This window comes from Eleutherodactylus coqui, chromosome 1 (genome assembly GCF_035609145.1).
Source record: "Eleutherodactylus coqui strain aEleCoq1 chromosome 1, aEleCoq1.hap1, whole genome shotgun sequence".
Lineage (NCBI taxonomy): Eukaryota > Metazoa > Chordata > Amphibia > Anura > Eleutherodactylidae > Eleutherodactylus > Eleutherodactylus coqui.
Window position 1 is genome coordinate 256,105,432 of NC_089837.1, and position 144,179 is coordinate 256,249,610.

The 144,179-nt window shown below is 43.7% G+C and overlaps 1 protein-coding gene across 1 annotated transcript; it reads left to right on the forward strand.

The window, feature by feature from the left end:
* Positions 1 to 29,731: 29,731 nt before the first annotated feature.
* Positions 29,732 to 97,343, forward strand: FBXL4 (F-box and leucine rich repeat protein 4). Its single transcript, XM_066608157.1, has 8 exons — positions 29,732 to 29,847; positions 35,651 to 36,246; positions 38,611 to 38,956; positions 57,535 to 57,779; positions 83,534 to 83,747; positions 88,746 to 88,817; positions 90,994 to 91,306; positions 96,731 to 97,343. Exons 2-8 carry the CDS (start codon positions 35,735 to 35,737, stop codon positions 96,892 to 96,894), a joined length of 1,866 nt encoding a protein of 621 aa, XP_066464254.1. The 5' UTR covers positions 29,732 to 29,847; positions 35,651 to 35,734; the 3' UTR covers positions 96,895 to 97,343.
* Positions 97,344 to 144,179: the final 46,836 nt, after the last annotated feature.

Consider the following 144,179-nt stretch of genomic DNA (forward strand, 5'->3'; position numbering starts at 1 on the left):
GTTAGCGCGCTTTTCTGGCCAATTGAAAGACAGGGAAGGCATTACAACTTCCCCCTGCGTCGTTCAAGCCCTATACCACCCCCCTGCTGTGAGTGGCTGGGGAGATCAGGTGTCACCCCAGTATAAAAATCGGCCCCTCCCGCGGCTCGCCTCAGATGTGTTGTGAGATAGCTGAGGGACAGTGCTATAGTGTTGGAGCTGCTGTAGGGAGAGCGTTAGGAGTTAGTGTAGGCTTCAAGAACCCCAACGGTCCTTCTTAGGGCCACATCTAACAGTGTGCAGTAGTGTGGAGGCTGCTTTTAGCAGTGTTGCACATTTTTTTTTTTTGCTATATCGGCCGTGCAGAGCATTGCGCCCTACAGTAATACTACAGGGACAGAAGTGGTGGTTAGGCAGGGAGAGTGTTAGGAGTTAGTGTAGGCTTCAAGAACCCCAACGGTCCTTCTTAGGGCCACATCTAACCGTGTGCAGTAGTGTGGAGGCTGCTTTTAGCAGTGTTGCACTTTTTTTTTTTTTTGCTATATCGGCCGTGCAGAGCATTGCGCCCTGCAGTAATACTACAGGGACAGAATTGTGTAGGCAGGGCCAGAAGACATATATTATAGATTGAATATACGCAGTGGTCCTTTAGAAAAAAATCTTTGAAAAACAAATATTTGGCCTGCCTGTCACTCTGCTCAGTGTTCTGGGTCTGTGTCTGCTGCGGGTTGTAGTTCTCCAAATAAATACGCAGCCAGCTAAGTGTTACAGCAGGCTTGCGCAAAATTATTTCCTGGCTCTGAAATCACTGCTCTGTTGCACTTAATAACAGTGCAACACTGCAGTTCCGTGACACACACATCAGGGACAGAATTGCGTAGGCAGGGCCAGAAGACATATATAGATTGAATATACGCAGTGGTCCTTTTGAAAAAAATATTTGAAGAAAAACAAATATTTGGCCTGCCTGTCACTCTGCTCAGTGTTCTGGGTCTGTGTCTGCTGCGGGTTGTAGTTCTCCAAATAAATACGCAGCCAGCTAAGTGTTACAGCAGGCTTGCGCAAAATTATTTCCTGGCGTTCCGTAAGCGAACTCAGCCTACAACCACAGGCCAATAAGCGGCACATTAAATTACAGTGTTGTGTTTCTGCATTCCTGGTAATACAGCATGCTGAGGGGTAGGCCTAGAGGACGTGGGCGCGGCCGAGGACGCGGAGGCCCTAGTCCGGGTGTGGGCACAGGCCGAGCTCCTGATCCAGGTGTATCGCAGCCGACTGCTGCGGGATTAGGAGAGAGGCACGTTTCTGGCGTCCCCACATTCATAGCACATTTAATGGGTCCACGCGGTAGACCCTTATTAGAAAATGAGCAGTGTGAGCAGGTCCTGTCGTGGATGACAGAAAGTGCTTCCAGCAACCTATCGTCCACCCAGAGTTCTGCGCCGTCCACTGCTGCAACTCAGAATCCTCTGGCTGCTGCTCCTCCTTCCTCCCAGCCTCCTCACTCCATGAAAATTAGACATTCTGAGGAGCGGGCAGACTCCCAGGAACTGTTCTCGGGCCCCTGCTCAGATTGGGCAGCAGTGGTTCCTCTCCCACCAGAGGAGTTTATCGTGACTGATGCCCAACCATTGCAAAGTTCCCGGGGTGCGGGGGATGAGGCTGGGGACTTCCGGCAACTGTCTCAAGACCTTTCAGTGGGTGAGGAGGCCGATGACGATGAGACACAGTTGTCTATCAGTGAGGTAGTAGTAAGGGCATTAAGTCCGAGGGAGGAGCGCACCGAGGATTCTGAGGAAGAGCAGCAGGACGATGAGGTGACTGACCCCACCTGGTTTGCTACGCCTACTGAGGACAGGTCTTCAGAGGGGGAGGCAAGGGCAGCAGAAGGGCAGGTTGCAAGAGGCAGTGCGGTGGCCAGGGGTAGAGGCAGGGCCAGACCGAATAATCCACCAACTGTTTCCCAAAGCGCCCCCTCGCGCCATGCCACCCTGCAGAGGCCGAGGTGCTCAAAGGTCTGGCAGTTTTTCATTGAGAGTGCAGACGACCGACGAATAGTGGTGTGCAACCTTTGTCGCGCCAAGATCAGCCGGGGAGCCACCACCAGCAGCCTCACCACCACCAGCATGCGCAGACATATGATGGCCAAGCACCCCACAAGGTGGAACGAAGGCCGTTCACCGCCTCCGGTTTGCACCGCTGCCTCTCCCCCTGTGCCCCAACCTGCCACTGAGATCCAACCCCGCTCTGAGGACACAGGCACTACCGTCTCCTGGCCTGCACCCACACCCTCACCTCCGCTGTCCTCGGCCCCATCCACCAATGTCTCTCAGCGCACCGTCCAGCCGTCGCTAGCGCAAGTGTTTGAGCGCAAGCGCAAGTACGCCGCCACGCACCCGCATGCTCAAGCGTTAAACGTGCACATAGCAAAATTTATCAGCCTGGAGATGCTGCCGTATAGGGTTGTGGAAACGGAGTCCTTCAAAAGTACGATAGCGGCGGCGGCCCCGCGCTACTCAGTTCCCAGTTGCCACTACTTTTCCCTATGTGCCGTCCCAGCCCTGCACGACCACGTCTCCCGCAACATTGTACGCACCCTCACCAACGCGGTTACTGCCAAGGTCCACATAACAACAGACACGTGGACAAGCACAGGCGGGCAGGGCCACTATATCTCCCTGACGGCACATTGGGTGAATTTAGTGGAGGCTGGGACAGAGTCAGAGCCTGGGACCGCTCACGTCCTACCCACCCCCAGAATTGCGGGCCCCAGCTCGGTGCTGGTATCTGCGGCGGTGTATGCTTCCTCCACTAAACCATCCTCCTCCTCCTCCTCCGCAACCTCTGTCTCGCAATCAAGATGTGTCAGCAGCAGCACGTCGCCAGCAGTCGGTGTCGCGCGGCGTGGCAGCACAGCGGTGGGCAAGCGTCAGCAGGCCGTGCTGAAACTACTCAGCTTAGGAGATAAGAGGCACACGGCCCACGAACTGCTGCAGGGTCTGACAGAGCAGACTGACCGCTGGCTTGCGCCGCTGAGCCTCCAACCGGGCATGGTCATGTGTGACAACGGCCGTAACCTGGTGGCGGCTCTGCAGCTCGGCAGCCTCACGCACGTGCCATGCCTGGCCCACGTCTTTAATTTGGTGGTTCAGCGCTTTCTGAAAAGCTACCCTCGCTTGTCAGACCTGCTCGGAAAGGTGCGACGGCTCTGCGCACATTTCCGCAAGTCCCACACGGACGCTGCCACCCTGCGCACCCTGCAACATCGGTTTAATCTGCCAGTGCACCGACTGCTGTGCGACGTGCCCACACGGTGGAACTCTACGCTCCACATGTTGGCCAGGCTCTATGAGCAGCGTAGAGCTATAGTGGAATACCAACTCCAACATGGGCGGCGCAGTGGGAGTCAGCCTCCTCAATTATTTTCAGAAGAGTGGGCCTGGTTGGCAGACATCTGCCAGGTCCTTGGAAACTTTGAGGAGTCTACCCAGGTGGTGAGTGGCGATGCTGCAATCATTAGCATCACCATTCCTCTGCTATGCCTCTTGAGAAGTTCCCTGCAAAGCATAAAGGCAGACGCTTTGCACTCGGAAACAGAGCCGGGGGAAGACAGTATGTCGCTGGATAGTCAGAGCACCCTCCTGTCTATATCTCAGCGCGGTGAGGAGGAGGAGGAGGAGGAGGAAGATGAGGAGGAGGGGGAAGACACAGCTTGGCCCACTGGTGAGGGTAGACATGCTGCTGGCCTGTCATCCTTTCAGCGTGTATGGCCTGAGGAGGAGGAGGAGGAGGAGGAGGAGGAGGATCCTGAAAGTGATCTTCCTAGTGAGGACAGCCATGTGTTGCGTACAGGTACCCTGGCACACATGGCTGACTTCATGTTAGGATGCCTTTCTCGTGACCCTCGCGTTACACACATTCTGGCCACTACGGATTACTGGGTGTACACACTGCTCGACCCACGGTATAAGGAGAACCTTTCCACTCTCATACCCGAAGAGGAAAGGGGTTCGAGAGTGTTGCTATACCACAGGACCCTGGCGGACAAACTGATGGTAAAATTCCCATACGACAGCGGTAGTGGCCGAAGGCGCAGTTCCGAGGGCCAGGTAGCAGGGGAGGCGCGGAGATCAGGCAGGATGTACAGCACAGGCAGGCCAACACTCTTTAAGGCCCTTGACAGCTTTATGGCTCCCCAGCAAGACTGTGTCACTGCTCCCCAGTCACGGCTGAGTCGGCGGGAGCACTGTAAAAGGATGGTGAGGGAGTACGTAGCCGATCGCACGACCGTCCTCCGTGACGCCTCTGCCCCCTACAACTACTGGGTGTCGAAGCTGGACACGTGGCCTGAACTCGCGCTGTATGCCCTGGAGGTGCTTGCTTGTCCTGCGGCTAGCGTCTTGTCAGAGAGGGTGTTTAGTGCGGCTGGGGGAATCATCACAGATAAGCGTACCCGCCTGTCAACCGACAGTGCCGACAGGCTAACACTCATCAAGATGAACAAAGCCTGGATTTCTCCAGACTTCTCTTCTCCACCAGTGGACAGCAGCGATACCTAAGCAATACGTAGGCTGCACCCGCGGATGGAAGCATCGTTCTGTATCCCCATCAAAAACGGGGACCTTTTTGCTTCATCAATCTGTGTATAATATTCCTCCTCCTGCTCCTCCTCCTGAAACCTCACATAATCACGCCGAACGGGCAATTTTCCTTAGGCCCACAAGGCTCAGTCATATAATTTTTCTAAACAATTTTTATACGTTTCAATGCTCATTAAAGCATTGAAACTTTCACCTCCAACAATTTTTATTTTAACTGGGCTGCCTCCTGGCCTAGTTACCAATTAAGCCACATTAACCAAAGCGATTAATGGGTTTCACCTGCCCTCTTGGTTGGCCATGGCCAATTTTTCTGATGTACATTAGTACTGTTGATACAGCAATTTTTGTGGGCCCTCGCCTACAGTGTAATCAAATGAATTTTTAGCCCACCTGCATTACAGCTGACGTTACATCCGCTGTGTTGGGCACTGCAATGGGATATTTTTATGTACCGCCGGTGGCTTCCTGGCACCCACCCATGCTGTCGGTCCACAGGGAGTTGTAAATGCATCTGTTTCCACTTCTAAAGAACCCCAGTCTGACTGGGGCATGCAGTGTGGGCCGAAGCCCACCTGCATTAAACATGACATTACCTCAGCTGTGATGGGCACTGCAATGGGATATTTTTATGTACCGCCGGTGGCTTCCTGGCACCCACCCATGCTGTGGGTCCACAGGGAGTTGTAAATGCATCTGTTTCCACTTCTAAAGAACCCCAGTCTGACTGGGGCATGCAGTGTGGGCCGAAGCCCACCTGCATTAAACATGACATTACCTCAGCTGTGATGGGCACTACAATGGGATATTTTTATGTACCGCCGGTGGCTTCCTGGCACCCACCCATGCTGTGGGTCCACAGGGAGTTGTAAATGCATCTGTTTCCACTTCTAAAGAACCCCAGTCTGACTGGGGCATGCAGTGTGGGCCGAAGCCCACCTGCATTAAGCACAACATTACTACCTCAGCTGTGTTGGGCAATGCAATGGGATATTTTTATGTACCGCCGGTGGGTTCCAGGGAGCCACCCATGCTGTCGGTCCACAGGGAGTTGTAAATGCATCTGTTTCCACTTCTAAAGAACCCCAGTCTGACTGGGGCATGCAGTGTGGGCCGAAGCCCACCTGCATTAAGCACGACATTACTACCTCAGCTGTGTTGGGCAATGCAATGGGATATTTTTATGTACCGCCGGTGGGTTCCAGGGAGCCACCCATGCTGTGGGTGCACACGGAATTCCCATTGCGGAGTTGTACCTGCCTGTGACTATTTATAAAAAACCGCGGTCTGACTGGGGCGTGCAGACACCTTGACAGAATGAATAGTGTGTGGCACATAGGTTCCCCATTGCTATGCCCACGTGTGCAGCTCCAGATGGAGGTGGCACAGGATTGGATTTCTCATTGCTTCTGTACAGCATTGTGGGCTATCGTCCCGCCCCTTTTAAAGAGGGTCGTTGCCTAGCCGTGCCAACCCTCTGCAGTGTGTGCCTGCTTTTCCTGGGGCAGACGCCCTTATAAATGGACATGAGGGTGGCGTGGCATGAGGGCAGCTGAAGGCTGGGCAGGGACAGTTTAGTGTGCGCTGTGGACACTGGGTCGTGGGGGGGGGGAATTGGCAGCATGTAACCCAGGAGAAGTGGCAGCAGAGTGTCATGCAGGCAGTGATTGTGCTTTGTTGGAGGTAGTGTGGTGCTTAGCTAAGGTATCCATTGCTAATGAGGGCTTTTCAGAAGTAAAAGTTGTTAGGAGGGGGGGGGGGCCCACTCTTGCCGCTATTGTGGCTTAATAGTGGGACCTGGGAACTTGAGATGCAGCCCAACATGTAGCCCCTCGCCTGCCCTATCCGTTTCTGTGTCGTTCCCATCACTTTCTTGAATTGCCCAGATTTTCACAAATGAAAACCTTAGCGAGCATCGGCGATATACAAAAATGCTCGGGTCGCCCATTGACTTCAATGGGGTTCGTTACTCGAAACGAACCCTCGAGCATCGCGAAAAGTTCGTCTCGAGTAACGAGCACCCGAGCATTTTGGTGCTCGCTCATCTCTAGTTATTAGTCTTAGAAGTGGGCCAGCCCCTTTAACTAAAAAGATGATCCCTCCTCACATGAATCAGGCTATAAAATGAATATAAACCCTGTTTTTTTAATTGAATCCCTAAAAATGTGCAAATGAAAATGTATATAAGGCTTCATTTACATCTGTGCCTGGACTTCCATTGTTCAGCTCTCTCATTGGAGCTGAACAACAAAGATAATGGAAGCATCAAATCCAGCACGACAGGCACAAATGGCACCCGTTAGATTTCCGAGATGCCCCTGGCACTTTACTGGACAAAATCGAGCACCATGCTACACTACTTGGCCTGGCATTTTGCACTGAATCTGTGCCAGAGGCTGCAAACAGAGCTTCTGATGCAGATGTAAACACATCCTAACAGAGTTGTAATAATCTACTAAAGATGCCATGTTTTGGTTTTTAGAAGATTTAGATAGTATTCTCTTATGTCACACAGTTTTAACATTTGTATAACAATCTTTCTCTGTATAAGCAGAGTTCCATGCTAATTGTGCATTAATTCCTTGGATGCATAATTGAGATATTGAATGCAGCAACATAAAAACTGAATCTTGTTCTGCTCTCAACGTAACATGTCCTAAGCAATGAGTGAATCATGACAACCATACATAAGTCTTCATTAATCAGTCTTAAAACCAGCAGGGCTATTAGAATCAGGACGAGTGCACATTTTGTTCATGGTCCAATTTATTTCTAATTTACATACATTGAACCCAAGGAAACATGAATTTGTAAAGTAATACACACACTTCATCCTCTAAAACAAAAATGGGTGCTGGCTAAGACACTTTTGCAAACATTTCCTTTTCACCAATGGTTTGTTTGTCATGCCTTTTAATTTCAAATTTTACGACTTAACCCCTTAGTGACGGCCCCATTGTCTTTTTACGTCCTAGTTAAGTGGGTTTTAGGGCGCCCACCCACTGGCGTTTTTTTACCTGCGTTTTGTGTTTTGCGTTTTTCCTCCACAGGCATAGAGATAACATGTGTTCCTGTCCACTGGCGTTTTTTTTGCGTTGCGTTTTTAACATAGGAACTGTCAGTTGCATATGTGTCCTTATTTTTCTCCTAATGCACCCATGAAAGTCAATGGAAATTAATGGAAAAGCCGCGAAAACGCCGCGAAAAACGCGCGGAAAAATCGCGGTAAACGCGGCGAAAGCGCTGCATTTTTTTCCTGCGGAAAACGCAAACGCCAGTGGGTGGGCGCCCTTAGTCTTCAGGGACATAAAAACATGCTTCCTCTGAGGATTAAAGCCATGTGTGCTGAGGACGTGACAGTGCTATGCTGATGGCTTCCGGAGGATATCTGACCCCCATTCATGCGATCGGCACTATCCAATGGATAGTGCCAATTGCATAAAAGTAAATAAAAAGTGAAAAAAGTTAAAGTTTCAGCTCCCCTCACGGATCGCATCCATGAGGGGCACTGAAACTACTCACCCCTGTCCTCCGCGATGATGTGGTCCGCAAAAGACCTTTGGAGGCAGGAGATGTCCCCGGGCCCATGATCGCCGCCTTCCAATGGATAGCGGCAATCATGGAAACGTTTTTAAAAAGTAAAATAAAGTAGAGTTTAAGCTTTCTTCATGGATCAGATCCATGAGGGGAGGTGAAAATACTCAGCCCCGTTCTCAGCGATGTCTTAAGCCCATCTGGTCCTTCCAGGAGCTTACATCATCCTCTCCGCATTAGCGCCCAACGAAAATGTCGGGCATGTGCTCAGAAGGGCTCGTGACCCGGGAGATTTAAAATCCCTCTGCTCCCAGTTAGCATGTGCAGCTGAGAGCAGAGAGATATCACCAGGGACCGCTGTATGAGGTTCCCAGTCACATGATCACTGTTATCCAATGGATAACAGCGATCATGTAAAGTAAAAATAAAATGTAAAAAAGTGTAAAAAAAAAGAAAAAATGTTTGTTTCATCTTCCCTTACGGATCATACCTAAGCCCCCCCCCCCCCCCCAGATTTATCCACAGACCTTACCCCGGCTTCTACGCACGCACCCGTCGCCAGAATGGCAGACGCATGCGCAAAAGCCACGGATTGCCTGGGTACTTTTCATGGGGGGCTGCAGTTTGCGGTCCCTGGTCACGTGATGCCCTCCCGTCATGGATCGGATCCATGAGGGGAGGTGAAATTACTTACCTAAGGCCTCTGGTGATGTTCCCCGAAGGGATCTTTATCCGCTGACCTTTCCTGAACTTCAGCGCATACGCTTGTCGGCAAAATGGTGGGCGTAAGTGCAAAAGCTGGAGAGGGCCAGGGAAATTTAAAATCTCCTTGCTGCTGGCTACTAAAGGTAGCCAGGAGCCTGAAGCAAAGACCAAAGGCGGCGGTGAGCAGGCTCTTCGGACATGTGATCGCCGTTATCCAATGGATAATGGCGATCACGTAAAAGTTAAACACAGTTGAGGTGTAATGCTTCTGCTGGTTTGGGCCCCGTTGTGCATGCAGACAGAAGATTAGGGCCACAATGAGCATTTTTCTGAACACAGGACAAACAGGATCCATTTTGGGGTGAAAGTCTTCATTTATATGTGTGTTGTACAAAAAGACCTGTTTCTAAAATGACATAATTGCGAAAAAAATGAAAATTGCAATTTTTTCCTTCTGCTTTGCGTAGATTCATTCAAAAACTGTGGGGTCAAAATATGCAGTACACCCCTAGATGAATGTGTTAAGGGGTCTAGTTTTCCAAATAGGGTCATTTGTGGGGGTTCTCTCTCATTTTGGCCCCTTAAGGGCTCTACAAGTGTGCAATAGGGCCTAAATCACCTTCAAGCAAAATGTCTGCTCTGAAAGCCACCGTCTGCTCCTTTCATTTTGGGCCCTGTTGTGCATACGGACATAAGATTAGGGCCACAATGGGTATGTTTCTGAACACAAGACAAACAGGGGTATCCATTTTTGGGCACAAGTCTTCATTCATATATGTGCTGTAAAAAAACTTTTTTCAAATGACACGATAGCCAAAAACATAAAAAATTGTAATTTTTTTCCTTCTGCTTTGCTTAGATTCATTTAAAAACTGTGGGGTTAAAATATGCAGTACACATCTAGATGAATTTGTTAAAGGGTCTAGTTTTCAAAATGGGGGTTTTCTATCATTTTGGCCACTCAATGGCTCTAGAAGTATGCAATGGGGCCTAAATCATCTTCAAGCAAAATGTCAGTACTGAAAGCTGCTCCTTTTGGTTTGGGCCCCATTGTGTATACAGACAATATTAGGGCTACAATGCATATGTTTCAAACAGGAATATCCATTTTGGTGTGTAAAGCCTTATTTTCATATGCACTATAGAAAAAAAATGTCTTTTTTCTCCTAAAAATTGTATTAGGTCCTGAAAAGAAACGGTGGGGTCTAAATACCCATGACAACCCTCACTCAATACAATAAATGGTGTAGTTTTTAAAATGGGGTCATTTGTGGGGGTATCTATCATTCTGACACCTATGAGCCTTTGCAATCTTGGCTTGGTATAGGAAAACAAAATGTTCCTTAAAATGTTAATAATCAATGTTAAATTTGTACGTCTCCTAAATGGCAAAAAAAAAAAAACCTAAAGTTTTTCAAATGTTTTTTTAGAATAAAGTAAACAGATGGAAATATATATCTTATCAAAAATTTGTACAGTATGTTTGCACATATTTGAGATATTGCAGTTGAAAATGTGAAAAAAATGAAACTTTTTTCAGAATTTTCCCAATTTTGTTGCTTTTAATAAATATACACAAATACTATTGGTCTACTTTTACCACCTAAAGGAAGTAGATAATGTGACGAAAAAAACAATATCAGAAACACTTGGATATGCAAAACCTTTACGGAGTTATTCTATGTTAAAGTGACACAGATCAGATTTCCAAAATTTAACTTCCGCCACTAAGGCGCAAACAGGCGTTGTCACTAATGGGTTAAAACATTTTCAATGAAGTTATGCATCCCAGCATGCTTCATTGTATGCTATACGTTTCTGAGCTGCTAACGAAAACCTGGTCTGTGAATTGTAACCTTAGGGTGAATTCACATGGAGCAGATTTGTTACAGAAATTTTGTGACTATGCTATTAACCTGAATAGGACTTACAGAAATGCATGTGTTTGCTATCAGAATAACCCCATTAAGGTGAGTGAAACTGATTTTTCTACGTATGAATTCACCCATTAGGTTCCTGGCTCTTGGTGTGTGGACAAGTGATCAGAGCACTGATCACAAGTAGCAGGCTCTACAATAAGTGCCTGAGTACCTAGCAGGTTATCTTGGCAATTGAGTGCCTGTCTTTGGGTGTTTCATTGAGTAAGCAAGTGCATTGTCATAGGTATCAGAATGACCTAGTGCCTAATCATATGGCCTTATGTGCCCACTGTATTTATGCATTGTATGGGGATAGAATTTGTGCACAGTGTGGCCCTGTTTTTTATGTTCTGTCTGGGCCTGTTGTTTGTGCATTGTGGGCTTCATTTTTAACAACTAATACAGAAACTAGGTGTTTTCCTGTGCAACCAATCAAATTGGAGCTAACATTTTTGCAGTACACACTTGAAAAGTAAACTTGATATCCAGTGAGTTTTTATAAACATTTTTTGTCTGCAGTGCTGTTTTTGGGCACTATTATTGGACAGCATTATTAGGGCTATTTAAGAGTGGGTTATAGATAGTGGACAATGTTTTCAAAGAGAATTGTAGCCAAGATTAAATATTTTGTACATATGTACACCGTGGAGCAGTATTATTTGGACTCTGTATTTTACTACATATTGCATATACACTATAAAGCAGGGGTGATTTTGGAGGTGTAACATTGTGTAGCATGGTTAGGGACAGATAAAAAGATGTTTGACACAGCCACAGGTGTCCCTAGCAATTTAGAATTCATAGCAGTAAACAGTGATAAGCAGGGTAGGAAGGTCCTCGCAGGTGTCCTGGTCCAGCTGAGAAACTCAAGTAAAGAGAGTTACTGACTGTATCGAAACCAGCAGATTTGGGCATAATTCTTTTCCTATGCTGGCTTACCCAGCGCATGTGTGTCCTTGACAAGTTGTGATGTAGTTAGTAAAACTAAGGCTAGTTTCACACGGACGATTATGATTTTGCTGCAAGAAAATCGCGGCAAAATTGCATCTTTGTTCCTGCGATTTTTGAGAGTTAGCAATAGTTTTTTTTAGTAATATTGCATCACTGCCGCCTGCATTAAAATTGCGTGAGAAATGTGCGCGTTTTTTTAAATGTGAAAGTCAGTAGGACTTTCTAATGTTAAAATCACATGCCAACACAAGTTTGTGACATTGAGATACGACATGCTGCAATTTTTTTTCACTCAACATTACATGAGTGAAAATATTGCTAATGGGGAGGAAAGAATTGTAAATCATTGGATTCCTAATCTGCTTTTTTACTGACAGCTGCAAAAATTGTGCGATTTTCTCGCCCGTGTGAACCCACCTTAAGTGATTCGTAGCCTCCAGCCAAGTTGTAATTTGGCCTGTAAAACTGTGCCTGCTGTATAGAAAGAAGTGAGCTAAGATCAACGTTAATTAAATGCTTTTGTCTATGTTGAATCCCTGTTGGTTACAGTTACTTCGTCTGCTGTTCCTGTGTCACAAGAGTTGTAATCTATTTATTGTCAGCCTGTTGATAGTGTGCTAAAGAGTGAGAAGTTTGCTGAATTTTTTGTTAGAATGTTGTCAACTTGTATGGTGTCGCCAGTATTAAAACAAATGTGTTATATGAAATAATAATGAGTCAGTAATGAATAGTCTTGGATGGCTGCTTAGTAACGACTCATTCAAAAGGATCCTCTCTTTGCAATTTGTGCCTGGTTTACTTTCTTCCATGTCTTTGTCAAAGGATAGAAATAAAACTTTGTAAACAAGCCCATATGTATACATGTGTGATCAGTGTTGAGTGCTGACACCAATTGTCATGCATATTGTCATGTACCGGAGGAGAGGGGACGATATCTATCAATCCCGCCTCTGTCCCCGAGTACTCACAGATCGAATATCCAAGTGCTCTTGCCACTACCAACCATCACGTCAGCGCCTTGATTGATCACTCTAGCAGTACTGCAAGCCTGGAGTCGGTAGAACACAGGCTGATTTGTACCCAGCTTTCTGGGGCTTCTGTACACATGCGAGGCAAAAGCTCAAATCATCCACCTGATCATTCTGGCACACCCCAGAACTTTACAATACTCCTACAAATAAACGTTGCCACCACCAGCTGTTAAGGGAACCAGAATTATGAACACAATCTTTTGCAGTTATGGTTCATTTTTAAAATGGACAAGGCTGACTTTTAAATTGTAGATGTACAAAAGAGGAGCAGAAGGAATACAGGTAATACACACTCAGCAGTATTTAAAATAAACAGATGTTAAAAGAAAGTTACCAGACTTGGATATCGGTTCAAAGGGTCTGATTGGTGAAGTTCCTAGAGACAAATGGACAGCCCATACACCGTAGCATATCTCCGTGGATCTGACAAGTGGGGTTTGGGTAGCCCTGAATTATAAAGGGTCCCCTAGAACACACCTTTTCCAAGCCCACTCTGAGGTAATTTAGAGAGAGGCGTGTTGGATTTGTATGAAGTCTGAAGAATCATAATTCCCCATTTTGGCCATATCTTGGCATTAGGCCTTCCGATTGTGAATATAAGCCCGGCATATTTTTAGTCATGATTTTACTTACGGTTGGAGTCCACATACGAATGTGTTTGGATACATATTTTCCTAGATATGTGGTTCTGGGTGTTGGACCTCAATGCATGTAGATGCGCTTTATTTGGCTGGGTCGCCTAATTCTGAAAATATATTTCATATTGGGCTAGGCCCTTCAGGTGACCTAATAACCTTTATTGAAAGATTTCCTTCTGATGTGGGTTTGTCAGCCGAGAAGTCTTTGAGAACCGTCCAAGGTGTCAATACACACTAGCAGGCGTCACTTAGTATCCCCTTGCCATTAGCCAATTTTATGGCTACCAGAACAAAGAGTTTCCTGCCTTCTTGTACATCAAAAGGCTTGCCAGATACAAAAGAGGGGGGGAATGAGATTGAAACATTGAACTCATTCAGCTTTTCTAGTATCCTGACAAACTACAAATATATAAAATGGAAGCTGAGATAGGCCCAGGGCTGACAAACACCAAAATGTGTGATGCGCTAGCAGTCTCTATATCACACGCATATCACACATGTAGAAATCAAGGCTGCTTGGCTAAAATTGTCTCACTGATAATACACCACAATGCTGCAGTATTTGGCATCCTCTTGGAACAATGCTACCAAGGGCTTTAGTGCTAGGGTGTTTAGACACACAAAAATTTGACAGATATGGTTGAATACACTGATGCAGAATTCACACATTGTAACTTAAACAATATTTTTAAGGTGAGACTTGAAGACAGGGAAATCAACAATTTTTAATAAATAATCCAGACCTGAGCACCTATAATAGTACTAGGTGTGATCTGTAGTTTTCCATTGGAAGAAGATGAAGCTCCAGAGATGTTGTATAGGCTGCCGTTGCTGAATATAGAGGATTCTAATGAGAGGATACAGAAGTTAACTTCCATTTTTAAACTCTTTTTATTAGCATTTACTTATAACCTAACAATAATAGAAATAATGGTATATTACATTACAATATGGAAACCACGTAGGCCTGTACATAACGCTATAAGATTCTAGTGGTTAGAGCTTCCAGTTACCTATATTCCATTGTCAGAACATGCATTTTAAATAAAATAACAAGACATAAAGGAGAGGAAGGGAAGAAAAAACTGGGGGATGTATTCATATACCTTACATAACGTGTTAAATGTATCTCAAACATCATAAAACTTAACTTTGGATCTAGGACTGCATTTTCCAAGGTGAGGCACAAGGTAGTATCTTTAAAGGGGTACACACATGATCTAATTTCCGAGGTAGTGCAAAATGTTTCCATGAAGTGACTCCATTGTCTGAAGAATCTTTTGGCCTGAGATTCTGCCCATTGTTCTATTTCTAGCCTATCCATATGAAGGAGGTGTTTGATCTGTTCTAGAATATCAGATATTGTGGTTGTAGCCAATATTGTAATAAGCAGTGTTTACTCACAAACAATATAATGTGTGACAGTCTTGGCATTTTAATTGCGGGTGGCGAGCAATGGAATAAGTAGGTTTGTGGGGACAGCAATAAGACATGTTTCCATGTTCTATGTATGAGGGTTTTAATATTTAACCAGAATTTGGGGATTTTAGGAAAGGAACACATACCACGTAATAACTTCCAATTTTATTACACTTCTGAACTATACAAGTAGCATTTGGACAGACAGTTTGGTGATAGCCTGGTGTAAGAGAGAGAACAGTTTTGTTTAAAAGGGTAAGCCTCCGAACAGTGGTGCAATTTAGACCCAGCAGACAGGTAAAATACTGGCTCCAGCTGATCATTAGATAATGTGCCGAGATAGCATATGTTTTGTCCCAGCAGATTAAAAAAACAATATAACATCTGCTATGAAGCAGAAAGGAGGATGTTGAATATCAAGAAAATTAGCTGTTGCAAACTTGTACTGTACTAGAAAGTGGATTCTCTAAGCCGCAAAAAAAACTGGACTGGGATGTGGAGTCTGAGGAATCACCTGGTCTTCACCCTAAATGCCCAACAAATTGTAGAGACCTTGCTGTAGGAGAATCCCAAGACACATTTTCCAGAATTGTCCTGGCTTAGCTATAGCAGCACTGAAGGAGAAGTTGCACGGTCAAGAACAGAGCCAAGGATAATCACAGGGAGATCAGTCAAGATGAAGCACGCCCAAGGAAAATGACGGGGCATAGTCAGGAACGCAACCAAGAGTCAGAGCCAGAAGCAGAACTACTGGTCTGACAATCCAATAGACAAAAAAATGTAGTAAATCTGCCCATTATTGTTGTCAATTAACAGCAATCTTCACACTGCTGTATGCATTATTGGTTGGGTGTAGTTGATACGAGCTTGGGGAATCAATACATTTAATGTGAAAAGTTAATTCCAGCTCCGTTTATTGTTCAGCAGTTTATATATTATTTTGAGGAGAAACAATGCCCTACAGTGGGCCAATCACAAGAATAGCAAGGTTTGTGATAACAGACAACAATTCGAATGGCCCTTTTAGACACAACGATTTTTGCTCAATAATCTCTCAAAGCCATCTTTTGAGCGATAATCGTTGTGTCTAACTGCACTGACATCGTGCAGCTTTCGTTAAGCCGTCGCTGATCGCTGTTTTTTCAGCATACTGAAAGATTAGCGATCAGTTATCAGGAATTCACAGCGGGATACAGCTGATACTATTGTTTGTTTATACCCCGCCTCTCTGAAGACAGGCGGGGTATAAACAACACAGCTGTCCAGCTGTTTTCTTCATCCCCCACTCGGAATGCTCGGCTGTATAACAGTTTGAGCGATCACCTTGCACTTTAAAAAAGCACACGATTATCGTTAAAAAAATCGCTCAAAATATTTTTTGAGCGATAATCGTGTTTAAACCAGGCTTAACTTGTATTCCTATCAATCTATTAGCATATAACCAATTAACATTAAGCCGTGCACGTGCTATTTGTTTGCTCAAGATTTCCATGTTGTCTGGCAACTGTTAATGGCTAAGGGCTCCTGTCCACGGGTGTAGCAATATCCTGCGGCAGCAGGTAAGAGCTGACGGCTCTCCACGCTGAGCCTATCTGACAGGTAGGCTTACTGCAGAGAATTGCTGCAATTTCAATCCCGCGAGCAGTTCTATGGAAAGCGCTCACTGCGTTCCCCGCAGCCGGATTCGCCCATGGACAGGAGGCCTGAACTGTGTAAAATGACAAAAGTGTTATGGTTAAGGAATGTTAACTAACATGCGCATTACAGTGTGGCACATCATTTTTGTATGTAGGGGAAGTTTATGTAGAACATCCTGCTTGCTTTACAGTATGTCTTACATAATTACATTTGATTGAAATATAAAACAAAGCACATTAATACAAAATGGAGTTTCCTTCACATGTCCCCCTTTGTGACAAATTCTGTGTCATCCCAAATTTTTACCTTGTGTCTGTCTCTACATCAGGATAACACCTAGCTATCCCTCAACCATGAGATTACCTGTAATGGTAGGGATGCTCACGTCTTAAACCTAATCTAGTCTCCTAACACAGCCTAAAATCCATGAGTTATGACAGAAAGAATTGTGACAAAACAGGGGTATTTACTATAAGGTGAGAGTAGGCTATATCAAAGTTGCACCACCCTGGGAAAGTGATTTAGTTCCTCTCCCACAAGTTTTGCATGTATATTGCACACAGCATAATATTAGCCTGATTATTATATTTATAGCCATTCGTTTCTTGAAATACTTGGACACGAGCCCTAACCTGCATGTTGACAAAATTGGCAGGTGTAAGCTGAGCAAAGGTACAAAGGCTTGTATCATTAAGAAGGAACCATTTGTATACTTCATGACCACAGACTATGCATATACTAGATGGCAAAGCTTCTACAACTGTCTTCCAAAGAGCAGACTTTTATTAGATCATGACCCGATCTCTTCCACAGTGAGGGGTATAGCCGCAAAGGGCGTAGAGGAGCATGGGTACAATTTTAGTTTTTTAGCATCATCAAGTGCTGCAACAAGAACTTCATGATGTTTAACAAACTTATCGACCCAATCATTTTTCAACACATTAACGAGTCTGTATGTGTGTGAATGGCAGCACATAGCCATAGTGAAAAAAATCTTTTTCTGGTTCAGTAGTGAAGACTCGCTACGTGGCTGGCAAGTATCCAGTTGCCTTTGCCTTCCAACTGGATGTGATATGGACTATTAAATCTCGGTTCCAAACTTTTTCTGATATGTCGTTTGAGGACAACCTAGTCACCTGGAAGCAAACTATGTGACCCCTCTTTTGAGTCTGGAATTTCGGTAGCTGTATATAGTCTAATATAATCTACAGTCGCTGAAATTGATAGTGTGGTCACAGCTCGCAGTGAGAAGGTACCTTGACCAATTAGACTGGGTTGTGACAGGCACATACCATGCAGCCCTGTACAAAATGGGTCACAGCAGTGTTGAACCCTGGGGCAAGCCAAGCAGAAGACACTACACCACACATTACCTCCTTGGATTGAAGGATTGGCCCATTGCTCAGGTGTGACATTATGGAGCAGAGCTTGCGGGGGAGAAACAGGAGCTTACTCTTCCTCCAGACCCCATCACTATTCTGTTCCTTTCTTTTGCCACTCTTTCTTTTCTCCTTTTGAGGCCCGTTCCTGCAATTTAAAGGGGTTGTCCCGCGAAAGCAAGTGGGTCTATACACTTCTGTATGGCCATATTAATGCACTTTGTAATGTACATTGTGCATTAATTATGAGCCATACAGAAGTTATCAGAAGTTTTTCACTTACCTGCTCCGTTGCTAGCGTCCTCATTTCCATGGAGCCGTCTAATTTTCAGCGTCTAATCGCCGGATTAGACGCGCTTGCGCAGTCCGGTCTTCTTGTTTTCTGAATGGGGCCGCTCGTGCCGGAGACCGGCTCCTGGTAGCTCCGCCCTGTCACGTGCCGATTCCAGCCAATCAGGAGGCTGGAATCGGCAATGGACCGCACAGAAGCCCTGCGGTCCACTGAGGGAGAAGATCCCGGCGGCCATCTTCAGCAGGTAAGTAAGAAGTCACCGGAGCGCGGGGATTCAGGTAAGCGCTGTGCGGTGTTCTTTTGTAACCCCTGCATCGGGGTTGTCTCGCGTCGAACGGGGTGGGGGGGTTGAAAAAAAAAAAACCGTTTCGGCGCGGGACAACCCCTTTAAGCAACAGAGAAAAACCCACACCCGCCTCAGGCTGCTGCATCTGCTCTCCGATTCCCTAGAGCCTCAGGAGTTGTTTCCTTGATATAGGCCTGGACTTTGATGATAGCCACCCCACAAAGGTGCAAAATAGTGTGAAATTCCAAAAGGGGACCTTGAGTCAGTGTAAACATAAACACTGTTACCTGCAGGCAGCTTACATGCTTCAGCAAGTGCTATCAGCTTGGCCTCCTAAACAGATTTCCCAGGGGACAGTGGCTGCTGTACAATTACCTCAACATCGGTCACCACTGCATAGACAGTTTTTGCTTGTTCATTTTTTTACATCTGGAAACATCTAAGAAAAACTCAAAATCTGCATTAGTGATGGGAAACTCAACAACATTTTCATGAGCCCTAGTTTCACTTTCCGCTAATTCCAGAAATCATGCACTTGCATTCTGATGCATTATTTTCCCTCCTCTCCTAAATTCAGTGAAAGCAATGAAACTGTATTCAGGACTACACATCTTCTAACTGTGATATGTGAGGGCATTATTTTGGGAGAGACAGGGAGTCATAGAGGAGTTGCAGAAGGCTGGAAACTTGGGTTATCCATGCTGAGACTTCCTGATACTGACTTGTGGCTTCTGTCCTGACTATGCTACTCGCCTTATCCATTTGTACCGCAAACCAAGACCTCCCATTGCTGACTCCTGGATCTTCCTTGACTACTCTCCAGACTTGCGGCTATTACACCTGAGACTCCAACCCAGTGCTTGCAATCACTAAAATACTACTTACGTCAGTCACTTCGACCAAAACTCTCCTTAACAAGTTATTTAACTGGGGCTTAAAGAGGTATATAACTCACCGTGGGGATGATCACCTCAGCAGGGACAGAAGTTAAATTGTAAGAATAAGGGCTCCTACCCACTTGCGTTTTTAAAACACTGCGATATCGCTGCATTTTATTAACGTGAATGTCAAAAGGACTTTCTAATGTTAAAAACGCATCGCACAAAAATCGCAAAACACAAACTTGTGATGCAATTTTAACATTAGAAGTCCCATTAACATTTGCGTTAAAAAAAAAACAGCAATATCTCAGCATTAAAAAAATGTAAGTGAGTAGGAGCCCTAAGCTTCATACCTTTTATGCAGCTGCATGTGTTCTGTCTGTTCCAGAGTAGTCCCTGTTCAGCCACCAAATATCTGTTAGCTCAACTGTGCTATTGAATATAATGTGGGTGCCTAATTGGGTGTGGTTAGTACAAGCTTGAAGAATCAATACATGTAACACATGAAGTGTGTTCATAAGATAATTCCACCTATGATTATTTTTCAGCAGTTTATATATTATTTTGTGGAGAAACAACAACCTGTTGTGGGTCAATCACAAGAATAGGAAGCTCATGATAACATACAACCATCTGTAACCTGTATTCTTATCAATGTATTAGCATTCAACTTATTAGTATACAGCCAATTAATAGTAACCCTTGCACATGCTGTTTGTTTGTTCTCAGCAAATATTTCAGCTCAAGGCTCCCATGTTATCTGGCATCGTAAAATGTATACTTTTTCGCCAATCATCTGCTGATGTTCAACGATGATCGTTTTACAAAGTGACAAGCCTGGAATTTATTAAATCAAGATTTTAAGTCTGATGGAATTATGATACGTCCTCAAATATATAATAGCGAAGAGGAGCGTGGAACTTTACAATCAGGGAGAATGAGACAATGAAGGGGCCTCCATATTGATATTCCCTGGGTATTTTGTGTATATAAAATAGCTGGTGTCTTTGCATTACATCAGCACTCCTCAACATTGAAATTTTCAAGCACATATCTCCAAACTGCAGCATGGAGGGGCTCTAATGGTATAACAGCCAAATTGAATTTTTTTTTCAGCCACACGTAACCTCAAAAAGTTGATAAAGTCTTGTGATATGATTGTGCAATGCCTCCTGTTCATTGACATGCCAGTTATTGCAAATTGATAGGGATAGAACCTTTGAACTGAGAGACCATGGTTTATCAATCTGGCAGATCGCTATGCATGTAGGCCAGATTTCGGAAATGTTCAACGTTGTTTGTTTCAGTGGTTGGGAGAACAGCAACGAACTCGAACGACAGCAAAGGGTGCACAGAAGTGAACCTGTAACGAGTCTGGTGTGGGTTGGGAGCCTTTCTGTTGTAACCTGGAGAGATAGCATAGTCAGAGGAAAGCCGGAGGTTGGTAATGGGTAATATCTGTTGCGTTACAAACGAGCAGCCACGTAGCGTAGTTAGAGAGAAGCCAGAGGTCGGTAATGGGTAATATCTGTTGCAGTACAAAGGAGCAGGCACGTAGCATAGTCAGAAAAATGCCAGAGGTCGGTAACAGTTAATTACAATTCGCGGTATGGAAGAGCAGGCAGGAGGTGAAGCTTGACTACTGGTGGAAGCACAATAATCACGCAGGGAGGAAGTGGCAGGGACAGCCTTTTACAGGATGTCCAATCAAGGTGGCTGTTACAATCGTGTGGGCAAACTAAGCACGGGGCCCACACGATCGTACCCAAAGGGAGGGGATGCACACGCGGGTTTCTCGCAAACTGACCCTGTTCTACATGGGGGAATGAGAGTGGCCATACCTAAGCAGGGAACATTGCCCCAAGAAGGGCAGCCCAGCGGTCTTCGGATCTGGGCCCTAGCTGATCCTAGGAGCCACACACCAGAACAGGATACATACACATGACACATAACAGGGACTGTACAACAGGATACACCGCATACGAAATGCAACCTCTAGTAACAGATGATCAGCTGAATACAAATACCAGGTATTAGTTGACATGTTGTACAATATGTGGAAGCTAGCAGGCCACTTCACGGCTCCTGGTTATACTGCTAGTCCCTACACTAACTAGGAGTCCAGCAGAACCAGACACCATTCACACCGCACGCTGCAACAGGACATTACACAGATTGCAGGTCACACAGCAAGCTAACACAAAACTGACAGAATTTAAACGTACAAACGGACATGAACCAAGTCACACTGCAAACTTCACCAGACAAGAATTTATGCCACTTTCACTCCTGCTCACCTTGAACTCCAGACACAGACTGACCAAGAGCTGAGTTTATATGTGAGCACAGACCCAGGAGATTGGCTAGCAGGAAGTACCGCACCCAGCCAGCTCAATCAATTAACCCTCTACCTCCTGTGGAGCTGTGCTGCTAGGAAGCCTAGAACAACAGATTCCAGCAGCACACGTAACAGTACCTCCACCTTAAAAAAGGGGCATCTGGACCCTTTAAGCATAACATCACAAAAAAAGAAAAAAAATTATGCAACTCCTCCAAACCGCGCACGTGTACAGGATTTATCTAAAAAGGACCTGGCACCAAGGCAAAGATGGCAAAATGGGAGAGCGTAGGGCAACCCACCCTACTGACATAGCGTGCACAGGACTTATCCGTAAGGGCCTAGTGCGGACGCCAGCCAGTCAGCAAGAGAAGGGAAAAAGATCAGGTACATACCCAAACAGGGGTCTACAGCAAATCACGTCCACTGCGCGCACCTCGCCGCAGGATGGATAACAGACAGAGATGGAACTCAGATACAACATGCATGCCACCAAAGCTGTATGGAGCCACCACACCCACCGTACAAGGGGAAGGACCGCCAGAACACCTATCTGGCTATAAGGAAAATCCTGGCCGGTGTCACCAGCTCGCACCATGCACACAAAATCAGATGTTTGGAGGCCGCACCTGCCAAGGGAAAGGAGAAACCTGCGAGTGGCTACACTTGCACGGTCACCGTACCACACATACTGAGTGCACCACCCCAGAACGCCAGGAAGGGAAGGAACAGCAGGTGTCCAAACCATCTGCGGGGAAGTACGGGGAAACTTGCTCCAACAACCGCATGCAACAGACACTACAACACAGTGTGTCTACCATACATTTGAATACACAACATCCTCAGAACATGACTATCCACACACGATGTCTGGCCACCTGCACAGACACTGGACTAGTCACTGTTCACACACACACACACACAACATCCTCAGAACATGACTATCCACTCCTGATGTCTGGCCACTGGCACAGACACTGGACTAGTCACTGTTCACACACAACATCCTCAGAACATGACTATCCACACCTAATGTCTGGCCACCTGCCTAAACACTGGACTAGTCCCTCTTCACACACAACATCCTTAGAACATGACTATCCACACCTGATGTCTGGCCACCTGCACAGACACAGACTGACCATCCACACCGTAACATAAATAATGCACCCCCTTTTGTAAGTGGGGGGGCATTATGTTACGATCATGTGGGCAAACTAAACACGGGGCCCACACGATCGTACCAAAAGGGAGTGGATGCACGAGTAGGTTTCTCGCAAACTGACCCTGTTCTACATGGGGGAATGAGAGTGGCCCTACCTAAGCGGGGAACATTGCCCCAAGAAGGGCAGCCCAGCGGTCTTCGGATCTGGGCCCTAGCTGATCCTAGGAGCCACACACCAGAACAGGATGCATACACATGACATATAACAGGGACTGTACAACAGGATACACCGCATACGAAATGCAACCTCTAGTAACAGATGATCAGCTGAATATAAATACCAGGTATTAGTTGACATGTTGTACAATATGTGGAAGCTAGCAGGCCACTTCACGGCTCCTGGTTATACTGCTAGTCCCTACACTAACCAGGAGTCCAGCAGAACCGGACACCGTTCACACCGCACGCTGCAACAGGACATTACACAGATTGCAGGTCACACAGCAAGCTAACACAAAACTGACAGAATTTAAACGTACAAACGGACATGAAACAGATCACACTGCAAACTTCACCAGACAAGAATTTATGCCACTTTCACTCCTGCTCACCTTGAACTCCAGACACAGACTGACCAAGAGCTGGGTTTATATGTGAGCACAGACCCAGGAGATTGGCTAGCAGGAAGTACCGCACCCAGCCAGCTCAATCAATTAACCCTCCACCTCCTGTGGAGCTGTGCTGCTAGGAAGCCTAGAACAACCGATTCCAGCAGCACACGTAACAGTGGCAGGGCGGAACAAGTCTGGAAGGCAGGAACAGGATCTACAGGAGCAACGACTAGGCTAAGATTCAGCAGGGGAGCTGTCCAGCCAGCTAGATAGCTGAATAGGTAGAGCTGCTGCTTGCAGCACAGGAGTTTCCAGGTCCTGACAGAACCTCTGCACAGATGTGTTGTAGAAAAATAGAGCATAGTGATCCATTCTATGCTGCAAGTGAAATTGCACATTACACCCCAAGCCTATGGCATTGAGCAGTGTCTACACAAACCATCAGAATGCACTTGCACAACATTGGGATACAAGCCAGGTGTCCAGTGGCAGGTGTTTCATTGACCTCATGACATTGCTCTAAAAGGCTATCATGGTGCAGAGCAAGACTGCAATGCAGGCTGGAATGGAGGTCTGGAAGTCAGAAAAACTGTACTGTCCTATTTACCAATAGAAAAGGGTTACAAGTAGAGATGAGCGACCGTACTCGTTTAGGGCGATTTTGCAATCGAGCACCGTTTTTTTCGAGTAACTGACTACTCGGGCAAAAAGATTCGGGGGGCGCCGGGGGTGAGTGGGGGTTGCAGAGGGGAGGGGGGGGGGAGAGAGCTTGTTTGTAAAACAGTTAGACAGCTAGTTAAAAAAAGAAAGGTTGAGATGTGGTAAATGGATGTTTGAATATTGAAAGATGGAAAAGGTTTAGGAGTGAACAGAAAGAATGGGTTAGGGATAATAGTTGCTAACTGAAATGGTGAATATAGGAAGTGGGAATTGGGGATTGGGGATTGTCATCGGTTGACCGATACTGGACAAAACATGACAAACCGTGCTAAGAGTTTTTCTTACCTGTATGAGTTTTGTTCGCTGTGACAGTTCTATGTACAGTAACTATAATCCCAGTTTCTACTTCACATGATAAATTTATCAGTCCGTGTGTGAATGAATAAGCGTGACCGCTGTTTGCATAGTGTAGAGTGCCTGCTTGTCTGTGCAAGGATAGGTGAATTGAAAATTTGTTAGATTTTGCTGCACAAGAGAAGTAGGATTTCCTGCCACAAGTAAAGCAGATGTCTTGGTTTTCACACTCTACTGCATGGTATTCGTTGGCTTCTGCGAGCTCGTACCAACCAAGTCTAATATGGCACCCACGGTATATCTAAGAGCATATTTCTGCTAACAATATAGATTGCAGTCACCATCCTGGGATGGGCTTTCTACTATTCCAATATATATATATATATAAAAATGCCTGTTAGAACACAAAAGGAAAAAGGAGTATGTTTAACCCCTTCCCACCACTGGGGATAGCTGTACGTCCAGGGAGCGACCATAGGTGCTATTGTACAAGTCATACATAAAAAGTGTTAAAAAAAGATAAAAAATAATGTAAAAAAAAAGATGCAAAAAAACCCCTTTTTTAAAAAAATTAAAATCCCACATATTTGTTATTGTTGTATCCGTAACGACTCGCACAATATATTGAACACACTTTTTATCCTGCACGCCAAAAAGTGTAAAAAAAACACCTAAAAAAACTCAGGCAAAATACTTTTTTTTTTTTCATTTCGCCTCCAAAAGAACGCAATAAAAGTGATCAAAAAAGCCGCATGTACCCCAAAACTTTACCAATAAAAACTACAGCTCATCTCGCAAAAAATAATCCCTCACAGAGCTCCATCAATGAAAAAAAATAAAAAAAGTTATAGGACTTTGAATGCAGCGATTTAGAAAAAAAAAATTCAAAAAAAGGGTTTTTATTGTGGAAAAGTGGAAAAACCTAAAAAAATATAAGAATTTTGGTATCCGCAGAAAAAATGTATTGTGTTATTTATGCTGCATGATTAACGCTGTAAAAAAAAACAACACGAAATCTATGGCAGAATTGATGTGTTTTCTCTCCCTGTGATCATAAAAAAAATTAACCTTTTCAAATCCAATTTGTATCCTGGTTTTCCTAGGGGGCTTACTCTTTTTCAGCCGTTATAAAACCGCGCTATCTGCTGGCTAAAGCCAGTACTGCATGAGGTGACACGTTGGATAGGCTGTGACCCCAGAGTGGCTGGTAATATACAGTAAGAGAACCCCAACAGACGTCTTTCACCATCGGAGCTGTACAGCCTTAAATCATAATGTCTTTAGACGTCAGACAGTGGATTGGAAAGGGGTAATAAAAGTTTTACAATATAGTCTTATGTAAACAAATATGACATCAATAAAAACTACAGTTTGCGACATAAAAAACAAGCCCTTATGCGGCCGTATTGATGCAAAAATATAAAAGTTATGGTGCTTCAAAAATGGAGAGTCAGATATTGGTCCGTAGTGGAGAAGTATTAGGACATACTTTAGGGTGCGTCCACACAGGGCAGATTCCCTGTGGATTTCTGTGTGGACCGTCTGCACGGAATGTCTGCAGCATTTACAGTAGCAGTATGTGCATGAGATTTTCTAAATCTCATTTACATGCTGCGGAAATTCCATCCAAAATCGGTGCAGGATTTAAATCTTCAGTGTGTCAACTAAGTGCAGTGGATTTGTGAAGAGCATTCGACGGCTTCAAAAGAGGAAGTAAATTCTGAACCAGAATCCGCGGCAAAATCCACACCAAATTGTGAGCAATTTGATGCAGATTCTGTGCTGTGGAATATCCGTTGTGGACACTGCGCAGTAAATTCTGCCCAGTGCTGACATAATCTTTGGCTTCCTAGACATCCTTTGATGGCCACACGTTTTTGACATGCATTTTTCAGTTTGAGCTTGTGAGTAAACTCAGACAGAACTTGGACCCTTTAGAATCAATGGGGCAATTCAGACAAGCTATGTTTTTCATAGACTGATAGTCTGTGTGGAAAACAAATACATACTGTATATAGTCGAGTATAAGCCGAGTTTTTTAGCAGAAAAAAATGTGCTGAAAAAGCCCCCCTCAGCTTATACTCACGTGAGGTAAAAAAACCCCAAAAAACAACAAAATAACTAAAACGCAGTACCCACCTCTCAGCCGACATCTGTGCGGCAAGCTGCTTCAGACTTCTCCCCACTGTAATTTCCCTGGCTCGGTTTTGAATTACCCCGCCATCAGCGCTGTGTAACTAAGCCCTGTGATTGGATCGACCACCAGCCAATCACAGCCTGCGCTTTATCATTCACAGCCTTTCAGTGAATGACATCACAGAATGACTGTGATTGGTTTATCGAGCGCGGGCTGTGATTGGCAAGGACTGTTCACACAGTATAGACAAATGTCCCATTTAGACGGGACGACAGCCATCTAAATGACTGCACGACCGCTGATGTTACCACGAACGTCATTAGCGCTCATGCAAAGCATTTATACAAGCAGACTTCATTGCTGGATCACGGGCTTCACACTCAGTGCTTCACATTCTATGTGAAGTGCTATGTGGAGAGCGTTTAAACCCAATGTCAAGCTTGCAATGTTTTTAGCATCCCTCACACTCCACCTCGCCATACCGTGCACATCTCCAGCCCTTTACCTTCTGTATCACCCCATTACTTGTAGTATGTAAGCTCGTTGGAGCAGGACCCGCACCCCTACTGTTTCCATCAACTGATTACCATGTAACCGTGGTTCTGTAATTTTTGTACTTTTGTCCTTCTGTATTCCCCCCTGTCTATGTAAGCGCTGCGGAATATGTTGGCGCTATACAAATAAAGATTATTATTATTATGCTGAGTAAAAGTAAATAGTGAACTATTTTTATACATTTGCACGTCTTGTGTAAATAGCCCTCAAGTTTTACCTGTATTGCATAGAGTATCTGCAGCAGACACCCGCTGTTGACTCTCATATTTCTGCTGTTGATGTGCCGCAGATCTGCACATGTCTGCAGGGAGAGAGAAAGTGTTCATTCCTCTTGCTGGTCTTTTCGACAACCAGCATTTAGATATTTGGATCTTTCCAAGAGCCCCATTCACACATTATCAGAGGTCAGTGCGGAATTATCCTCACATCCTGACAGGTGAGCGCCTCCTGTAGGCCAGTCACAATTCACTGCATGTAACCAATCCCACCAGAGCCTTTGCCATAAGCTCCTATACCCCTGATAACACCAGAGTTCTGGTGAAATATGCTGGGGGAGCTGGTCTTTTAGCAATCTATTCTGCTACGCTTATGTCACTGGCAGGATTGATTACACATGCTGGCAGTCCATGCAGGAATCCAATCACTTGCCAAATCTTTAGCACATAGCAGTGTACTGCTGCATAGTAGTGCGCACCAGCTGCAGCAATTGTTACAGTTGTGACCCTGATATTTGTGCTCAATCAGCAAGGCAGGATATTGTTTCTCTTAGGCTGGCTGCACAGAGCCGGGTCAGATTCTATGTGCGGGAGCCCTCAGCAGAATCCGACCCTGTGCCCAGCTGGCACTGTGCGTACCTGTCTTTTCTGTACTGCAGATAGCCCACACGGCAAGCCGTTGGACGCACACAGTATATGTATATATTTTTTTTACCAATGCTAATTACAGAAGGGCCGCAGGCCAGACTGCTTCCATAGACTTCAATGGAAGGCGTCCGTGCGGAATCTGCTTAAAAATAGATCATGCTGCGATTTTTCCTCCACAAGAGGAAAATCGCAATCGATTTCCACTTGTATGCAGGAAAATACGTTTTTTAATAGCATGTTATGGGCAGTTTTCGCTGCAGAACGGCGGACGCCCACTCCTGATTCCGCAATGCGAATCCGCTTTTGTCTAATGTATAACATTCACTCACACTACATTGAGACTCTGATCTTTTTAGTTCATTGCTATGCTAATATATTTTATTACATATCAATAAGGCCTCCTGCACACGGGCGACACGGCATCGCCGCAAGAGAAAATCGCAGTGATATCGCATCGCTGGTCCGTGCGATATCACTGCATCTTCTCACAGCAATACTGCGATTTTGTAGCGCTACAAAATCATGCGACTTTGTAGCACCACATGCGATGATTTTCAGGGGTGGGGGAGGCTTGAAATATAAGACCTACCCTGAAAACAAGCCCTAACTGCAGAATTAGGTATACTTCACCTAGAAGCGCTGTCCGGGGCTCCGCTGCAGCTTCTCCCTGGTCTTCTTCATCTCTTCTGGCCGGGGATTGAAAAATCCCCACCTCCTGGAAACGCTGTCTGTGATTGGCTGACGTTTAGCCAATCAGAACCAGTGCTCGACGAATGGCTTGGATTGATTCATCGAGCGCTGGCTGATTGGCTAAGTGTCAGCCAATCAGAAGCAGCGCTTCCAGGAGGCAGGGATCTTTCATTTCCCAGCCAGTAGAGATGAAGAATAGTGTCGGGGACAAGATGCAGCAGAGCCAGACAGCGCTTCCGGGTGATGTATACTTTTTTTCCCCCTACAGCCAGGGCTTAGGTTATGGCTTTGACAGTAGGGTTTCCTACTGTCAAAGTTGCATCACACCGCACAAAAAGCAAGTTTTCATGCGATGCAACAGAGAGGAAGGCTCCATAGGGAAATATGAGCTACAAAACCTTGCATGTCGCGGACATATCGCCGGACCCACAAGATTTGTGTGGCAGGTTGTCGCATGCCACAAAACATCGCATGTGTGAAGTAACCCATAGGAAAGCATGGCTTCACATACATGCGATTTGTAGCAATGCGACAAAATTGTGTGACTGCCGCCCGTGAGAATGAGGCCTAAAGGTGACTTTTTAAGGGGCCCCAACTGCAGTCTTCAGCTTATGGCAAAGGCTGTGGTGGGACTGGTTACAATGTAACCCTGGAGCCCTCCTAATTGTTGTTTGTGTTAAGAACTTCCAGCATGCACTGTGGTGGCTGTGAGGGATGCATAAAGCTGCGGCCCCCACACCCTCTCACATACAGGCGGTGTCAGTGGGGACCTACTCTTTCTAGTAGCATCACACATGAGCCCTCCTAACTGCCCTTATACATTACTCCCTCACGGACACTGGTCGACCACCATAAAGCATAGAACAGGGGTGGGGAACCCTCTGACTCCGCACAGAGGGGAGGGCTCTCATGCCACAACACCTACACTGTCAGTAACACCGGCCGCCGCGCGCAGCCCAGATCTCACAGCTGCCACGCCCACACTGCCGTCACGTGCTGTCAGGAGCAGCCAATGACATCCTTCTGCTTGGGATATAGTCACGGCTGTGGCAAGCCCCGTATTAGTCCAGGTGCCGGGCTACAAGCGCTGCGGTTGGCTGTGGTGGGGGCGGTAGGCGGACCCGGCAATGTTTTGCAGGGTTGGTGCTCAGACTGCTTCCGGTAGCCGGTGTCCTGTGCAGTTACTCAGCAGCTCTGTACCGGCTGGCTCGGTGCAGCTGGAAGGTAACGTGAATAGGCAGTGCCTGCGCGTCCGCTCAGCTTCCCGAGCCGTGGAGTCGCATAGAGGAATAGTTTGGCTTCATACGGGCGGCTCTGCTTGTCACGTGGGGGTATCTTTCTGCGGGCGCCCCCAGTAGGGCGGTGGTAACGAGGAGATGCCATCAGCAAGGTCATCACGTGGGTGTCGTGCCCAGTGTGATAAGGGTCCTGTTATCGGCGCCTCATCAGCTTTTGTGTGATGCACTCTTCAGGGGCCCCAGCAGGCCCCCAGGAGGACAGTGGCAGTGCTTGTACTCCTGCAGACTGCGGGGATCTTCTGGCTGCGACTAACAACATGTGGGTTTGGAACCTGTAAATACTTATGAAATCTGCACATTAATAAAGATGCTTCAAGGGGCTTTCCAGAACGCTGATACTGATGACCCGTTCTCATGATTGGTGATCAATATCTGATTAGAGGCGTCTACCGCTCCGCACCCACTCCTATCACCTGAATGCAGCGGCAGTTGAGTGAGCGCCACATCGGCTTCTCATACCTGCGATGTCCTCCTCATCTGTCTTATGGACTGCAATACCCACCAATCCTGAGGATAGCTCACCAATGTGGTAGTGGTATTATTGTATCTTGATGCCGCCTGGAGCTAGGAGTTTGACAGGGCTTGCATGCAGGAATGCCCCTGTCACACCCCTAGCTACGGATTGGTTGAATTCCGCAAGGTCCTGGAAGCTGCGCAGCAAGCTACAGTAATAGCATACAGGTTGCCGCCGCTAATTCCAATACTATCCTGCCCCATTCTGCAGGTCGGAGGGGTGTGCGCGCCCCACCAGCAGAGCTCACATGGGGGGACCGGTGGGTCTGTCTGCTGCCTTCTGCCGCGGCGATGCTATAAGCACGCACATCTCTGCCGACCACTGGCTTTATGTGCTGCCTTGCATGAGCAGCAAGAACGCCAACAGCAGGGCACTTAGAAGGACTGCAGGTGGAACGGTACATCTGCCGGGGAAGAAGCGGCAGGGAGAGGGTCCGGGAGTCGGTAGTCATGATGTATACACACATGTAAGCGCTGACCAGAAACAGCAGCCGGGGAATAAGCAGCAGCAGTGAGGCTGGCAGAGGGGGCGGGAGCCGGTAATGAGGATCTATACAAAGATCTTTGTTTTGCATTTATCCATGCCAGAAAGCGCTGCGGAATAAGTTGGCGCTATACAAATAAAGATTATTATTATTATCATCTAAGCGCCGACCATAAACAGCAGCTGGGGAAGAAGCAGCGTGGAGGCTGGGAGAGGCCCCGGGAGCTGGTAGTGATGATGTCTACAAACATCAAAGCGCCGACCAGAAACAAAAGCATGGGGAAGCACTGTGAAGGGACGGGGAGCTTGCCAGACAAACGGCAGCACCGAGGACCTTCAATCACGCCCGGGACGGGAGCCAGGACATTTGAATCAATCTTAGTGGGCTGCTAGGTCTTGCAGGGGATTCTTCTCTGCAGCCAATCAGGTACAGGGGGCATCACCGGGCTGTCACTCTTGTCTCCACCAGGACGTCCTGGTGGCATCAAGATACAATAATACCGTCAGTGTCTCCGTGTCCTTGATCTGTAGTACATCAGCTTGTACACTGGTGATCACGAGGAACAAGGATTTATATCCTAGAGCAGTGATGGCGAATCTCCCTGCTGGCATGCGCCGTCGGCCGCTCACATCGTTAGTAAATACTGGCATGGGCTGTGGTTCCCCTGCAGGTATCCACTCAGCGGCGCTGATTCCGGTGCACACTGTGACGTCAGTGTGCACCCGGGATCCTCCTCCCCCTCCCCTGACATCTCCTGCATGGTTCTGCAAGAGCAGGGGGAGGAGGCGTCTCGCAGCACACTGACGTCACAGTGTGCACCTGGGATCAGCGCTGTGCAGACAAGCCACAGCGCTTCGAGGAGGAGGTAAGTTTATGGGACTCAGAAGGATCTCTTTTCCTACTGGGGGCCGCCGTGGGGGGGGGGGTCACTAGTCCTACTGGGGGCCGCCGTGGGGGGGGGGGGGTCACTAGTCCTACTGGGGGCCGCCGTGGGGGGGGGGTCACTAGTCCTACTGGGGGCCGGCGTGGGGGGGTGTCACTAGTCCTACTGGGGGCCGCCGTGGGGGGGGGGGGGTCACTAGTCCTACTGGGGGCCGCTGTGGGGGTGTCACTATTCCTACTGGGGGCTGCTGTGGGGGGGGGCGTCACTATTACTGCTGGGGCCACCGTGGGGGGGGGGGGTGTCACTATTACTGTTGGGGCCACCGTGGGGGGGGGTGTCACTATTACTGCTGGGGCCACCGTCGGGGGGGGGGGGGGGTCACTATTACTACTGAGGGGGACACTCTTACAGCTGAAACCACTGTGGGAGTCCCTATTACTGCTGAGGTCACCGTGGGAGGTCACTGTGTGGGGGGGGTCACTATTACTGCTGGTGTCACTGTGGGGAGTCACTAGTACTTCTGGGGTATGTTTACATGTGGCAAAAAATGCTACAGAAAGTCCTCAGCGGAAATTTCCGGGGCAAATTCTGCAGTATTTCTGCACACAGTCTATTTTGAAACAGCCCTGCCCTTTTTATAATGACAGAGGTAAAATCAAACATCGTGATAAGCCCCGCACGCCCCCTGACGTGTTGGCCCTTTGCGGTAAAAAAGTGGGTTTTGGGTTGCAGTTTGGGCACTCGGTCTCTAAAAGGTTTGCCATCAGTGTCCTAGAGACTCTGCAGAAGTGGAGAGTCGGTCTAGAATGCGTCCAGCGCCCCCTTATGTCGGCTTAGATTTTGATACATGCAGTTTATCTCTGCTGCTGTCTAATTATCAAGCAACCAAAAAGCAGCTCCCTGTTGTGGCCGATTAACCCCTGTTGATAGCCGCTGGCTGCCGATTCATCCCAGGAGCTCCTGAATGGCAACAGGACGCCTATATCGTGCGTCCTGTTGCCATGACAACCCGCCGAGTACATAACAGAGGGAGCTTCCTACTTCTTTGAAGGCTTTACATGTCTCCACTGAGCTGTTTTCGCCAGCTTGGTGAAGGTGTGTATCTGCCAGCCAATCACAAACTGTGGGTGTTCCCTCTACCTCCACCCAGCCAACCCATGTCTCCACCTGGAATTCTGGTGGAGACCTAATGCACCAGTACTCGTCCTCGCCATCCATCTGAGATCCCCATTGATGCGAGGCATTTTCATGCCAAACCACCTTGCACCTATTCGGGGATGCAGGGAATTCTCTGCCACGGCTGACAGTGGAGTTTCTGCCATTGGTTTCAATGGGAGACCTTGTATCGCGTGCACGTAGCATGTGGTGCGATGCTGCCGACAGCCTTATTGAAAAGAATGGGTGGTGCAATGTGAGAGCACGCAAGATAGGACATGCCGTGATTTGTTTCACGCATAGCAACATGGTTCTATGCAGGAAAACATCACTCATGTATGTGAGTTCATATTTGTGCATCTCGCAACACACAAATCTTGCACAATTTCATTGCCCGTGTGAAGTCGGCCTTACTCATGACCCATTGCAGGTCCACAGATGGCATTGTGGCCATGTTACATTACACCCTGGTGTAAGTGAATGCAGTTGCGTTGTGGCTTGCAAGTTGCCATGACCTGAAAATCGCAGGAAATCCAAACCTGGTAGATTTCTTGTGATTGTTGGGTTACAATAAATTACAAGTTGCAAGGAGACTACATTCACTTTAATTACAATGCTATGTAGCAGTATTGACCAACGCGACATATATCGCCATCAAGGTAGATGGGTAGCTCTGTCTTAAATGCCGTGAATCAAATTGTAAAAATATTTGATGAATATGGCAGTGTTGCATGTGCCGTACAGATGGTGATAACTCAGGACTCCACGACGAGCCACACAGCAAGTGTCGCTAGTCACATGTGGCTCCGGAGTCACTCGTTGGGGACCATTGATGTAAGCGCTTGTTCACACTTGCAGGACTGGGTTGTGTTCTAGGAGATGAACAATGGCAAAAGTGGAAGTGCCAAATCCGGCACATACTGGACCCGAGGGGCGCTGAGCAGAACCCATTGACTATAATATTCCATGTGTTATGCACTCCGAAGTTTTCACGGATAAGTTGTGCTGCATGCAGCTCTACTTCGTCATGGATTTTCACAGAAATTTATGACGGTGGCGCGAAACTGATGTGAACGAAGTCTAATACGTGATCAAAAAGACCAGTAATTATCATTGCAGTCCTGAGCATTTGTGATGACTGTACAAAGCATAACTGTTTCTAGTCTGTGCATGTTGGTGATTGTCTGATCCTTAATACTGGACTACATTTGTGGTTTATGGGGCAGGCAGTAGTGTAGATATCCATTTTATGGCTGTGACCTCCCCAATTAGTGATTGCAGACTGATTTAGTTGGAAAAAAATGATCTTAAGTAATATACCATATATACTCAAGTATAAGCCTAGTTTTTCAGCGCATTTTTCTTTTATGCTGAAAAAGCCCCCCTCGGCTTATACTCGAGTGAGGTTAAAAAAAACAAACAAAAAGAAACCCACAATACTCGCCTCCCAGCCTGCGTCTGTCCCCGGCGTGATGGTCTCTCCGGCAGTGTGGGAAGCTGCTTGAGAATTCTCCCCGCTCAGCTTTGAATTCCCCCACGGTAAGCGCTGTGATTGGATCCAGCGCCAGGCAATCACAGCTAGTTCTCGATCATTTACAGCCATTCAGTGGATGACATCACTGAATGGCTGCGATTGGTTTATCGAGCACCGACTGTGATTGGCTGGCGCTAGATCCAATCACAGTGCTTACTTACACAGCGCTGACGTCGGGGGAATTCAAAACCGAGCAGGGAGATGACAGCGGGGAGAAGTCTGAAGCAGCTTGCCCACCGCCAGGAAGACCATCGCGCAGGGGAGACAGATGCCGGCTGGGAGGTGAGTATTGTTTTTTTTTTCTTTAACTAGTGTATATATTCGAGTATAGCTAGGCTTATACTCGAGTCAATAAGTTTTAACAGTTGTGTGGTAAAACTTACTGACTCGGCTTATACTCGGTCGGCTAATATTCGAGTATATATGGTGTATATATATATATTTTTTTTAACCTACACCTCTCATATTCTATAAAGTCCAATGATGTTATCATAAGACACAACAGCAATCTCACTGAGCCAGAAAAAGACAAGCACCTGTGGAAGAGCGCAGAATCCGCTGCTCAATTTGCCCTGTGTGCATGAGGCCTAAGAACAATTGCGCAAACAGCGCATGCATTTCATAACCCTAGGTTGCAGTGGATTTTGCTGTAAAAACGCTTTTTCTCCCCTAAAAATGCTATGCATGAAACCACTTTTTACTTCTGTTCATTCTGTAAAAACCTATGACGACAGAATACAAAGCACAGTGTGGCTTGGACAAATTAGATAGTATTTAGATGATTAGGAATCGTGCCCATAACGAGCTTGCAGTGTAAAAGGAACCTTAAGGCTAGCTTCACATGGTAGAGGGCAATACTGGGCAGTGACTCATGACCTGATATCGCACTTTCCACCATGTGAAAGCCCAGTGGATACAAGGCGTTTTCATGTTAAAATAACCTCGTATCACAGTGCGCAATCCCTTCATCCTCGCGGCAGAGGATCGCAGAGTTCTCCCGTTGCTTTCCATAGGGGCCGGCGCTGCATCTTAGCACAACCCCTTTAATTGCTGTTAAGGTTGTAATTAATTTCACGTTTCATGACTGCATGTGGTATTAGAAGTGACCATTTAAGGTTTCAGTCCAAACTCATTTTTTTCTCTCTTTTGTGTTCTCCAGGGATGTGTTTACCAGGTCATCTATCAGTTACTACAAGAAACAAGCTAGGCCACACAATTCATTGGTCTCATTTTTTTGAGCTTCATGCCTTCTTGGTTTCCCATGCTAACAGTCCTGAGCATGTTTTACTACATTTGCCTTCGGCGCCGTGCCCGGTTAGCTAGTAGGGGAGAAATGATTAACAGTCGCAGAGCAATTGAATCAAACAGCCGTGCTTTGCCAATGTCCACGGAAGTTGTTCAGTATGCCAAAGAAGTTTTGGATTTCAGTTCCCACTATGGAAGTGAAAACAGCATGTCTTACACCATGTGGAATTTAGCAGGTGCTCCTAATGTGTATCCAAGTTCCGGGGATTTCACGCAGACAGCTGTGTTTCGGACGTATGGAAATTGGTGGCAACAAAGTGGCTGCTCTGCACTTCCTTTCAAGAGAACGCCGCCAAGCTTCTTTAGTCAGGAATACGTAGAGCTCGCATTTGAGGAGCCCGTTTATCCTACAGCAGTTCATATCCTTGAAACCTATCATCCAGGATCCATTGTGAAGATTCTTGCTTGTTCTGCAAATCCCTACTCTCAGACCACTCCTACTGAAGTCAGGTAAGGTCTGTCAATGAGCTATGGAGTCTGGATTCTGATACCTTCTTTGTCTCGAAGCCTTTAGTAGTGAATGCTGTTGATGCAAAGATACTGTATTTCAAGTCTAGTATATACATAAAGCATAATGTTACATGGGCTATTCTTCCACCTCTGTAAACACAACTGTAGCACAGGCATATGACCGTTAAGAAGGCAATGTTACTAAGGTATATTCGTATTACACTCTTGGATTACTCCCAGAGTAACCCATGGCATCATAAAGTGATTTGTGACCTCCTGGAGTACACAGCAGACACAATAATGAACAAACTGAGCACCAGCAGTCAGATCACACTTCCTGTGACTAGACGTTTGAAGCACATGTAATGTAGTTATTGTGAATTGTTTGCTCATTAAAAGCAACAAACTGAACCTTACTGTCACTTATTTTTTAACTTAAAGGGGTTGTCTCGCGGCGAAAGCGAAAAAAAAATTTTTTCACTTACCCCCGCATTCTGCCCTGTTAAAAAGAAAGCATAGGTTAGTTTTTAAAAAGCACATTGCACTTACCTGCATCAGCGTTCTGCAGCTTCTTCTATTCTTTTAAAGATGGCGCCGCTGGTCTTCTCCCACGGTGCACCGCGGGTCTTCTCCCATGGTGCACCATGGATTTTCTTCTCCTTCCTTGGCTCCTGATTGGCTGGAATCGGCACACGTGACGGGGCGGAGCCACGATGACGCGGTGAGCAGCTCTCTGTCACGAGCGTCCCCATTCACCAGGCAGAAGACCACACAGCGCAAGTGCGTCTAAAAAAGCAAGAAGCCAGCGAAATTAGACGGAGCCATGGCAACGGGGACGACAGCAACGGAGCAGGTAAGTGAATAACTTCTGTATGGCTCATATTTAATGCATGATGTATATTACAAAGTGCATTAATATGGCCATACAGAAGTGTATAACCCCACTTGCTTTCGCGAGACAACCCCTTTAAGAAGCAGTGAACCAATAAAATACTTCTACATGCCTCTATCATCAGTCTACACCTGCTTCTAAATAATCGTCAGGCAGAGAAATGGCTTCTGATTGGTAGATCTGTGCTGCTACTGCATCCATTTCAGTGCTGCGCAGCTGTCTGTGCAGGATAAATTGGATTAGAGCTATTGTATTGGGCACCACCATATTAATATTCTGCTTTCAAAATACAAGAGCAGGTATAGAACCACATCTCCCAGAATGCAATCTACTGATAAACTAGCACTCACATACCTACCACGTATGGAATGGCTGCTTCATATTCTTGCACATAGATAAGGCATACAAAGGGTGCTAGACCAACGTGTGGTGCATCATGCAATCTTACAAACTATTGATGACGCTGCATGCGATTTAGCCCGGCTGGTTGACCTGCACTGCAAAATTGAATCACACTGGCACGGGCTCAAAACGTGGTAGGTATGTGAGCTGCTGGCAGTGATTTTTAAAAAAATGTTATTCCTTTCAATTGCTATATCCTCTGGAGACTTGTGAATGCAGTTGTAAACTATAATGCAGAATTTAGTGAAGCATTGCAGAGTATTTTCAGCGGTGCGCATACATGATCACCACCCTATTGACTTCTATTGGACTGAAGAGAGAAGCCGAGCGCATCCCTTGCTGTTGGCTATCTCTATAGACAGTTAATGGAGCAGTAGGCACAGAAGCGCACCGCTGCTGCATTCGCTAAAGGGGACTAGTGGTGCGTCTGGTAATAAAAAAAAAAAAGAGAGGGATATATCTTTTTATATAAGTTGGTTCCTAAACCACAAAACAGAGTTAATGCTTTTTACTTTCTACAAGCAAAATAATAAGGAATTAGTACAAACTACAAATAAACTTGCAAAAAAAACAATATTCTATAAAATACATCATCTGACTACACAGCACATTAAGAGTAATTATTGCTCTAGCATTAAATCCTACTGTTAATGTTCCTGCTATGACTAGCCCCCAAACCATTACTTCCTATGCAGGTCCCAGCATTGAAGGAGGGCTTGTGGTCTATATCCTGCATCATTTTCAGAAGAGGGACATCCCATATATACACATACAGCATGCCTTCCGGAGCTCATCTTACTGGTTACTCTAGTGGGGTGGTTAGTAGCATACCTGGGTCTGCCTCTGGAGCCCTTGCTGGAGACCACGGAGTCAACTCCTTAAGTGCCACCTTGTGAATTTCACAGATGATGCATGATTTATCAGTGTGGCTGTGGGAGGTATTGCCTACTCCATGGATAAGTGATAAGGGGTTCTCTCACCACAAACATTTACCTGTAATGATGGGTCTAGTTTGCTCATTCTGTATTATGAGGAGGTTATAATGTTAATGTCCTCTGTGCCATGTCTAGATGGGAAGCTATCTGGTCGGCAGAACCCACACCTGTCCATTGTCCTCAGGCCCGCCAGTTCACACCCTGTATAAAAGAAATCGATTTCCCAACAAATCTGTTACGCCTGGAAACTAATAGCTCTGTTTTGGAATACTACACGGAGTTGGACGCTGTGGAATTACATGGTGTAAAGGAGAAGCCGATGCTGTCATTGAAAACCTCAACCATTGATATGAATGACTTGGATGAAGATGAATATGATGATAGAGATGGCTGTGGAATTGATTGCCTTACTAATCAGTTCAGTAGCTCCAGCCTCAGGGATTGGACAAATAATGGCTACTTTGACAAGCTGCCTTATGAGGTAAGATCGCTGGCAGTCTTTGGAAAATACAAGTGATGTCATGCTGTTACGTCCGTGGTGGTGTTTCATGCACCCAAATCCTACATTAACTGGCCACTAGCTTTTATGAATGCTAAAATGTGCTTTGCATAAAATGGATCATTTATGTGCCTACTAAAGTTTTTCACTGGTAAGCACATATGATAAGTGGGGGTCCAAAAGGTGTGGAGAGGTGGCCACACTTACCTGTGTCTATGGGAGTTAAGGAAAAAAAAACTTCCAAACAAGAAGGTACCATTCTCCTAATAGGTTCTGGTTGAATGTCTGGGACCCTCGCCTACCGGCATTTATCACATATTCTGTTTTTATGTTCCCACGTAGGTGAAAATGTTGTCGACCAAACTATTTTCTGCTACATGGGCACATACCGTAAATGTTGAAAATGGGGATCCCTCATTAATGCAGGGCAGGACTTGCTATAAAGAAGTATTGCAAGTTAAAAGGGTAGTGGTTGTCCATAGAGACCAAATTGTTAATGCCATTTGGAAAATAAAAGTGGTGACCAAAGTGGTTCCTATGGATAACTTCTCCCCTTTCCAAATACCACCTGTGTGTATTTTAACCTCTTTATGACCTACAATGTAACTGTATGTCAAGCATGTGCCAAGCACGCCCCATACGCTTGTCCAGTTGTAAACAATTGATTGCTTATCCTTATGATAGGCCCACAATAGTAGATTAGCAAAAATCTGCCATGTGGACCCCCGACCAATCACCTGTAAGCTGGGCTTTTGTGCTTATGTCCTGAAAGTAACTACAGGCCGGTAAGTCTCATTTCAATAATTGGAAAAATATTCAAGGGGTTTCTGAGAGATGCCATCCTGGAATACCTCAAGGAAAACACTGGTATAACTTCTCATCAGCATGGGTTAATGAGGTGTTGATCCTCTAGAAGCTGATCAAGTTGGTTTGACAACAAAGTAAGTTCTAGGCTGGACCTGGGAGAGTCTATTGATCTTGTATATTTCGATTTCTCCAAAGCATTTGACACAGTGCCGCGTAATAGGTTGATATATAAAATGAGACAGCTCGGTCTAGGTATGTATCTGGATAAAGAACTGGCTCGAAGATAGAAAGCAGAGGGTGGTAATAAATGGATCGTACTCTGATTGGACCACCATGGCTAGTGGGGTGCCACAGGGTTCAGTATTGGGACCTATTCTGTTCAATACATTTAGCGAACTACCTGATAGAGGGACTGCATAAAATATCAATATTTGCAGACAATACGAAATTGTACAAGATAATTAATACAACGGAGGACAATGTGTGGATGAAAATGGATCTAGATAAGCAAAAAAAAATGGCAAATGCAGTTCAACATTAATAAATGTAAGGTTATGCACATAGACAGGAGAAATTGATGTCACCAATATACACTAAATGGGATACTGCTAGGGAAAAGTGATATGGAAAAAGACCTAGGAGTACTAGTTGACTGTAGACTTAACTGGAGCAATCAATGCCAGTCAGCTGTGGCAAAGGCAAATAAAGTCTTGGGGTGCATTAAAAGAGGTATAGGGGCGAGGGGCAAAAACATTATTCTTATGAATACTGTGAATGGGAGGATTAGAGTACCCAGAGAGGCTATCGACATCAGGATTATTCACCCTATAAAAAAGATGGTAAAGGGGTGACCAAATAAATATGTATAAATACACTAGGAGACAATACAAGGATATCTCCCATTATCTGTTTATACCCAGGACTAGGACTATGACGGTAACAAGGGGGTGCCCTGTACGTTTAGAGGAAAGCAGGTTTCATCACAAACACGGGGGGCAGGGGTTACTGTAAGAGCAGTGAGACTGTGGAACTCTCTGCCTGAGGACGTGGGGATGGCAAAATTGTTATGGGAGTTTACGAGGGGCCTAGACGTGTTTTTAGAGCACTAAGACACTACAGGATATAGACATTAAATAACTAGAGAAGCGATGATGACACGGGTATCTTCCGACTGACGGTCTTGGACTCGGGTAGGAACTTTTCAAACATTGATCCAGGGATTATTCTGACTGCCATTATAGAGTCAGGAAGAAATTTGTTTCCCCCCCCCCCCCCCCCCCACCTTCAAAATAAGGGGTAAATCGGCTTCTGGCTCACTGTTTTTTTTGTTTTGTTTTTTGCCTTCCTCTGAGTCAACAAGAGGGTGGAAATGGGCTGAACTGGATGGACACTTGTTTTTTTTTTTTGTTTTTTTTTCAGTCTAACATACTATGTATGTAGATCTGTTCTCACTGCCGTGGCCAGACTTGGTGTTACGGGCATGGAAATGAATGGGAACTTGGCCTGCAATACCTAGCCTAGCCACTACAGTGAGAATAGAGCTTAGTGCTGACTGCAGAAATGAGCTCAGTGCATAAGCACAAAGGCCCAGTTACCAGCTGATCGGCAGGGGTCCGTAGAGCTGAACCTTCGCCACTCTACTAATGATGACAATTAAGAGTTTACAACTTGGCAACCCCTGACTGCAGCAGGGCAGTGCGTCTGTTTATATGACCTTCTTCACACGGTCGACATGAAATGGACGTGAGAAAATGACAGTGATATCGCATCGGTTATCCATGCGATATTGCTGCGATATTGTGTTTTGTGGCTCTTCAAAGTCGCGTTACTTTGTAGCAGCACTTGCAAGGATATCGGGAGGGGGGGGGGGCTTAAAATATAAGCTCTACCCCGAAAATAAGCCCAAGCTGCAAGGGGTAAAAAAAAAAATCACCTAAGAAGCTGCTGTCCAGCTCCGTCCCATCTTCTCCCCAACCTCTAGGAAGTGCTGCCTCTGATTGGCTGAGTGCTGTGATGCTCAGCCAATCGGAGCCAGCGCTCAATGAACCAATTACAGCCATTCATTGATTTCATCAAGCGCTGGCTCTCATTGGCTGAGTGGCGTCCGTCAGCCAACCAGAGGCAGCGCTTCCTGAAGGCGGGGATTTTCTAATCCCCAGTCAGAAAAGATGCTGAAGACAATTGCCAAGGACAGCGCTTATTAGGTGATGTATGTGTTTTTTTTTTTTTGTTTTGTTTTCTGTTTTTTTCTGCAACGAGAGCATAGTTTAGGGCTTTGACAGTAGGATTTTCTACTGTCAAAGTTGCATCACACCGCACAAAAACTGTATTTTTGTGCCATGCAATGCAACAGAAAGGAAGGCTCCGTAGGGAGACATTGGCTACAAAACCTCACAAGTTGCGTGCATATCGCGGGACCCTAAATGTTTTTGATTAGCAATGTAGCATGCTACAAAACATCACTAATGTGAAGGAACCCATAGGAAAGCATGTGATTTGTAGCATTGTCGCACAGCGAGAAAATCTCGCGCCTTTGTTGTCAGTGTGAACGAGGCCTAAAGCAGAGTTGTGTCTGTGCATACAGCAGAGCAGTATAAGGATGAGTTCACACAGAGCAGAATTGTTGGGTATTATGACTGCAGAATCCATGCCAAAATACCACAACAAAGTAGAGTAAAATGTAAGTAAATGGGGTTTTAGCACTCACAGCAGAAAGAACAGTGGAGAATAATCATGCTGCCAATTTTCAGATCTGCAGGCTGATTTAGGTGTTGCATAAAAGAAAGCTACAGGTTTTCCCAGCAGATTTTATTCACTGCAAATGCAGTAAGTGCAAACCATTGTGAAAGGGCACAAAATGAAGTCGTGTGAATTTGAACATGGCAAAATTCTTGCCCAATGTCCACGTGTGGATTTTAACTATAAATTCCACGCGGGAGATCCGCAGCTCCAGAAGCTCATAGGGATGCATTAGCATCCGCAGGGCAAATAAATGCATGTGGATGTGTTTTTTTTTTTTTTTGTTTTTTTTTTGTTTTTTTAATTTATTTTCCGGCGTGCGGGTTTAAATTGCAGCATGCTCCATTTTCCTGTGGATCTCCGGCACAGACTGCTCCCACCGCTTCCATTGAAGTCAATGGAAGACATCCAGATCCATGGCACACCCGCAGCTGTCGTTGTGCTGTGCTTTGGATCTGTGGGAGTGTAGGAGAGTAAAAGAAAAGTGCGCACGGCGCGCTGCCGGCGTGCCGAGCACATCCGCCAAGCAGAGAAGGGAAGATCCGGCCGCGACAGAGGGGAGACCCGCAGCATCCGGCAAGTGAGTATAATGACATTTTTGGCCTCATGGCTGTGGGCACGGGTGAACACCGCTGCAGTATTCCATCGTACGTGCCCGTGGACATGAGGCCTTACCCCTCCAGCTCCTACCCTACAATACAAAAAAAGAAAGGGATACACCAGGAATGTTTTAATTTGCATGAAATATTTTTTCCTATTTTTCTTGCTCAGTTGCATCTTATACTCAAACATTGGTAACTGGTATTACTGCATCCTGTAATCCAAACTATTAACCCCTTAACGACCAGCCCATAGTGTTTTTACATCCTCCCGAAGTGGGCTTTATTCTCTGAGGACGTAAAAACGTGTCCTGCAGAGAATAATGCCCCTCGGGCTGTGGACGTGACAGCTCCATGTTGTCGGTGTCCGCAGGTAGCTGACAGCATGGAGCTGTCATCCCGGGCTGTTCGGAGCCCCCCCCCCCCGGCATTGCGATCGGCGCTATGCAATGGATAGCGCCGATTGCAAAAAAGTTAATAAAAGTGCAATAAAAGTTAAAGATTAAGCTGCTCTGATGGATCGGATCCATCGGAGCAGCTGAAATTACTCACCGAGGTCCGCCGCACGACTCCCGCTGTCCCGATGCTCCGGGCGCCGTAGCCGTCCTTCTGCGCATGCGCGCCAGGCAGCATTACGTCAGCCGCATGCGCAGAAGGCCGGGCGGCGCGGGAGACTTTAAATCTCCCGGCTCCTGTAGGTAGCCGGGAGGCAGGAGATGTCAGCGGGGACTGCGGTGAGCGGTCCCCGGTACCCGGTACCGCGATCGCCGTTATACAATGGATAACGACGATCGCGGAAAAGTGAAAAAAAGTGTAAAAAAAGAAAAGTTTCACCTCCACTCATGGATCGGATCCATGAGGGGAGGTGAAAATACTCACCTCAGGTCCGCCGATGACCTCCGGCCGGTGTCGGGACACCCCGCTGGCTTCTGCGATGTGCCGATGCGCCGCGCATGCGCAGAAGCCGGCGAGCCCGGCAAATTCAAAATCTCCCTGCACCCGGCTGTCACAGATAGCCGAGTGCAGGGAGATATGACTGGGGACCGCTGTATGCGGTTTCCAGTCATATGATCATCGTTATCCATCAGATAACGGTGATCATATAAAGTTAAAAAGTAAGAAGAAAAAAAAAAAAGTTAAAAGTAAAAAAAAGTTTAAAAAGTTAGTTTCATCTCCCCTTACGGATCGTATCAGTAAGAGGGGATGAAATTACGTACCCAAGGATTTGTTCCCTGGTGGGATTTTGATCCGCGGATCTTACCCCAGCTTCGGCGCATGCGCCCGTCAGCATGATAGCGGACGCATGCGCAAAAGTGAAATATTGCCCAAGAAATATAAAATCTCCCTGCTGCTGGCTACAAAAGGTAGCCAAGAGCCTGGAGATGTCACGGGGGGCCGCGGTATGCGGTTACTGGTCACGTGATCGCCGTTATCCTATGCATAATGACGATCACGTAAAAGTTCTTTAAAAAGTGGCAGTTTCATCTCCCCTCACCGATGCGATCGGTGAGAGGAGATGAAACATCTTCTCGGAGGCTTCCGCATTTGAATCCAGATGCGATTATCCTCCATGGACCCTTCCGGCTTATTTTTAGGAAGTCAAATTTTTTTCCGTATAAGTGGGCAATGGGGCCTGGAATTTATTCAGTTCTGCCCTGAAATCCAGCGGGCATTCCCTCCATTATGGACCTAGCCATGTGTCCTGTAAGTAGATTAGGGCCACAATGGGTATGTTTCTGAACACGGGACAAACGGGGGTATCCATTTTGGGGTGAAAGTCTTCATTCCTATGTGTGCTGTAAAAAAAAAACGGTTTTTAAATTGACAAAATTGCCAAACAAATGAAAATCGTAATTTTTTCCTTTTGCTTTGCTTAGATTCATTCAAATACTTTGGGGTCAAAATATGCAGTACACCCCTCGATGAATTTGTTAAGGGGTCTAGTTTTTAAAATGGGGTCATTTGTGGGGGTTCTCTATCGTTTTGGACGCTCAATGGCTCTACATGTGGGCAATGGGGACTGGAATTTATTCCGTTGTACCCTGAAATCCAACGGGTGCTCCTTCCATTATAGACCTAGCTATGTTTCCTTTAAGTAGATTAGGGCCACAATGGGTATGTTTCTGAACACGGGACAAACGGGGGTATCTATTTTGGGGTATACGTCTTCATTCCTATGTACACTTTCCAAAAAAAACAGTTTTTAAATTGACACAATTGCCAAAAAAATGAAAATCATAATTTTTTCCTTCTGCTTGGCTTAGATTCATTCAAAAACTGTGAAGTCAAAAAAGTCATCATACCCCTAGATAAATTCGTTAGGGGGTCTACTTTTCAAAATAGGGTCACTTGTGGGGGTTCTCCATCGTTTTGGTCACTCAATGGCTCTACAAGTGGGCAATGGGGACTAAATCTCCTTCAAGCAAAATTTCTGTTCCGAAAGCCACCGGTTGCTCCTTTCATTTTGGGCCCCATTGTGCATATAGACGTAATACTAGGGCCACAATGGGTATGTTTCTGAGCACAGGACAAACAGGGGTATCCATTTTGGGGTGCAAGTCTTCATTCATATATGTGCGGTACAAAAAAAACTGCTTTTGAAATGACAGAATTACCAAAAAAATGAAAATCGTATTTTTTTTCCTTCGGCTTGGCTTAGATTCATTCAAAAACTGTGAAGTCAAAAAAGTCATCGTACCCCTAGATAAATTCGTTAAGGGGTCTACTTTTCAAAATGGGGTCACTTGTGGGGGTTCTCCATCGTTTTGGTCACTCAAGGGCTCTACAAGTGGGCAATGGGGACTAAATCTCCTTCAAGCAAAATTTCTGTTCCGAAAGCCACCGGTTGCTCCTTTCATTTTGGGCCCCATTGTGCATCCAGACATATGATTAGGGCCACAATGGGTATGTTTCTGAGCACGGGAGAAACAGGGGTATCCGTTTTGGGGTGCAAGTCTTCATTCATATATGTGCTGTACAAAAAAACTAAATTGCATTGACTCCTGAAAAAAAACTGTGGGGTCAAAATACTCATGACACCCCTCAGTGAATACGTTAAAGGGTGTAGTTTTTAAAATGGGGTCACTTGTGGGGGTATCTATCATTTTGACTCCTATGAGCCTTTCCAATCTTGGATTGGTGTAGGAAAACAGTGTTCCTCAAAATGCTAAAAAGTAATGTTACATTTGTACGTCTCCTAAATGGTTAAAAAAAAAACGAAAGTTTTTCCAATGTGCGTCCAAAATAAAGTAAACGGATGGAAATATAAATCTTAGCAAAAATTTCTATATTATGTTTGCACATATTTGAGATATTGCAGTTGGAAATGTGAAAAAATGACGATTTTTTCAAAATTTTCCCAATTTTGGCGCTTTTAATAAATAAACACAAATTCTATCGATCTTTTTTTTCCACCTAAATGAAGTACAATATGTGGCGAAAAAACAATGTCAGAATCGCTTGGATATGCAAAACCTTTCTGGTCTTTTTCCATGCTAAAGTGACTCGTGTCATATTTGCAAAACTTGGCCTGGTCATTAAGGCGTAAACAGGCTTGGTCACTAAGGGGTTAAAATATTGCTTTATCTATGCCAGCATTCCCCAACTCCAGTTCTCAGGGACCCCCAACATGTCATGTTTTCAGGATTTCCTCAGTGTTGCACAGGTGATGTAATGGTCGGTACCTCAGACATTGCCACAGGTGTTCTTACCATAGCATATCCTGAAAACATGACCTGTTGGGGGTCCCTGAGGACTGGAGTTGGGGACCCCTGAATTATGCTATACAGTGGACATTGTTTCAAAAGCAAAAAGAACCAACACGACGGCGGATTTGCAGTTTTTATTAGCACTCCATTAACCCCCCAAAGATTTAATATTAAAGGGGTTGTCCCGCGGCAGCAAGTGGGGTTATACACTTCTGTATGACCATATTAATGCACTTTGTAATATACATCGTGCATTAAATATTGGCCATACAGAAGTTATACACTTACCCCCTCCGGTGTTGGGGTCCCCGTCTCCATGGCGCCGACCAAAGCCGCCTTCTGCCTGGATTAGACGCGCTTGCGCTGAAGGGGCCGCTCCGGCGTGCTCGCGCCGCACAGGACTTCTGCGCATGCACAGAAGACCTCTGCGGCGCGAGCACGCCGGAGCCGGACAGAAGAGGGCAGATTGCGCAAGTGCGTCTAATCCAGGCAGAAGGCGGCTTTGGTCGGCGCCATGGAGACGGGGGCGCCAGCACCGGAGGGGGTAAGTGTATATCTTCTGTATGGCCAATATTTAATGCACGATGTATATTACAAAGTGCATTAATATGGCCATACAGAAGTGCTTAACCCCACTTGCTATCGCGGGACAACCCCTTTAAGTGATCAAAAATTATTATGGACCCAAAAATGGTACCAATAAAAAGTACTGTTTGCTCCTCAAAAAACAGCAAAACACCCCATTTAAGATCTTAAGGATATGGCCTATTTGGGTATAAGAATGCAACGATTTTTGGGGAATTGTCATTTCCACTTGTCAAAAGCCATAATTTTTTTTTTTCTTCCGTTGACATGGGTGTATGAGGCCTTGTTTTTCGCATGGCAAACTGTAATTTTTTTTATTTGTGTCATGTTTGGGTACATAGACCTATATTGTAAAACTTTTAATAATTTTTTTTTTTATGATAAGAGAAAATATTGATTCTGCCATTTGTTTTTTGGGGGTTTTGGTTAACAGCATTAATCATGCAGCATAAATGACACAATACATTTTTTCTATGGGTCAGTATGATTACAACAATACCTCAAGCTTTTTCCATTTTTCCGCAATAAAACCCTTTTTTGGAAATTATATATTTTTTCTAAATCACTGCACTCAAAGTCCGATAACTTTTTTATTATTCCATGGACGGAGCTCTGTGAGGGCTTGTTTTTTGCATAACGAGATGTCGTTTTGGGGTACATATTGCTTTTTTGATCACTTTTATTGTGCTTTTTGGGAAACAAATAAAAAAAGTAACATTTTTCTCAGTTTTTGTTTTTTTTTACACTTTTTGCCTTTCAGGATAAAAAGTGTGTTCAATTTGTTTGAGTCGTAATGGATTCGACGATACCAAATATGTAGGATTTTAATTTTTTTTACATTTTCTTATACCAATTGGGGAAAAAGCACAAAAGAGGAGGTTTTTTTTAACTTTTTTTTTTTTTCTACACTTTTTATATCCCTGTAGGTGACTTGAAGGACTTCGGTCTTGCTATGCCTTATCGCTAGTAATAGCAATCATAGACTATGGCGTCCTGTTTCTATTGGAACCCGTCGGCCCTCTGTGATTACATCGTGGGTGTTCGATGACGTCACAGAGGGCGCTCCGTCCCTCTGTGAGCCCTTTACATGCCGCAATCTACATAGATTCAGGTGTGTAAGGGGTTAACAGTGGGAGCTGCTGTCCCAAAACATCCCCACTGTTGCAGTGGGAGGCTGGCCATCCCAGATTGCGCGGGATCTCTTCTGATATCGCGCTATCCACAGGGCGTAAGTGTATGTCCTGTTGCATTAAGTACCGCACTGCCAGGATGTATACTTACATCCTGTGGCGGGAAGGGGTTAAAAACGTATACTTTATTAGACTCAATATTAACATTTTCCCAAAGAGAAAATAAGATAATCAAGGAATAACCAAATTGATCCATATGTGTCAGTCATGTTGAAAATCTTGTGGTTGGTAGATTCTCTCACATTTCCTTTAGGCCTCGTTCACACAAGCGACAAAGTCTAATTGCTACAAATCGCATGTATGTGAAGCCCATGCTTTGCTATGGGTTCCTTCACACGTGATGTTTTGTAGCATGCAACAACTTGACACAAAAACCTTGTAGGTCTGGCGATATGCCCGCAACTTGTGAGGTTTTGTAGCCTGTGTTTCCCCATGGAGCCTTCCTCTCTGTTGCGTCGCACGAAAACGCAGTTTTCGTGTGTTGCGATGCAATTTTGACAGTAGGAAATCCTACTGTCAAAGCCCTAATCTAAGCCCTAATGGCAGGCAAAAAGAACCACATACATCACCTCGCCACAGCAGCTTCTTCCCGGGTCCTGGGACTTTTTCTCTTCATCATATTCTGGCTAGGGATTGAACAAACCCCGCCTCCTGAAAGCGCTGGCTGGCAGCCAATCACAGTCAGCGCTTTCAGGAGGCAGGGATTTTTCAATCCCTGGCCAGAAGAGAAGATCAGTGCCGGGACCTGGGGAGATGATGCAGCAGAGCCCCGGACAGTACGGGAGAGGTGATGTATACTTTTTTTTTTTCTTCAGCCATGGCTGATTTTCGGGGTAAGGCTTATATTTCAAGCCTTACCCCTGAAAATCCTTGCATGTGGTGCTGCAAATTCTGTTCTAAGGAAATGCTGCAGAATTTTCTGTGGAATTTCCCGCAGCTGACATTCCGTAGCATTTCCACCATGTATGAACATACCCCCTGGGCTCATTGACTAAGGCGATATCAGCCAAATATCACCCTCGCCATCCATGTGAAACCCGTGTATGCAAGATGTTTTTCACATAAAAACAGCCTTGCATCACTGCAGGGATAAGGGGAATCCCTGCCAGGGCTGTCACAGTTGCAGCAGAGGATTGCAGAGTTCTCCTATTGTTTTCAATGGGGTCAGAGCTGCTGCTGCCGGCCCTCTTAAACAATAGGCGATATCGCAGAAAGTTAGATGTGATTGTTCCCAGCAAGAGAAACCACGTAATTTTGTAGATATGATACCTTTTTAATGGCTAACAAAAATGCATGATGTTACAGCAAGCTTCTGAACCCACGCAGGGTTCTTCTTCAGGCTTAAATGGATTGGATCTGAAGAGGCATGGATATTTATACACACTTATAACATACATACTTATGACAAGGCACAGACATGGATGTGATTGCTTTGCACTTAAAAGGAAGTCTGCAACAGAAAACAAACTTTTTTTTGTCTAGGCACTGATAGCGGAGTGAAAGTTTTATGGTCCCTAAATTACTGTGGGGGGGGTGAAAGGTCAGCAGGCTAGAAATGCTACAAGGGGTACACAGACATTTTTAGCTAAACACTGATAAGAAAGTGAAAGTTTATGGTCCCTGAATTACTGTTGATGGGGGTCTTATCTGTGCAATAAATGTCTCACACCTCCCATTCACGCATAAATCCAGGGGAATAATTTAACCCAGTATTCAGCGTGTTAAAGGTTATCAATTAATATTCCCAAATTCTTCTGTGGTTTTGTGACTTGAAACCATCCTTCAATATCAAAACTCTCATATCTCCTATGTCATGTCCATAGTTAGAAAAGTGCTCGGCCGCGGGAAATTCTCTCTTTCTCTGTTTAATCATGTGGCGATGAGATCTCATCCTTGCTTTCAGTTTTTGCCCTGTTTCTCCAACATAAAGGCCCCCAACAGGACATTTGCTGCACAGGATCAGGTACACAACATTGGACGTGGAACATGTGAATGTCCCAGGGATCTTCTAGTCCTGCTGTGTGTTGGGGATCTGTATCCTGTCTGCAGTCAGTACATGTGAGCAGGTCTTGCAACGCCTTATATTACAGGGATAAGTCATCTGTCATCTCACAACCCCAGTAATGTGGAGCTCAGTGCTTTCTCCAGGGGACTTTCCTTCTGTCCCACTAAAACGCTTGACAAAACAGAACTTTGTAGTGACATGGAGGAATATTTCAGAAGACTATGACTGAAAGAATTCTTTCATGATAAAGAGAACACAGGACTTTCAAGCACAGAAACACAGGAAAAACTTGGGGCCAAAAAGAAGTCTGATTGGACGCCCTCTCCTGGCCACAATTCCACTTTGGACAAACACATAGACTCCTTTAGGCATGCGGTGCAATCCACTATACTGGACAAGCATGGAAGGGAACTTCTGCTGTGGCCATCTCTCCCCATTAAATTTTCCGGAACGAGCTCCACTGCCCATAGCGATATAGCCCGGAAGATTTCCGGGCTATGTATCACTATGGGAGCTGCAGAGCACAATGCCACAAGCTGTGGCATTGTGCTCTGCCTGCACAGTCCCACAGAGAACCAGTGCAGGACTTTGAAAAACAGAAGCTTGTAGATATTGCCGATCTGCCGGCAATCTCCCGCTTCTGAATTCAAACTCCTGCAGTGGTTTGTTTACAGGTTGCCATAGAGACCATCGGCTTGTCAGAAGCAAGCCGATGGTCTCTGTGGCAGGGATAGCTGGTGCTTGGCTGTCAGAGGACAACCAGGCACCAGCTCTTACAGCAGAGATCAGAGAGAACCTCCGCTCTTTGCTGTGTTAACCCTTTAAATGCTGCAGTCTGTGACTGCAGCATGTAAAGGGCTGTCACCATCGGACCCACGGAATGTGATCAGGGGGTCCTGATGGGTCTCTGTGGAAGTCTCCTAAAGGGACAAAAAAAGAAAGTTAAAAAAAAAAAGTAAAAAAATAAAAACAAAAACACTTGTCTCCCTTTACTTTGTAAAAAATTAAAAATAAAATTACACATGTCGTACCCCTGCGTCATAATGACCCAGAGAAGGAAGTTAGTACATTATTTAACCCCTTAATGATGCGGCCCCTTTTTTCCTTTTTCCCCCTTCCCCCCCCCCCCCCCCCCCCCCCTTATCCCGCTTAAAAAAATCATAACTCCTTTTCTTTATTCATCGACGTCCCTGTATGAGGGCTTGTTTTTTGGGACGAGTTGTATTTTTCAATGGTGCTATTTAACCCCTTAATGACATGGCCTATTTTGGCGTTGAGGACCAAGCGATTTTTGGTATTTTTTCATCTCCATTTTTCAAAAGCCATAACCTTTTTTATTTTTCCATCGACGCGGCCGTATAAGGGCTTGTTTTTTGCGTGGTGAACTGTAGATTTTTTTTGGTACCATTTTTGGGTACATAGATTTTTTTTTTTTTTTTTTTTTAAAGCGGTAATTATGCAGCATAAATGATACAACACATTTTTTTCTGCGGGCCGGTACGGTTACAACGATACCAAAATTATTTTTTTTAGGTTTTTTTCACTTTTCCACAATAAAAACCCTTTTTTTGGAAATTCTTATTTTGTTTTAAACTCATTGCATTCAAAGTGCTATAACTTTTTTATTTTTCAATGTACGGAGCTCTGTGAGGGCTTATTTTTTGCGAGACGAGCTGTATTTTTTATTGGTACCATTTTGGGGTACATCTGTTTTATTTTATCACTTTTATTGCGCTTTATGGGAGGCAAAATGCTAAAAATTAGCATTTTGCCTCAGTTTTTTAGCACTTTTTTTTACGCTTTTTGCCGTGCAGGATAAAAAGCATGTTCAATGTATTGTGCGCGTCATTTCGGACGCGTTGATACCAAATATGTGGGGTTTTTCATTTTTAACATTTTTTTTATGCTAATAAGAGAAAAAGCATAAAAAAAGGGTTTTTTGACATTTTTTTTTGACATTTTTATTTTTCTCTTTTTTTTTTTACAACACTTGTGTCCCTCTGAGGGACTTTTACTGTTACACTTCAGATCGCTGCGATAATGCATGGCAGGCTTCTTCCCTGCCATGCCTTATCGCTTACTATAGCGATCATAGGCTGTGGCAGTACAGGACGCCGGTATCCGGCGTCCTGTTGCCATAGCAACCAGCCGGGCTCTCGCGATAACATCGCGAGAGCCGGCCGGAGACACAGAGGGAGCGCGCTCCCTCTGTGAACACTTTCCCTGCCGCGATCTACTTAGATCGCGGCAGGGAGGGGGTTAACAGCAGGGGGCGCATCTCCGATGCCCCGCCACTGTTGCAGCGGGACGCCGGCTGTGACTGACAGCCGGCTCCCGCTGCGGGATAGCGTGGGATCATATGTGATCCCGCGCTATCCCCAGGACGTTTACGTCCTGTTGCGGGAAGTACCAGGCTGCCAGGACGTAAATTTACGTCCTGCAGCGGGAAGGGGTTAAAGTAACAAATAATGTACTGAAATTCTAAGTGGAGTAAAATTTTAAAAAAACGACATTCTGCCATCTTTCAGTCTGCTTTGTTTTTACAGCACACAAACTGCAACAAAAACGACATGATAACTTTATTCTATGGGTCAGTGTGATTACTACGATACCAAACTTATATAGTTTTTTTTTTTTTGCTGTAGTACTTGTATTTTTTTTAAGACATTTAATTTTTTAAAGTTATTTTCTGCTGCATCTTCTGCGCACAATAACTTTTTTATTTTTCCGTCAACATAGTTGAGCAAGGGCTCGTTTTTTGCGAGATGTCCTGTAGTTGACATTAGTGCTAATTCGGAATACATACGATTTTTTGATTGCTTTTTATTGCATTTTTTCTTGGAGACAGGGTGACTGAAAAAGTGCATTTCTGGCGCTTTTTATTTTTTTTAAATTTTTTCGGACTACGTTCACCATGCGGGGTAAATAATGCACTACTTTGATAGATCGGACGTTTACGGACGTAGTGATACCAAATGTGTATTTTTCTTTTATGATTTAGATTTTTTTATTATAGATATGGCAAAGAAGGGTGATTTAAACTTTTATTACTTTTTTTTTTTAAGTGTGAAAAAACTCGTGAAAAAGGAAAAAAAAATATTACAATTTGGTATTGGCATAATCGCACTGGCCTGTAGAATTACTTTAATATATTATCTATATTGCTCAGAGAATGCAGTGAAAAATAAAAACAAAAAACATGCAGAATTACAGATTTTGTTAATCTTGCCACTAGAAAAAAATGGAATAAAAAGCGATCAAAATTTTACATGTTCCAAAAAATTAGATAAATGAAGACTGGAGTTCATCCTGCAAAAAACAAGGCCTTCTGGGGCTTTGGCAATGGAAAAGAAAAATTAATACCGCTTTTGGAATGTGGCGACACAAACGCAAACCTTAAAGGGAAAAAAAAAATGTTTTAAATGTACAAAAATAGCAAAACATACAAAAACTGTATAAACTTGGTATCACGAAATCGTGTTTACTCAGAGAATAATGATATCACATTATTTTTTCTGCATGCTGAGCGCCATAAAAATTAAATCCCAAAAACAAACGGCAGAATTTCTTTTTTTTTTCCCCCAATCTCCCTACAAATGTTTTTACAAAAGTTATGCAATACATTATATATACCCAAAAATGATGCCATCAAAAAGTACAACTTGTCCCGCAAAAAACAAGCCCTCATATGGCCGTGTCAATGGAAAAATAAAAAAGTAATGGCTCTTGGAACGCGACTGCAAAATTAGTTGAAATTAAATGATTAGACCATTTAAAAAAACCTGCCCTGGTGGGTCTGATAGGGTGGTAAGAAACCCGCCACTCAAGGGGTTAAAAGGAGAAAGGGCGATAAAATTAACATGCTGCTGCTTTGAATTTAGCACGGCTTGGCCGCAATGGCTTCTTCACAGCAGGTGGACGAGATTCTTGCAAAACTTGTCCTCTTTGCTGCTTTATGCCAGGATAAAAATTGCCGGAAGAATCTCTGTGCAGAAAATCCTGCCCCGAGTGAACCCAGCCTTTAGGTGAACATTAAAAAAAATGCAGTTTCTGATGCTTTTGCTGTTTTTACAGTTGAAGCGTGTGAAATAAATATTTCACCTGTAGGAACTGCAACCGCATCAAAAACCCACAGCAAACTGAGGAAAATTGCCTGCAGCATTTTGAAGCATGAGTTTTGTTTTTTTTGTTTTGTTTTTTCTTCTTTTTGGTTGGTTGTTTTTCTATTTGCTTCTTAGCCACTTAGTCACCAAGCCTGTTTGCGTATTAACCCTTTCCAATCCAATGTCGGGCCTGCCCCGACATCATAATTTCCCACCACATAGCGCTCAATTAGCGCTATGTAATGCATAGAGATTCCGGCTGGCGATCATGTGACCGCCGGTGTTACCTGACCCTAGCGGACACATGATCGCCGAGTCGGGAGCCTGCACCGTGGGAGGACCTGCTTACCTGACCGGTGTCTTGCGCATTCTCCTCCTTTCTCCCGGCCCGGCGATCATGTGACCACCAGGTGCCACCTCACCCCAGCGGTCACAGGATCGCCGAGCCAGGAGGCAGAAGGAGAATGCGGAAGACGCCGGACAGGTAAGCAGGTCCCTCCCTGCACCCTCCTGAATTCTGTCAGTTCAGGAGGGTGCAGGGAAAATGTATTTTTTCTCACCCATTCTCCCCAGCTCCAATTTATTTGGAGCTGGGGAGAATGGGTGAGAAAAAATAAATGGATTGGAAAGGGTTAATGACCAGGCCAGATTTTGGAAATCTGACATGTCACTTTAAGGCCTCTTTCACACGGGCAACAAAGTTGCGTGATTTTCTCGCGTTGCGACAAATTGCATGTGTATGAAGCCCATGCTTTCTTATGGGTACCTTCACATTTGCGATGTTTTGTAGAATGCGACATTGCAATAAAAAACCTTGTGGGTTTCGCAATAATCACGCGACTTGCAATGTTTTTTAGCCCATGTTTCCCTATGGAGCCTTCCTCTCTTTTGCATCACATGAAAACGCGGTTTTCGTGCGGTGCAATGCAACTTTTACAATACGAAATCCTATTGTTAAAGCCCTAAACTAAGCTCTAGCTGGAGAAAAAAAATAAAATAAACGCATACATCACCTAAGAAGTGCTGTCAACTCAGCCTCATCTTCTCCCTGTTCCCAGCACTTGTCTTCAGTATCTCTTCCGAGGGGGCTCAGCCAATCAGAACCAGTACTCGATGAACCAATCACAGCCATTCAAATTCCAGGCCCCATTGCACACTTGTGGAGAAAAAAAAATTGACTCCCTAAAAATACTACACCCTCCACCCATCTGGTTGGGATGGGCACATGGGGCAATAAAACTAGGTATCCCTCCTCCTCCCATGCTTGCTGCAAACCCAACACTTTTTTGGGGGATTATTTCTTGACCTCAGTGGCAGAGATGGGGTGTAAGAAGTGGCGCAATGTAAGCCTTCGCACCTCCTCAGACTCGTAAGCTTGCTGGGGTGTAGGGGTCTCACACACAAACTTCTCCTGGAGCTGCAGGACAGCGAGCGTTCAAGCTTGATTTCTTGTAAACTGCATATTACAGGTAACGGTCTGAATAACGCCGGGGTCACATGGCTGTATGTGGTATCTGCTTCGGAGGCCAGCAGTGAAAACTGGTTGTGAACCCAGCCGTCACCCTGCGTATGGCCACGTAATGTACTGCACATAGCTGCGTATTCACACAGGCAGTCCTGCGCAGTACACCTTTTGTTTGTATTTCCTGTGCCTTCGCTTAGTGATGAAGCGGATGCCCGCACGCCCGTACACAATTGCGTATGGGCTACGGGTATATCCGCGACCATGGAGCATAATGGGCTCTATGTCATGGATATCCGCCGTACAATAGAGCATGCTGTGTTCTGTTTTCTGTGAGTGGATTACGTAATTCTGACCCACTAATGTGAGCGGAATTGTGTAATGCAATGCATTTGATTGATCCGTGTATTACTGCGGATGAAGCGCATGCGGAATACGCAATTCCTATCCAGTTGTGTGAGACCGGCCTAAGGTGGATTGCTACCTTTTTATTACGTGACCAGAAACATTGAGGCCACCGGTCACTGCTCCAGGCTCTCGTCTACTTTTGGTAGCCAGGAGATTTTGAATTTCCCAGGCCCTCCCCGGCTTCTGCGATTGTATCTGTTATTTTGTCAGTGGGCGTATGCACAGAAGCCAGGAAGGTCCAGGGAGGAGTATTGCGTAAGGGTTTAAATGCTGAGGCCTCCGGTAAGAAGTTTCATCTTGTAAGTCATAAGCCTGAGGAAAGACCCTGAGAGGTTTGAAAGCTCGCTATAACATCATGTAATCTACAAGATTACTTGTTTTTTTCTCACTGGGAACAATCACATTTTGCTCTACTAGCTAACATGGTACTAAACTTTTTTTGTTACGCTGTCTGTCCACGGGCGTAGCGATATCCCGCGGCAGATCTCCACCACGGGAGCCGCTGCCCGGGAGCAGGAGAAAGCTGACGGTTCTACGCACTGAGCCTATCTGACAGATAGGCTCACTGTGGAGAATTGCGTCAGATCGCAGCATGCTGTGATTTGAATGCCGTGAGCGGAGAATCGCTATGATTCTCCGCTCGTGGACGCCGCGGCTGCGCTTTCCATGGCAACGCTATGAAAAGCTTTAGACAGCGTGATTCATCTGCCTTAGTAGAAACTAATGTAGCCCCATATAGGTCATTGCCTCATTCACTCACTCTGACTGCATTCTATTTATTACCAAGGTCTGTTAACAATTACTGATGGTTGATGGAAGAAAACTTTACTTGGCTAACTAATCCCATGGATCCACCCAGTGCATGCAGCATACACTGTGCTGTATATGCTGGGAAATGTGATATATTACATATGTTTTCCTTGGTGCATTTTTTACAATTTTATTTTTTTTCTAGCTAATCCAGTTGATCATTAGCCACTTAGCACTTCCAGACTTGTGTCGGCTGGCACAAACTTGCAAGCTCCTTTATCAGCATTGCTGTGATCCACTTCAGTACATCCATTTAAGTTTACAGCCTTATTGGGCCACTTTGACAGATTCTTCACTGGAGTACCTTTTGCCTCGGTGCACATTAGTCCAATGGCTGAATCTGACCTGGACTGGAAACAGAGGCTTTATCACTACCTCAGGATTTAGCAGGTAATTGAAATGTCCATCTGTTGTTGTTAAACAGAGGCAGTGCTATAACGCTATATTAATATATTGATATATGGTTTCAAGGGAATGAGTAAAAAAAATGTCAAGAAGTTGGGACAAGATTTGTAGATCATTTGGGTTCATAAGCACTCTCCATACCATTGGCATTGTGCCTACATCACGGCATGTCATATGCAAGTAAAGGCAACCTGTCACTAGGGTAGTGCTTCCGAAATCATGGGCAGTATGTAGTCCAGACAAGCATCCACATTTAAGTGAAGTATATGTTTTAATCTGAAACTACGTGACGTTTCAGAAGAAAAATTAATAAACTGCCGGGGACGGGGCCACCACCTTCTCCTTGACAGGTCTCTCTTTATACACAAACTGGGAGAGGCAGTCAATGTCCAATCCTGGAAGGGAGAAACTGGAGCGTCTTGTACCCATCAGCATTTTCAAAGAGTTTTGTTTTTTCGCTGAACTGCACATTCTGCTCATTTTAACATACACAGAAGCAAACATCCAAATGTAGGATAGTGTAAAGCAGTACTGAGCAGTGGAGATGGGAATAAACAACAATAAATCACCATTAAAGGGATGTCCGTGTCAGGATACACTAGGATCGGAGTCGAAGCCTCTGCTTCAACCCATGTGTAGTGTCCTGCGCTCCTAATTTCAGGCTCAGCTCCTATTGATTTAAAAGAAAGCTGGATCTGTAATTAAGAGCATCGACCACTGCACAGGGGTCAGAGCAGAGGCTTCCCCTCCAACCCCCGTGTATCCCAGCACTGACAGCAAGCGCTGCTTGGAAAACACCTTTCACTTTACCAGTACGTCTATGTGACTCTCACCTTCACTTCTCATCCCCCTTATATGCATCCTGTTCTGTGGCCGTGCTGTTTCCAGTAGCAGAGCTAACGTCACATGGCTATAGGTAGTACATAGCAAGTTAGTAGGAAGAGAGACCCCTAGTGACTAAAACTTTGGATGGATTTTTCAGCACAAAAGTATCATTTTAGGTAAATAGCAGTTTTGCTAGTTATCACTTTGACAATCATATAAGCATAAGCTGGTTGAAAAGGTAGTGACCATTTAGGTGGACAAAATGTATGTAAATAGTTACTCTTCTAGAGTTTTATGTTATGTACATGTCTGATAATGAAATATCAATGTCATAGGAAATACTATTTATATCATGATGTCTGGTGGCTGCTTTGGCCAGCAGCCATGTTTTTTTAAGTGTGCATTATGGATTATCTATCTATCTATCATAGATTATATCCAAAATAGGAAAAGCTAATGGGTCCCAACTCAATTCTAGCGCAAAAGAACTAGCGTCCAAATTTTACGTACGGAATCTAATTCTCTCACTTCCTGATGTCATAAAAACTTGAAATTTGGCACGAGCATTGATTGTCATAAATAGGAAAAGCGAATGGGTCCCAACTCGATTATTCAATTCTAAGCACAAAAGAATTAGCATCCAAATTTTACGTATGTAATCTTAATTCTCTCACTTTCTGATGCAACTAATAATTACACAAATTTTTACCGCACAAATGTGAAATTTGCCATGACCATTCTTTGCATACTAAATATTGGAAATTTAAAGGGTTGCAACTTGATTATTCATTCCTATGCATAAAAGTAAGTGACCCCCTATGTAATGTAACTAATAACACACATCTGTACTACACAAACTTGAAATTTGGCATGACCATTCCTATGTTATGTAACTAATAACATATCTGTACCCCACAATATATGAGACAGTTATCTTCTCAGCAAAACAAAACGCATTTAGAAATATGAGTATATACTGACAGGAATAAAACTGACTGTCGTATGTGTTGAAAGGCTGTAAAGTACAAAAGGAAGTGGACATGGACTGCTGGGATGGAGTATGCCTTTAAGTATAGCAAGGGGCTGCAACCTTCAGTCTGGGTAGGAAATTTGAATAAAAAGGGGCGTTACCTTTCAGGGTAAAAATGAGAGTGTGTGAGGTGGCACATTCTGTGGGGTGACATTCTCACATTCAGTCTGAGATAAATCTCTCTCATATCTGCCTAAACACTGAGAGGAATCTATCTGATCTGTGTGTTAAGAGCAGCGTGTGAGAGGTGGACATTCTGTGGAGAGACATTTTCACATACAGTCTGATATAAATCTCTCTCCTATCTGCCTATACACTGAGAGGAATCTATCTGATCTGTGTGTTATGAGCAGTGTGTGAGAGGTGGACATTCTGTGGAGGGAAATGTTTACATACAGTCTGAGGAAAATCTCTCTTCTATCTGGTGAACATATTTTTTTTCCTCGGTATCTCTAAAGTAACCACGACTTCATAAGATTTTCTGTGTGAACACCAGATAAACACCAGCACCAAATTAACTCGGGCGAAGCTGGGTATATCAGCTAGTATTGTATAAATAAGCAATAGTGTTTATATTGCAGTATTAATATTGAAAAGAAGTAAAATGTGTGTTACATATAAAATGGGACCATTCTCCAAATGTTAAGCAGTGCCATATAGAAAAAATCAGGTTGTTTGAACAGACGACTAGCGAAAGGAACGTTTTACTGAATACAAGAGCCCAATAGTGAACCGTCTGATCTGATGTAGCTCTGTTAAATGCCCCCACACAGGGATACCAGGAATGCACTTACTTTCAATTGGTAGAACTGTGGGGCTGTGTGTGAACACTTTAGGTAAGCAGACAGCCAGGGTCGCAGCAGTGGAAGAAATGGAGAACCTTTTAATATAAATTTTAAAAAGTGGGTTTTAAAACCTCAATCATGGATTTGCAAACTATGCAAATAAGTCTATGGGGGCTGATTTATGATGATATAATGTCTAAGGTGGGGTTCACACAGGGCAGATCTGCCGCAGAATGTCTGTGCAGACCCTCCGCACGGAAATCCTGCTGCATTTACAGTAGCAGAAAAGTGCATGAGATTTTGAAAATCTTGTCCACAAGCTGCGGAAATAATCTGCACAAAACCCGTGTGGAAATTGACATGTTGTGCGGAATTCAATTCCGCAGCATGACAATTTTTATTGCCGTTTCCGCTGCGGAATTCACCTCTGCTCATGAGATGGTGAATTCCGCACAGGAATACGGGATAAAACCCACTTCAAAACTTAAACCAAGTGATGCGAGTTTGGGGGCAGGAATGCCGGCTGCAAATCGTCCCCCGTGTGCAGCAGAAGATGCCACAGTGGTGTATGCTGTGTGATAGACACATGTTACACGCTCTTCCTTTCTTTACGCTACCTCTTGGCTGGCTGGCCTTAGACCACTGTATGATAAATGTGGCATGTTTTACAACTTGTCTTAGCCATATCCCTTTTCTAGCTACTTTTCAAAACTGTCTAGTAAGGTGCTAAATGCTTCTAAAGAGCGGTTCACGTCATGTTTTAATGTATGCTTAGCATATACATTAAACTTTAATGAAAAAATCTGTATGCCAATTTAAGCATACCCATGTTTTTTTTTAAAACAAATGCATGGCTATTTTTGTCTCTTTTTTTTTTGAAGTATACATTTTTTGCTGAAAAGTCTTTTTATTTAAAGTTGATTTTTTTCATTGAAAAAAAAAAACATATGCCTCTTAAACATATGGAAATGTAAAGCATTACATTTTTTATGTTCATGCCTATTTTTCTGTCCTACAAAGAAAAAATATGCACAAACATAAAGGTGGTGAAATGTAGTCAAATGTATGCACTTTTGAATATTCTAGTCAATTCTAGCCTGTTGGTATGTCAAACAATACATTTTATTATTTTTTGCATCAAGAGCGTATGGGGTTTGTATTGAGCAAGATGGAAAGCTGGCTGTCTTTGACAGCTGACAACCGCCTGCAACAAGCGCATTCAGCCTGAATGTTGGTGATTGCTGTTAATCATTTGGGGGTTGCAAATGGCATCCCTGCAATGAGATCGTGAAATGCTGTTTAGTTCCCATGGCAGCCTAGGGCCTTCTGAAGGTCATGCTTGTGGCATGGCTTGATAGACTGCCTTCAAAACGTATAATGCAATACCTTGGCATTGCATTATACTGTATGAGTCATAAAACGATTGCGGGTTCAATTTCTTAATGGGGACTAAAAAGTTTTATTTAAAAAAAAAAAAGAAAGGTAATTAAAGTTAAAAAGAAGCGAAAAACAGGGATGCGTCAAGCAGTTATTGGATGGCTAAAATGTGAGGTGAACCGCTCCTAAAACACAGGTCATGTCTGTTAAATATTTTGGCGCACTTTGCTTAGTAAATTGGGCCAATGACTTTTGCCTGATTTCTTTTCTAGTATATGCGCAAGATCCATTCTCTTCTGTGCTTTTTTGGATCAAGAGGAGGATAAAAAAATCTTTTGCAGGGGTGGGTAGAATTTCCATAATATTTCTTCAGGGAACATGCTTCCTCTCCCTTTGGCCAGAATTTGTTCCTCCTTTTCATCTCAAAAGGCATACAGAAGGACAGATGTAAGCTTGATACAAAAGGGCCCTGAAAGAGGTACTGCAACCAAAGGCATTTATCACCTATCCAGAGGGTAAGTGACAAATGGCAGATCGGCCCTTTTCATCAGTGCAATATACTTCAAATGGAGCAGTAGGATGTATGCTTGACTGCCACTCCATTCAAACTCCTCTTAGCCATGCATGTGGCGGCTGGGAATAACTACGACTGGGGTTCCTAAATGTACTGATCAGTGGGGCTTCTAGCTGATCTTTTTTTCTTTCAGTGGTTAGGTGATACATGCTTTTAGTTATGTCCCTTTTAATGCAGCAGAAGTAAAAGCAGTCACACAATATCTACAATATTCTGTGCTAAGCATAGTTACTTATACATAACACATATTTCGCCTCCACTTTAAAAATCTATTCCTGAGGTGCCAGGTTCTCTGCTCTGTGATTCTCTACTACTAAGACATTTCAGGTTAAAACGGTTGTCCCACCTTTAGCGGTTGTGCTGCAGGAAGCAGAAAGCTCCGTACAGTACACAATGGCCCAGGTTGATACTTCAATACAACTCAGTGTGCAGTACCAATGCAGGCCAATTTATGAAGCTTTCTGCTTGCTGCAGCAAAACCTCTAGAGGTTAGACAAGCCCTTTAACCACTTTGGTCCACCGAATGGCTAGAAATGTCCTGAGGTCCTAAAGAAATGTCCTGCGGTTAGCGTTAGCTATTCGCATTACTAAACAATCTGCAGGAGGGCGTGGTGGGGACACCATCCTATTAGTATCCTCTGCAGTGTGATCAGAGGGGGTGCTGATGGGCTAGCATGGCAACCCAAGGCCTACTAAAGGCTTCCAGGACTGCCACACATACATGCCTGTCAAGTCCTGACCGTGGTAGAGCTTGAAACTCAACATCGAAAATCAGTATATGGTACTTCAGTATTGCAGTATATAGTACGAGCAATCAAATGATCACAAGTTCACGTGTAAAAATAAAAATATGTAACTTTTTGTTTGTTTTTTTTAAATTAAAAGAATTTTTTTAAAGTTCAAAACATCCCCTTTTCAAGTTTTAAAAAAAAAGGAATGTTGTAATCCCAGCTCCCAAAAAATTTAAATAAAAAGTGATTTAAAAAAAAATGTATGTACTCCAAGATGGTAATAATAAAAATGAGCCATCGCACAGCCCTATTGACAAGGAAAAAATAAGAAATTTACAGGTATCAGTATATATTGATGAAAAGCAGTTTTTGTTTTAAACAAATTGACTTCTTAATAATAGAAAAACATTAGCGCCTTAAGGACCAAGCGTGGTAAATGTATGGAGTTAGGTCATGGGCTTTAATCCCCACCGATAGCAGATGTACGGGATTAATGCCCCTGCTCCTGCATTCAAGCAGGAGCTGGTCGAGTTCTCAGTTGTCAGGCACAGCAGAGGACCCAGAGAAGAAGGGTTTTTAAATGCTTCTGCCTTCTCCTTTCCCGAGTATTCCAATAGTGCAATTGTGAATGTCCCTCAGAGGTCTTGCATGACGTCATGGGGACATAGATGGTAAAAAAAAAGTTACAAAAATAAGTTAAAAAAATTACAGAATAAAATAAAAATATACCCATAAAAAGAAACTGACCCATCGCTGACGTCAATCAAAACCATTGCTATATGCGCCCCGTAATCCTACACTATCAATATTATATATCAAAACGTCCGAAACTAAATGAGGAACCCATTCCTGTACTTTATTTTAGTGTAAATTTACTCATTTAGTAAAATACAACTAAAAAATTAAAAAAATGCTTGGACAGATCAGTGGCAAAAGAAGATCTGGCCACCAAAGGACACGATGGCTGATACTATCAGAGCTGGTACTGGCATGGATATGACACAACTGAAAGAAGCAGTGCCAAACCGAAAAACATGGAGGGAGCTCGCCTTTAGAGTTGCGGAGGGTCGTGAACGACTAAACGGCTAACAGAACTAAAATAATAGAAAAATAGTCAGTGAAAAAAGATATTTAAATAAATAGCCCTATATGTCACAGATTCAAACACTCAGCAAGAAAATGTTGTTGGCTGAAGAAAAAAAATAGGGCAGTAAAGCCACCACGTGTAAAATCCCTAAAAATAATCTGGTCCTTAAGGGGTTAAAGAAATATATAAATTTGGTATCACTAATTATACTAATTCGTAGAATTAACGTAAACCGAACAAAAGTGCATTTTTGCCTTTTTTAAAAAAATATTTTTCCGCATTTAACCCCTTGAATGGCACACCCAGAAATTTTCCGGGACGAGCTCCACTGCCCATAGCGATATAGCCCGGAAGATTTCCAGGCTATGTTTTACTATGGGACCTGCAAAGCACATTGCCATAAGCTGTGGCAGTGTGCTCTACTTGCATAGACCCACACAGATTAGTGCAGGACTTTGACAAAAGGAACAGAAATATATTTCTAATCTGTTGGCAACTTCCTGCTTCTATTTTCAAACTCCTGCACTGCTTTGTTTACTGGTTGCCATGGAGACCATGGGCTTGTCAGAAGCCAGCCATGGTCTCTGTGCCAGGGAGAGCTGGTGCTTGGCTGTCAGAGGATAGCCAGCATCAGCTCTTACTCAGCAGAGAATAGAGAAAGCCTCCGATCTCTGCTATGTTAACCCTTTACATGCCGTTGTCTATGCGACTGCAGCATGTAAAGGGCTGTCACCATCGGACCCCCAGAATGTGATCAGGGGGTCGTGATGGGTCTCGACAAAAAGTTTAAAAAATTAAGAAAATGATACTAAAAACACTTTTCTCCCTTTACTTTGTAAAAAAATCAAAAGCAAAGCTACATATGTGGTATCCCTGCATCGTAATGACCCAGAGAAGGAAGTTGGTGCATTATTTAACCCCTTAATGACGCAGCCCCCTTTTTTTTTGCCTTTTCTTTTTTATCTCCCCCCGCTTTAAAAATCATAACTCCTTTTATTTCTCCATCGGCGTCGCTGTATGAGGACTTGTTTTTGTGGGGCGAGTTGTATTTTTTAATGGTACTATTTAAAGTACCATATAATGTACTAAAAAACATTTACAAAATTCTAAGTGGAGTAAAATGAAAAAAAAATGACATTCCACCATCTTTCAGTGCGTTTTGTTTCTACAGCACACAAACTGCAACAAAAACGACATGATAACTTTATTCTATGGGTCAATATGATTACTACGATACCAAACTTATATATTTGGGGGGGTTTTTTCCGCTGTAATACTTGTATTTTTTTTCAAAGACATTTAATTTTTTTAAATTATTCTCTCCTGCATCTTCTGCGCGCCATAACTTGTTTATTTTTCCGTCTACATAGTTGAGCAAGGGCTCATTTTTTGCGGGATGTCCTGTAGTTTACGTTAGTGCAGAATATATATGCCTTTTTGATCGCTTTTTATTGCATTTTTTCTGGGAGACAGGGTGACTGAAAAAGTGCATTTCTTTATTTTTGTTTCAGACAACGTTCACCGTGTGGGGTAAATAATGCACTATTTCAATAGATCGGACTTTTACGGACGCGGCGATACCAAATATGTATTTTTCTTTTAACTATTATAATTTTGTATTGGCATAATCGTACTGGCCTGTAGAATTACTTTAATATAAATTTACTATTTATGCTGCTCAGAGAATTCAGTGAAAAATAAAAATTAAAAACATGCCAGAATTACAGATTTTATTAATCTTGTCACTAGAAAAAATGTAATAAAAAGCGATTAAAATTTTACATGTTCCTAAAAATTAGATGAATGAAGACTGAAGTTCATCCCGCAAAAAACAAGGCCTTCTAGAGTGCTGGCAATGGAAAAATAAAATTAATACGGCTCTTGGAATGTGGCGACACAAAAGCAAACCTTTAAGAGAAAAAATGTTTTAAATACAAAAATAACAAAACATAAAAAAACTATGTAAACTTGGTATCGCCGGAATCATGCTGACTCCGTTATCACATTATTTATTTTGCACGCTGAACGCCGTAAAAATGAAATCTAAAAAGCAAATGGCAGAATTTCTTTTTTTCCCCCAATCTCCCTACAAATTTTTTTACAAACGTTATGCAATACATTGTGTATACCCGAAAATGATGGCATCAAAAAATACAACTTGTCCCGCAATAAACAAGCCCTCATATGGCTGTGTCAATGGAAAAATAAAAAAGTAATGGCTCTTGGAACGGAACTTCAAAATTAGTTGAAATTAAATGATTAGACTATTTAAAAAACCTGCCCTGGTGGGCACGACAGGGTGGGAAGAAACCCGCCACTCAAGGTGTTAAACATTGGTACAAAAATGCTTCCATTAAAAAATACAACTATGACCACAAAATATAATTCTCATACGGGTATATCAATGGAAAAATTAAAAAGTTATGGCTCTTGGAAGGCGAGGATGAAAAAACAAAAAAATTAATTGGTAAGCCTTCTGGTCCTAAAGTAGTTAGGCAGCAGATTCCTCCCCACTGCCTCACCCCCATTCTCCGGGCCTCTTTTCATTATTAGGCCCTTAATTTTGTTTTTCAGTTTAATCCTAAATATAGCTATATTCTGTTTCACATATGTGCATTTACAACAAGTGGCTAATTGGTCACAAAAGATCTTGTTAACCGTTTCAGGCAACTATGTAGGAAATATCATTCATCTCATTTAATTAAACCCTCTGGGCTGTATGAAAAAAGGCTGGGTACGTTTTTTAGTAGTTTTCTGCAGACACCAAATTTGCTTGAATGACTGTTTAGAGTACAGCATCATTCCAAGCCTGTATCCTTGGCAAAGCTCCTGGACTCAGCCAGAGGCAATGACATAATAATTAAAAATCACATCACTCTTAACAAAATGTGTAACAGCGATTTATAATTTAATAGCCTTTCTAGAAGATTTTGTAAAAGTTTAACCACCTTGCTATTTTCAAATCCCCTCATCCTCTAGCTAAATAATTTGACATACATTTTTCCAGTAGATTTGCAGTGTGCATACACAGTATACTGCTTCGGGCATGTAAATATCCAGAGGCTAGGCTGAAGGTAATTTAACTTATTGATGATGTTATTTATTGGTGAGCTATATGTAATTTGGCATAAATATATACCCAGCTGTATTACAGGATTTCTTTTTAAACAGTATCAACTAGAAAATATTACGAGGGAGACTTACTAATACAATTATCCCAGTTTTCTGGTTTAATTGCATTAAAATGGTATTTCTCACAAGTGCCACATTTCTGATGGGCTATTTCCAGTCACAAGTGCAACTGTAAGATGTACACGTTTGTCTTCAAAAATTGTATTTAATAAGTTCATAACTAGGAAGAAAAAGAAACCTTCTGATAAATCAACACTAAAAGTGTTTAAAGGGGTTGTGCCAAGATTAAAAATTATCCCCTGTCAGCAGGATAGTTGATAGCCTTTTGAATGGTGGGGATCCAACTGCTGTGACCAGTAGCGATCCCGAGAATGGGGATCCCGAAGATCCTATACGTATGAATAGAGCGGCGTTCAAGCATTCGCTTCAACGGGACTGCCGACTTCTTGTGTTTGGCTATCTTTGGAAGTTCCACTGAAATAAATGGAGCTGGGCTCATACATGCGCACCACTGCTTCAGTCATTTTGGGATCTTCATGTGTGCACATGATGAATAACACTATTTCTGGTGATTATATGTCTTATATCCTGCATGTATTACCATTTTTTCCTCTACAAGCTGTGTCTCTCTCATTCTCAGCTAGCTGCAGGCACATCTGTGGAAGTCATAGAATCATAGAATAGTAGAGGTGGAAGGGACCTCTAGGGTCATCGGATCCAACCCCCTGCTCAGTGCAGGATTTAGTAAATCATCCCAGACAGATATTTGTCCAGCCTTTGTTTGAAGACTTCCATTGAAGGAGAACTCACCAACTCTCGCGGTAACCTGTTCCACTCATTGATCACCCTCACTGTCAGAAAGTTTTTTCTAATATCTAATCTGTGTCTCCTCCCTTTTAGTTTCATCCCATTACTTCTAGCCTTTCCTTGTGCAAATGAGAATAGGGCTGATCCCCCTGCACTGTGACAGCCCTTCAGATATTTGTAGACAGCTATAAAGTCTCCTCTCAGCCTTCTTTTTTGCAAGCTAAACATTCCCAGATCCTTTAAACATTCCTCATAGGATATGATTTGCAGACCACTCACCATCTTGGTAACTCTTCTCTGAACTTGCTCTAGTTTGTCTATGTCTTTTTTTTTTTTTCTTTAAAGTGGGGTGCCCAAAGCAGGACACCATATTCCAGATGAGGTCTGACTAAGGAAGAGTAGAGGGGATAATTACCTCACGTGATCTAGACTCTATGCTTCTCTTAATACATCCCAGAATTGTGTTTCCCTTTTTGGCTGCTGCATCACATTGTTGACTCATGTTCAGTCTATGATTTATTAGTATACCCAAGTCTTTTTCACTTGTGCTGCTGCTTAGCCCAATTCATCCCATTCTGTTTGTGTTTTTTTCATTTTTTTTGCCCAGATGTAGGACTTTGCATTTCTCCTTATTAAATACCATTCTGTTAGTCGCCGCCCATTGTTCAAGCTTCTCTAGATCTTTTTGAATACTCTCTCTCTCTTCCCTAGTGTTAGCTATCCCTCCTAGCTTTGTGTCATCGGCAATCTTGATCAGTTTCCCATCAGTTCCCTCCTCCAGATCATTTATAAAAATGTTGAACAACACTGGGCCTAGGACAGAGCCTTGTGGTACCCCACTTGATACATTCTTCCACTTGGATGTTTAGCCTTTATGACCACTCTTTGAGTACGATCACTCAATCAGTTGTGAATCCACTTAACAGTTGCCTTGTCAATACCATATTTGGTCATTTTCTCAATAATTATGGTATGAGATACTTTGTCAAATGCTTTACTAAAAACAAGATATACTACATCCACTGCATTTCCCTGATCAACCCAGTCGGTGATTCTGTCATAGAAGGAAATTACATTTGTCTGACATGACTTGTTTGTCACAAACTCATGCTGGCTCTGGTTAATTACTACATTTTTATCCAAGTGCTTGCATACATGCTGTTCAATAATTTGTTCAAAGATCTTTCCCAGTATAGAAGTCAGGCTCACAGGCTTGTAGCTTCCTGGATCCACCTTATTCCCTTTCTTGAAGATAGGGATAACATTTGCCCTTTTCAAATCTTCTGGGACCTCTTTTACAGGTATTTTCAAAGATTATGGCGAGTGGTTCAGCAATTACCTCCACTGCTTCCTTTAGTAACCTAGGATGTCATTCATGTGGACCTTGAGTTCATTAAGTTAGCTAAGTATTCTGTCAGAACCGGCAACTCGCGGGGCCGCCGTGCCCGCACCACCGGTCCGGCCACCCGGGGTACAGGAGCACGGCGCAGAGGTACCCCGGTTCTTGTGATCTCCCCGGGCCGCTGTAAGACTGGTCGCCGCCGGGTTGCTAGGGAGGCAGCTGGTGCTTCTAGTCGCTTGACTACCAGGCTGGCTTCCCTGGTAACTGTCTGTGCAGTGAGACTGGGGGCGTGCCCCCAGCACCGCCCTGATTAGCCCTGCTGCTGTCAGGCTCCCCGCCCCAATCAGCTTCTGGGGCGGGAGCGCTGACAGCATTTAAATAGGTGTGTTTTCCTCTCAGGCCTTGCCAGTGTTAGTTTGGTTCTCCAGCTGCACCCGCGTTTATCCTGACTGCTCTTGTGACCTCGGCTTTTCTGACACCTGCTTTTGGACTTGACTACGTTTTTGCCTGACCCCTCCGTACTGCGTACCCTCTTGTTGCCTACCCGGATTGTCTGACCATTCTACCGTTGCTTGTCTCAGTGTCTGTTTGTCTCCCGTGTCCCGCTTCCCTAGTGAGGGTAGGGACCGTCGCCCAGTTGTCGCCCTGGGGGGTAGCCCAGGGGGGCAAGTAGGCAGGGACAGGGGTTGCGGGATATCTCAGGGACCCCCATATCCCGGACACTGTCCTGACAGTAACACTGGCCGAACTAAGGTCAGACCCTTGCATCCGCCCGGCAACTTTGAGCCCCTCGATGGAGGCCGTGGCGGCTGTAGCGAACCAGGTCCAGGTCCTTACGACCCTTGCCCAGGACCTAACAGCCCGCTTGCAGCCACGGGAACAAGTGGCAGCTGCAGGCCCCATGCAGCCCTCGTCCGCTCCAGGAACGATGTCAGAACCTCGAGCCACGCTTCCGGATTGCTTCTCCGGAGAGAGAGATCAGTTTTTTGCATTTAGAGAGAGCTGCAAGCTCTACTTTGATCTCCGCCCCCACTCCTCTGGTACTGAATACCAGAAAGTGGGAATCGTAATTACCCGCCTGAGGGGAGAGCCCCAGAATTGGGCTTTCTCGCTACCAGCTGGCTCTCCAGCCCGACTATCCCTTGACGCCTTTTTTTTCGCCCTGGGTCAAATTTATGACGAACCCGACCGGGCGGGCTACGCAGTCTCCAAACTTCTGGCCCTGCGCCAAGGTTGTAAGATGGCGGAGGACTACTGTTCCCAATTCCGTCAACATTGTACGGAATCCCGGTGGAACGATGCCGCCCTAAAAGACTTATTTTTGACCGGTCTGTCTGAGGGTCTCAAGGACCTACTTGTGGCCCACCCAGAGCCTAAAACCCTGGAGCAAGCCATGTCGCTGGCTATTCGAGCCGACCGACGTTTGAGGGCCAGACACGCCGCTCGGACCACCCCACTCCCCACGTCTACTTCTTCGACTGACCCGACCTTTTACCCTCCCACCACCGAGGCCATGGAGCTGGGAGCCGTGAACCCCGAGCAACGACGGGAACACCGCCTGAAGAAGAACCTCTGCTTCTACTGTGGGGAGCCGGGTCACCGCATTGCTACCTGCGCTAAGAAGCCACGGCAGGAAGAACTCCCGCTCCTAGGCAGTTATCGGGGGGACTGTCTAGGAGCCAAGGTACTCCCTGTGTTGTCCAAAATGTTAGTGCCTTGCACCCTAGAATTTCATGCTTTCCACCGTACTGGGCAAGCCTTTGTTGATTCGGGGGCTGCGGCTAATTTCGTTAACTTTAATTTCGTTGCTCAACTGTCCGGGGTTTTGTTACGTTTAGAAACTCCGATTCTGGTTTCAGGAGTGGACTCCACTCCTTTGCAAGCAGGGGTGGTTAATCTGGTGACCCCTGAAGTAAGGTTTACTATAGGAGCCTTACACGTGGAAACCTGCACCTTTCTAGTGATGAGAGATTTGTCTGTGGACGTCGTCCTAGGCCTCCCCTGGCTCCGGGAGCACAACCCGGTAGTAAATTGGGACACGTTGGAACTGGTAAAGTGGGGTCCCCGCTGTGCCAACCACCTTTGTGCGGTGAAGGTGGGAATCTCCACCTGCGAGGGGAGCTCCCTACCAGAATACCTCTCCGAGTTTTCTGACGTGTTCTCCAAACAATTATCTGAAGCTCTGCCCCCTCATAGGGAATGGGACTGTAAAATAGACTTGATTCCTGGGGCCAAACTTCCTAAGGGCCGCATTTATAACGTTACGGTTCCAGAGAGAGAATCCATGAGGGACTACATCCAGGACAGCCTGGCCAAGGGGCACATCCGGCCCTCAGAATCCCCGGTGGGTGCCGGGTTTTTCTTCGTTGAGAAGAAGGATGGGGGTCTCCGGCCCTGTATTGACTATAGAGAGCTAAATAAAATCACAGTCCGAAACCAGTATGCTCTTCCACTCATTCCTGACCTCCTCAACCAGGTCGCTGGTGCCCGATGGTTTTCTAAACTTGATCTCAGGGGAGCATACAACCTCATCCGCATTCGGGAGGGGGATGAGTGGAAAACCGCCTTCAATACGCCCCTCGGGCATTTTGAATACCTAGTTATGCCTTTTGGATTGTGTAACGCCCCCGCCATTTTTCAGGGGTACATGAACTCAGTGTTTCAGGATATCATGGGGGTGTTCGTGGTTGTATATCTAGACGACATTTTGATTTTTTCCTCCGACTTGCCGAGTCACCATACTCACGTTCAGACTGTGCTAGCTCGACTCAGACATAACAAGCTGTTTGCTAAACTCGAGAAATGTGTTTTCGGGGTACAAAAGATATCATTTTTGGGGTATATCATCACGCCATGCGACTTCCAGATGGATCCTGAAAAGGTGAAGGCCATCACGGAGTGGGCCCAGCCAGGGTCGTTGAAAGCCCTTCAACGCTTCCTCGGCTTCGCCAACTACTATCGCAAATTCATTAAAGACTTCTCCGTGGTGGCTAAACCTCTAACGGACCTCACCAGAAAGGGGGCAGATGTGAGGACCTGGTCTTCTGAGGCTCTGAGGGCCTTCAATACCCTAAAGGCGGCGTTCTCGTCTGCACCTGTCCTAGTACAACCGGACCTGTCCAGTCCTTTTGTGGTGGAGGTAGATGCCTCTGAGTTTGGTGTGGGAGCGGTACTGTCCCAAGGTCCCTCCACTCTCACCAACCTTAGACCGTGTGCCTATTTTTCTAGGAAGTTTTCGTCCACCGAACGGAACTATGATATAGGCAACCGGGAATTGCTGGCGATTAAGTGGGCTTTCGAAGAGTGGAGGCATTTTTTGGAAGGAGCCCATCACCAGATTACGGTACTCACTGACCATAAAAACCTCACTTATCTAGATTCCGCTAAGAGGTTAAATGCTCGGCAAGCCCGCTGGGCCTTGTTTTTCTCTCGGTTCAATTTTGTTGTTACCTATAGACCCGGTTCTAAGAATGTCAAGGCTGATGCCCTGTCTAGGAGTTTTGGTTCTCCGGAACCTTCCGAGCCGGAGCCTGAGAGCATTCTCTCCCCTGGGGTGGTCCTCGCTGCTGTCTCCTCCGACCTTTCACCTCTCATTCACGCCGCTCAACAATCTGCTCCTGAAGCCCTTCCGGAAGGCAAATTATTTGTCCCGTTGTCACTGAGATTGAAAGTGTTAGAGGAGACACATGCTTCAGTCCTAGCTGGACACCCCGGTATCAGGGGTACTCTGGAGTTAGCGGCCAGACTCTATTGGTGGCCGCACATGGCCAAGGATGTACGGGTATTTGTGTCCGCGTGCCCGGTTTGCGCAAGGGGGAAGAACCTCAGGAGACGTCCTGAGGGGCCTCTTCTGCCCTTGCCCATTCCGTCCAGGCCATGGTCCCATTTGTCCATGGATTTTATTACTGATCTGCCATCCTCGCTGGGGAATACGGTCATTTGGGTAATAGTTGACCGTTTCTCCAAAATGTCTCATTTTGTTCCACTTGGCAAGTTGCCTAACGCCAAACTTTTGTCTGAGATGTTCATCAAGGAGATTGTTCGGTTACATGGGATCCCCGAGGATATTGTGTCTGATAGAGGGGTTCAGTTCGTCGCTCGCTTCTGGCGAGCCTTCTGTAAAAATCTAAACGTTAATTTGTCCTTTTCCTCCGCTTTCCATCCCGAGAGTAACGGACAAACGGAACGGATGAACCAAGAACTTATCCAGTATCTGCGACTGTTTGTCTCTGATAACCAGCATCAGTGGGCCAACTACTTACCTCTCGCCGAATTTGCTATTAACAACCATGGTAACTCGTCGACCCAACTGTCACCTTTTTTTTGTAACTATGGGTTCCATCCCCGGTTCTCGCTTTCTACTCCTTTGGTCTCGAACAATCCGGCCGCCGACATATCCGCCGAAGAACTGTGCACAGTTTGGGCCCAGGTTCGTAAGAACCTTCAGGGTTCCCAAGAGAAACTGCGTAAATACGCAAATAAAAGACGTACTATCTCTGCACCTTTTGTGGTCGGGGAGCAGGTTTTATTATCATCTAAGAATCTGAGACTTAAGGTTCCCTCCCTGAAACTTGCTCCTCGGTTCATTGGCCCATTTACGGTTTCTCAGGTTATCAACCCGGTGTCATATAAGTTGGCACTTCCTGACCCCTGGAAGGTCCACAAGGTTTTTCACAAGAACTTGCTTAAGAAGTATGTGACTCCAGTTCTCCCCACCCAGAACCCGCCTCCTCCCTCTCTGGTACAGGGGGAACTGGAGTATGAAGTAGAAAGGCTTGTGGATGCCCGACGGGTTAGAGGTGGGCTGCAGTACCTGGTCCACTGGAGAGGATTTGGCCCTGAGGATAGGACGTGGGTCCCTGCCAGGGACGTGCATGCGCCACGCCTAGTCCAGGCATTCCACAGGGCTTTCCCGCTTAAGCCCGCACCTGGCCATGGGGGTCCGGTGTCCCCCCGTAGAAGGGGGGGTACTGTCAGAACCGGCAACTCGCGGGGCCGCCGTGCCCGCACCACCGGTCCGGCCACCCGGGGTACAGGAGCACGGCGCAGAGGTACCCCGGTTCTTGTGATCTCCCCGGGCCGCTGTAAGACTGGTCGCCGCCGGGTTGCTAGGGAGGCAGCTGGTGCTTCTAGTCGCTTGACTACCAGGCTGGCTTCCCTGGTAACTGTCTGTGCAGTGAGACTGGGGGCGTGCCCCCAGCACCGCCCTGATTAGCCCTGCTGCTGTCAGGCTCCCCGCCCCAATCAGCTTCTGGGGCGGGAGCGCTGACAGCATTTAAATAGGTGTGTTTTCCTCTCAGGCCTTGCCAGTGTTAGTTTGGTTCTCCAGCTGCACCCGCGTTTATCCTGACTGCTCTTGTGACCTCGGCTTTTCTGACACCTGCTTTTGGACTTGACTACGTTTTTGCCTGACCCCTCCGTACTGCGTACCCTCTTGTTGCCTACCCGGATTGTCTGACCATTCTACCGTTGCTTGTCTCAGTGTCTGTTTGTCTCCCGTGTCCCGCTTCCCTAGTGAGGGTAGGGACCGTCGCCCAGTTGTCGCCCTGGGGGGTAGCCCAGGGGGGCAAGTAGGCAGGGACAGGGGTTGCGGGATATCTCAGGGACCCCCATATCCCGGACACTGTCCTGACATATTCCCTCACTATCCCACTGCTTATAGAGGGCCTGCATTCTTTTACGAGAAGGGTGCTGATAAGTCTTTGGCTTTGTGTTCTTTTTTTGTTTCTATGGTAACGAATGTTACATCACATGAAAACCTTATGTGTCTAGTATATGTTTTTAAAATGTTGTGTTTTTAACTTATGGCAACAGTGATCTAGGCACGCCGGAAAACAAAATGGCGGAGTCTAAGGCGATATTCACAGCAAATGAGAGCAGAGGAGTGATAAAATTCTTGTTTCTGCAAGGAAGGTCCACGAAGTATATTCATGGTGATATGTCGCAGACATTGGGGGATCAATGCCCTTCATATTCTCTAGTTAAGAACTGGGTTGCCAAATTTAAAACTGGCCACTTCAGCACCAATGATGAGGAATGTCTTAGACGACGGAGAGAGGTGATTGTTCTGGAGATCGTCGATGCTGTGCACAACCTCATACTGGAGAATCGGCGAATTTCAGCTAAAGGAATAGCAGACATCATGGGGATTTCTCGTGAACATGTTTGTGTCATTATCCATGAATATTTGAACATGAAGAAGCTATCTGCAATGTGGGTCCCCAAATGTTCGACAACAGATCAGAAAAGCATGCGAGTGAAAACTTCCTGGTCCATTTCTCAATGTTTCCGGACTGATAAGAACTTCCTGGATCGGCTGGTCACTATGGATGAGACCTGGATTTATTTGTATGATCCTGAAACCAAGGAGCAGTCAAAAGAGTGGAGGCACAGTGGTTCTCCTTGCCCAAAGAAGTTCAGGGTGCAAAATCAGCCACTAAGGTGATGGCGTCTGTGTTCTGGGATAAGGAGGGCGTGCTGCCAGTGGACTACCTTGCAAGGTGTTACATTGAACTTTTGGACCAATTAAAGGCAGCTCTGAAGGCCAAAAGGCACGGCAAGCTGTCCAAAGGAATCTTGTTCCTGCAAGAAAACACCTCCGCTCACACTGCACAAGTGACCACGGTAAAAATGGTGGAGCTAAACCTCCAGCTGGTTGACCACCCACATTATTCACCAGATCTAACTCCCTCCGACTATCATCTGTATCCAAACCTGAAGAAACACCTCAAGGGTACCAAATTTCACACCATTTCTGATGCCACGGCTGCTAGGGATGACTGGTTTGAGGCACAACCAAAATCCTTCCTTTTTGCAAGGCTTACAGAACTTAGAATACCGATGTAAGAAGTGTGTTGACATAAGTGGAGAGTATGTGGTATAAATGTAAAGTTTAATCTTCCTATCTTGTTTCTTTCTGGGTAAAGCCAAAAAGACTTGTCTGCAGCTCCTCGTATTCCCATAATGGCACAGGGAAGATCAGTTGATGTTCCATCTACTTTCTGACAGAAAACACATACTTTTCGGCCTTCCCAACATCATTCTTAACAAGTTTACCATTTCCATCTTGTAAGCATCCAATAGCATCTTTGACTATTCTTTTGCTTTTGACATACCCTCCAAATCCTTTTGGCCTCTGTTGCAAGCCTCAATTCATTATTAGCTTTAGCTTTTCTAACACTTGCCCTACAGTTTCTGCAGACCGCGTTATATTCTTCTTTAGATATTCCCCCCTCTTTCCATTTGATAAACATATTTTTCTTCCTTTTTAACATGTGTGCAAGTTCTGTGTTCAACCATCCTGATTTCTTTAAATGCTTCCCATTCTTCCTTTTTCTAGGGATTGTTAACGATTGTGCTTTGAGAATCTCATTTCGCAATATCTCCCAACCTTCTTGAACATTTCTGTCCTTAAGAACATCCACCCATTGGATTCTTCCTATCTTCTTTGAGTTCATTAATATCTGCCTTTCTGAAATCCAACCTTGAGGTCTGAGTTTTCTCAGGTCTTCCTCCCCTTTTTATGCAAAATTTAAGGATAGCATGATCACCGCCTCCTAAGGTCCCAGCCACACTTACTTCCTCAACAATTCCCTCCCTGTTGGCAAGAATTAGGTCTGACATAGCAGATCCCTTGTTTTCTCTTCGAACTTTTGGAAGATAAAGTTGTCTGCAAGAGCAGATAAGAATTTGTTGGATCCATTACTTTTACCTGAGAGAGATTCTTAACAAATGTCTGAATAGGTAAAATCTCCCATAATCACTATGTTGTGCTTTTTGGAGAGCTTGGCCATCTGCTGTAGAAAGAGTTCATCAATATCTTCTGCTTGTCCAGGTGGCCTATAGTAAATGCCTACAATAGTTTCCTTTCTGTTCTCTCCTTGTATTCTTACCCAAACAGTTTCTACAGAACTACCATGCTCCGAAGCTTGAATCTCTGTTGAGATGAATGTTTTCCTAACGTACAACGCAATACCTCCTCCCCTATTTTTAGGTCGCTTTCTTATAAATAAGTTGTATCCTTCAAGCCTTGTATTCCAATCATGTGTATCATTCCACCAAGTTTCTGTGATACCTATGACGTCCTATTTCTCTTCCTGTGTTAGGAGCTCCAATTCTCCTTGTTTGTTTCCCATGCTGTGCGCATTTGTATAATAACATTTTAATTTGTGATCAGTGTCTCTTGCTCCTCTACTTTCATTCTGAATTTTGTGTCTTTATTCTTTCTTTCCACTTGTAATATCAAGGTTCTCAAATGTATGAATTAGCTGTATATATTTACCCGGCCTTTCGCTTCCCTTCCCACATTGTTCTAGTTTAAAGCTCTCCTAATGATTAAAGCAAAGCGCCCACCAAGTATATGCTTACCTTTTTTTTTGTAAGGTGCAACCCGTCTCTAGAAAGCAGTCCATCATATAGGAAATTGTCTTCATGGTCTAGAAATCCAAATCTTTGCTGACGGCACAGGTTGTTCACCCCTAGAATCCTGTTCCATCTTCTTATTCTATGGCCATCCACTGGGAGGATGGATGAGAAGACCACCTGTACTCCTAGTTCCTTCACCTTCTTTCCGCAGTCTTCAAACTCTCTGCAGATAGTTGCAAGGTCCTTTTTTGCAGTGTCATTTGACCATACATGTTTTAGTAAGAATGGGTGGTGTTCTGTAGGAATGAAGAGTCTTGACAGCCTATCAGGCACATCTTTGATTTGTGCACCTGGAAGACAGCACACCTCTTGTGAGGTGTCAAGTCTGCAGACAGCGGCCTCTTTTCCTCTCAATAGGGAATTCCCCACTACCAGCACTCTCCTTTTCTTCACAACAGCACTTCTTTTTCTCCATTCAAGAGGACTGTGTGCTTACCACACAGTTCTTTGTGGGTAGAGTTATTTCTTGCTGTACCTTTTTCTCTTCTGCTCTGTTCTTTATGGGTAGAGTCCTTTCTTGCTGTACCTCTTTCTCCTCCTTCTCAGGAACCAATACCAGGACGCCCTGCTTGAGAACCTACTACTGGTTCCCGAGCAGTATGGATGCTGGCTGACTCCTCATCCTCCTGCTTGAGTCACATGCTTCCATTCCTCGGCTTCTGCAGGTATACTGGACATTTCTCTTCCTTCAACATTTTGAAGACTTTCTTTTACTCTGTTAAGGACATCCTTACCTTCCTTAATAAGTTTCAATGTAGTTATTCTCTCCTGAAGACTATGCACCTTTTGCTCCAGTAGAGACACAGGTTTGCATTTCTGGTAGGTGAAGTTCAGCTTTTCCTCTGGTAGGTCTGTAAACATATGGCATACGTTGCAGCTCACCAAATGGCTCCTCTCCTTTTCCATGTTGTCAGTTAATGTCCACTTCCAAACTTCTAAAAGTCAAGAATTGTAGTGAAGATCTATAACCTGTCCATAGTCTTCTATGGGCAGCTTGTGCCATTTCCCACCGCCACTTCCTGTTTTTGCACCTTATTTTCCTTACTAGAGATGGACTTCACTGGATTACTGGCAGACTGCAAGTTAGAAAGAAGGGTTACATCTAGTGGCTAGTACTGAGATTAATTTTCAGCACAAAATGTCATTTTATGTAAATAATTTCCACTTTTGCTAGTTATCATGCTGACTATCCTATGATGCTTTGAGTTTGGGTCAGGTTGCAGGATGAGTTGTACTCTTTAATAGCACTATTTGTTGATCTATTCATGTTTTGATCACTTTCTATTCCGTTTTTTCATAAAGCAACCTAGGCAAAATTAGTTATTTTCATCATGCTTTTTGTATTTTTTTTTTTTCATGACGTGCGTTGTGTGGGTTAAATAATGTACTAACCTTTTTATTTGGGTCATTACCAACACCGTGTTACCACATATGGGATTTATTTATTTATTTACATAGTAAAGGGGAAGAGGTGGGGCATTGACTTAAAACAGCATAAAAACTTTTTTTTTTAACTGTTTATTGTTGACCTACTAGGGGACTTGAATATCAGCATCTTTTATCATTTTTCTAATATACTACTATACTTCAGTATAGCAGTGTATTATAAAGCCTATGAAGCTCAGCCAGAGGCTTAGCCTCATAATCCACTGTAGTTGGAAGACCCAGAGGCTATATTGATGCCTCTGGGTGCCATAGCAACACATTGGGACCCCGCAATCACATTATGGGGGTCCCATTGGAAACAGAGGGTGCCCCCTCCCTCTGTCAGCCTTTTACATGCTGTAGTCACACTGACTGTGGCATGTAAAGGGTTAAACACCAGGATCCAAGTTTTTTTCGGTCCGCTATGTTAGAGCAAGTGCCCGGCTGTCATTTGACAGCTGAGCACAGGAGACTTGCGCCATTCTTTTAATGCAGCCGCCATCAAAAGTAGTGGGTAGTCATTAAGGGGTTAAACTAACTGTCCCAGCCTAATGCCTTAACTCATCATCAGTAAACATGTATAATTCATACCCTTTAGGCCACTTTCACACGGGCGAGAAGATTATGCAAATTTCTCGCAATGCGACAGCACTACAAATCACATGTATGTGAAGCTCATGCTTTCCTATGGGTTCCTTCACATTAGTGATGTTTTGTAGCATTCTACATTGCGAGAGAAAAAAAAAGCAGCATGCTGTATACAGACGCGATTTGCAATGTTTTGTAGCCCATCTTTCCCTGTGGAGCCTTCCTTTTTAAAAGAATAGCATCGTATGAAAACGCAGTTTTTGTGTGGTGCGATGCAACTTTTATAGTAGGAAGTACTACTGTTTGAGCCCTAAAATGATCCTTAGCTGCATTAAAAAAAACGCCTCCAGAGAGTACTGGCTGAAGACTAGAAATAGGTGTGCTGGGTCTGCGGAGAAGTGTGGCGAAGCGGACAGCACCTGTTAGGTGATGTGTGTTTTTTTTTGTTTTTTTTTAATGCAGCCAGGGTTTATTTTTGAGGTAGGGCTTGTATTTCAAGCTCTCCCCGAAAATCCCGGAAAAAGAGTGCTACAAAGTCGCTCGACAAAAATGCTATATTGCTGCAAGAAAGTGTAGTGATATCACACAGAACACAGCTGCAATATTGCTGTCACCCGTGTGAAAGAGGCCTTGGGGTGTTACGGCCCTCTTACAAAGAACAACTTGTTGGGCACAGTGATAATTATCGTTCCTGTGCTTTTACAGAGGAACGAGCATCACTCAATGAATGAACACTGAGCGGGCTGGGGATCATTCTGGACCGCCCACATTCATTCATAGTAAGCAGGCAGTCGTTCATAAGTGAATGATGGCCTGTTTACACAGGCCGAGACATTGTTCAGTGTTCACTGGAAGTGAATGAATTCCCATGTGTCATTCAGTCGGGGCATGCATTTATACTGAGCGATCCATCCCTCAGATTTCCCTGGATACTAGAATCTGAATGATTTATCAGCCCATGTTAAAGGGCCCTTATATGAGGGGCCATCCATTCCTGTCAGACTTGCGGCTCTCACAAGGAGCAGCAGCAGCTTCGCAGTGGGCTATAATAAACCCTTAGCTCATGAGCACATGGGGTTTTTCTGTCTTGGAAACACAGCCAAGTAGGACCAACCCTTTCCCTGATGGACATTTCCTCAAGGAGTCTGCTCTTACGCCCCCCCTAATGGCCATTTTTGGAACTGCCCTCCTACTCGAAGCATAATGCCACAGCAGACTGTGCCCACATGCCTGCCATGGAAACTGGAAACCTGATGGAGCAGAACCATGGTGCTGATGTGAACAGAGCCTGATGGTCCTCATCATCTGAGGGGCATTAGCTGTCTTTCTGATGCTTTAATCCCTTCAGTGGCAGGTTTATTATTACCATGTCATGCCTCACAGGGAAGGTTTTTTAAATGAGTCAACAGTGCAATAAAAACCCCGGAAGATTTCAGATGACAGCTCAGTGCTCTGCATATTTCAGCACTAGAGCTGTCCACGGAAATCTTCCGGGGTTTAACTGCACGGTCAGTGCAGCAAGCCCCGGAGATATTCGGGGCATGCCACTAAAGGGGTTAATGGAGGTGCATGCTTGCTTGGTACCGAGCACTAATATACCGGAGGCAGAAACCATACTTGTTCTGCATGTATGGCCTGTGTGCAGTAAATGCTCTGGGGTTTTCTTAATGAAAACCAGTGTCAGGCGTTAAGGTTTCACATGCCAAATAGATAAAATAGCTGACTGGGCAAACAAATGTAAATGAAAGTCAGGTTGTTTAGTACTATAGGAAAATGGATCTTATGCCATCCTGGAATAATGTGAGGTGTTCAGAGAAAAAGTATCCCTGGAGCAAAATAGCACTTCAAGGCTGTCCTCTTTTACTATTATTCTTGAGAAAAATGTGGGTTTGTGAACGTATTGGCATAGTTATGAGCGCCACTAGTGCTGTCATTTCCAACACCAAGCTGAGCCGTGCTTTGTAAGTCAAAACTATATAGGAAGTGCACTGAAAATGTGCAATTGTCAGGCTTGTCTGGAGGAGCAGAAGGTCTAGGAGGTGCGAGTGTCTCCATGGCGGAGCCAGTGACGCTACGCATTACACCTTCTCTAATTAATTCTTTCACAGGTTCCTGTGTTGCATAAGATGTTGGCTCTTAGCAGTGATTTTCTAGTCCTTCTATTTCCTCGCTGACCCCACAGCAAATGACTGTACTTCTAACAAAATAACAATGTGCTTCCCGTCAGCTTCTGTCCCTACATTCACAATGGAGGCTTCACACCTCATTTTGATTAGCGTTAGACATACGTTTGAAGCTACATATATCTTGCTTTTAATGCCTTCCCATCTCGGCCATTTTTCGTTGCTGTGTTTTGATAGCCTTATGAGGGCCTTTTTTTTTTTTTTGTCGGACAAATTTATACACTTTTATGGTGCTATTTAACCCTGATACAGTTTTGGATTAAGTACAACTTTTTTGATCACTTTATATTCAAAGAGAAATAATGTAATCTTTTAATATTTTAGCCTTTTTTGAACACAGCTATACTTCTTGTTGCCTATTTAGATTTTTTTTTTCTTGGGGGGTGGGGGGGTATAAAAGGATGTTTTTTTCCTTTTTTTTTTTATCTTTCAATATTTTTTAACAACTTTGCAAGATTTTATTGTTTCTTTAGGGCACTTGAACCAATGATGATTTGTATATATTGCAGTACTTCTAAGATTCCTCCATATTTCTTGGGACGCCAGCCAGACTTGTGGTCTATCTCCTAATTTAGGGTTAGCCCGCAAGCATTAGGTGAGTCCCATTTTTTTTTCCTTCTTAGTGTCCTATTTACGACACACGTATTATGATTTTCTCACATGTATTTTGATTTTCTCAGAGTCCCTCCACTTTTTTTCTTTACTCACCAGTTTCATGGATCCGGCGGTGTCCTCTTCTGACACGCAGCATTAAAATCGGACTCTCTTCAGAGTCCTGTACGTGCTCTTCTATACAAGTCTATGCACAGCTTTGTACAGGATCTTTCATAGCTGCAGCATTTACGAATGCCTTTTGCACTGATTTTTCTTTTATTGTTGACTTGCTTCCTAAATGCAATGCTTGGCAACTCTCTACTCTTCATTAGAACAACATATCCTACCATTTCTCTGCTGTAAAGTTTACGTAGCTTACATAGCTAGATGTCTTGCTGGATCTGACTTGTATCTGACAGCACGCTGCTACTGGTTGTGACAAAATGCTATATTCATCCATAATGCTGGTGTGAAAGTAGTCCTAGAGAAAGACGCAGGAAGGTAGGGAGGTTGTACATGGTAGAAGAGAGGGGGTAAAGTGTGCCGGTTTTCCTGAAGGGTAAATCGCACAGGCCATAGATGGGGAGGAAAGTAAAGAGCGAACGTTGAGCGCTGTGTCTCTTCAGCTACATATGTCCCATTTCCTGCTATATAGATATAGATAGATGTAGATAGATAGATAGATTTGTGCCTATAAGTAATATGGAATACAGAGGATGACTGCCACACAGTCTGTTACTCACCTACGACAATATTGATAATCTCGCATTGCTCTTCTGTCATATCTGCAAAACATTGCTGTCTTTACAGTCCTTTTTTTCCCCCCCATTTTCAGGCTCTTAAAAGTGTGTGGCTGTGAGCTGGTGCGTCTGGAGCTGGCCTGTGGCCATTTCTTAAATGAAGCATGTCTGGAAGTCATAGCAGAGTTGTGCCCAAACCTACAGGAATTAAATCTCTCCTCTTGTGATAAGCTGCCACCTCAGACTTTCAGCCATATTTCTAAGCTCCGTGGACTGAAACGCCTCGTTCTCTACCGCACAAAAATTGAGGTGAGTTCATCCTGATGTTCGTGTGTCTGAACTTGCATTCCGCACAAATAGCAAAAAGTTTAATTAAAATAACCAGGAGGCTTTGCGTTTTACACTAGAACTGTATGCAAATAAGGAAGATGGAACAATACCTCTGCGGCGCCACCTATTGGATGGCTGCATTCCTGCAAATCAGAGTCTGACCCTTTACACAGGTATAGAGCTGTGTAAGGAGTGAAAGAAGAGCTGTGAAAACAATCTTATTGGTTGCTGTGTTTCTAGCGTTGGGGCTGACCACCATGTAGTTTTTACTTCTGACGTTTAGTCCGGTCAGACCACTGTGTTTCTGATGTGGAGCTGTAAATCACCTGCTTAGACCTTGAGTTAAAGGGAGTCTGTCGGCAACTGTGATGCTGCAGAACTGTTGCCAGATCTTGGTAGGGGTAGGGGAAAGCTTTTTAAACATACATTTTGGTTTTGTTGCTATGAGTATTAGTGGTAGCATTATCTTGGCTTGTATGCGAGCGCAGTGCTGTGATGTTTCTTGCAGACGTAATTTACGCAACTCATGTGAGGGGCAACATCGCAGCCTATGGGAGATTGTTACAGCATATTACACGCGCAAAACCTGTGTGCATAATATGCTGTGACCATAGCCTCGTGTGACCCTGGCCTGACTCCAACAAGTTAGTGATTATCGCTGAACTGCCCTATTGGGCCCCTCATTTACACGGCACAACCGTTACCTGTAATTGCTCCTTTAAGCCATTACTCGGACGACTATCTGCCTGTGTAAAACTTCCCCTAAGCATGGCCCCTATTGCGTACTAAAGTTCATGCTGAGTGACAACAACCAGAGGTCTACAGAACTTAAGAAATTGGACCAAAGTATATTAAAATACTTGATTAAAGGGGCTCGCACTAGAGATGAGCGAGTGTACTCGCGAAGGCAAACTACTCGAGCGAGTAGTGTTTTATGCGAATACCTGCCCGCTCGTCTCTAAAGATTTGGGTGCCGCCGGGGGGCGGGGAGCGGCGGGAGAGAGTGGGGAGGAACAGGGGGGGTGGAGATCTCTCTCTCACTCTCTCCGCCCCGCTCCTCCCTGCTCACTGCCGCAACTCACCGCTCTTCCCCGCCAGCACCCGAATCTTTAGAGACGAGCGGGCAGGCACTCACATAAGGCACTACTCGCTCGAGTAGTTTGCCTTAGTGAGTATGCTCGCTCATCTCTAGTTGGCACATTTTTACTTCTTTTTACATGGCTACAGGAAGCATCAATCATGTCTTACCTCTCGATATTCCACTTTTCACAAGTTACAATCGGCGCCCACTCCTTCACAAAGTCCAAGTCTGTCTCTAATAGCGTTGTTCACGGCGATAGAAAGCAGTGCTATGCTACGCTCAGCATTATTCAGTGGGGACCGCTGATGGTCAGGCTATCTGTGGCCATATTATGGATGGCAGTGCGGTGCTGGCTGTGACTTGATCTGTGTCAAGGAGGGAGAGGCGCACAGAACCTAGAGGTAAAGCTATGCATAAAATGTTGTTTCCTGCAGCCATGTAAGGCTTCCCTTAAACAGCCGTTTGCAGAAATGCAGCGTTTGTCAACGCTGCGTTTACTGCAGATTCCGCCCGGTTTCAGCAGTGCTGGCATGCATTGTGCCAGCGTTTTGGCTTCGTTTTCAGCCTTGTGTGAGCAGCTCCATTGAAATGAATGGGAGCCTTGTACAGTGTTTAGCGCTATGCTTATGATCCACTCTATATTTATTGTACTGTCTTTTCAGCACGTTGTGTTGGTGAATAGTTCATTTGTAGTGTGGAAGTCAAGAACATGTCCATATTGTTCAGTAATGAGTGCAGTTGTGCAAAATACCTGAATATTGAATTGGCTTTACTACGTTTCTTTGTGCTTTTCTCTTTGTACATACCAAGATGTGAAGTGCGGCTGATTACAAACTGTTTTGTACAGCTATCTGGGCCTGAGGGTAAACTGCTCATTTTTTTGGCTTCGTGATCTTTTGCTAACAATTTTTGGAAACCAGTTTTGGATATAAATTTTTAGAGCTAATTTTATATAATATACAGTAGTGTTTTTGTGTCTTCCAAAATTATGCTTAATCGTTACACCTCAATTTTTATACAAGGGTATAGGAACCCCAGAATCTGCTCTATTAGCCATGCAGGTAATGCCTAGAGCAGCCATGTACAGTTAAAACCATATTAGAAAAATCACGTGTTTTAGATACATTTAAAATAATTTTCACCTATGAAAACCATACCAAAAACTACATTCCTCTTTTATGATGTGGCTTTAAAAATCACCTGGACCACAAACTTGTGAATGCATGATAATTTATGTTATTGGGTTACAAGCTGATCATGGCAGGTCTCTTTTATATCCGTGTTCAAACCTTCATGGATTCCAGCCTAAATATAGCCTTGTGTAATGCCTAGGGTTTAATTCTCAGTTTACCTTGACCGTCAGACTTTATCTTTTTTTCTCATACTAATCTTATTGCATATTGAGGGCCTTTTTTTTCTTTTTTTTTCTGTGTCACTGGGGAACACAGAAGACATTGGTATAGCTGCTTCCACTAGGAGGTGACACTAAGCAAACAGAAAGTTAACCCCCCTCCCCTACCAGCTTTACCCTTCCTGCAGGCACTGAGCTAAATCCATCTTAGCTTAGTGTCCATAGGAGGCAAACTTCTTCAATCAACCGGTCTTAAAGGGGTGGTCTCGCGAAACCAAGTGGGGTTATACACTTCCATATGGCCATATTAATGCACTTTGTAATATACATTGTGCATTAAATATGAGCCATACAGAAGTTATTCCACTTACCTGCTCCGTTGCTAGCGTCCTCGTCTCCATGGTTCCGTCTAAATTCGCTGGCAGCTTGCTTTTTTAGACGCGCTTGCGCAGTTCGGTCTTCTCCTTTCAGCACGAGCCGCTTCAGTGTGCTCCCCGCTACAGCTCTTCTGCGCATGCGCAGACGAGCTGTCACTGCTCGGGAGCGCGCTGGAGCGGCCATTCTGTACCTTCCTCTGTTAGAGGAAGGTGCAGAGCTGCCGAGCTGTCCGGAGAAGCCGCCCAGCTGTCCCGCCGTCCAGCTGTCCTGGTAAGTGATGGGCCGGGGGGGGGCTGCCGCTGCGCCGGGGGGGGGGGGCTGTCGCTGCGATGGGGGGGGCTGTCGCTGCGCCGGGGGAACTAGCGCTGGGCCGGGGGGGGGCTGTCGCTGGGCCGGGGGAACTAGCGCTGGGCCGGGGGAACTAGCGCTGGGCCGGGGGGGGCTGTCGCTGCGCCGGGGGAACTAGCGCTGGGCCGGGGGGGGCTGCCGCTGTGATGGGGGGGGGGGGCTGCGCCGGTTACCTTCTGCCTGGCGGTGGGTGACAGGTCGGCCGTGTTCACTCCAGGGGTCCGGTCGGCGGCTGCGGGGCGTCGTGTTGTCATGGAGACACAGCTGGCAGCGTCTCGGGAGCGCGCACATCGGGCTGCAGCGAGCAACGGGAAAAGAGCCGGCGGCCATCTTGGGGAAACTTTTATAAGTTGCTGAAACGCTGGAACGGTAAGTACAAACCAGCTAGAAATGTCATTTACAGGGGGGCTTAGTAATGTGTACTTAATGGGGGGGACTGGGCAAAAAAAAAAATTCACTGCTTCCTCGAGACATCTCCTTTAAGTTGTTGTTCTTATAGATCAGGGTAGGCAATAGACTCTCTGTTACCCCACCGGTAAAGCAGGCCTTCTTCTGGTGGTGGCAATTGCTGAAGCTGTTCAGGGTCCACTGGCAGCCCTCCTGGGCATCTCTGGTACGGTGGGCAGGCATACCTACTATTTGCGGCCATGTGTGCCGGGTGTCCCACAACTGTGTCTCTCCCTGAATATCTTCATAACCACACTGTTATGACCAGTCCCAGACAACTTTAATCTCTCTCCACAGAGCAGGTTACCATGTACCTACTACACTCTGCCGGATTCTCAAAGTCACACCACCCTACAGCATCCTTAGATCTTCCAGAGGGAGTATTTAGGTTGCGGTTATTCCCATTTTCGACAATGCTTCGAATATTGGCCTTTTCTCTTCTCTTGCCCTTTTTCCCTCTCTGACGTTTTTTTTTTATTATGTTGATATTGTTCAGGGCTGGTACTGAACATATATCCTTACTCCCCTCATATCGCACTGTACGCTAGCTTTTACGGAATCTTGGTAATATAGTAGACAAGGCCACACTGTGCAATGGGATGTCTTGATGATCAAGTCAGGGTTTAACGTTTACACAGTAAATATCAGAGTATTTGTGGTTAAAACAGTGAAAATTTAACATCTTCTTGCAAGGTTCTTCAATTTTTTGTTGGGATTTCATTTGATGAAGCCTTTTTGCATGTGTTATTTTAAATATTAATCAATATTTAGAAATAAAAATGAATTTGGTGACCTCCGTATGCAAGCTACTAATATTTTGCATAATGCACCCCTCTATGGCGCCTGTGGATTTCTCTGCGCGCTGAGCTGCTTTTATGTGACCAGATAAATTCTTGATAGTCGCCTTGACAGCTCAGTGAATCCTGTGACAGAGGTTGGAAATTGAATGCGGGTTCCCTTCAGCTCTATTGGCATTCCTATCAGTCTTGATAGAGATGTCAGAGATTGTATTGCCCACCTTTGTAGGATGCTCTTTGGTCTCTGCTTATGACCCGGCTTCCCTATCTTTGAACTTGCCCCTTCTTTCAAACAGAACTCCTTTGGGAGAATGCCTGCCAAAGTTAAAGAATTGATCTCTCCAAGGGATAAGAAATCACATTCAAAGTGACAGACATTTAGGCCTGTAATGATTTTTAGACTATAAACCAATCAATGTTTAGGATACCTAGGGACTCATTAAATGGCATTTGTAATGTTTGTATAGGAAGCGTAAAGCTGCATTTTAAGCAAGGCAGGTGATGACCCAATTGACCCCACTTTTTTTTTTTTTTTCACCCTCTCAAATCTGCTTTTGACATAATTCCAATGGCAGCAAACAGCTCTACTTGGCATTCTGAACTTCTGTCCAGAACTACAGCACCTTAGCCTTGGCAGCTGCGTCCTGGTAAGTACCCAGAGCTCAGCGCTTGTCATTTTCCAATGTGTTTTCAGCAATTTTCACAATGCATGTTGTCTTGGTTTTTCTAAACTATTTTAATACACCTCCTACTAAACGGACTACATTTATTGTAAACTACCTTCATTTCTCCAGCTCATATTAAAAAGGCGATACCCCTGTAGATGGCGCTGTAGTGCATACAAATTATTTTAAAGGGTTTTTTTTTTTGCGTTAAAGGGAAGCTGTCAGGTAGTTTAAATGAGCCTTCACATAACTATGTTGATGGGAAAAATAAAAAAGTTCTGGTGGTAGAAATCTCTTTATTTTTTATTATATTTAGTTTCTTAAAAGTAGTACAGAAAAAAAAATATAGAAACTTTGTATCGTCTGATTCATACCGACCCACATAATAAAGTTTTGTCATTTTTGCTGCAGTTTGTACTCCGTAAAAACAAGACCTGCCCAATAATGGTGGAATTCTTTTTTTTTTTTTTTTATTTCACTGTACTTAGAAATATTTAAAAGTTTTTCAGTATAGTATATGCTATGCTAAATTTTACCATTGAAACATACAACTCGTTCCGCAAAAAACAAGCCCTCTAACAGCCATGTCGATGGATGAGTAAAAGAGTTATCCAACTGCCTATTTATACGGGCCGATTATCGCTCGGTTTTTATGCCTGTATAAAATGAGCAATATGTGAATGAATCGTTCGATGTTGGCCGCATTTATACTGAACGGTTATTATTCAGTTTCACACGATCGAACAATTAACAGAACGGTAATATCTTTCCATTGAAAAGGGCCCTTTTCCTCAATGAAGGAGGCAGTTTCTATGGAAAGTAAATGGCCTTCCCAGACAACCCCTCTTATATGTTACAGTTAGAGATGAGCGAGCATACTCGTCCGAGCTTGATGCTGGTTCGAGTATTAGGGTGCTCGAGATGCTCGTTACTCGAGACGAGCACCACTCGGTACTCGTCTCGATTAAATGAGCACTGACCATTGAATTCAATGGAGCCGGCAATACAGCCGGCTCCATTGAAAGCAATGGGCTGCCGGCGATCGCAGGATGAATTGTCGGGAAGGGCTTAAATATATAAGCCCTTCCCTGCAATTCATCCAGAAATGTGTAAAAATAAAAAATATATATATATTCACCTTGTCCCGGCAGACGGAGTTCAGCGTGGCTGGCCTGCAGTGGGTGTGAAGGGGGTGTGAGTCAGACCTGCCCCTGATTGGCTCAGCGCTTAGCCAATCAGAGGCAGGTCTCACTCACACCCATTCATGAATGGGTGAGTGAGTGCTGCCTCTGATTGGCTCATGGGCAGCTCTCAGCTGAATGTCATTCAGCTGAGAGCTGCCCCTGAGCCAATCAGAGGCAGCACTCACTCACCCATTCATGAATTCATGAATGGGTGTGAGTGAGACCTGCCTCTGATTGGCTCAGCGCTGAGCCAATCGGGCAGGTCTGACTCACACCCCCTTCACACCCACTGCAGGCCGGCCGCGCTGAACTCCGTCTGCCGGGACAAGGTGAGTATATATATATATATTTTTTTATTTTTACACATTTCTGGATGAATTGCAGGGAAGGGCTTATATATTTAAGCCCTTCCCGACAATTCATCCCGCGATCACCGGCAGCCCATTGCTTTCTATGGAGCCGGCTGTATTGCCGGCTCCATTGAATTCAATGGGCTAACATCGTTCTTCTCTGCCACAGCTGTTACAGCTGTGGCAGAGGAGAACGATCTTTACGCTGACAGTGCGGGGGTGGGGGGGTGTCTCACTCTTGCCACTATTGTGGCTTAATAGTGGGACCTGGGAACTTGAGATGCAGCCCAACATGAAGCTCCTCGCCTGCCCTATCCGTTTCTGTGTCGTTCCCATCACTTTCTTGAATTTCCCAGGTTTTCACAAATGAAAACCTTAGCGAGCATCGGCGATATACAAAAATGCTCGAGTCGCCCATTGACTTCAATGGGGTTCGTTACTCGAAACGAACTCTCGAGCATCACTGAAAGTTCGATTCGAGTAACGAGCACTCGAGCATTTTGGTGCTCGCTCATCTCTAGTTACAGTATAAAACCCCACTACACATTGATGCAGGTGTCCAGCTCTGTTTCCTCATGATAAATGAATGCTACACACTAACTGACAGCAGCTTTATTTTGACAGATTGAAGACTATGACCTAATAGCTGGAGTTATAGGTGCTAAGTGCAAAAAGTTACGATCATTGGACTTGTGGAGATGTAAAAACATTACAGAAAGAGGTATAATGGAGCTGGCCTCTGGCTGTCATCTTCTTGAAGAGCTCGACATCGGTTGGTGTCCTACACTTCATAGCGGTACGGGATGCTTCACAAACCTCGCCCGCAAGCTCCCTGGTCTGCGAAAGCTCTTTCTTACTGCTAACCGCTCTGTGTGTGACTCTGATATAGAAGAATTGGCAACCAACTGTCAACATCTTCAGTATCTTGATATATTAGGTAAGTATTCCTTATCTTCTGCATTACCAATGCTCGAGGCAAACTGTTTTGATAGATTCTTACTTTTATGTTATATAGGAGTGTGTATATGTATAGAATATATATTAAACCCCTTAGTGACCAGCCATATGTGTTTTTACAGTGGCCACTAAGGGGCTTTAAAGCTTGGCTGTTTTTTACAGCAGCCCTGCCTAAGTTGCCTTAGTGAAAACCCGTATGCCTCATCACTAAGGGTTTAAAGTAATTCAGCGCTGCAGTAGCTAGAAGTAGGAATAAAAGTCAGGATGACTTGAAATGCATAAGCTTTGCCCTGCTGATTCGCATGTTTTAAATATGAAGAAATGAAGCCTTGCATATTCCTTTAATAACTGATGCTGAACTTGTTCTTCTTTTCCACAAATAAAAAGTCTGTGTTGTAGGGTGAATGCACACCTACATTAGGGCTCATTTCATGTTTTTTAGTCTTAGCTCCATTTTTGGAGATGAGAAAAGGAAATAAAACATAAAAAAGGGTCCCTATTTTTTCCTCATTGATTTCAGTGGGGGTTCAAAAAAACATAAAGGTGTCAGTTTGCTTCTATTCCGTTTGATTTGAGTTTTTTGGGATGGAAAAATAGTTGTGAAAAAAACGAAAACCTAATGGAATGGAAGCAAACGGAAATCTTTCTGTTTGCTTTCTGTTTTTTTTTGAGACCCCCATTGAAATCAATGGGATTTAAGCGGATCCTTTTTTCCATTTTGTTTCTGTTTCTTTCCTCCAAAAACTGAGTAGAGAGACAAACGCTAAACTGAGCCCTAATGCTGGTGTGAAACCACCCTCACACTATGTACCAGTACGTACTTACCGGAAATATTGAAACAAATGTAACCAAGCATGTATGTTTATTTTATAAACTTTATCTCTAAATGAATGGATGGATTTCTTCTATTTGTAGCTATGCCTATGAATACATCATATTAACTGGATAACATCCCCCTATTTGTTTAATCACCTTCTGCAGTTGCTAACCAATTAATGCATATTGCATCCTACAGTATATGTGATATTGTTTGATTTTGGTGGTGAACTAAAATGCTTTGAAGACTTCTAAAGTGTCTGGTCCAGAAGACCAAAAATAGAGAACTGAACTGGTTAAGTGACTTTGTGTGATTCTCAGTATCATATTTTTGCATGCCTACGGGCCCTTTGAAAAAGGTTGGAATCATATTAGCCAGTAAAGCAAAATGTGATTGTTCTTAGTGAGAGAAACCAAGTAATCTTGTAGATGTGATACCTTTCAATGGCTAACAAAAATACATGATGTGAATGCTCGCTGTAACATTATGTATTTTAGTCATTAAAAGGTATCATATCTACAAGATTCCTTGGTTTCTCTTGCTGGCAATAATCACATAAGGGTCCTTTTACACAGGACAATTATAATTCACGTTCTCGTTGGATCATGCATAACTAAGCAATAATTGTTCACTATAAATACTGCCAGCGACTAAACGGCAAGCGATGATCCGTTCGCTTATCATTTGTCGTTCAGTTTATGCATCCAGGCATAAGGGACTGCTGACAATTGGTTTGTGTGAGCTGCCTGTTTACTCTGAATGGAGAGGGGAGCGGAACATTCTCTGGCGCACAGGAGTAACAGTCATTGGGACAACTGTCAGGCATTTAAGGCTCAATGTCCATGGGCGGATTTGAATTGCGGAATCCGCAGTTCAAGCCGCCCATCGGGATACATGGGCGTCCACAACTGAATTAAAGCATGCAGACATGATTTGCGGACTTTTTGGGTGCGGAAATCAAATCGCAGCATGCTCCATTTCAGTGCAGTTCCTACACAGACAGCTTCCATTGAAGTCAATGGAAGACGTCCGATCTGCGACCCTTCTGCATTTGACATTGCTGGGGATTCTGCAGATTCCACGGAAAAGTAGATGTTTGGGGGAAAGAAACCTCTACTTCCCATGTGGGCCGGCCGTGGCTTCCTTACACATCCGCAGCACAGAAAAAAGAAGACCTTGACTGGTAAGCGGGGTCCTCGGCCATGGACAGGGTCAGATTCCGCTGCGGGCTCTTGTATGCAAAATCCGACCCATCTGTGGACGTGAGCTCTAAGTGCTCAATATTCTTCCCATGTAAAAGGACTCTTAGAGCGGTCCATGTACTTGAAGAGATATGTGTGTGTTCTTTTGTAGGGCAATTCAGGAAGACATGCACATAGTACTGATACCAGGATCTCCTGTGTTATAGGGTCCTGCAGCTCATGGCATGTCCCTGAGTCTATTCCTCTCTGGTCATCGTTAGAGATTTCCACTCAGGTGAACTGATGGTGCTCCATGTCAGCTGCTGCTTTGTTTACTCCCCATTAGCGCATTCCAGTATTATGAAGACAAGCTGTTCCAGAGCATTCTTCAGGAATAGGCTTTTGAATGCTGAATATATCCAGGCAGAGAGGATGTGAAATCTAAATTTCCTGTATGATATTAGGAAGACCATAGGATTCAGTGCATCAATAACAGCTTCTTGCATTATTAAGCTCCCTGTACCTTGCAATGTACGAAAGTAACTTAAGGCCCTTTTACACACAATGATTATCGCTTAAAAGCCATCTTTTGAGCGATAATCGTTGCTTGTAAATGTGTGCCCATCGTGCACTTACCTGCACTTTTCGTCCATCGCTGAGTTCAGCTCAGCTTAAAATCTTTCATCCCTGATAAGATGGACCGCACTCTGAGTTCTGCACTGGCAGCACTGATAACATTCTTTCAGCTGCTGTCCCACTGGAGAACAATAGCAATGTATTTAGAGAACAGACCACCCCCTGTTCTCTAAATACATGCAAATGAAGCTAGTTAGCTACTAATGGGCTGATTAGCCCATTAGTGCCTATGCAAAATGATCACTCAAAACTGTCAGTTTCTGAGGAATTTAGAGCGATCATATGTGTGTGTAAATGGGGCTTCACAGTTATCTACAGAAAGCCACTGTAGAGCAATTAAAAGGGTAAACAAAGTGGCATAGAGAGTAGAGGCCCATTTAAACGGGACAATGTCGGGCAAATGATGCCCAACACTCATTCCCGCATATACTTGCTCTCGTGCTGTTGCACAGGAGTGAGTATTGCTGGCTCGCAGAGGGGTGGTTGGATGAGATTTCTCTCCTCACTCTTCTCCGCCCCTCTCCATTCAGTTAACACAGTGGCTGTTCAGTACTGAACGGCTGCTGTTTACACTGAGCGATCATCGATCAGGATTTTATGCAGCCTAAATGATGGACGATGATAATAATAATAATAATCTTTATTTGTATAGCGCCAACATATTCCGCAGCGATGATCATTCAGTGTAAACATCAGCCGTTCAGTACTGAACGGCCGCTGTGTTAAGTGAATGGAGAGGGATGAGGGAGAGCGAGGAGAGAAATCTCCTCCAGCCGCCCCGCTGTAAAGCGACGATAGTCATTCCTGTGTAATAGCACGGGAGCCAGTATGTGTGGGGACGAGTTCCGGGCATCGTTTGCCTGACCATCGGCCCGTGTAAATGGGGCTTTATCATAACCCCCTAAATCTCAAATTAATGTCTGCTGCATCTCTATCGTCTCATGTAGAGGGGACGCCAGTCGACTAAACGACGTCAGTGCTAGGTTGTCGCGCTCGTGCAGCGCATTGGACAGACACAGCCTCGCTGACTCCTCGCTTACGCTATGTGAAGCACTGAGCGGGAAGTGTTTACACACAGCAAGAATTCAGCGATGATTTTTATGCTGATTGACAGTGAGCGACCAGTCCATTGCAGGTGAATAGTGCACAACGGCTGTGCATTTAGACACAACGATTTTCGCGCAAATTTGTCATTTGAATGAAATTTGCATAATAATCATCCTGTGTAAATGGCCCTTAATCCCTTAGTGACCAACCTTTTTTTTGTGTTTTTTCATTTGCGTTTTTTCCTCCCCTCCCCCCTTTAAAAAATCATAACTTCTTTATTTATCCATTGATGTAGCTGTATGAGGGCTTGTTTTTTGCAGGATGAGTTGTATTTTTCAGTGGTACTATTTAATGTACTGAAAAACTTTTTTAAAAATTCGAAATGTCGAGAAATGGGAAAAAATGAAATTCCAACATCTTTTGGGTGTGTCTTGTTTCTATGGCGCACAAACTGCAACAAAAATGACATGATAACTTTATTCTATGGGTAAGTATGATTACTACGATACTGAACTCATGTAGGGTTTTTTTTTTGTTTGTTTTACTAGTATTTTTTTCAAAGATATTAAATTATTTTCAATTATTTTCTGCCTCCATCTTCTGAGCGCAATAACTTTTTATTTTTCCGTCAACGTAGTTGTGCAAGGGCTCGTTTTTGCAGGACGTCCTGTAGTTTGCGTTAGTACTATTTTAGAATACATCTGACTCTTTGTCTCCAAGAAAAAAATGCAATAAAAAGCGATCAAAGTGACCAGAAAAGCGTATTTCTGGCGTTCTGTATTTTTTTTTTCGGACGACGTTCACAATGCGGGATAAATAATGCGTTACGTTGATAGATCTCACTTTTATGGATGTTTTTTTTTTTTGTATTTAGATTATTTTATAATAAGGGCTTCTACCCATTTTTTTTAATGCTGCATTTTTTCTAAAGTACAAACTTGCGATTATTGTGTGGTGCGATTTTAAGATTAGAAAGTCCCATTGGAAAAAACACAGCCATATTGCAGCGTGAAAAAAAAAAGTGGGTAGAAGCCCTAAATGTGGCAAAAGTGGTCTGTTTATTCCTTTTTTTTTTATATAATTAGTAAAACTTTATTGATTTTTATTTTTACCTTTTTTTTTTTTTAGTCCTAGGGACCACAACTTGTTTTGCTCTGATTGCTCCTGCAGTATGATGTAATGCCATAGAATTACATCATACTGCAATCTGACAAGCAGTCTCTCCAGCCACCCCACGGGCATGACTTGATAGGCATTCTGCCATGACAGCCCTGGGGCCTTTCAGAAGACCCCCGGCTGCCAAGACACCCGCACGGCTCCTTGCGGGACCCCTGAACATCGGTCGGGGGACTTAAATGCCGCTGTCAGAATTGACAGAGGCATTTAAAGGGTTAACAGCCCCTATGAGCCGTGTGGCTCATTGGATCTGTTGCCCGCGGGTGTCAGCTGTAAGAAACAGCCAGCGCCTGCAGTATATGGAGAGAGATCACCGTGCAATCCTCCATCCATACACGTCCTGCAATGGCAAGATGTTGAAACACTATAGGGCAGTCACTAAGGGGTTAAGTCTGCGTTCTAGAACCCTTATAAATAGATTAAAGCCTAGAATTGTAATATAAGACAGGAAAGCACCAACAGGTCATTTACAGCTACTATTCTGATCACATTGCCCAACCTCCGTTGTATTCATAGATGACTCCATCTGTTTGTATTTTTATCCTAGGTACCAGGCTGGTGAGTCCACCATCTTTACGGAAGTTGCTGGAATGCTGTAAGGAGCTCATCCTCCTGGATGTTTCATTTTGTTCACAAATCGACAGCCGCATTGTTCAGGAACTTGCCTCCAGATTTCCAAATGTGGCCATCAAAAAGAGTTTTACTCAATAAATATAAATGCTGCTCTGATGGGGGTTTTTTCTCTCAATATGGAAGTGTCTATATATTTTTTTTTTAACCCTTGCTCTTCCAGGACTCCTTATGTATTCTATAGATATGTTTGCTGAGCTAAATTAGAATATGTATGGAAAACAATTTTATGCTTGAAAAGACAATTTTGTTCTCCAAGTGGGTTTTTTTTAGATAAATTATATTTTTGCCTTGTTCTTAACATTCACCTTTATATTGAAAAAAAGAACTTATTTAAAGCCTTCAGGGCAGATATACTGATGTATACAAAGCTAAATATTTAGTAAGTTTAATGTTAATGTGTTGTATTTATTACTCCCAAGACAGCTCCTGGCAATATCCTTCCATGAAGTTTTTTTTGTAACGTGAATATTGGCAAAAAAACCACAGCAATCTTACTTTACCTATTTAAAATAAAACGCTTGAAAACATTTACCGATACCTACAAATGCCAAATAATTTTCTTCAGCACCAACCTATGTATTTATAACTGCAAGAACAATTTTAAGGAATAGATGTTACAATATTGCATTGTATGTGTTTACAACAACTTGTGTGGGCAATTTATCGAGGCACTTGTGGCAATTTCCTGCTATACTAAAGTGGCAAATTTTGGTGCAAACATTTGTGACTTTCCATTTTAGTGTAGGGGGCCGTGGTCTCTCACTGCTTGATAAACTTACTATTAGAGATGAGCGAACTTACTCGTTTAGGGCGTTTTTGCACTCGAGCACCGCATTTTCCGAGTAACCAACTACTCAGGCGAAAAGATTCGGGGGGCGCGGGGGGGGGGGGGGGGTGAGTGGGGGGTTGCAGAGGGGAGTGGGGGGGGGAGAGAGACCTCCCCCCTGTTCCCCACTGCCACACCCCCCCGCTCCACCACGCCGCCCCACCGAATCTTTTCGTCCGAGTAGTCAGTTACTCGGAAAATGCCGTGCTCGAGTGCAAAAACGCCCTAAACGAGTAAGTTCGCTCATATCTACTTACTATACATTGTGCTAGAGGCTCATAGCTGTTATACATTTCACTTTCAGGACAAGCGAAAGATTCTCAGATTAAGAGCAGTAGGCCTCTTAGGTTCTGCTGATCTCAGTGGGGCATATCCACAATCTTATGTGTATGGTGGCTCACACTCTTTGGATTTCAGCATGTCTTGTTCCCCTGGACATAAGCACTGGCAGAAATGTCTTGCAGTTGCTTGTCTTTAAACGTTACTAAACATGCATGCTTTGTTGATTCAAGTGGGCATGTTTTTGAGTGATTTGAGGAAACTTCTTTCAACTGATAAGTCGCATCCCACCGGTATCTTATGTGTATAAACATTCACAATTCATTTTTTTACTGTTCTAATGCATCTTAACTTACATAGTAGTTTCTAAGCTTAAAAAGACCTCTATCCATCCAGTTTAACCTTTGGTCCTGGAATGTTTATCCAGAGGAAGGGAAAAAAATGCCCATTGTGTTAGTGGCTAAATTTTACGGGGAAAAATTCCTTCCCTACAGCATATGTGACAATAAGAATGCACCAACAATTCTTCTTCAGTAATCTAGTGACTATAGCTTGTAACTTTATAATACTCAAGAAATGTATTCAGACCCCATTTAAACTCTTCTAATGAATTCACCATGACAAGGTCTTCTGTCGGATATTTCCATAGTCTCATGGTAAACCCCCTCATCTCTGAGGGTCTGTTTACATGGAACTATTTATTTTAATGGTTGCTCAAAATAGTCTCCTCAGCAAGTTAGTGGCATACTAACTACTGTTTGTATAGTTTTACACACCACGATTATAATTGTTCATGTTCAGGGTTACTGTCGATGAAAGATGAAAGGCTTGTTTACATTAGTTGATAATTATAATTAATAAAGTAGCTGCTATCTTTGGTGAGCTGAAAGGAAGCGACTAGCGAACAAATCATCGCTAGTTTCCATGTTGATGGCCTTGTTTCCACAGAAGAACTAATACTTGAAGTGCGCTTGGACACAACAATTATCTTTCAAAAAAATCGTTAAAACAAGCGAAAGCTAACAATAATAGCTTGCTTTAAACTCGAACAACAGCCAAATGAGAATCATGCACTTTTCGTCCGTCTTTGAGTTTCAGCAGGACTAAAAATCATTGTTCGATCATTGACTTCTTGTTGCGTTTAAACAGTCCCCGCTCAGTGTTTCAACGAGAAGTGAATGATTCTCAACAATGATCTTACTGTTTATACAGTTTGCTAACATGTTCACACCCATGCAGTGACCTCACTCGCTTGTTCAAACAGGAATTTGCTCATCTAACATGGGCATTACATTAGCTCAATAGTGATTTACAGACAATAGTTGGTCTGTGTAACGCCACCATTAAGAACTCCCTTCTATGTTGGTGTAGACCAGTGATGGCGAACCTTTTAGAGACCGAGTGCCCAAACTGCAATCTAAAACCCACTTATTTATCACAAAGTGCAAACACAACAGGGGGTGGGGCTTATCACGACGTATGGTTTTACCGCCGTCGTTCTAAAAAGGACAAATTTCTAAAAAGGAAAATTTCTGTGGAAAATTCTGCAGCATTTCCGCATCCAAAAAGTTGTCAAAATCTGCACGGTGTCTATTTTGAAACAGCCCTGCCCATTTCTGCCACCTGTAAACATACCACAGTGGTAATAGTGACACCCCCCCCCCCCCAGCAGCCCCAGCAGCCCCAGCGGTAATAGTGACCCCCACATCACAGCGGTCCCAGCGGTAATAGTGACCCCCACCCCCAGCAGTAATAGTGACCCCCCCCACCCCCAGCAGTAATAGTGACCCCCCACCCCCAGCAGTAATAGTGACCCCCCACCCCCAGCAGTAATAGTGACCCCCCCACCCCCAGCAGTAATAGTGACCCCCCCACCCCCAGCAGTAATAGTGACCCCCCCACCCCCAGCAGTAATAGTGACCCCCCACCCCCAGCAGTAATAGTGACCCCCCACCCCCAGCAGTAATAGTGACCCCCACCCCCAGCAGTAATAGTGACCCCCACCCCCAGCAGTAATAGTGACCCCCACCCCCAGCAGTAATAGTGACCCCCACCCCCAGCAGTAATAGTGACCCCCACCCCCCAGCAGTAATAGTGACCCCCAACCCCAGCAGTAATAGTGACCCCCACCCCCCAGCAGTAATAGTGACCCCCACCCCCCAGCAGTAATAGTGACCCCCACCCCCCAGCAGTAATAGTGACCCCCCCACCCCCAGCAGTAATAGTGACCCCCCAGCAGTAATAGTGACCCCCCACCCCCAGCAGTAATAGTGACCCCCCACCCCCAGCAGTAATAGTGACCCCCCACCCCCAGCAGTAATAGTGACCCCCACCCCGCAGAAATAGTGACCCCCACCCCCCAGCGATAATAGTGACCCCCACATCACAGCGGCCCCAGCGGTGATAGTGACACCCACAGCGGCCCCAGCGGTAATAGTGACCCCCACCCCACAGCGGCCCCCAGTGCATTAGGGGCGGGCCCCCAGTGCAGTAGTGACACCCCACAGTAGCCCCCCAGTGCAGTAGTGAAAGCCCACAGTGCCCCTCCCGGGACCCACATATTTACCTCCTCCTCCTCCTGGAAGCTCAGCTCCTCTTCTGGTCAGTGATGGTCCCGACATGAATATTAACTTTTTCTTACCCACTTCTGCCTCAATAGGTAATTCGCAGCAACCTGATTGGTTGTTTGGTGAATCAGCCAACCCAAACAACCAATCAGGTTGCTGGGAATTGCTGATTGCGGCAGAAGTGGGGAAGAAAGAGTTAATATGCTGTGGCTCCCCTGCCGGCATTCACAAACGGCACTGCTAGCCGCGCTGATCCTGGCACACACTCTGACTTCAGTGTGCTGCCGGACGCCTCCCCCCTCCTGGCGGAACCAAGTAGTAGGAGACGTCGGGGCAGGGGGATTCCAGCTGCACACTGAAGTCAGTGTGTGCCGGGATCAGTGCGGCTAGCAGTGCCGTTTGTGAATGCCGGCAGGGGAGCCGCAGCCCCTGCTGGTATTCACAAGTGGTGAGCGGCCGATGGGGCGCGTGCCAGTAGGGAGGGCTCTGTGTGCCGCCTCTGGCACACGTGCCATAGGTTCGCCACCATTGGTGTACACTGTTTTCCTCTTTACATAGAGCAGGTCTAGAGCATTACTGGGAGAGGTCTCGGTATTAACCCTTGATATATTTACACATCGTTATTAGGTCGCCCCTCAGCCGTCTTTTTTTTTCCTAAACTAAATCACCCTAATTGTGATAATCTCTCTGGGTATTGTAGTCCAATCATTCCATTTGCTTTAGTTGCCCATCCTTGAATCAAACGAATTTCTGATATGCTTTCTTGTCCACTAGTGTCCAAAATTCTACACAATGGGGCTGATTTACTAATACTGTCTAATAGTTTTAAGGCCCATTTACCTGTAACGATTATCGCTCAAACAAACGAAAATGTTCAATAATCGTTACATCTAAATGCAAGCCATCGTGCACTTTTTGTTCGCTTCTCACTTGCCGCTCAGTTTCAGCCCACATAAAAATCATGGGGAGATCGTTCACTTCTCAAAATGTTTAAATGCTCCCCGCTCTGTGTTTTACATAGAAGTGTGAAGCACTGAGTGAATAGTGAACATTTTTTAATGATGATCTGCATGAACATGAACTGTGAACGAATTGGCTATTACGTCACTTACTTGTGCGCTCGTTCAAACGAGAATCGGCTCGTGTAGAAGAGGCATTAAAATGCACTGGATGCATCAAAGTGGCTCATTTTGAATGTTAAATCTGGCTTATGTTTAGACTCAGTAGTCTAGTTTTATACCTCCTATTATGTTCCATTTAGACAGCTGCATGAACACTGATGTCACCACCAAGGTTGTTACTCTCCTTTTCGCTCTGCACAAGGGGTAAGAACATAATAACTTTGTATGTTAGGCTGAAAAGACACATGTCCCTCTAGTTCAGCCTACGACCCCAACTCAATGTTGATCTAGAAGAAGGCAAACAAAAACAATGAGGTAGAAGACAATTTTCCTCATTTAAGGGCTAAAATTCCTTCTCGACTCCAATTTGGAAAAGAATAATCCCTGGATTAACAACCCTTGTGAAGTAATTAGTGGCAATAACATGTAATATTGTAATGCTTGAGAAAGGCATCCAGGCTTCTCTCAAATTCTTTTTTTTTCCCCCATGTTGTCCAATCATGACAGTGCACCTGCAGGTTGCCCTCTGACCTCTGTAGGGACAGGAAGAAGAGATTAAAAGCACCCCTACCCCCTTCCCACATACCATGTTTCCCCGAAAATAAGACACTGTCTTATATATTTTTTGCCCCAAAAAGGGCACAGTGTCTTATTTTCGGGGGGGGGGGGGGCTTTTACTCACCTAGTCCGCGGCGTCCCGATGCCTCCCAATAGTGTCCGGCGGCGGCGCAGCGTCGTCCTCGTCTCACAGATGCCTTGATGCCTTCTGCTGGTGACGGGGCTTTGAATACCCCGCCTCCAGCAAAGCGAGCACTGTGATTGGCTAATTGAGCGCTGGCAGCCAATCACAGCCGGCGCTCAATGAGCCAATCACAACCATTCAGTGCTGACACAGCCACCACCGCTGCTGCCGACGCCAACACCATCGGGACGCCGCGGACCATGTGAGTATTTTTTTTTGTTTGTTTGTTTGTTTGTTTGTGGGGCACCGGAGATAGGTCCTATTTTGGGGGGAGGCCTTATATTTCAAGCCTCGCCCGAAACCCCGGTAGGTCTTACTATCGAGGTGGGACCTATTTCCGGGAAAACACGGTACCTTCAGTGTTCTTCCTGTCCCCACAGCAGACACAAGCAAGAGAGATCATTTTGTGGATATGTGAACTGGGCCTGATCACGAAATATGTGTCTCCTTACTCTCCGGACTGTACAAGCTATAACCTATTTCAGATCCCTCAGCCTCATTCTACTCTGGATTGTGCAATGAAGCAATCGGAAGAACACTGACCCAATGTAGGATCACTCTTGGTAAGTAATTAACTGTGCCAAAACATTGGCAGTCATGTGACCGACGTTTGCTTCTGCGAATACTCCTGTGTAGGCACACGTTTTGGTGAATAAAAAAATAAAAACCCACCCTGTTGTCATCATGCACCCAGGAGGCGGTGTTCAACTCCACAAAGGTATCTCGTTTAAGTTCTCTAGTTCTTAGGAGAAGGCGGTGCTGCTACTGCTCCTCTAGTCTACAATTGATTTCAGTAAGGTTGTTCTACTTCAATAAGCACCATGCATGGCAGTGAAGGTGATGCATAAACCCAGCAAACCGTGAGTGGTCCCCCCTGGCAAATGTCTGATGTAATATTCCCGGTGCCGGCCAACTCTATGGTGTGGGAAATCACTCGGCAGTCGCGTGCTACATGATCACTCCCAGGTACAGTGGAACGCAAGACGTGCGTTCCACTCAGGGGCGTGGTGACATCCTTACATCTCCTAGTATTCAGAATCTTTGAACAACTTTATCAACAGATTACAAGGCACACTATTTGGCTTACATTTCCTTACCCCACTACCTTTCTTAAGGAGACCTTGGACTGCATAGTGCAGGTGGGGTATCCATCTACAGCCCCCACCTGGCATCGGGTAAGTTCATCTCTTATCCGTGTTTGATAGTTGAATCGGGTTATATGATCCATTTACTGAAGCACTGTCCGACTGATTGATTGTCTTTTCTTCAAAGGGATGTCAAGATATGGAGGGAAATCCCTAAAATTTATATCCAAATGGCAAAGCTCATTAAGATCTTTGAAGACTCCTCACAACTTATAGGAGCCCAAGGATAGGAAGATTGATTCTTTACTAAAACAAAATCCTGGGAAATTACATGATATACCCTTGAAACAAATGTTGCTGCTACTTAAGATGCTCATTCCATGTTTATTTGGCTTAATCGGCTAGACAACTATCTGAAACAGAAGTCCTCCAGAGAGAACACAAATGTTTACCTTTGCTCAAAATGGCCACTCGATGTCTGGCAGATTCTTCTGCTGAAACTATACAGTTCGGGGTGAAAAGTGCCATTCTCGGCAATTCAGCCAGGTGGGCACTATAGCTAAAATCTTATTCTGGAGATACAACCTTCAAGAATAAATAGTGTGATTCCCTTTTGAACTTGAAAAAAATCTGGAAAAAGCTGCTGACAAAGTCTTTCGTACACCCAGGTTTCAACCTAGAGAACAGAAGGGAAATGGTTGAATTGAGGAGATGGTCCTATCCGAAAGGAGGAGAGGGTAGGAACTTCCTCATAAACCTGAATCCTGACAGTGACTTGGGGCCATTGGGGGGGAAGACTATCCCGTTTTTAGGATTGCTGGAGACCGGTAACAAACAATTCTTGGGTGTTACAAAAAATATTCTTCTGTATACTAGATAGAATTTTCAACTTTCCCTCCCAGAAAATTTCAAACAACTCCCTTTCAATCTTTACTGCTCCAGGAACGATTTGAGAATGGTGTCTGGGATCTATTGCCTATGGGTGCAGTTATTCCAGTACCCAGAGAGGAGCAGAGAAAGGGCTTCTATTCCACACTATTACTACTGAGTAAACACAGTTCCTTCAGAACCAATTAATGTAAAATTACTTAATGAATATATAGTTTATCACAGATTTAAAATGGAAACTGTCAAATCCATAATTCCACTAATTAACAAAAATTATATAGTGTAAATTGACCTAAAGGATGCGTATTACCACATTAACACAGACCCAATATACCTAAAGTACCTTAGATTTGCAATCAGATTGGGTTCAAAAATCCACTACTTTCGGTTTGTGTGCCTCCCTTTTTGCTATTTCCACTGCCCCTAGAATGTTTACCAAGGTAGTAGTGTTAATGGTGGCCCATCATGTGAGTAAATATTATTCCTTATCTCGACTTTCTAGTGGTAGTCAGTACACTAGAAACTATGGGTATGCACCTAGACCAGATGAGTCTCTTGCATTAATAAACCTGATTAAATTTCAAAAGTCTACCCTTGTCCCAGAAACCCAGAAAATATTTTTGGGGGTCCTCCTCGACTCAGAATCTGGATACTCCTTTCTTCCCCATAGTAAGGGAAGGAAAATTTATTTAGTCTATAACTGGTTTCAACAAAAAATCAGACATGTCCGTAAAAGAAATGATAAAAATCCTGTGACAAATGACCTCTTGTATTCAGATGGTCCCCTGGGCACAGTTGCATTGCAGGCCCTTACAGAATTCTATTCTGTCAGTATGGGATAGAAATCCATCTTCATTATACAAAAAATTCTGACATTCCCGTAAGATTAAAAGATCTTATTCCTGGTGGCTGTCACACGCTAATCTTTGTCCAGGGGAACAGTGGTCCCTCTTCCTCTTTGTATCAGTAATGGCAGATGTAAGTCAGACAAGCTGGGGTGCTCAGGTAGTGGATCAAGTACTCCAAGGCTCCTGTGAGTCAAATATCCGTTTCCAATCTTCTAATTACAAGGAATTAAGAAAAAATTGAGAGGCACTTCTTCAGGCAGAAGACAAGGTAATCAGATATATCCATATCTGCAAAACCTTGCTAAAATAATCTTCTACTGGGCGGAGACAACAGAAGTTTCCATCTTAGCTGTGCACTTGAAGTCTTCAGAGACCATCCAAAACCCAGAGGTCTTCAATTCCAAACCCCTTGTCAGGGTGTCTCTGACAAGGCAATAACTACCCTCTTTAAGAAGAGTCGAAAAACGGACATCTCTTCTATATATACTAGAGTGTTCTGTACTTGATGTAGTCCAGATCAAACCAACCTGTATTTACCTAAAATTTTAAACTTTTTCCAAGCAAGGTTGGACAGTGGTTTGAGTCCTAGAATCATTGAAGTTCAGGTATCTGCTCTTATTGCCTCCTTTGATGTCTGTTTGACAAAACATAGGTGGGTTTGAAGAGTCATTAAAGGGGTTGTCCGGCCATAAACATCATATCTCATTACTTCCGTTTGCACATTTCCATGCACTTTGTAATGTACATTGTGCATTGAAAATGTTGCAAACAAGTTATTCACTTACCTTTAGGGTGCCCCCCCCCCCTGTGTTGACCCTCGGTCGTCCGTGGTTACGACAAGAAATCGTCTGGTTTTCTTGTCGGGCCGGCAGCAGCTATCGTCGGCGCGGGAACGCGCCTCTTCCCCTCCGCGCATGCGCAGTCCTTCGTTCTTCCGCCGGGACCGCGCTCTTTACCTAATCATTGCAGGGGACGCGCGCCGCCGATCGGCGCATGCGCAGTACACTCACTTCCTGGTTTCATATACCAGAGCGGAGTGAGTGTCTGCCTGCCGCTGCTGCTTGGAGAAGAGCCAAGGAGACACCATCGGGGCTTGAAAAGTATGTGACCGACGTCATCGGGAGCGCGCACGTCGGAGCATATACTGTGGTGCACCATAGGAGAAGTCCCTCGGTACACCATGGGAGAAGACCCCCGGCGCCATCTTTGAAGAGAATTTTTACAAAGAAGATAAAAAGCTTGTTCAGGTAAGCGGAAAGGGCTACTTAAATGGGGGTTTAGTGTATATTTTATACGCTTGTATTTGCAGGTTGTATCTCCAAAAAAAAAATTAACTTCATCTGCCGGACAACCCGTTTAAAGGAGCAAATGAGCTTTGTCCCTTCACTAGGAACTCGATTCCCTTCTGGGATTTAAACCTAGTTGTGAATAATCTCTGCTGTTCTTTAGAGACCTTATTGGTTAAAGTGCTCCTCTTCAAAGTCATATTTCTGGTAGCATTGACATAAGCTAAAAAGGTTGGTAAGATCCAGGCCCTTTCTTATACAGAGCCCTATTTATCAATATTAGAATAGTCCTTAGGTTTAGACCCCTCCTTTCTCCCTAAGGTTGTTTCCACCTTTCATAGGTAACAAGAAATAATTCTTCCTTACTTTTGTGAAAACCCTAGGAATAACAAAGAGGAAGACTTGAAGCCTCTCAGAAGGGAAAATAACTTGTTTATTCAATTCCAGGGTCCAAAAAAAGGGAAAGCGGCCTGAAATTACTCTATAGCAACATTGATTAAAATGGCAATCCAGGAGGCATATAGGGCTCAAGATTTATCCTCTTCAGAAGGCCTTAAAGGTCGTTCGACAATGGGCGCCTCATTATCTTGGGCTGAACATGCAGAATCCTTTGCAGAACAGAGATGCAGAGCAGTCACTTAAATTAGTATTCACACTTTCACTACTGTAATATGGTTCTGCTTCATGTGTGCTGTCATGACTGGATGACATGGAATATGGGAATTATAGTAACATAGTATACAAAGCCGAAAAAAGACAAATGTCTATCCAGTTCAGCCATTTCCCCATTTTGGGGTGAAAAATTCCTTCCCAACCCTCTAATGGCAGTTAGAATAATCCCTGGATCAACTTTTGTAAGTTCCTACCTGATTCCAAGCCTCGGATCAACAACTGCTTTGGTTATTTAATGCCTATATCCTGCAATGTCATAGCGCTCCAGAAAATTTTGCCATCACCACTTCCTCAGACAGAGTGTTCCATAATCTCACAGCTCTTACAGTAAGGAAGCCCCTTCTGTGTTGGTGATAAAACCTTTCCTTTAAACATAGATGATTCCCTCTTGTAACAATCACAGGCCTGGGTATAAACAGATCATGGGAAAGATCCTTGTATTTATACATAGTTATTTGGTCGCCCATTAACTGGCTTTCTTCCAGGGTTAATTATGTCCTACTGTTAATTCTATTTCGATGAGTCCATCATGACAGCACCTTACCCTTAAAATTGTTGTATTGTAATACACATGACGTAACGTGGTATTGACTCCCCTGCTTTCTATCGTTTAGCAAGTTACTTACCCACGTACACACATTTTCGCCCAGAACAAGCAGTCTCATTTTATATACCAACCTTTAATGTGGCACAGTATCAAATGTTTTGGAAAAGTCCAGATACACAAGATGCAATGACTCTCCCTGGTCCCTTGTAGAACTTACCTCCCCATAGAAGCTGATCAGATTAATTTGACAGAAATTCCCCCTCATAAACCCAAGCTGATATGGAGTTATACAGCTATTTTCCCTGAGGTGCTCCAGGATAGCATCTTTTAGAAAACCCTTCAAACATTTTACCTACAATAGAAGTAAGATTTACCAGCCTGTAGTTTCCAGGTTTGCTTTTTCACCCCTTTTTGAATATAGGCACCACATTGGCTATGCATCAATCCAGTGCAACAGACCCTGTCACTATAGAGTCCTTAAATATGTTGTCTTCTATTCCTTACCCCTTTATTCCTGTAAGGTATGAACTGCTCACATTAAGTATTTAAGATGTTTTTTAAACATTTCCCGTGTACTGTCTGTACTCTTATTTCTAAGGACATTGTCCCAGTCAATAAAGTTAAGGATATCTCTGAGCTGATCGAACTTTGCCTTCCTAAAGTTTAGCATTTTTGTAGCTTCCCCTTTTAAAACTCCCTTTTGAAAGACAAGTGGAAATTTATTATATTATGGTCACTATTTCCCAGGTGCTGCTGAATCTGCCCCCCTTTTATTCTGTCAGGTCTGTTGGTTAATATTAAGTCCAAAATAGCCACCCCCTACAGTTGGGTCCTGTACAAGTTGGGTAAGGTAATTATCTTTAGTTATTGAAAGAAAATTGCTATCTTTATGAGATCCGCAGGTTTCAGTTTCCCAGTTTATATCCGGATAGTTAAACCCCCCCATAATAATTACCTCATTATGATTTGCTGCTACATCTAGTGTCCTATAGAAAACCCCTATGAGGATTTTGTTTTCCTCTCCACATATTCCTACAAATAGAGACTCTACATGTTTGTCTTCCCCTAGTGTGGGCTTTAAGCAGGATTTTGCATAAAGACAAACCCCCTCTCTCTTTCATTTTTGTAAGATCCCTTCCAAACAGACTGCAAGCCTGTAAGTTCACCGCCCAGTAAAAGATTTAATCCAACCAGGTTTCAGTTATTCCCGCTATGCTGTAGTTTTCTTCAGACATTATTACTTCCAGTTCATTAACATTATCAGTCATACTTCTAGCATTAGTCATCATACAGTTTAGAAGGTTTTGGTTATTTTTTATTTTAAGCGTATCCCTCTTAGCTGTTTTGCCAGTTCTAACTGTACTAAACCCTTCCACCGCTTCACCCCTATTTTTATTACTTAGTCCCAGGTCACTGTCTATACTGTCTTCCCCTCTATCTCTGTGATTACCCTCCCCCTCAATTCTCTAGTTTAAACACTCCTTTAACTTTCTAGCCATCTTCTACCCCAGCACAGCTACACTCTTCCCATTAAAATGCAGCCCATCCCTAAAGCAGAACCTATAGCCAACGGCAAAGTCAGCCTAGTTCTCCAGAAATCCAAACCCCTCCTTCCTACACCAATTCTTGAGCTGCTCGTTTACCTTTCCAGCCTCCTGCTGTCTTTCTGCAGTGGCATCCGGTAGAGGTAGTATTTCAGATAACATTTATTTGGAGGTCCTTGCCCTAAGCTTACACACTAGTTCTCTGAAATCCTTTTTTTTAAGGACAATCCACCTACCTGTAACTTTGTCTTGGTGCTGATGTGGAAAACATGGAGAAGTGTGATGGCTCAGTACTCTTAAAAAGCAGATTCTACAGCTATCTGTACACAGTGTATGGTACACAGTATAACAGCAAGCTGCTCTCACCAACCGAAATTACAGATACAGTCTGCAGAGGGGAAAACTGGATAACGCAGGATACAAGTCGTATGATGGCCAGAAAGTGTTGTTCGTCGTGTGCATACACTTTGCAGCTTATTCTGATAAGTTAGGTACACTTTGTTTTACTTTCAATTAAAATTTCCAATTATTTCTCCATGGCAGTTCTATCCAGTTGTTTCCCATCTAATATGTAATGGTGACATGTATTTTCATTTCCCATGTGCATGCCTTACTTTCATCAGTATTAAGCTTAATTTTTCTCTTCTCTACATAAGCCTTAAAGGGGTTGTCCCGAGGCAGCAAGTGGGTCTATACACTTCTGTATGGCCATATTAATGCACTTTGTAATATACATTGTGCATTAATTATGAGCCATACAGAAGTTATAAAAAGTTTTATACTTACCTGCTCCGTTGCTGGCGTCCTCGTCTCCATGGTGCCGACTAATTTTCGCCCTCCGATGGCCAAATTAGCCGCGCTTGCGCAGTCCGGGTCTTCTCCTCTTCTCTATGGGGCTCCGTGTAGCTCCGCCCCGTCACGTGCCGATTCCAGCCAATCAGGAGGCTGGAATCGGCAATGGACCGCACAGAAGCCCTGCGGTCCATGAAGACAGAGGATCCCGGCGGCCATCTTCAGCAGGTGAGTATGAAGACGCCGGACCGCCGGGATTCAGGTAAGCGCTGTGCGGGTGGTTTTTTTAACCCCTGCATCGGGGTTGTCTCGCGCCGAACGGGGGGGGGGTTTAAAAAAAAAAAAAACCCGTTTCGGCGCGGGACATCTCCTTTAAACTTATCCAGAACCATTAACGGTACATGGCCTCTCTTGTTATAAGGGGAATACACAAGCAGAAAATTACCTATTGAATAAATCAAGTTTTTATGTTAAACATATTTTGTAAGAATTTTTGGTTAAAAACTCAAAAAACAGATAATGTCATGGTCTATATTTAAATCTAATCCTAAAATCCTGCAGATTTCATACGGATCACTAAGACTGTTACCCACATACACAAATATTTTAGTGCAGTTGAAGCATTCTCATTTTATGTACCACCTATGTGGTACAGTATCAAATGCTTTGAAAAATAATAGTTTGGAGCTGCATCATATGATGTGACCTAGACCCTTTGCAATCATTGATGCAACAATGAATTTTAAGGTGTATGAACCCATTTTACAAGATAATGTAAAAGCAGCAGTGCATGACCTCAAATTGAAGAGATGTTAGGTGACACAACCAGACAGTGACCCAAAGCAAACCAGTAAGTACACTAAACAATGTTTGGAAAAGAAAACTTGTGTTTTACAATGGCCAAGTCAGAATCCTGACCTTAACCCTAGGAAGATGCTGTGAAGAGTTCTGTACACTCAAGGCATCCCAGAAATATTGATGATTAACAGATGACACATTTGCAGAGAGGAATAGTCCAAAATTCCTCATCAATGTTAGGCAATTGCTTATTTACAGCTATAGGAAACATTTGGTGGAAGTAATTACCAAATAGGTGATAGGGGAATCTGTAGGATATTAAATTCAAGGGCTCATTTACTTTTACTCTCTGAACTGTGAATATTTACTCTGTCAAAACAATGTTGTTTGCGTGACAAAGTTGTATGCTGCAGGAAATGTACAATCATGATCGGCTTGGATACAGCAGCTTCAAGTATGATAGACTTAAATACACACTAGCTAAACAGCCAATGTCAAATATTATGAGATTAGATGCAAAAGCTCATCAGAGGGTTGTGACTTTTGCCAACCACAAATATCAGCCAGGTTTCTATTGGTTAAAAAGAGGCTTTTGGTGTGGCTCCACCTCAGTTCACGTGAATGCCCATTGCTCCTGTGCAAGCACAGGAGCAGTAGTTGGGTAGCAGTCCATGGGACAACTGTCAGGCGCTTATGCTACCAACAGTCATCTCATGTAGACAGACCTTAAGACCATGCATTCTAATAATGCACCAAATTTATGAAAGTGGATCTTGCTAGATGATAAATTTGGTGCATCTTTAGACACCCGAGTACAAGGCCTGATATAAATGATGATTAAATATGCAGTTTATGTAATTTACATAACTTACCTGTTTTAATGCCCATTATTAGGTTTAATGCTGCAATAATTGGTAATGGGGGTTGAAGATTGCAACATTTGGGATGAAAAGTAAATAACATTATTAGTTATTATACTAGATATCTATAGATTTGTTTATAAGCACTGTTAACGTTTTGCAGGCAATGAGGGAATGAGTAGCTGAAGATATTGATTTTACATAATGGGTGTATTGTGTAGGGGGTTTGATGCAATGTGACCGTTCTGTACATACCGTAGTAATATACTAGACAAGGTATTCTGAGGCAATAACATTCCTTCCCCTAGTCCAGTAGGAAGAAGGAAAATGCTTGACTGCAGATTACATCTTTCTTAGACTGCTTTCACACCTGCATTAGGGCTCAGTTCAGGATTTCTGTCTCTCTACTTTTGCAGGAGAAAAACTGTAATAATAACAGAAAAAAGCTAATCTGATTTTTCTCCAATTGATTTTAAAGGGGTTTCAAAAAAACGGAAAGGCTTCCGTTTGCCTCCATTCTGTCAGCTTTACATTTTTTTGGACAGTAAAATAAAGATGCAGACTGCGCTATTTTTCCATGAAAAAAAACCTGACAAAACAGACATAAGTGGGAGCATTACTGTTTGCCCAAAAACACAGCAGTGCATGAAAATAGCACGTATTCAAGTAATTAAACTTAGTTGTCCATTTAAATCCAGAGAGCGTGCTTGCGTGTTGTTTTGCGCACGCATATAAGCAGGACATGAGCTCACAAAATCCAGTAGAATACACACACGTGCCCATCTCTCAAAGGTGTGCCTTAGTCTCAGCAGACTCCTCATAGTATATAACCTTTTGCCTCCATCATTGACCAGTGTAGCAGCACTGCAAAAAAAAAGGTATTCAGCAATGAGTATTTATTGATCTAATTTAGCTTCATCTGTTGATCATTTATTTTCCTGCCATTATTTATGTGTTACACTTAAGCACGCTGCTAGGAACTATTTTCTCAAGAATTTTCCAAAAATGCCTTAAATTATTTAACTAAGCAAAAAAACTATTAACTGGAAGTCCGGAGCTGCCTGATATAGTATCATGTTTCAATGAGAAATAAATACCAATACATTATTGTCTTAAATTTAATTCTACACTTCTGGTTATTCTTTTACAATGGATTGGCACTAAAAATGTACAATGCACAATTTATTTTTTCTTTAGCAACAAATAAGAACTTGTGGTTATGTTCTGTCAATAATAGGCTGGCAGATCAATCTTTCATTTTCTAATCTCTGTGTATTCCCCTTGTACTTTTGAAATTACAAGAGTGGTTTTGAAGAAGAGGTTAGAGCATTTAATTTCACTACATAGCACTATCTAGTAATGACTTCATCTCTCCTGTATATCTTTGGTATTATGGGATGATTACACAGCATATTTAAAACGCAGGTTACCTAAAAGACAGAACATCTTAATGTAATTTTTTTTCTTGGCTGGCTTCAGAAATGTTAGTTTCTATTATGCTAATTTGGTATTTTCACAGAGTTATAAGTCATATATCATTGCTAGAAGTTTGTTCTCCTTACATTTTTTATTTTTTTACTTTTAAAAGTTTTCGACAATTCTGAAACTTTAAAAATTGCTTCTAGGATTTTTGATGCTCACATCATGAATGTGAAAATAACAAGATAATTTTAGTTCACAAATGGCATATAGCAATGGCAAATCCCATTCAACTTTTATTGGAAAAAAGGTTCTGGGACCTGGAAAAGCAGTAGAAATATATTTAAAGGGGTTGCCTTTCAAATTCCTAAAATATCTGTGAAGCTAATTGGAGAGGGTCACACTCTTGGGACCATCCTTTCCCTATTAGCAAAAGCGGAGCACAACATGAAGGAAAGACAGTTGTACTTGATTGATTATGGATGCACTGTTGCTTTGTTTTCCCTACAGGGTTGGTGAAGGGAAAGTATGCATAATTATCGGATGAGGTCCACAAACAGCTAATGGCAGTGCCCTTTTGTGACGCTTTTCTGGTCAGGGGCTGCAGAATTTGAAAATGTATTTTAAAAATAGGTAATTTCAAGAATAGCGTGTTGACCTCAATTTTGATCAGATTAAAAATTCCTGTAACAATCTTTATCAAGTCCTCCTTGATGATGGACTACCACCTAGTAATGTAAATAGTGTAATGTAATAGTAAAGAAGGTTTAAATGTAAGAAAACTTATACTATGTACGTGAGAGGGGGTGCAAATGATATCACTCAACTACTACTTGGACAGCACTAAAAAATAGTTGGTAAAGATTAGGGAACTCAGAATAGAACACAAACTGCTCTGAAAACTAAATGCTGTCAGTACAATGCCAGGCTGGCAAGCATTATGCTAAGCCTGGCATTGTACTGACAGCAAGCCTCTATGTTTTGCTCGAGTTAGATGCCCATAAAAAACATATGGCGCATCACAAGTTAAGCGAAAACAACAAACTGCTTTAGAACATTTAAAGTAAAATCATTGATCTAAACCTCCACATTTATAAGGAAATGTGTTGAAACATTTTACATTTCAGAGGCTTGTCAAAAGTATAATCACACTGAAATTTAGGATATTGGTGAATGGATGAAGGTTAGTTACGTGCAGATATTAGTTTAGACCAATATTTATCCTGTCAAATGCAAAGTCAGGGAGACCAAGATATCTCTCAAATAGCTGAAAAGAATATGCTGTATATGAAAAAAATCACTTTAAGGCCTATATTTCCTGATAATTATCTTAGTTTTAATAAAAGTATTAATTACTGTACTTGTGCATAATTACCCTAAATACCTGAAAAAAAATTACAGGAAAGATTGACCTGTTTTCTGCCCTAACTGCTTCATCCAACTTACCTGTTAACATGAGTTGCTTGCCTTATATTTCTGGTGTTAAGACCATGATTCATTGCTGATTTCCAGTAGACAGCTTTTCTTGGTACATAGTGACATGCATGCCCTTTAGTAGTATGACTGTACTTGGAGGTAAATAAAATGGATCTATGCGTTGTGCCAGCAATACTTTGTGTGAGAAGAAGTGAACAATATTGCTTAGGGCTTCCCCACAGTTCTTCACTCCATAATTCAGGTAATACCCAAAGCATTTTTTTAATTTAAGCTTTATTTACTTATTCCATAAAATATAGAACACTGCCCTTAATTGATCAAGCAGGGGAGTTGCAGCGGGGAGTGGGGGGGGGAGAGGGACAGAGAGAGGGCTCCCCCCTGTTCCCCGCTGCTACCCCCCACTCCCCTCTGCAACCCCCCGCCCCACAGCGCACCCGAGTACTTTTCACCCGAGTAGTGAAGTACTCGAAAATCGCGGTGCTCGATTGCGAAATCGCCCTTACCGAGTACGTTCGCTCATCTCTATTCTAGACCTTCAATCTTATCTACTAAATCAGACAGGGTAATCACACCTGCCTGTTTCCATCTTTCTGTCCAGCCTCTACTCCCTTTGTCTCCAATTGGTTTGTACTAGTCCTCTGTCTTTAAGCACTCCAACAAATGAACTGAAAAATTGAACTGTTTCCTCGTTTATTTTCTGTGTCTATGTATTGCGCAAAAAAACAGAGTTTTTGCCTATTAAGTGTAAATGTGCTGTACCTGTTATGGAGGAGTAAATTTAATTTCAAAAGTTATATTAATTGTTACTCAACATCCAAATTCACGAACTTTTATCTTTGGTTCCAATTCATTCCTTAACTTGCTAAACAAGACCCTCAAATTGCCGCTATGCTTTCAAGCAACTTGCACTTGTATAATAGCGAATATGATAACTATCAAAAGTGTCATTCACATTGTTTACGTAAAGTGACTAGAGATTATTAGGAAATTATAGTACCAGTGTTTCTGGGGGACAATGTGCCACACAGCTGTGCTACGCACATTGTTCATCCCAACAACAGGGTTCAGATGCAGCACAGCAGTGGAGAAAAAGGACCTGTGATAACATCACTATCATGCTCCACCCTTGATCACATGAGGGTAGCACTCATCCCAAGTGAATGACTTACATGCTCTGCCCCCGATCACATGACGGTGACATCATAAAAGGTCCTGCATCATTGTACAGATTACTATCGGATTACAAACCCCCTGCAGCCTCAGTTGCTATGGAATACTAATGAACACCTAGCCAGTTATATGCGTACAGGGCCTGTGATGATGTCACCATCATGTGATCAGGGGCAGAGCATGTAACTCCCTCACTGGGGATCAAGGACCTTTGATGATGTCACTGTCATTTGATAAGAGGCGAAGCATGTAAGTCACTCACAAACCCACTCACTCATGCATGGAAAGGCAGGTCGCCATTAGTATTTTGATGATTTTGTGCTAAAAAAAAAATCAATCTAAAGTGTTGGCCACTAGGGTTCTCCTTTCTTTCTAATTTACTGCCCACTGCCTGTTGTCAAGTGATTCCTGTCTATAGTAATGGAGATGTTCCCTGATGATATCTTCCTCCGCGATCCTTTCCTGGCTTCTGCGCATGTGCCTGCCAGCAAAATGGTAGACGCATTTACAGATGCTGGGAAGGGCCTGGGAAATGTAAAATCTACTTGTGCTTTGCTATCCAAGGTAGCCAAGAGCCTGGAGCAGTGACCAGAGGCCCTGGTGAGCAGTCCCCAGTCAAGTGCTCATGTTATCTAATGGATAATGGCTATCATGTAAAAGTACAAAAAAAAAGTGAAAGTCAAATCTCCCTTCATTGAAACTTAAAAAAAAGTTTTTCAAATCTGCTTCCAGAAAAAAGTAAATAGATTGAAATATATATCTTATCAAAAATTGGTATAGTATGTTCGCAAATATTTGACATTGCAGTTGAAAATGTGAAATAAATCATAATTTTTCAAAATGTTCCTAATTTTGGCGCATTTAATAAATATACAGATTCTATTATTCTATTTTTATCACCTAAATGAAATACGATATATGGTGAACAAACAATGTCAGAATGACTTGGATATACAACTTTTACAGAGTTATGCTCTGTTAAAGTGACACATGTCAGATTTCCAAAATTTGACCTGGTCATTAAGGTGCAAACAGGCTTGGTCACACAGTGGTTGAACTGTAATGGTGAAAGGAGACACTCTTGTCATATTCCTCGATATAACCTAAATGTTTTCGAAAGTAAACCATGTGTAACTATCTCTGCATATAGGTGACTATACATTGCCACTATTGCCCACAAACGTACCCAGTAATCCCTACTTTCCTCATGACTATATTAAGCCAGGACAATCATTTAGAGCATTCTTAATGGTAATATCTGTTGCTAAGAAATAATTTCTGCTTTCGGTGGGTAGTGACAGACCTTTTAAAATGAGTACAAGCCAGATCTAAGGACATATCCACTGTATAATTGCTACAGTGCATCTAAAATACAATAAAATACCTAACTTTGTAAATAATTTTATTAAAAATATCCTACTATTTTGTGTATACAGCTTCACTGCAGACCAAGGTAATAGGCTACAAACAGTCTTGTGCATAGTTTTCTATGATGTATCTTAGGCCTCCTTCCCACGAACGGATTTACGCCGCGTAAATCCGCGGCAAAAATCCGCTGCGTTGCCCCCTGCTATTAGGTTCTATTGAACCTAATGGCACAATGCTCACGGTGCGGAATTCCACCGCGGAATTTCGCACCGTGAAATCTCCCGTCCTCACCCGCAGCATGTTCTATTTGCCGCGGGTGTACGCGCTGACGGCTTCCATTGCAGTCAATGGAAGCTGTCCGTTCACGCTATCTCCCGCTGCAACCAGCGGAAGATAGCGTGAAAAAACGCTTCCCCGCCTACCGCCGCGCGTCATATGACGCGGCCGGCGCGTCACGTGACACGGCCGGCCGCGTCATGTGACGCAGTGGGCGTGTCACATGACGCGACGGCGGTGGGCGGGGAAGCGTCTTCACGCTATCTTCCGCTGGTAAGTATGGGGTCTCTGGGGGGCGCCGTGACGGGCTTCACTGCAGAATATTACGCGGCGGAGCCCGTCACGCTCGTGTGAAGCCGGCCTTAGGCTGCCTGTCGACGGGCGATTGTTCACTGCATTACCTGCGACGATAATCCGGCCGCGCGTAACGAAGTAAACACTTTCCATAGCATTGCTATAGAAAGCGCAATCCTCCTTTCCATGAGTGGAGAATCATGACGATTCTCTGCTCGTGGGATTCAAATCGCAGCATGCTGCGATTTGCCGTAGGCTCACCACGGAGAATTATCTGTCAGATGGGCTCAGTGCAGAGAGTACATCCGTGGACAGGAGGCCTTTGAAATATTACACTACCAACTGTTTTTGAGAGTGTAAGGTTCAACTTTATATATCCTGCTCCCTGAAAATAAGACCTAGCATGATTTTTCATGATTTTTGAGGATGCAAAATGATATTTCAGGATTTTTGAGGATGCTTGAAAAATAAACACTACTCCAAAATTAATCCATTTTACAGTTACTTGAAAAAGTCAATTCAAATAGTGTCCAGGCAGCTATACATGTAAAAAAAGTTAAATTTTTTTTGAACAAAAATTAATATAAGACACTGTCTTATTTTCGGGAAACTTTATTTATTGCATGCTACACTTTCAAGGCCAATATATAGTTGATTATATTAGTTGTTTTAATTGAAATAATGATGGTAGTTGTAAAGTCCATCAGCAATAATTCTTCAGTAAGCAAATGTATGCATTCATTTCAACCCTAAAACATTTAGCAGCTCTACAACATAAGCTTACAAGACTCATTTCCATGAAAATATGAAAGTATTTCAATTCTAAAATAATTACATTCCTGTGATATAGGAATACCGTAGGTTGAATAGGGTCTAACGGTCATAAATAACTATTAGGTCTGATATTCTTTCGATATGTCAAAAACTGGTTTAATTAGTGGGGGGTCCATGTCATGAGAGTCCAATGATTGCTAAAACAAAAGGGCCCTCCAGATCTTCAAGGTAATGCTGAAAGTGCTATTCTAAAAATGAATAGTAGTAGTGATAAGATAAATGGTGTCTTCGAGACCTTGAGGAAGTACATTTTATATAACATATGCTTACATTTTCTCATTTGTTTCTAATTCTTAAAAACACATCCCAGTTGCGAATATTCATCTGAAAATTTCTGTCCCTATGACCAGCTTAGACCGGGCTCAGATGGGCGTAATGCACTGCGTGCGACCGCTAGAAACAGGCACAGCATGCAATGATATATTGTACTCGCTGCGCGACGCTAGTGGTCTTGCACTATCTTGGCATGTATGCGCGTAATACGCAACAATATAGAACATGATGCAATTTTTGTTGCACATTTTTCAGGCAATTCACGTAGGTGGCAACATGGCCATCTAGGGCAGGGTGATACAACGTATTACACAAGTGGAATACACTGTAAAAATACGTTCGTGTGAGAGAGCCCCTGCACTTGCCTAGATCACATTCAGAAAATCTATTCTATATGTCTATTTTGATCAAAAGGACACTCTGATTCCAGCATAAGGTAGAGGAGAAACATTGCTTAACCCCTTCGGTCACAGGTTTATTATTACCATGTCATGCCTCACAGGGCAGGTTTTTTAAATGAGTAAACAATGCAATTTAATCTCGCGAATATTAATGAATGCAACAATCACATTGCAACATTTTTTTGTACTGAAAGAATACATTATAACAATTTTAACTGCATGGTCAGTGCAGCAAGCCTGGGAGATTTTCCTGGCTGAGCTTCTGCAGTGCCCCGGGTCACCTCACGGCAGGCCTGCCAGCTTGTTATGAAGGCTGCATGCCTCACATTCCTTCCGGCTGGTTCAGTCAACGTCACATCCCTGTGCTGTAGTGTTCACTGCCTAGGAAGGAATTGTAATCTATTTCAGAGTCAGGTACCATAAGCAATCTCGGAAGCAGATAGGCAGTCCTCCTGCTGGCCTGTGAGCTGTGACGTAACGTACATTGCTGGGCAGGCAGCAGGAAGGAGAAGAATCAGGCAGCTAGAGGTGAAGTGACCCCCCTGGACTGCAGGAGAAGGTGGAGGAGGTGAAGATCTGGTAAGTAGACTGATCAGGGAGCAATAGGTAATTATAGAATTTTTCTTTTTTAATGATAGAACCCTTTTAAGCAAGTGTTAAGGAATTTTTCTCAATTCCTTGTTCGAGTTCCAAGCCTCTTGTGCCTAAATTTTTTTAGGGCTGTAGATCTTGGATGAGTGGTCCAGGAGTGAAGGAGCATCATGCATTGGAGAATAAGTTTTGTTTTGACTTTAACTGCGCTTCTTACCAATGTTACAGTGGAAATCTATATACTTAAAACTCATGATAGGACTGACTTAAAATTTTCTTTATGCTCTAACACTCCCATGATGCAACATATAACTAACTGGAGCCAGTATCATCTCTGCCTGCTGGGAGAACACTGCCATGTTCTATATTCACCTAAATAAACTACAGACCATAATTATACAGTCAGGGGGATAAGCTGTGATTCTCCTTCATTACACAATAACTGTGTGACCAAAGCTTAATTATCAGCAGTAACTGTAATAGGAGTTTGTGTTCTCTCTTCTCCCACAAAGAACTTGTGTTGTAGAGTCTGTGTAATATCATCACACAGGAATTATGATGACTGAAAAATTGTCTTTTTGAGGGGCACATAAAGCCAAGTAAATCTCAGGTGGTCAGAATAACATCAAATGACCCACCAGAGGAGAAGGACTTGAGGAAGTTTAAGATGAAACAAAATAACTAAACAAGGTAATACCAGTGGACATATATACTTCGGGATTAGTTACATACTGAATGAAAAGACATTTGACCGGAGTAACTCTTTATGTGCAACTTTTCAAAAATTATTCACAAAAGTCTCCAATTTGGTGGCATTAAAACAGAAAAAATGTTAAATATCATAAGTGATATAGTTTGGTTTTTGTACAAAAAGCTTCTCGGAAACAAAATTGTTTCTGATAGATTTAAAAGTACCGGCTCAGTGGCCAAGTGTCCCTAGTAATTATATGAAACTATGCGCAATTGTGCTTGTGTTTGCACTACTTGTGAAGGGTAGATTTTACCATCATGGTTCTTATAACTCTTGTTATTGCTCGTAATTAGAGATGAGCGAGCACCAAAATGCTCGGGTGCTCGTTACTCGGGACGAAATTATCGCGATGCTCGAGGGTTCGTTTCGAGTAACGAACCCCATTGAAGTCAATGGGCGACCCGAGCATTTTTGTATATCGCCGATGCTCGCTAAGGTTTTCATTTGTGAAAATCTGGGCAATTCAAGAAAGTGATGGGAACGACACAGCAACGGATAGGGCAGGCGAGGGGCTACATGTTGGGCTGCATCTCAAGTTCCCAGGTCCCACTATTAAGCCACAATACAGGCAAGAGTGGGCCCCCCCCCCCCTCCCAAAAACTTTTACTTCTGAAAAAGCCCTCATTAGCAATGCATACCTTAGCTAAGCACCACACTACCTCCAACAAAGCACAATCACTGCCTGCATGACACTCCGCTGCCACTTCTCCTGGGTTACATGCTGCCCAACCCCCCCCCCCCCCCGCACGACCCAGTGTCCACAGCGCACACCAAACTGTCCCTGCGCAGCCTTCAGCTGTCCTCATGCCACGCCACACTCATGTCTATTTATAAGTGCGTCTGCCATGAGGAGGAACCGCAGGCACACACTGCAGAGGGTTGGCACGGCTAGGCAGCGACCCTCTTTAAAAGGGGCGGGGCGATAGGCCACAATGCTGTATAGAAGCAATGAGAAATCCCATCCTGTGCCACCTCCATCAGGAGCTGCACACGTGGGCATAGCAATGGGGAACCTATGTGCCGCACACTATTCATTCTGTCAAGGTGTCTGCATGCCCCAGTCAGACCACGGTTTTTTATAAATAGTCACAGGCAGGTACAACTCCGCAATGGGAATTCCGTGTGCACCCACAGCATGGGTGGCTCCCTGGAACCCACCGGCTGTACATAAATGTATCCCATTGCAGTGCCCATCACAGCTGAGGTAACATCAGCTTTAATGCAGGTGGGCAAAAAATTAATTGGATTACACTGTAGGCGAGGGCCCCAAAAAATTGGTGTACCAACAGTACTAATGTACGTCAGAAAAATTGCCCATGCCCAACCAAGAGGGCAGGTGAAACCCATTAATCGCTTTGGTTAATTTGGCTTAATTTGTAACTAGGCCTGGAGGCAGCCCAGTTAAAATAAAAATTGGTTCAGGTGAAAGTTTCAACGCTTTAATGAGCATTGAAACGTATAAAAATTGTTTACAAAAATTATATCACTGAGCCTTGTGGGCCTAAGAAAAATTGCCCGTTCGGCGTGATTACGTCAGGTTTCAGGAGGAGGAGCAGGAGGAGGAGGAGGAGGATGAATATTATACACAGATTGATGAAGCTAAAAGGTCCACGTTTTTGATGGTGATAGAGAACAATGCTTCCATCCGCGGGTGCAGCCTACGTATTGTTTAGGTATCGCTGCTGTCCGCTGGTGGAGAAGAGAAGTCTGGGGAAATCCAGGCTTTGTTCATCTTGATGAGTGTAAGCCTGTCGGCACTGTCGGTTGACAGGCGGGTACGCTTATCTGTGATGATTCCCCCAGCCGCACTAAACGCCCTCTCTGACAAGACGCTAGCCGCAGGACAAGCAAGCACCTCCAGGGCATACAGCGCGAGTTCAGGCCACGTGTCCAGCTTCGACACCCAGTAGTTGTAGGGGGCAGAGGCGTCACGGAGGACGGTCGTGCGATTGGCTACGTACTCCCTCACCATCCTTTTACAGTGCTCCCGCTGACTCAGCCTTGACTGGGGAGCGGTGACACAGTCTTGCTGGGGAGCCAGAAAGCTGTCAAAGGCCTAAGAGAGTGTTCCCCTGCCTGTGCTGTACATGCTGCCTGATCTCTGCGCCTCCCCTGCTACCTGGCCCTCAGAACTGCGCTTTCGGCCACTAGCGCTGTTGGATGGGAATGTTACCATCAGTTTGTCCACCAGGGTCCTGTGGTATAGCATCACTCTCGAACCCCTTTCCTCTTCGGGTATGAGAGTGGAAAGGTTCTCCTTATACCGTGGGTCGAGCAGTGTGTACACCCAGTAATCCGTAGTGGCCAGAATGCGTGTAACGCGAGGGTCACGAGAAAGGCATCCTAACATGAAGTCAGCCATGTGTGCCAGGGTACCTGTACGCAACACATGGCTATCCTCACTAGGAAGATCACTTTCAGGATCCTCCTCCTCCTCCTCCGGCCATATACGCTGAAAGGATGACAGGCAAGCAGCATGTGTACCCTTAGCAGTGGGCCAAGCTGTCTCTTCCCCCTCCTCCTCATGCTCCTCCTCCTCCTCCTCCTCAACACGCTGAGATATAGACAGGAGGGTGCTCTGACTATCCAGCGACATACTGTCTTCCCCCGCCTCTGTTTCCGAGTGCAAAGTGTCTGCCTTTATGCTTTGCAGGGAACTTCTCAAGAGGCATAGCAGAGGAATGGTGACGCTAATGATTGCAGCATCGCCGCTCACCATCTGGGTAGACTCCTCAAAGTTTCCAAGGACCTGGCAGATGTCTGCCAACCAGGCCCACTCTTCTGTAAAGAATTGAGGAGGCTGATTCCCACTGCGCCGCCCATGTTGGAGTTGGTATTCCACTATAGCACTACGCTGCTCATAGAGCCTGGCCAACATGTGGAGCGTAGAGTTCCACCGTGTGGGCACGTCGCACAGCAGTCGGTGCACTGGCAGATGAAACCGATGTTGCAGGGTGCGCAGGGTGGCAGCGTCCGTGTGGGACTTGCGGAAATGTGCGCAGAGCCGGCGCACCTTTCCGAGCAGGTCTGACAAGCGTGGGTAGCTTTTCAGAAAGCGCTGAACCACCAAATTAAAGACGTGGGCCAGGCATGGCACGTGCGTGAGGCTGCCGAGCTGCAGAGCCGCCACCAGGTTACGGCCATTGTCACACACGACCATGCCCGGTTGGAGGCTCAGCGGCGCAAGCCAGTGGTCGGTCTGCTCTGTCAGACCCTGCAGCAGTTCGTGGGCCGTGTGCCTCTTATCTCCTAAGCTGAGTAGTTTCAGCACGGCCTGCTGACGCTTGCCCACCGCTGTGCTGCCATGCCGCGCGACAGCGACTGCTGGCAACATGCTGCTGCTGACACATCTTGATTGTGAGACAGAGGTTGCGTAGGAGGAGGAGGAGGAGGGTGGTTTAGTGGAGGAAGCATACACCGCCGCAGATACCACCACCGAGCTGGGGCCCGCAATTCTGGGGGTGGGTAGGACGTGAGCGGTCCCAGGCTCTGACTCTGTCCCAGCCTCCACTAAATTCACCCAATGTGCCGTCAGGGAGATATAGTGGCCCTGCCCTCCTGTGCTTGTCCACGTGTCCGTTGTTAAGTGGACCTTGCCAGTAACCGCGTTGGTGAGGGCGCGTACAATGTTGTGGGAGACGTGGTCGTGCAGGGCTGGGACAGCACATCAGGAAAAGTAGTGGCGACTGGGAACTGAGTAGCTCGGTGCCGCCGCCATCCTACTTTTGAAAGACTCTGTTTCCACAACCCTATACGGCAGCATCTCCAGGCTGATAAATTTGGCTATGTGCACGTTTAACGCTTAAGCGTGCGGGTGCCTGGTGGCATACTTGCGCTAGCGACGGCTGGACGGTGCGCTGACAGACATTGGTGGATGGGGCCGAGGACAGCGGAGGTGAGGGTGTGGGTGCAGGCCAGGAGACGGTAGTGCCTGTGCCCTGAGAGGGGGGTTGGATCTCAGTGGCAGGTTGGGGCACAGGGGGAGAGGCAGCGGTGCAAACCGGAGGCGGTGAACGGCCTTCGTCCCACCTTGTGGGGTGCTTGGCCATCATATGTCTGCGCATGCTGGTGGTGGTGGCTCCCCGGCTGATCTTGGCGCGACAAAGGTTGCACACCACTGTTCGTCGGTCGTCTGCACTCTCAGTGAAAAACTGCCAGACCTTTGAGCACCTCGGCCTCTGCAGGGTGGCATGGCGCGAGGGGGCGCTTTGGGAAACAGTTGGTGGATTATTCGGTCTGGCCCTGCCTCTACGCCTGGACACCGCACTGCCTCTTGCAACCTGCCCTGCTGCTGCACTTGCCTCCCCCTCTGAAGACCTGTCCTCAGTAGGCGTAGCAAACCAGGTGGGGTCAGTCACCTCATCGTCCTGCTGCTCTTCCTCCGAATCCTCTGTGCGCTCCTCCCTCGGACTTACTGCCCTTACTACTACCTCACTGATAGACAACTGTGTCTCATCGTCATCGTCCTCCTCACCCACTGAAAGGTCTTGAGACAGTTGCCGGAAGTCCCCAGCCTCATCCCCCGGACCCCGGGAACTTTCCAAAGGTTGGGCATCAGTCACGATAAACTTCTCTGGTGGGAGAGGAACCATTGCTGCCCAATCTGAGCAGGGGCCCGAGAACAGTTCCTGGGAGTCTGCCCGCTCCTCAGAATGTGTCATTGTAATGGAGTGAGGAGGCTGGGAGGAAGGAGGAGCAGCAGCCAGAGGATTCAGAGTTGCAGCAGTGGACGGCGCAGAACTGTGGGTGGACGATAGATTGCTGGATGCACTTTCTGCCATCCACGACAGGACCTGCTCACACTGCTCATTTTCTAATAAAGGTCTACCGCGTGGACCCATTAATTGTGAGATGAATGTGGGGATGCCAGAAACGTGCCTCTCTCATAATCCTGCAGCAGTCGGCTGCGATACACCTGGATCAGGAGCTCGGCCTGTGCCCACACCCTGACTTGGGCCTCCGCGTCCTCGCCCGCATCCACGTCCTCTAGGCCTACCCCTACCCCTCAGCATGGTGTATTACCAGTAGTGCAGAAACAGCACGCTGTAATTAAATGTGCCACTTATTGGCCTGTGGTTGGAGGCTGACTTCGCTTACGGAATGACAGGAAATAATTTTGCGCAAGCCTGCTGTAACACTTAGCTGGCTGCGTATGAATTAGGAGGACAACTACACCCAGCACAGACCCAGTACACTGAGGACAGTCACAGGCAGCCCAAATAGATTTTTTTCCCAAAATGTTTTTGGAAAGGCCCACTGCCTATATACACTGTATATGTCTTCTGTCCCTGCCTCACCACTACTGGCCCTGGAGTATGTAAAATAACTGCAGACTGTTGCACTGTGGCCTGGAATACAGCGGTGATTTAACAGCCAACACAGAGCCAGGAAATAATTTTGCGCAAGCCTGCTGTAACACTTAGCTGGCTGCGTATGAATTAGGAGGACAACTACACCCAGCACAGACCCAGAACACTGAGGACAGTCACAGGCAGCCCAAATAGATTTTTTGCCCCAAATGTTTTTGCAAAGGCCCACTGCCTATATTCAATAAATATGTCTTCTGTCCCTGCCTCACAATATATGTCTTCTGTCCCTGCCTCACAATATATGTCTTCTGTCCCTGCCTCACAATATATGTCTTCTGTCCCTGCCTCACAATATATGTCTTCTGTCCCTGCCTCACAATATATGTCTTCTGTCCCTGCCTCACAATATATGTCTTCTGTCCCTGTCTCACAATATATGTCTTCTGTCCCTGCCTCACAATATATGTCTTCTGTCCCTGCCTCACCACTACTGGCCCTGGAGTATGTATAATTACTGCAGGGCGCAATGCTCTGCACGGCCGATATACAAAAAAAAAAAAAATGTGCAACACTGCAAAAAGCAGCCTCCACAGTACTGCACATGGTTAGATGTGGCCCTAAGAAGGACCGTTGGGGTTCTTGAAGCCAAAAATACTCCTAACACTCTCCCTATAGCAGCTCCGGCACCAACAGCACTTTCCCTCCTCTATGTCAGAACAAATCTGTGGCGAGCCGCGGGAGGGGACGATTTTTATACTCGGGGGACACCTGATCTCGCCAGCCACTCACTGCAGGGGGGTGGTATAGGGCTTGAACATCACAGGGGGAAGTTGTAATGCCTTCCCTGTCTTTCTATTGGCCAGAAAAGCGCGCTAACGTCTCAGAGATGAAAGTGAAAGTAACTCGAACATCGCGTGGTACTCGTCACGAGTAACGAGCATCTCGAACACGCTAATACTCTAACGAGTATCAAGCTCGGACGAGTACGTTCGCTCATCTCTACTCGTAATGTATATATTGTACTATGATAGTACATTAGTTACAAGTAGCAATTACTTACAGTGAAGTTCTGATACCCCGAGACAAATCTGACTGTTTAAAGTGAGCTTCACTGATTACACAGTAAACATTTTGCGTCCACCTGCTGCATGCTGTTTATGTCCTACTTTGACTATTGCTATAACTTGTTGAACTCTGCATGCATTCACAAAGATTATATCTGACAGCCTCTGTCTAATGGTTTGAAAATAAATGGAAACTGCAGTAACAACCGCCCTGAGACTCTTTACTAATGAAGTCTCAATTAATAATTGAGTTAGGTTGAGCTTAATTTATGATTTCTAGAATGTGAGTCTATTTAATTTTATTTTATGAAGCATCAGGAGCATTTACTGCTGTCAATACTTAAATTCCCCAGCAATGCTATAACTATCTATTTTGAGGACACTGATAAATTGCACTGGGCTGGCTTTATATTGCAACCACGGGAGTCTACAAAACACAAGACACCAGATTCCTGGTTTATTCACTGCACTTATTTTCATCTAATTTACACTATGCAGATAGCAGATACCTAAATGGAATTTCGCAGTCATGCTTCAAAATTGTCTAGATTTATTGCAATGTCTGCATATATTTAGATATTCTTTGTTTCAACATTTTTAAAGGGTCACTGCACCTAAATGAATTACCACAATTGCTTTGTCTATGCTTACTTTGCCTTTGTAGTTGCGTAAATTTTGATTATATATTCATGACTTGCATCATGATCACAAATTAGCAGTATTGTCCTTTGGCGTTAACTTCTATTTTCATGAAAAAGAATATAACAGTCCTCCCTATGTTATAATTTGTACTGAATACTAATCAGCTCTTTTTTATGGATGTTGGGGAAATGCTGGTCATTTCTGCAATATAGACTGTATTCTGAACCCACTATAAATGTACAAACATAATTGCAATGAAAATCGCAGACCAGGTGAGTCATCTGAATGGAAATCTACATTTTTTAGTAAATGAGACAACCCTCATGTGTGATTCACCTCATTTATATATTAAATATACCACTTTCGCATATTAAACCAGCAAGTTGTCATATAAATGTATCATATCAAATATATTACTTGTAGCTTTGTTCGGAAACCCATTTCAAATGTAATGAGTCTCTGAACAAACCTGTGCCTTTCTAAAAGGCGTTTACAAAGGGACAGTTGCAACATAAAGTTTTCAATGGCTAACCAATAGAGATGAACGAGCACCAAAATGCTCGAGTGCTCGTTACTCGAGTCGAACTTTCAGTGATGCTCGAGAGTTCGTTTCGAGTAACGAACCCCATTGAAGTCAATGGGCGACTCGAGCATTTTTGTATATGACTGGTGCTCCGCTAAGGTTTTCATTTGTGAAAATCTTAGCAAATCACCAAAGTCATGTAAAAAACACAGAAATGGGTAGGGCAGGCGAGGAGCAACATGCAGGGCTGCATTTTGGGCTCCGAGGTCTCACTATTAAGCCACAATAGTGGCAAGGGTGAGACCCCCCCCCCCCCCCTGCACTGTCAGCATAAAGATCGTTCTCTGCCACAGCTGTAACAGCTGTGGCAGAGAAGAACGATGTTAGCCCATTGAATTCAATGGAGCCGGCAATACAGCCGGCTCCATTGAAAGAAATGGGCTGCTGGCGAGTGCGGGATGAATTTTCGGGAAGGGCTTAAAAATATAAGCCCTTACCTGAAAATCATCCTAAAATGTGTAAAAAAAAAAAAAAAATAGAAACGGGCCGGAGCTGTCCAGCACATTGAATTCAATGGAGCCGGCAATACAGCCGGCTCCATTGAAAGCAATGCACTGTGGGCGATCTCACGATGAATTTTCGGGAAGGGCTTAAATATATAAGCCCTTTCCTGCAATTCATCCAGAATTGTGTAAAAATAAAAAAAATATATATACTCACCTGGTCCCGGCAGACAGAGTTCAGCCGCGGCCGGCTTCAGTTCTCCTGAACTGCTCTCTGTAGTATTCAGCAGCCGGGGATTTAAAATCCCCACCTGCTGAATGAACTGCCTCTGATTGGTCACAGCCTGACCAATTAGAGGCAGCTCTCACTCACACCCATTCATGAATTCATGAATGACAGCTGAGAGCTGCCCCTGATTGGCTCAGCGCTGAGCATCGTGCATGAAATATGTGCCATACAGAAGTTATATACTTACCTACAGGGGGTCCCCCCCCCCCTGTGTTAGTGTCCCCATTGCCATGGCACCGACCAAAGTCCTCTTCTCCTCGCTGGAACCGTCGCGCTTGCGCAGAGACGAATCTTCTCCAGGATGGTCCGTGCGCACTAGCTGCGTCCTGACTCCTCCCTCGGCCGTCCTCCGCGTCATCGCGTTGCTCCGCCTCCGCCATGTGGTGCCGATCAGCCAATGAGGTGGCTGGAATCGGCAGTGGAGCGCACACTGCAGAAGAACACCCACGGTGCACCATGGGAGAAGACCCGCGGCGCACCGTGGGAGAAGACCAGCGGCGCCATCTTCAAAAAGAAGATTCTGCCACTGAAGAACAGCTGTCCGAGGTAAGTGTCCTGGATGCCAGAAAAGGATTTATTCTGCATTTTCTGCCCTTTGGTCGCTAGGGCCAAAGGGCAGAAAATTTTTTTTTTCATTTTGCCGCGGGACAACCCCTTTAAGGCATGGCTTGACAGGCAATCTGCAATGGTCTTTCAGAAGTCCCCTGGCTGTCATTCCTACCGCATGGCTCCCTGTGATTTAATCTGAACACTGATCGGGGCATTTGAATGCTGCTGTCAGAATTGACAGTGGCATTTAAAGGGTTAACAGCTTTGATCAGTGGCACTACTTATCAGAGTTGATGCGGGTGCATGTCAGCTGTAAGAAACAGCCAGCACCCGTATTGTGTGGCGCGGGATCGAACATGAATGTACTACCTGTAGTGTTAAGGGGTTGATGAACAAAATCATGATAACCTCTTTACGCAAAGGTATATTTAAAATTAGAATGTTTGTATTTTTTTTTTTGTTTACTGCATAGAAATGGGAAATCCTTTGTAGAAAACATGAAAGTTTGAATAATGTATGCAGTTTTATACGCAAAATACACATATTCTATTGTATAACCCAAGGAATTATATGTATTTCAAGATGTTAGCAGTGTAAAGACATAAGGCCAGGTTTGCGTCAGCGCTGGAACCTACATTCGGAGGCTCTTTTGCAGATTCAGCAAATACCTGAAGAAATGGTGCTACATGCGGCTCTTTTTCTTCTGGTAAAATGCCAGGCAGCTGAGTGGAAACCGAACGGACCCCATTTTAGAGGGTCAGATGGAAAGTTGAACTTTGATTTCTGATTTAAACACTACAAAATGAACATTATGCAGAAACCAAGCTTGAGTGCTACAAAAATAGAAAACTAAAACAGGATATTAGCTCTGATCATTTAACAATAGGAAACTTTATTTGTAATCTAAAGCAGCAATTGTTGAAAAAAAAAACCTAGAAGCAGCCAACTGACCGCCAAACCATAAATCTACATATTTTATATGCTTAAATTGGTGATTAAGAAAATATAATTCTCCATTACCATTACAATATGTAGGTTTGTGTACATTGGTTTAACTTGAAGATTTTGAGACATAATGCAAAATCTATTGCAGGGCTTTCAACAGACCATGTGCTTTTTATAATGCTGGTGTCTTCTTATTTCACAATTTCACTAAAGACACCTTTTTAAATGTATTTTCTTGTAGGTCTCTTTTCAAATATTTTTTGTATATGACCAGGGGCTAAGCTATAGAGGGTAGGGAGGAAACAATCATAGCCTGGGCTCTGTCAGACACAAGGGCCTGTTTATAATTGCTACCTCTCTATTCCCTATTGCTAAGCCCCAGGTCATATATAAAAACTCTGAATGCAGTCCAACCAGAAAACAAAATAAAATGAGCATTTGGTGTATATTCTAAATGTAGAAAACATTTTTAATACGATCACTCAAAGTTAATAATTCTTACAGATGTTGGTGTAGTTTCTCATTCTGATTTCTGTCTGGAATAAGGGGGAAAGGGACTTGTATAGCGCCAACTTACTATGCAGCGCTTTCAGGTAATTTAATTTATTTATTACCCCCCAGTAAGCTGGGTACCCATTTTACCCACCTCGGAAGGATGGAAGGCTGAGTCAAGCTTTAGCCAGCTACATGAACCATGCAGGGATTGAACCTGCAAACTTCAGGTCGTGAGCGAGAGCTTAAACTGCATACTGCTGCCTTAACACTCTGCGCCAAATGCAACAACCAAGGGTGCTGTGTCTACGAGGCGAGTTGAGTACTGTGCCGAAGGTGCTGCCCCAACCCTACTACAGAGATGCAGCACTAGAAAAGATCATGCACCACTGGAGAATCTGATTTTTTTTCAGAGTCTCGTGCATGCGCTACTCCAAACAACTTGTAAAAGAGAGAAGGGGACTCTGAAACAAGTCAGATTTTCCAATGTTGCGTGATTTCTGGAGGGCTCCAGTGCTGGATCACAGGAACGGGTGAGTATTTTAAAAAATACATCCCCCTGCTCCCTGTCACATCCGTAGATAAGATCTTTTTAACAATTCAAAAGTTTTGGTAATATTTTAAGTATGGTCCGTGCATGATTTTCTTTCTATGCATTAGTTGAAGGAGGTATGACTAACAAACCCCCTGACTTAAAATGATACTATAAACTGCAAACTAATAAAATTCAATATCCTCATAAAGGGCAGCTCTCCAAAATGAAGACCTTCTGTGTGCTCTATGAATTTCCTGTTTTGGTAGTTGGGGCACTGATCAGTGGTTTCCCTACCAATCCCTAAAATAATGAAGGTGCTGGTTTATTGATTTAGTTATTAACAGCTTATCCAAAGGATAGATCTTTAATATTCTAGTTCCAGAAAACCACTTTAGGATACCTGCACATGGGGCAGATCTCACCATACGCTTGTTCACTCCACCCTGTGCATTTTAAGAAGAAATCCACAATGAAAATCTGCTGAAAGAATTGACATGCTGTGGATTTCAAAATCTGTACCACAGCTCAATTTCTGCACAGAAAAGATTCAGTGTGAAGATGAAGATCTGTTAAAGTCTCATCTGAACTATATTTTTTTTACGTTCACACAGGATAAAAAGTTTCTGGCATGATTCACATTATTAACCACATTTATTACTGAACCAACACAATATTTTGTTTTCCGAATCAGTACCATATGTAAAAACAGTGATTACTATATAAAAACATCTGATAGATGTAAAAGTCAGTCAAGTGTTAAGCTGCAACGCTTCTCACTATATAAATAATAGTCATTGGTTATATCTTTGCCTAAGTATATTATTTGCTATGATTGATTTTCAGAATATTCTACTGCACAATTTAGTCCCACCTTTCTTTGTATTCAATGAGATGTATTGTTCTTTGCAAGAAGTACATGAAAGCAGCAGGACGGAAGCTTCCAGACTGATGAGAAATATGGACTTAGCTTGCCAAAAAATGTTGATCCTACAAAGTAAAATCCAAAGACGCAAGTCAACAAGTGTCAGGGATATTCACATGTCCCGACCAACAAGTGTTTTGGGGGGTTTTGAGCTTGTTTAGAGCCTAGACTGTAGCAGTTGCATCTCATTTTCAGCAAGAAAACCCTCAAAATGCAGGTCAGGACTTGGCTGTCACACTTCAGTATGAAATCTTTAGCAGAGCACTTCTGCTACAGACTTTATATAGCATCTCATTGTTGATATGTAACCAATGCAGTGTTATTATTTTCAAGGATGCAGAATTTATTTAAAACCTGTTTAATTAGAATTTTAATAGCTAAAAATGCATTAACTGGTTGTATCTTATTCTTAGGTGTTATTCACAGCGAAATGCTGTACTTACATCCCTGTGTTCCACGTAGCATTGACCTGTAGGTACTCCTTGGGGCACTATATAATGCCTTTGTGAAGTACTGTATTCTTTCCTAAAAACAATGCTCCAAGGCCAGAATGCCTCCATAATACAGCACGTAATGGAGCATGCTATAATGTTTGCTTTTCATGGATTTATGCCCTTGAGAAAAAACGGCATGAGTTTCTTTATTTAATCGAACCCACATGAAGCAACAGTATGATCCCATAGAATATTATGGGTGCTGTTCATGAATCTATCTAACACGAATACTTAAAATGTTCATGTGCCGGAGCATTAATGTGTCCAGTGCTGTGTCTGACATTGCTGCTCATTCTCGTTCAAGTGAGTAGGGCTGACCTGCAATACCAGACATGGCCTGTGCACAGTAGTGGCCCTTTTTCTGAAAAAATAGATAAATTCCCTAAACCTGGATTAGCATTATGAATGACATTTATTTAGAGTGGCCTGTCATACTCCAGTCTTAATCTGAAATGCTTTGGAGAAAATGCAATAACCTGATTATTAATTTACTCACCACTATTTAAAAGCTTTTTTTACAGCAAAGAACAGTGCAAATATTGCATGTACCATAATTTGCGACTTTGCAATGCCATAAAAGTGATGCAAATCATTTGATCAATTGCCCCCAGTGTGTCTTTGAGTTCTATAAAAATAGATCTGTCCGCAGTCAATCAATAATCCTTGTACAACTGCTGCATAAACTGCCGCAGTGTTTGGCCCATTTTTAATAGTTTGTCAATGACTTTCACATGGAAAAAAATGAATTGAATTTATTGGTATTATCCCTCATTAACGTTAATGGGATGGAATAAAGTTCTTTACTTTTTAATCTGTTTCTTTTTAACTATATAAAGAGGGCAGGCATTAGTGATTCCCACTGAATCGTCTGAGAATAAATATCTGTAAACATAAAGCACCTCTACAGTGGCGGTGGGGGTATGTTTTTGGTGTCTAAAATATATTTTATAATGGAAATATCAGGAAGATCTAATTTTTGTATTTTATTTTTTATAATTAAAGCTTGAATTTTAATCAAGTATTTAATAAAGCCAATGTATGATTAGTGGATACCTTTCCAAGTTCACTGTGTGCAATATATACTGCTGATATAAATACTGTATAAAACATTGTCAGGACATACCCATTATGCTGTGTTCCTGGAGAGATGTGTGCAGCTTTCCCAGCACTAAATGCTAGTGTTCTTGTAGTCTTTGATAACATGCCCATCATGCTTTGCATATTCATTCTTGCAGTGTTGTTTAATGTTTAATTACAAAGTAAAGAAAGAGCTTGTGCACAGCATGTAAATAAGCTTTGGATATCGTATTTGCTATAAGATCTAACATAGGTTCTAGAAGTAATAATATAAAATGATGTTAAAAGTGTTCTACAGGAGCTTCCCAGTAAGGGCAGTTTACCTTCACTAATTACAAATAGTGTCCGCAGAATGTATTTAGCATCCATACTAATGTTCTATTTATTCAATATATGTATTTTATTCCACATTTCTCTTTCTATAACATCTGAACATGCTGTTTGCTTTACCGATAGCAGTTTTTGTTGGTTCATGTACTGGCTAACACGGTAGCAAACTTTTTTCTGTATATGAGACAGACTGCTTTTAAACAGGTGTAACATTGTTGCGTTTTAATGTTCCTTCAAGTGCCCCCCACTGCTGTATTTTTGATATCTTTAAGTGCCCCGCACTGCTGTATTTTTGATATCTTTGAGTGCCCCAACTACAATATCTTTTGATATCTTTGTATGCCCACACTACAATGTCTTTTGATATCTTCGAGTGCCCCCACTACAATATTTTTTGATATCTTCAAAGACATTTAAACATTAAAAAACAATTCAATTTGTGGACAATTTCAGACACACTAATAAAAAAAGATTTTTGACTCACAGGTGATGTCTTCTCAGATTGGACATGTTCACTTTCCACATCCATTATCTTTTCCATCCGGCTCAGACCACCATCATGACGTCTTTCTGGCATAACCCATCTTTATAGAGTTTGCTGTCCATACATCTTTGACTTCTTACTTTTCAACATCCTCCCTAATTATTCCCTACTGTAAACAAAGTTTACATGCTATTGCTAGCCTCAATGCTTGCTGCTCCATTACTGTACCTACTGCAGCACCGATCCTCTGGAATGCTTTATCCCGCAACATCCAGACAATCTCTGATGCACAGAACTTTAGACGCACCTTAAGGGCTCGGTCACACGAGCGGCAATCCAAAACGTCCGCACCGCGTGCAGACGAAACTCCGCATGACTACATCCATTGCCACCCATATGTTCTTTCTTTGGCAGGTGCGGATTTTCGTCTGCCCCTGTGGTTCGTTTTTTTCTGCGCGGATCTCCGCTCGTGTGGCTAAGCCCTAAAGACGCACCTCTTCAAAGTAGCATACCAAACCTCCTGATCTAGTCCCCCACCCCCTCCATATGGCTTTTCACTTTGCCTATTCTGTACCCTTTCTGACCCATATTTCCTGTAGTAACCCCACCCCATTTGTGTCCTGAAAACTGTATATCACAAGTTATCGTTGCGTTGCTGTGTTCCCCCTTGCTCCGCCACCTGCCCCTGTACCTTCTGTTATCACCCCCACTCCCTTTGTTTTTAAATAATTGAATAACACATGTAACTTTTGTAATTTCGGTAATTTTTGTATTGTTTGTGTTCCCCATGTGCCTCGAAAGCGCTGCAGAATACGTGGTGCTATACTAATAAAGATTATTATTATTGCAAAGTACCCCTAAATACTGTGTAATCAGAAATACATAATAGTACCACACAGATAATAGCCCCAAAATAATAATGCTAGAAAGTTTCCCAAAAATTAAAGCCAAAGAAAAACTTTAGAAAACAAAAGTGCCCCAAATTTTGCCCTAGACAATGATAGTGGTTGAATACAAAGAAAAGTGCTCTTCCTTGTGCTCCATACAGCAATATTGTCCCCTTTAGGCCTGACATTATAATAGTGTTCCTATTGGGGGATTTTTACTATATTACAGCTTTGTGGAGCACTGAGAGTTAGGGTATGTACAGTGGATATAAAATAAAAAAAAGTTGTATGCATACCATAAAACTAATACTTTGTTGATTAACCTTTTGACTTTGACAGCATTAAGTCTTTTTGGGTGGGTGTCTATTAGCATGGCACATCTTGACTTGTCAATCTGTGCCCACTCTTCCATGCACAAGCACTCCCAATCTGTCAGATTGCAAGGGCATCTCATGTTTCCTGCCCTCTTCACGTCAACCTGCAGATTTTCAATGGGATTCAGCTCTGGGCTTTGGCTGGACCATTTCAAAACTTTGACCTTCTGGCAAAGCCATTCTTTTTTTGATTTGGAGGTATGCTTTGGGATGTTGTTGTGCTGAAAGTTAAAATTCCTCTTCAGATTTTTAGCAAAGACCTGAAGGTTTTGTGATTAAAAAAATTGACTGATATTTCAAACTGTTAATAATTCTCTCCACCTTGACCAGCAGCCAAAAAAACGTCCCAAAGCATAATGCTGCCTCCAGCATGCTTCACTGTGGTTATGGTGTTCTTTTGGTGATGCACAGTGTTGGCTTTGCACCCAAAATACCTTTTGTAAAAAAGTTCAAACTTGTTCTCATTAGAGTATAACATGTTCTCCCACATACTTTTGACAAACTTGATGTACGTTTTTGAAAAACATAGCCAGGTTTAGATGTTTTTCTTTGTTAGAAAAAGCCTCTGTTTTGCCGCCCTACTCCACAGCCTAGACATATAAAGAATATGGGAGATGGCAGTCATATGTACTACACAACCAGTACTTGCCAGAAATTCCTACAGCTCCTTTAATGTTGCAGTAGGCCTCTTGGCAGCCCCTCAAACCACTTTTCTTCTGGTCTTTTCATCAATTTTTGAGGGACGTCCAGTTCTTGGTAATGTCACTGTTGTGCCAAATGTAATCCACTTCTTGATGACCATCTATACTGTGTTCCATGGTCTATGTAATGCCTTCGAAACCTTTTGGTACCCTTCTCCAGACTAATACCTTTCAACAATCAGATCCCTTTGAGGTGTTGTAAGCTCTTTACGGACCGTGGCCACATTATTAAGCAACCACATTATTTTAGTTTTGCTGTTTTTATTTTTCTACCCTAAAAGATTTCAGTTTGTTCTTCAATGGAATTGTACAGATAATGGGTCACATTGAAGATGCATAGAAATCTAAAATCATTCATCTTTGTCAAATGTTTTAACATGACAAAAACAGGGCATTTTAACTGAGGTGTGTAGACATTTTATAACCACTGCACATTTAGCATATATGCTAATAAAGCTCCCGAAGTACATTCAAAATATGTCCATAGGGTTACATTAGCCTGATGGATGTCAAAAGAATGATCTTCTGGAGAACTTCTGGCTGGTATACTGTATGTCAGTTCAAGTATAGACTACGCTATTCCATACAATGGTGCTCAACACCTCAAAATAAATACAGACACCAAACCTCTGAATACAACTCTCAGAACAGACCCCATAAAACAAGTACAAACCTTTGAGTTAATACTTTGGGTAAATATGGACCCCCAGAGCGAATACAGACCCCTAAAATAGAAACTGCGGATCACAACTCCTAATTAAATGCAGATCCCAGAGTAAATACATACTTCAAAGCAGACATTTGCATTCAGTCCCCAGAAAAAATGTAGACCCCAAATACAATTTTCAGAATAAATATAGGCCCCAAGATAAATACCCCCAAAATAACTACAGACCCAAGACTGAACCTCTTAAAAACAAACCCCAGAACACATACATCAGACTAGATACCACAAGCAACTCCTGAATAAATACATACGCCTAAAAAAGCATAGACTCCAGATCAGACCCTCTAAATACAGACTACCTAAAGAACTCCCCCCAACCAGACCTCCGAAAACAAATTCAGACCCCACATGAAATTCCAGGCACTGGGAATGGTCATATGTCTGTATCTGTGCAGGTCCTTTCAAAGTAACAGTACCTGCAGAGGAGGTGGAAGAGCATTGCTGCTTGTTCTCCTTCTCTCTCTTCTGCCATATATTCATGCAGAGAAGCAAAGACAGTCGAAGATGGAACCACCTTCAGAGACACCCTTCCAGTGTACCCTTGCCCCTATGGTTAAAGTTGCCCTGTAATGATTTGTTAGTTTGTTTTACATGAGAGTGCCTCTTTAGCCAGATATTACTTTTTCTCTTCTTCTCAGAAGCAGCTCTTTCTTTACTTAAAAACAGTGAAGACAGATCTCAAAAAAAGATGTTTATCCCTCATTGCTGGGAATAGTGTGTGGCCTGTTCAAATTCGATTTCTATTTTCATTGTCATACACCCTCCAGTATCTGTTCTTCTTGTGGCAATTAGATTGACTATGTTCACTTTCTAAACATGATCTTTTTGTTTTCCCCAAGAGATAAGTGGTGCCAGAGGTGTTTGGCAGCCACTTCCCCTATCTCATCCATAGGGATTAACATGCATATTTGGCTGAACCAAATATGCATGTTAATTAGCTCTTTGTACAACCCAAGATAACTGCTGGCTGGCAATTTTTCTCATATTTATTACAGATATGAAGAAAGCACCTGTGTCCAACTTCCTTAAATACAATATTAAGACAGGAACATCTTCTTAATTACTCCATCCAAAGCTAATATGCTGCCTTGATGGAATATATGGGAGTTACATAGAATAACCCATAGTGTGCAACAATCCAAGCACAGGATTCTCCATCTTTCTCTGTTTTTCTTTGCTGTTTAGATGGTAAATCTCCTGTCTTAGCAATGGCACTTACTTAAGAACCTTCAAAGGCAACCTGAAAAACCTACATCCTACAGTAAAGCTGCTGCCACTACTCTATTTGACCTGTTTCCTTTTCTACTAGGGTCTTCAGTCCCTCTGTACCAGTCTGTTGCTCATTTAGTCATGCTTATTGCATTTGTTTTTGCACAGTAAGCTGAAATGAAGTGTATTAACAATAATATTACATTATAGGGATGGTCGAGATTTATTCTAATCTGATTTTTATCAATTATTAAATAATTAATGACTATTTCTGTATATAATATTGAAAATGACTGGTAATCAACCAATACATTCAATGACTATTATCTACATTTCAGGGGTTTCAGGTTTTATAACAGACATTCCTCATTAAAGGCTTTTCTGTCCAATTGATCATTACAAAGTATCTATCTGAATGAATATTTGTGACTGCTAATTGTTGTTTTGGTTTTATAAGAAGTTTAATTAAAAAAACTGAGTTTTAAAAATCCACTGCGCAATCATTGCTTGCTGTCTGCGACGGTCACTTGCCATGTGATGTATGGTGGTGTCGTCCACTATTTCTTTGTTTAGTGCTGTAGTAAATAATCCATCACTTGAGAGCAGAAAGATACAGTAGAAGTAAGCTGCAGCAGCATCAATGGCGAAAGCAAATCACTGGGATTACAGCATGTTATGCATTCACTGTTGTCTCTCTCTCTTTTTTTTTTTTTTTTTTGCAAATAGGCTTCAGTTTGCAACATGTGACATTTATGCTGTCTAGTTAACTATGAGAAAATTGTTTGCCCTTCTATTATACCCACTGCAGCTTAAAGGTTAGTAAGCACAGCAATAAAACCGGAGAGGTAAAATTAGCTACATGAAAATGGAAAAGGAAAGATAATGGAATGGGTAAAAAAGGCCTGTATAATGGGACTGCCTAATACTAATGATTTGTAAATGTTTTTTCCCTCTGAATTAGTGTGGCTGTAGAAAGCCACATACAAACCTCATCTAATAAGATGCCCTTTGACTAGAAGCTTTTTTTTACATACTCATTATGTATGGAAGATGCACAAAATCAAATATCCATAGATTATGTCATATTTTGTTAAACTCTGCCATGGTGGAAAAAGTCATTTTGCCAGTTCTGCAGGGTTCACGGATTCAGAGATGCTGTTATTAATAAGTCTGTAATGGTGAAAGCAGTTTGAACTGCTACATTGTCTTTGGGTAAAATCAGAAGAGGCTCAGAATATAAAGAGCTTCCGTTAACCTAGAGGGGTCTCAGGCTACAGTATGTTATAATAAAGAGAATATAATGTTAATATGAATTGTTTATTAATAATAATACTGTAACACTAATAATTATGATAATACTGAAAAATATTAATAAAAATGTTGACTATGATTATTAACATGATGCCGATAGAGGCAAAAACAACAATAATAGCATATAAAACATACAATGTTAATAGTTATATGTTGGAGAGAATAGGAAAATATGGACATTTGCAGTCAAATAAGATTTATGGTGAATGACGTTAAAATGATGTTCCGTAAATCATAATAATGACAGCGATCATAATGTTTTTTTTGTTGTTGATACTAATATAACAACCAGGTTTAAGACAAAATAAATAAAAAGAAAAGATTGATTAATAAAGATTCTTATTTGTATTATTATTAATAATAAGGATTCTCAAGGTAAGGCCACTGGTGTGTGTTTTTTTTCTTAGTTGATTTTTCTGTATGTTTTTGTGAAAACAATAAATCATGATAGATCAATTGGTTGTGCTTTAGTCATTTCAGTGGGACAAACTACTACTGAAGTACATCAGCGTATATCAGTTCAGAGTCAATAAAAGACATTGTAGAATAAGGGCTGACTGGTATTTGTATGTAAAAAAATATTATAAACTGTGCTATGAAAATAAGAAGATTGACAAATATATTTCTGCATATAATATAATTTTTGGGATTATGTATCATTGTTATTGCTGCTCTGACTCATACAGAATTGACATACGGGTTACTCTAATACATAAACTTAAATATACATTAATTGTGAATCTTATTACTATACGAGCTATGACTCTATTAGGCAGCTATCATACTCTATCTGTGAGGGTATTATTTTATTAGTTTTTTCTTGAAGTACATGAAATATTTCTGTTGTTGAGGACCTTTCACACAAAACCAAATGTTTCTGCAATACACAGCAGAATTTGCTACTGCGGAAATCCACACCAAAATCTGCATGTCTAAATACATTCACTGTGAATCTTATTTCTATATAAGCTATCACTCTGGTAGGCAGTTATTATTCTGCTATATGTTCCATGCAGTTGAGTTGTAAATGCAGTACATTGTGCTGCAGCATACGTATCTGTGAGGCTATTCTTTAGAAATATTTGAATTGTTTCACTACACAAAGTGAAATTTGCCACTATGGAAATCTGCAGATAATTTCACATGTCTAAATGTAGATTTTGATACAGAATTGCTGGCAAAATTAAGCCATTCCACAAAAAGATCCGCACGTTCAGATTTTGGTGCAGAATTTTCTGCAGGGTGGCAGAATCCATGCCCATGTGAAAGGTCGCTTACACAGCTTAAGGCACTCTAACATTCAACTTGATGATGGATCCTGTTAATTTCAAATATATGTAAAAATGTATTAGTTCAGTCATGTTACATATTTTTATACATATGTCATTTTACGGCAGCTGCTTGGTTACACCCATATTTAAAAACTGTCGGTTTGTCAGTTACCAAGGTAAAAAAAAAAAAAAAAGGACAGATATGTCAATGAGGGGAAAAGCCACTCTTGCATTTTTTGCAATATGTTTTTTTGTGAGAACAAGCAATGATAATGGGTCAGTTAACAGCTTCTATTCATTTCTATCATTCTTAGTGCTGCCACAGTGCACCAGAATGCAGTCGTCATGACATGCTTTAAAAAAGCTCAAATGTAAATGAAGCTTAAATATGGCCTACTGTCTTCCGGAGTCAAGTCATTTTTGTGCCATGTAACAGCCCATACATAGTCCTTACTGTTTATACATTATTATAATGACTCCCTTTAACATTGATGATATATTGCCAAATAGTACATTATATATGTTAGTCAGTGGTAATTTCATACATTGCACTGTATATACTTTTAACCCTTTCCAACAGTTTTATGGATTTGGTGCAGCCACTGAAAAGTACCATTTCAATACATTATCCTTCAGCATTCTGTGCATCAACTGCAAGACAAGAAGCAAATTCAGAACGATTGCTTAGGAAGATCAGGCAGGATGAGAGAGTCTTTGAGGGGCTTGAAGAAGGACAAGTCGTGGAACAGTTGTCAGGGTGGAAAGAAGATGAGCTTAATTTGAGCAGGCACCAGAAAGACACTGGGTAAAGGAAGAAATCAGAACTATAAGGAAGAAAGTGATAAACAGGGAAGGGGGGATCTTGTGAAGCTCAGGTCCTATTGAATCAAAATATCAAACGTAAGACTGCTTGTTGTGAGAGGCTTTGAAGATGGCATTGTCACTGGCTCATCTGAAGATACATCTCACCATAGCAGCGCAGTACTGTCACAATACAGCCTGTCCTGTGATCACTCCTCCAAACCTTCAGAGACTTGCAAATTATTTTCCTCCTGTCACACATCCCTGTCAATGAAAAGTTCCTACTAATAGAAGAACCACTTGGTTGTATTGTGATGTTAGAAAAAGGAAAAGTAGCAGTGTGGAGCTTGTAGGCTAGGTCAACACTACAAGGGTGAGCTCACTACTAAGTACTTCCCATCATCTCATACACTGTGTGATCACATGCATTAGGAGCCAAAACATTGCATATACACATCCGAATGGAGTTGTCAAGCACAACAGAGCTGGTATCACATTGTGTTATCTGTTCATTTCCAGAATAGCAGTTTCACACAGAGTTATTTGGAAAATGCGCTTGCAGTTTTTTATGCAGTTTTTTTGAGCCAAAGCCAGAAGTGCATCCAGCAGGAAGTATAAATCCTTCCTTTGTATTTCCAATTCCTATGGATACTCTTCCAGCTTTCGTTTACACTACTACATGAAAAACTGCTACAAAACTGCAGTTTTTCCAAAAATAGTAAGACTGGTAGTTTCCTACATAGCGTTTTAAAGAAAAATTACGTGATTTTTGCGATATTTTTCCTGGCACTTTTTTTTTGCAACAAAATGTTACCTGCAGGTCAATTAAAAAAAATAGTTATGAAACACATTACAAACAGTGGGGGTTTTGTGTTTTTTTTTCTTAACTCTGGGTACATTTTTTTGTATTCAAGCTGTGAATGCTATTAAGGAAAATCTCACATTTTAAGTGCCATTTCCCTGGCTTTTTTGTTTTATTTTTGGTAAAAAAAAAGACTCCCTCTGTGGTCAAAAGTTAGCAGCAAGCTAGTAAGGAAATATGGGAAATATTAAATGTGCGGTAAGTAGGGTGTTTTTATTGCCTTTTTTTTACTTGTCTTGTATTTTGGGTTTTGTAGCATTTTCTTTGCAAATGCAGCAGGCTCCAGGTTTAGCATTTTGGGGGTGTTTATCCATATGCTTCTCTGTAGGAGAAAATTGCAAGACAAAAATGTCTGTATAAGTCCAGTTTCAGACGAGCATATTGTAACACATTCGTATTGCAGATCTGCATTACAGATGACATTACAACTGTATGTCATTAGTAATTGATCTATCTTTGCCTTGGTATTTTTTGCTTTCTGCTGGGCAAAGACTTATCATATTCACCCAATAGAAAATGATAGCAATACAGAGGCACAAGCGAGAAAAATGGGTCATGCTGCGGTTTTTATAGATGGCCATGAAAAATACGGTCATGTAAATAGATACATAGATTTACATTAGTTTTGTATTGAGGTTTGCAAAACATGGACCAAATATGCAGCTAATGAACGCTCATCTGAAAGCGGTCTAATAAAGGGTAACCAAAGAAAGCTTCCAAAAACATATATGAAATTCATGCTGTTTTTCATAATCCTTAGCACAATACCAAAAAAAGTGTATGCAGGAAACCTCAAATTGCAGATCAATGTACAATCGTATCTCAAACTCATATGACAAATTCGGCTCTGCTACAACATCTATATCTTTTCATGTATGGAGAGAAATACAAAAGTGCACTGAAAAATATAACAGTTTTGATCGTTGTATGCTGTATTATGCTCTGTAAACTTTAGATGCAACCTGGAAATAGTATTTAGAACATTGTTTATTGATCAGTAATACCTCGAGGCTGTCTATAGAGGTCGCTAGAGCTCTATTATTCAATACAAGAAGCGGACAGAACAGAAGGAGAAAAACAGTGCTCAGCGTCTAAATACCATGGGAAAGAACATCAAAGCTAAAATAACAGCACTTGTATCACTCGTGTATTACAAAGCATTCACACAACACACTCACACAAGTAAATGTTTGCTCAAAATAGCTGCACTGTCTGCTGGGGTAGTCACGAAGAGAATATGGAACCACATTAGCACTGCTTATTATACTCGGCTAACATTTGGATTCAGTGTAGAGAACATTTTAGGACTGCTGCATCATTCTTTGGATTATAAAGTAGTCTGAAACTCTATAGTAATTATGAACTGTACAATAGATATAAAGATAGATAGATA

Bases quoted from the DNA above. Each gene is read 5' to 3' on its own strand.
- FBXL4 (XM_066608157.1), top strand. From the start codon at position 35,735: ATGCCTTCTTGGTTTCCCATGCTAACAGTCCTGAGCATGTTTTACTAC. The intron at 36,247-38,610 runs GTAAGGTCTGTC...TGCCATGTCTAG, and splicing joins ACCACTCCTACTGAAGTCAG to ATGGGAAGCTATCTGGTCGG. The intron at 38,957-57,534 runs GTAAGATCGCTG...TTTTTTTTCTAG, and splicing joins TTGACAAGCTGCCTTATGAG to CTAATCCAGTTGATCATTAG.